Consider the following 144,179-nt stretch of genomic DNA (forward strand, 5'->3'; position numbering starts at 1 on the left):
GTGTCCACAGTATAAGCAGAAGTCTGGCAGTCTAGGATCATACCACATATTCACAATAACACTCAATACTGCGATTATTTAACTGATCCTATGATTTTTGTAGAGACAATATGAATTTAATTTATTTCAAAATATTTTCATTTAGCATCAGTGGCAGTCATCACGTTTACAGCTACTTTCTTTAATTAAGTGAAAGGGGTCCTAATTGATAGAGAGGCAATAAGACAATGTGTGTATATCATTAAGTACCTCGTGAATCACAGGCTCATCCCATTTGATTTGACTCCTTGGATCTTTTTTTACAGTAATAACCATAAAAGCGCATTTCTAATTGTTGACAATTAACTATGTTCTTGGCCATAACTACATACTTGCCTACCTTTTTTTAATTCGATGAAGGAGAATGTGCATGTTGATTTCTTAAAAAGCATTGATCGACATGTCATTAGACTAACTCTTTAAATGATACACATGCCATTAATCTAATTCCTTAAATGATAGACATACCATTAAACTAATTCCTTAAATGATATCCATACCATTAAACTAATTCCTTAAATGATATCCATACCATTAAACTAATTCCTTAAATGATATCCATACCATTAAACTAATTCCTTAAATGATAGACATACCATTAAACTAATTCCTTAAATGATAGACATACCATTAAACTAATTCCTTAAATGATAGACATACCATTAAACTAATTCTTTAAATGATAGATGATAGACATACCATTAAACTAATTCCTTAAATGATATCCATACCATTAAACTAATTCCTTAAATGATATCCATACCATTAAACTAATTCCTTCAATGTTACACATACCATTAAACTAATTCCTTAAATGATAGACATACCATTAAACTAATTCCTTAAATGATAGACATACCATTAAACTAATTCCTTAAATGATACACATACCATTAAACTAATTCCTTAAATGATAGACATACCATTAAACTAATTCCTTAAATGATACACATACCATTAAACTAATTCTTTAAATGATATCCATACCATTAAACTAATTCTTTAAATGATAGACGATAGACATTCCATTAAACTAATTCCTTAAATGATAGACATACCATTAAACTAATTCTTTAAATGATAGACATACCATTAAACTAATTCCTTCAATGTTACACATACCATTAAACTAATTCCTTAAATGATATCTATACCATTAAACTAATTCCTTAAATGATATCCATATCATTAAAATAATTCCTTAAATGATATCCATACCATTAAACTAATTCCTTCAATGTTACACATACCATTAAACTAATTCCTTAAATGATAGACATACCATTAAACTAATTCCTTAAATGATAGACATACCATTAAACTAATTCCTTAAATGATAGACATACCATTAAACTAATTCTTTAAATGATAGACATACCATTAAACTAATTCCTTAAATGATATCCATACCATTAAACTAATTCCTTAAATGATATCCATACCATTAAACTAATTCCTTCAATGATACACATACCATTAAACTAATTCCTTAAATGATAGACATACCATTAAACCTAATTCCTTAAATGATAGACATACCATTAAACTAATTCCTTAAATGATATCCATACCATTAAACTAATTCCTTCAATGTTACACATACCATTAAACTAATTCCTTAAATGATAGACATACCATTAAACTAATTCCTTAAATGATAGACATACCATTAAACTAATTCCTTAAATGATAGATATACCATTAAACTAATTCCTTAAAATCTGAAGCTGTTCCTTCTTATTGACTAATTGTATTTGAAAAAAAGTTTGATTAGTATGTTTTATGTCTAAATTTAGAAAGTCTTCATCCTTAAGAGAAGAGGGGTGTCGATCTGTAAGACATTAATACAGCAACGCTGGCAATACAGAAACAAAACCAAGTCCCTGTAATGTTTAAACATTAATACATACCTTGCCGCACTTAGCTAACCAAGCCCGCGTCATAAGTAGTCAAAGTACACTATTTTCGAGCGTAATTTTATTACATTTGTTGGCATTGTTAAGAAATGTCTAGTATTTAATCTTGATCTTTACATAAAAAGCAAACAAACAATTAAGAAAACAAGTTAAATCCATCTTGATGTGGTAAGTCTAGGCTACATCTAAATCTACATAATATGCCCTATACGCCCTTTTAATTGCTTATTTACTTGAGCCTCCGTGACTTTAAAAATTGAACTTTATACCTGTACAAATAAGGTTAGAATGTACAAGGAATATGATTCTGATAAGTAAATAGAATATCGGAGTGTGATAATTGACATGGGGTTGAACCATTGTTCGATAGGCCTAGTTCCTATTCCTACACGAAATATATTTCAGTGGTGAAATGTAAAAATCCATCATGAGCTAATTCAATCACACCTTGGTGCCCCATGGAGAAAAATAATCCACCATTCACCTGACGAGAAAGAACGAGGCGGAAAAATCCATAAATTGAATCGATTTTTATCAATCTGTAATTAAGTTACTTCATCACCGAAAGGTGGCATTGCGATCGGTGTATCAGAAACAATATGCAACAAGCAGATGACATCCGGGGTTTGTTTCACAGTTCACGATCTAAACAGGAGGATTGGATGCTGAAGCCACTATCAAGCAAGTAAATTCAAACGTGTACAGCGGATGTCAGCCGGAAACAAGGTCTTTATACTATGAGCTATACGTAAATGCGCTTTAGTTTACACAGTGAAGCTCCAGTTACCACGAGTGTCAACTCGGGCCGCTTTGAATCATTCGAGCAACATGGCGGAAATCGCCACACAAGTTTCCGAGAATGGACTGTCGATGAAACCGGATGACAGCTCAGTAAAAATGTTTATAACTGACTACAGACGGGACTTTCACTCAAAAATGGAGCCTGCTATGACACAGACCATTTTAAACGGCTGTCGAGATAGATTCGAGGAGAACAAAGAAAATGAAGGTAGTCGTGAGGTAAGTTTTCTGTGCCGATTGACCCGTGAAACATGTCATCCCTGGTCGTGTGTGTACTGTAGGCATCCTCTGTTTCTAATGTAAACATTGGCCAATTTTATCTCTATAAACGTGTCATTTCGTAGAGCCAGACTTACAATTTCCGTTTTTGGTTTCTTAACATATGATTGTTTTATTTCTTATACATAAATGGTTGCGCCAAATCGGTACACAAGATAATAAGTTAACCTGTGATTTTTATTTCTTGTCTCAGACTCTGTTCCTTTTTGTTAAGGCAGAGACATATATATATGTCTCTGGTTAAGGTAACAGTAAGGCCATGTTGAAAACTTTAAACAGAAAGCTTCACTAAAGCAGTCCCTACCTATGTTTTAATTTTTAAATTAGATCTCTCTTTTTTTTAGTTGAAATTGTTTTTTTACATGAGATTGAGAATATTTTATTTCACACATTATAGTAATTTACAGATCAATATAGCCATGTCCATATTATTTATTTCATATTTCATATTATTATATTGTGAGAACAAAATGCACAAAGGCGATTGGGCATGTTGAGCTAATATAAGCTTATAGACTGCTCAATATGGACTAGAAAACAGATGGGCTAGAGCAAATATGCTCAAGGTTATACCTGTTTAAAGATGGGATTTTATCAACAAATGATGTCTCATTGATTTTTCACCCTGGTCTAATACCTGTACTTTGTTAATAGGCTGGCTGCATAGGATTCTTGTAAAGTCCATTTGACTTAGTTTTATACCTCCAGCAGTTCTGTTAGCTATTAAGCTGCTATGTTCAAATCAATTGCAATCTGATTACTCCGTTCCACTGTACAAGTAACATGCATTTTTTACACAAACTGTCACATACATTACATGGACACATCATTAGGTTGCTGCCTTGCTACACTTTAATTATAGTTGTTGGTATGTTGTTTTCAGTAGTAATTTATGTTTCTGATTGAAATGGGTGAAATTAAAAGGATTCAATATTGTACTTGATCACAATAGATTGCACATATAAAGATATTCAACAACCATATATGGGTTTAGTTGGAAAAGCCCTTTCCATTTATTTGGCATTATTTTCAGCAGACAAAATCTACATGCAAGGGCCATTCATTTCTGCCCTGTACAAAGTATAATCAGGCATACAAGAGAGCACAGCACCTTGGTACATCATTGTAAAGCCAATTGTATAGCAATGCATGTGCAAAATTTTGACAAGAATTGAGCATTTAATTAAGTTAGGCTCTGATGACCAGTGACATAATATTGAACACTAAATTAAGATTGAAACAAAATTTGAAATACATGCCAATTGCAAAGTAGTGGAACTACACATATCATTTCATGTAGGTCACTAAATTAAAGAATGGCAAAAATAGAAAAATAAGATGAAGAAAGGCAAGTTGTTTCAGCTTCAAAAGTGAAACATGCTACTCATGTGAAAGCATTCGTTGAGAAAGGTGATGTCTACACTTTTTTTGAGATATTCTGAAAGTAGCATGCACAATAGCATTCTAACCAAATGTTTTGAATTTCTAAAGCTTTGTGCCTGAAGTATCTTCCATTTGCTGACATCTGAACAACAGGCCAGGATTTTGAACTGTGCTTAAACCTTCAAAAACGTATAACTTCAGAAACTTTCCCAGTTACTAACAGTGGATATATAGGTCAGGTTAACTGGCATTGTACTGTGGTAATGCCATAAATGGAATAAGCATTTTGTGATGGTTCATTTTGTTTAAAGTGCTATTAACAGCCAGAGTCATTTAAGGATGTGCCAGGTTTTGGAGGTGGAGGAAAGCTAGAGTATCTTGAGAAAAACCATCAGCCTATGGTCAGTACCAGGCAACTGCCCCACTTAGGCTTCGAACTCGTGACCCAGAGTTGGAAGGCTTAAGTGATAAAAGTGTCAGACACCATAACCACTCAGCCACCGTGGCCCCTGCATTTCGTGAAGTATTAGTCATAATTATTAGACATTATACTAGAGGTACCTTCATATTTAAATGATATTTAAGATGATCAGAATAACATGCAAAAATAGCCTGACATATATAGTGGCTGTATGCATATATATTGAACAGAAAAAAAATTAATAAAAGAAATGTGCAGCCCTGTTAGTTTGAAACAAGAGCGAAGGCACTCGTGTATTTCGTCTCTGAAATTGGTCACTGATCAGCTGAGAATGGCCAACAACCTGAGTTAAAAACCAAACAAAAATGGCTTTGTATACATGTATACATGTAATATCAATTTAAAGTGTTTCCTCAGTTATGGGGACATTAGAAAGATATGGGCTTCCGGAGACCATGTGTTCTTGCAAGATTAATAGGGGCATGAAGGACTTCCTACATCTTATACAAAAATGTCATGGACAATGTTATACATTTATATAATGAAGTAATTTAGTGATAGGGGTTGTAAAGGCCGGAGAAGCCAGTACTGATTGACTACCACCTCCGTATACAATATTGTTGTGGAGGATAGATGATCACAGGTGATCATGTCATTGACATTCTTTGTCAACAATTTTTGATTTAGAGTGAAATGTGACTATGCAACTGCTCAACAAAAATAAATGTTGTTGTTTTCTCTTAAACTAATGATAGGTGACTTTTAATTATAGTTTTGATCTTTAACCTTTGCTTTTGAATTGATGGTTAAGGAAACTACAAAGTGACCTTGGCATTTAACATGGCTTCTGTAACTTTCCTCTCCCCTATATCTTGTCAGTATGGTGGTATAATGTGCACTCCAATACACTGAAATTAATGTGTAAAAAAAACTAACAAATGTGTGTTTTGTGTCACAGTGGCCTGGTACATCATGGCTTCCATCAGTTCGACTTCAGCAGCTCATTTTTATTGTCATACCCTACTTTGTGTCGGAGGAAGTGTTGGTCCCTGGACTTATTACAGGATATATATGTATGTCCATGATAAGCAGCTAACCAGTGGGGAGGGTATATATGTATGTCCATGATAAGCAGCTAACCAGTGGGGACTGAGCCCAACCAGGCACACAATCCCATATATATAATTGTAGTCTACATTATAGTAGTCTAGTAGATATGTATAATAGTAGTCTAGTACTACAATGTAATGGTAGTCTATTAGATATAATATAGTATTCTTAAGTACTACTATCTAATGGTAGTCATTGATATGTATATAATTAGTCTAGTAGATATCGTGGGTTCTCAAAGTATAGATGGGTCCTACAGAAAAAACAAGAGTCTCGGAGAATGAAAATTTTTGCAAATAAAGATAAGTTGAGGAGTTGGAACTCAAATGTCGGTATCTCAATGTCAATGGGTTGATATTTCCATGTATAGGCTTATGGACATACAATAGTTATTATACTAAAAGGTCATGTCATAGATTCATACAATATAATACCTTTAGGTGCCATTCAGCTTTTTTATTGGGTACTAATACTAGTTCATGTGTCTCTTTGGGCTGTGGTATATTTGTCCAATAAAATTGTTTGTTTACTAATTGGAACACCAGTATTGTCCAATGAGATGGCATGTCATTGTGCAGTTGTACAATAAAATGTCTCATTAGACTCTAATATTGTCTAAAAAGATAATATATCTAATCAGACAGTGTGGTTGGTATACATCTTTTATCCAATAGAATTGTCTTATCATATGCCAAAATAGTTAAGTTTCCTCTTAACCGACACTAAGTATTCCACATGTATTGAAAATGAGATGTTGGTCAGCTAGCCATTGTTACCGTTGCATTACCCACAGTACCAAAAATCTATATAGATTTCTTAGGACCATTTGATCCAGCATGGAACATACATTTCATGCGCCTTTGGATATGGTATCTTATATGACCACATATATCTTCCCAAAGTCTTCATTTTAACATTAGCAGCTATACAGACATCGACATGATACAGTATACATACATGAATTCAAGAATGGTGTGTTCAACTGGTCAAATTTGTATTTCAGTTAAGGAGAGTGCAAAGTTGAGAGAGGGAATTAAAAGTTAATATTTAATGGATTATGTCTGTTATTGATTATGTTGGGGCCTAGTCATGTTTCCCTGGTGTTTTGTATAGACTGGTAGATCTGACTAATAACACTGACAAGGGGAAGTGTCCCTAAGCCTATTTACTCATTACTAGTGCTGACACTAAGTATACCAGTATCTTTTGGTGACCTAATGGAAACAGATACAGAGATTTGGGGATTTTACATACTTGCTTAATTGAAAATCCCTTCATTTCTAGATATTTGTCCAATATGTTATGCTGTTTATTTACCTGTGATATTGCCAAATCATTACACTTTTCCTGTACTGAATCAAATCTCTTTGATACATATCTGAAACTCTTGTCTTATGTTTGCCTCTATCAACTAGAGATAAGTAGTAGTATTTCTGTAATGAATGTATGCATTTCTGAATTCCTAGATAGGCAATCTGTTTAATTGATTTTAATATTTTCCTACACCCACAATCACACATAAATGTTGAATATTACTGTGAACTAGATTTTCCCTTTCAATGACTCTGGATAGTTTTGGCATCAAGCTCCATTTCCAGGAGCTGGGAAACAACAAGAATTTCAACATAGTAACAGACAAAAAAGTATAAACAAAAATATAGATTTACTAGACTCATGAAAAAGTTGAATGATATTAAGACCAGGTGCTCCAGTAGGGTAAGCGTCTTCCACTTCATCGATAACATTCGACATACAAATATAGATCAAATCCAGGTTAAGCCTCAATACAGTATGTACATTCGACATACAAATAAAGATCAAATCCAGGTTAAGCCAGATTTCAAAAACTTTTATTTTTGATGTCTGCTATATAAGTTACCCTGTTTGTGTCTCATTGATGTACCAAGTACAAATTTTCAAATTTGTATATATCTACTCTACAAGTAGTGTTTCTTTGCGTCTCTTAACACTGCAATTACTGTACAACTACCAAGTCACACACTCACATCTCCGTGTATGTTTGAGTCTAATATGATGATGAACCTATGTCCCTCAAGCAGAGTCTTCATTTTGACCCCATAGACTTGCTTGCAGATTGAGCAGTGTCTCAGCATGATAAAAGATGATTTGGACCAATCTAGCTTTTCTAGCTGGTGAAGGATGTGTATTGATTTGATGTCATTAGCTACTGTATTGGAATCAGGCGTTGACTAATTGGCTGCTCTGTAGTGTGCATCTACCTGTAAAACAGTACACAGGTAAATGTTACCTGATGCTATCATTGTATCCACATAAAGTAGGGTTAGATAATGGTCGTGTTCAAAAAGGTTTGAGTCTGGGAAGCAAAATAACTTGACTTCATGATCAAGCTCAGGTTGATAACCTTTTAAATAGTTAGTGATGCTCTATCATGACTATAGCTGAAAGTAATTATTGCCTTTTTTAATTAAAACTATATATATATATATATATATCCATGCTATTTATTATCAACAAAATATATATATCCATGCTATTTGTTATCAACAAAGATAAAAAAGTGAAAAAAACCCCGATAATTTACAAATTAAATTTGAAGGTATATTAAGCAAGTAATGTTTAGATATATAAAGTAAAGCATTGCAGTGCTGGTCTGCTGGTTTATGGTATATTCCTCTGAATTTGAGCTTGAAGACCTGCAAGTCATGTACAACTTCACCTTCCTCTTCTGGTGTATAAACTACTTTATATCCTTCACAAACCTCTTCTTTTGGTTCCCAGTGTGGACCTGTCTATAGTAAAGCTTGAAATATAGCAAGGATGGAAACATTTGAGATTCAAAAGTGTAGACAGATATGAATTACAGGTAGACCTTGCAAATTAACCTTAGTTTAAAAGACACTAAAAATTGATCTATACTGAAAATCAATACCGGTAATATAAATAGAACTCTAAATCTGTATAAAAACGGGGAGCAGAATTACAAGAAACATAGATTTATTGAAAAGTACGATTGTACATATTTTTATATACACACGTGTACAGTAACTGATGTGATAGGATGTCAAATGCCAGGCACATCTATTTTTGAAGAGCAAATCAATGACATTTAAAATGAAGCTTGATTAAAAATGTTGGCAGGTGGTATCAGAAAACTGAGTGGTAATGTTTGTTTTTTGTTGTTGTCAATCTGTGGATGTCTGTTTTGACATTTAATATTAAAACTATGCACTAAACTGTACATGGGTAGACAATACAACTAGGACATTAGTTAAGTACATATAATACCACAACTACAGAACACATGTTACTAATAATCACACTAAATATAGTTACAAGAGCAGCAAGGCATCACAACAAATCCCCTTGTGTACACAAACAAATTGATTAAGGATATCATATCTTGGAATCTAACTAAAATCCAATTATGTCTCAATAACAACTTCATCCTCTGGTAATTATCTCAATTGGGCAGATCTGTGCATTTTAAATGCAAAGGCAAACATTTACCTTCCTTGAAAAGTGATAAGCATCAACTTTATGTTGACTAATATATGATGTAGGTGGTCTCTCAAGACAGGTTCCTCTATAGACCGGTGATGTATGTGGCCTCTAAAGACAGGTTCCTCTGTAGACTGGTGATGTAGGTGGCCTCTAAAGACAGGTTCCTCTATAGACCAGTGATGTAGGTGGCCTCTAAAGATAGGTTCCTCTGTAGACTGGTGATGTAGGTGGCCTCTAAAGATGGGTTCCTCTGTAGACTGGTGATGTAGGTTGCCTCTAAAGATGGGTTCCTCTGTAGACTGGTGATGTAGGTGGCCTCTAAAGACAGGTTCCTCTATAGACCAGTGATGTAGGTGGCCTCTAAAGACAGGTTCCTCTGTAGACTGGTGATGTAGGTGGCCTCTAAAGATAGGTTCCTCTATAGACCAGTGATGTAGGTTGCCTCTAAAGATGGGTTCCTCTGTAGACTGGTGATGTAGGTGGCCTCTAAAGACAGGTTCCTCTATAGACCAGTGATGTAGGTGGCCTCTAAAGACAGGTTACTCTGTAGACTGGTGATGTAGGTGGCCTCTAAAGATAGGTTCCTCTGTAGACTGGTGATGTAGGTGGCCTCTAAAGACAGGTTCCTCTGTAGACTGGTGATGTAGGTGGCCTCTAAAGATAGGTTCCCCTGTAGACTGGTGATGTATGTGGTCTCTCTAGACAGGTTCCTCTGTAGACTGGTGATGTAGGTGGCCTCTAAAGATGGGTTCCTCTATAGACCAGTGATGTATGTGGCCTCTAAAGATAGGTTCCTCTGTAGACTGGTGATGTAGGTGGCCTCTAAAGACAGGTTCCTCTATAGACCAGTGATGTATGTGGCCTCTAAAGACAGGTTCCTCTATAGACCAGTGATGTAGGTGGCCTCTAAAGATAGGTTCCTCTGTAGACTGGTGACGTAGGTGGCCTCTAAAGACAGGTTCCTCTGTAGACTGGTGATGTAGGTGGCCTCTAAAGATGGGTTCCTCTGTAGACTGGTGATGTAGGTGGCCTCTAAAGATGGGTTCCTCTGTAGACTGGTGATGTATGTGGCCTCTAAAGACAGGTTCCTTGGATCTATAGACCAGTGATGTAGGTGGCCTCTAAAGATGGGTTCCTCTGTAGACTGGTGATGTAGGTGGCCTCTAAAGACAGGTTCCTCTATAGACTGTTGCATATGTATGTGGTCTCTCTAGACAGGTTCCTCTGTAGACTGTTGATGTAGGTGGTTTTTAAAAGTCAGGTTAATTCTTTCTGTAGATTACATAGGTAAGTGTTCTGGTCTCTCGACACATGTTCATCTGTAGATTACCAACTAACATGCAGATAGTAATTCAGAATGATGGTGGATTTACAGATATAGCTCTGTGATTTTCATACAGTAGTATGTCAGAATAATGATTGAGGTAGGCAAGTTTCTGAAGATGTGGCCTTTGGTGAATTTCATTTTGTGATACATTTGCTAGAATACTAGACAAATCAATTAGTTATTACATGGCCTCATCTCACCCTAACATCCTATATTGGCCTTGGGCAATGACTTCATTTATAACTCGAGCAAGCGTCCAATATTGTCAAGCTACCTCAGTCAGTTTTGTTTCAAATATCCACGTTGTATAATTTAATAGGTTGTTTGGCCTGGTTTAGCAGATTGGTTCTGTTTTGTTTCCTGTGTGTTATAGCACATTTGTCAGTACCTAGCTCTCATCCTTGTGTTCAATAATTAAACAGTAAGTAGAAACCTGATGTTACTTGTAATGATAGTGCTACCATTTTGGTTGTGTTCCAGTGAAGCATCATGTTAGTTTTGCGGTGTTGATGACAGCTCGAAATGAGAATTTTATGTTTTACTGTTAAATATGTGTATTTCCTTGCTGCAAATAAGTGTACATTAAGCTTCCTGTAGAAATACTAATTAATTAAAAAGGCTTATTATATTTAATGCCCTTCAACCATTTAAGCGATTTATATACTTGTTGACTAAGGAAAACAGAGCTTAATTTTGTTTGACTGTTTGAAAATAAAATTGTAACTTCAGTTCAGTGTGAAACAAAATTGCTAACACTAATTAAAAAAATACAGAATTTTGAAGTTTATTTTAATTAGTGTATATGGCATTAATAGTATCATGTATATGAGTACAGTTAATTGTATTGTGTATGTATACTTGAGCTTTTTGCATCTAGATGTGTTGCTCAAAAAGTACAAGTCCAACATTAACCAACCTTGTATATATGGTAAAATAGATCACATAGTAGAGAATATCATCGTGAATTTGTGGTCGAGTGACTATGGTAATTAGGGACGCTAAATTGGAAACTAGACTTCTTGTGTTATGCTCAGTTTCTCAAAAGTATTAATGTTATAATGTTATTCCAACCAAACCTGGAATATAGTACATTGTAGTATGGACATTTCAACACTCCCTACCTATATCCTTGGCTAAACCAAAGTTTTGTTGCTTTTAGTTGCTTATCTTATTAGATATATTCCTGTTTTTTTTACTACAACAAGGCTTAGTGATAAACAGGTTGGAATTCATAGTAGTAAGAGCAACAAGACAAATGGACAAACAACAGAAATGATATTGCTGAATTGTGGGCCTCGTGAATGTTCATTGTGGTAGATTGTTGCCTCACAGTGTAATATGCCAGTATTGTTACATTAATCATTTAACACCATGTCTTCATGGTTCTAATCATTTAACACCATGTCTTCATAGTTCAGATGACTTTGTCATGAATCTATGTACTGTAGTCATAAAAATGATATAAGACTTTTGAGTTGTATCTGCACCTGTCATTTATGTTTCTATTTGTAATATGTTTTTATTTTATTTATAGACAAAGAATTGTTTTAATGTTGTTTTGTGAAAATTTTCAGGATTGTTCGTACTCACAGCATAGTTGATGAGAACACATGTGTTTAATCGTAGAAGCTGGTAAGACCCTGCATTTTGGTGAAGTAGTGTTGAGCCCCGTTTGTGGACTGTTGATGGCCCGTGATGCATGCTGTCTGATTGTTGGTACACAGATCTCCATGTATTACTAGTGTTAGCAAGTACATCCATATATTATTAATGCACAGTCTTTTTAACATACCAATATTTATGTTCAGTTTAAAATACATTTGAATACATTAAAGTATAATATCAACATTTACACAAATATATATGTATGTGTATAGATAGAATGGAGTCTTCTTCAGTTTTAAAAATATTCTTATTGGCAAGATACTCAAAATCAATGAATAAAGTTTTAAAGATATATTAAATATTTGTATTAGGTTACTACATAGCAAAATGGGGTATATGCTAAACTTGATCATATTTGAAAATCAAGCTTAGTAACATCTTGTAAACAGTTTTATGTGTTTTTCTTGGTAACATTTTAAATATAGAGACAGACCTATGTTCCTGAATATGAACACTGTCAAACAGAATATGGATTTTCATTTGGCATAATAAAAGTCTTTGATTATTGGAGTAAGGTTGGTTGGATAGAGTTTGAATATATATAACATCTTTGTGATGTCATTTTTATGACACAGAAAAAGTTGGTTCAAAATCTATACAGGAATGTAGCTGTGAACCGGTAGAAATTCAGCCATCGATTGTTGTTTTTATCTCTATAGGGAACACACAGGTTTGGTCTTTGTCTGCTCAGTGTGACAATATAAATCAAATTGATGTTTTAATTTCTCATGATAAAACTATATCGATGAATATTTAATTGATTTTTTTTTTGCCTAACAGTAACTTTCCTTGTAGGCTATATTATATCTTCACATGCATGCTTGGTTTTCTAACACAACAATATTGATGAGGGGCTTTTCTATAACAAATCACTCTAGAATTATATATATTATAAACTATGCATGGATAGAAAAAATAATAAAGGAATAGATTGGTTTTTTTATCAATAAAAGCAGTGATGTATTGCTTTTATGAGTAACTGAAATCTCGTGTTCTCATAATAATTCTTACATTTCACAGCCATTTGGTAATTGTCTACATCCTTATCTTGCTAAATTTGGGGAAAAAATAACTTAGTAAGGTGGCTCACTTGCTGTCATTATCTACTAGTGAGGTGAAATTTTTAGGTGTAGAAGATTATGGGTCGATTTTGATTAAGGTGTAGAAGAGGATGGGTAGACTTTGTTAGGTCACCTGAGACAAAGTCACAAGTGACCTATTCTAATCGTCTTTTGTCCTTCGTCATGCGTTGTGCATTGTCTGTTCATAAACAATTTACATTTTCAACTTCTCAATAATCAAGAGGCCTAGAGTCATCAAGATTGTTCAAATGAATGACCTTGACATTTATTCAAGGTCACAGGGGTCAAATATGTTAAATCTGTAATCAACTTCTTTGCATTAAGCATATTTGACCTTAAACTTGCTAGGGGGAAGAGCTATCAAGATAATTGAAATGAATGACCTTGAAATCATTTAAGGTTAGTAACATGGGTCAAATAGGCTAAGATAATAAAAAGACATTTTCTCAATAACCAAGAGCCCAAGAGACCTGATACTGGGCCTATAGTATACTGGGGTAAAGGGCTATAAAGATTGTTCAAATTAGTGAGCATGACCTTGACCTTCATTCAAGGCCACCTGGCTCAAATATGCTAAAATCTTTCAAACATTTACTGGATGAAAATTCTGGGGTGAACACATTGACCTCAAATTCACGTTCACAGTAATCAAACCTGATGAAATATATATAACTTCAGGTGACCATTAAGGCTCATGGGCCTCATGTTTCAGGGTGTAGAAGAGGATGGGTAGATTTTGTTTTAAGGTGTAGAAGCTTAAGAGGAAAGGTAGATTTGAAATCTAACATGGATGGAGATCAGTGTCATGTTAACTGCATGTGCTTGGACTTTTATCATTTATTATTTTTGGAGAGTTCAGAAGCATGCTTCTTGTTTCAATAATTTTTGGACGTATTCATTGTGCAATATTTATACATGTATAATATGTGTTGTTGAGCTGAAGATTATAGACGATGATATTTGTCCTAGTTTTACGATAAATTGTCATTATAGGATATAATTTGTTCTGACTTGATAATGTATACATGATCATCTGTTATTGATCACATTGCTTTCAAGTGTCAACATGATAAAGAATTTGTTAGTTTGTTGTGTTTCATAATTTACATAGATCTCAATCTACAGACAAGTTCAATGTATGAAGCTTTTAGCAGTAAGTTTGAGGCTCAGTAAATGTTTGATTTGGGTTTAGATGTACAAGTATGTACCAAGGGTAATTCATCATAGGGCCATGCATAATTGCTTTACTTTTTCAGATCACTGCATTTATGGAAGATATTGAGTGCTGCGGTAAAACATTGATCAGTGGGTGAATGACTTATTGTAATACCTAATGTTTGTTGTAGAACACCATTTCTCCCAGTTGTATATATAATTAGACAAACCTGTGTATCAAGGACATCCAAGGAACAAGGCAAAAATGTCCTTTATAGAGAGGTGTTCTTTATATAGACTAGTTATTACTTTTTTCAGTGAGTTATGTCCCTTACACACATGACCAGCCATGCTCGAGTAAAGTTTGATTTAAATAAGAAGATATCAGCTATGAAGTTTTGACCTGTACATGAAAACTCCAACATTTAACTTAAACATGCAGTATGTGTTTTATGGTAATTCTTTACCATCTTTATATAATTAGAAACAAACAATAAGATTTTTGGCCTAAACAGGCAAAAATAAATCAACTACCTAGGTTAGGTATATATACTTGTCACATGATATGTGTACATTAGGAATTTTAAACACAGATGGCCCAATGCTCACCAGCCTGTGTCAATTTATTGTTTAATTAATGCTATAACAGTGGAAGGTTTCATCTTACCTTGACATATTGTCTAATGGAAGTCAAGTTGAAGTGGCCTAGACATGCAAGTTATTGTATCTTATCTTACAGCTAAACAAAACATTCCCAATCAATTCAGTGGGACCTTTAGTTATACATTTTATATATGCATTACAAATTAAACCCTTATCGTCTCAAATATTACCTGTCAATGTAAAAAAAAAAATGTCCCCATTCCCAGTCTTATCCCTGTTCTCCAAACACCTAAAGAGAGTTTTATGGTCCACAGAATTTTCCCACTGCAGCATTGTATGGCTTTGATTCTCAACATTTGATCGTAGCCAGGACGACAATTGTGGGATCCTTAGGGATTTAGATCTGAATGTATAGATCTATTATTCATGGGTATCTCTACCTTTATTTGTTGGTAGCTCTCATTGCGATTATATTACAGATGGTGGTACGGAACCACAGTCGCCATAAACAGACCAAGCAATTAGATAGTGGCGAGCAGGATCAGACCCAACAATTTGTCTTGTAGACATGACAAATTTGATCTACTGCTTTTGTTATATAAAAAGTATTATAATCCTTTATGATTGCAAGTCTACAGATAGGGCTCCTGAAGACATACTTTACCTTAGTTTCAATTATTCCCGTTGTATCATGAGAAGATTTAGTGTTTTTATAGTGTCAGATTATCCTTAACTTCACATGAAGAGAACTCCAAAGATTGTGTGTGTAAATGTGATAGCCTTACAATCAGATTATACTGCTGCATATTTAAGTATTTCAGTACATTGTAGGATGGGTATTAGCTTGTTGTTTGGTAGTCCATTACTGCTAAAATGTAATCAAAATGGCCCTCGTCGATACCTAAACAGACCAGATAGGATTTGGCTGAGGACAGTCTTCCCACTGAGACTCTACTGGTTTAATGTAATAAAACAAGCTTTTGGTTGAGTTTTATTGATTTTTTTTTTACTTTATATTGATAGGCATTTCAACTGCTGTAGACAGGACTGAAATTTAAACTGATTTAATTTAACTAATTATATATGCACAACTGTGTACACATACATCCAGGATTGTGGGATGTTCGTATGCAGGTAGTCCAGGGGTGAGATTCAGGTAAGGGGAGACCATTTTAATTAAATACGGTGTAAGGTAAATGACCTTATCACTTGTAAACATTTTTTTATATTGAAAAATCTACTTTAAACCTGAAGCTGGATATGATGATTTATGTTTATGCTGTTTTGTAGAGATAGCCAAACCAAACAAAAAAAAGGAAAACTTATGTAACATTATTACAGTGTGGCATAAAAGTAAAGTATTTAATTTCAAAATATTTATGTTTGACCCAGTGCCATCCGTGCTTGTTTCTAAAATGATGTCATCAGGCCATACCTTTATTCAGGACATTACTACAGTGAGGGGTATAAATTTTACATGACTGACTGCCAACTGAATAATGTTAATCTGCAGCTCTGATCACAGCACTTTAGACATGTCTTCTCCACCACTGTCTTTGTATGTAACCACATGTTGATCCTAACTACCCTGTATAAAAACATCATATTGACGGCCATCTCCTGTCCCCGATATTTTGATCCCCCTTGCATTAATAATGTTTCTTGTCTGCCAGTAAGACTCATTTCTGTACAGTAGAATCTGTTGTCTTTAGTCATCAATATAGAACTTGTTTATGCAAGGATTTCCTTGACCAAAAAGCTTGCTTCAATTCCAATGCTTTTCAAAGAGGCCAAATGTCATTGTCATTGAAAATAAATGGCTTAGGTCCTTTTCCTACCTAAGAGTTGCTTGCCCATAGAACTTTCTTACTTGGAATTGCTCTTCTCGTTGAATGGTCAGAAATGAAGGTCATCGTTACTTGAAATCGTGAGTTTCTTTCTAAACAAGGTCAAAGTCACTTACCAAAAACAGATACCTTTAAATAGCTCTTTATGTATCAGAATGTTATGTCCAATGTTCAATATAGTTACCTTCAAGGTCAAAGAAAGATTCTATAATTAGAAGGTACATTGTATAGCCATCTCCAAGCAATACAATCCTTCTATTAATTCTGAAATATAAATATCGTAAAGCACTTTCTAAGAAAGAACAATGACTTTTAATTATATCTCTATAGAATATCAATGCTCAAGATATTTGAATTCATAATTTTTCTTGGTGAATAAATGTGAAATAAGGTAAAAAATTCAATTAAAAAAGTGGAAAGTTTCCTCATTGGGGTTTATAGATAGCTTGAAATCCTGGTGTATTTGAGTGGATGGTACAACCCACAATTTACAGAAATGGCCTGTGTTTCTAGGTTATGTTAAGTAGTCGTTAGGGTTTGGAGTAGATGCACTTAAGGTTTGGGTATAGAGATATTATTTTCAGTGGTACATGTTCTAATTAAGCTTTATGTATGACTAGAGAACCTGATGACTTTCTATAATAATGGGAGGCTGAATAGAACGGCTTGTTTCAAGAATTGTAACATGAAATAAGTGGTTATAGTTTCAAAGTAGCTAATTAGGGGAAAATGCCTCTATTTAACAAGGTTTTTTAGGAGTACAACAATATAGACTCTAGACTGTCATTTCATTACAAGAAATCTCACAAATCTGACTGCCTAGTCGCCGTGTGTATGTGTGTGAAACAACTACAGGAAGTAAGACAAGTCACAAATACATCCCCGTGCCTTCTAGCTCATTTTAAAATATATTTGAACTAACATCGAACAGGAAGTTAACATCTAGCTCAAATCTGGGACTATATATGGATAAGGCAAAATCCTGATTGAAGTTTAGGATGTTATTAGAATGCAGTGTACTCCCAAATCCTAGCAAAGTTTTAGCTTAGGAACCTTATTATTATCTTGTGTTCCTGTGTTGATTATATGATCAATATGGAATATCAATAATATATAGACCCTAAATCCTGACAGATATTGAGATTGATTGACGCTGGTAGCAGACCAAACAGGGTAGCGGATTGCCAGAAGTGGCCTATTCAGGTCAATCATGAAAGGGCATGCCCATGAATATTTCAATACACTAGTTAATCGTTATTAGATTATAGTTTAGGTGCCCTGTTTCCATAAATGACCTCTATTTACGAAATGTTTGGTAGTGTTCTAAATGACCTCCATTTACGAAATGGAAATGTTTCTTAGTGTCCAGTTAAGATATTGGTTCATTCACACTGGTAAAGTATGTCTTCCTCAACTCAATTCATGTATATTCCAATTCAAGTTCATACCTACAATCTTCCCTATTTAGGTGCCCAAGCTCAAGGGAGACTTAACTTTTGGAGCCTAAATTTAGACATAAATTATCATTAAAACTATTTTATATTTCATTGTTTTAAAAATTGAATTAGTTCACAAAATGAGCAGCTTTAAACATGAACATTTAAAGGAAGTTTAATCCTCCTCTATGGAAATTCCAAGAAGTTTACAGGCGTGCCAGTTTGATGCTTGCTGTTTTTCGGCTGTAGATTTTATAACCCTCATGCAATAATATGGAGACACTGGAACAAAGAATTTATCTTTCCTGAACAAATATTGGAGCATTATTAGCTTGACTTGATAGTGTTATATAGTTTTTGTAGCTACATAATTCTGTGAATTTATACTGGTTTCAAGTATAATAAAAGATAATGACCTGTTTATGTTGACCTACCCTTCATTTAAAACTCATCAAACAAAATGTTTCCATCATAATGGTCCCAATCAACTTATATTGATTATCCATCAGAACTAACAAAACATTATTAAAGATCTAGTATCAGAGTAGCTAGTATAGTACTCTTCCTAAATCAGGATAATTTAGTAGATGTGTGTCACTACAATAGGGTGGTCAGAGGCATATAGGTTTACAGTTCAATAAGGTGGCCTTTTACTCATAAATAGGGATAGGATACTGATAGTTTATAGATAGGATACTGATATTTTATATGGGATAGGATACTGATATTTTATATGGGATAGGATACTGATATTTTATATGAGATGGGATACTGATATTTTATATGGGATAGGATACTGATATTTATATGAGATAGGTTACTGTTATTTTATATGAGATAGGTTACTGATATTTTATATGGGAGAGGATACTGATAGTTTATAGATAGGATACTGATAGTTTATAGATAGGATACTGATATTTTATATGGGATAGGATACTGATATTTTATATGGGATAGGATACTGATAGTTTATATGAGATAGGTTACTGATATTTTATATGGGATAGGATACTGATATTTTATAGGAGATAGGATACTGATATTATATATGGGATAGGATACTGATATATATATGGGATAGGATACTGATATTTTATATGGGATAGGATACTGATATTTTATATGGGATAGGATACTGATATTTTATATGAGATAGGTTACTGATATTTTATATGGGATAGGATACTGATAGTTTATAGATAGGATACTGATATTTTATATGGGATAGGATACTGATATTTTATATGGGATAGGATACTGATATTTTATATGGGATAGGATACTGATAGTTTATAGATAGGATACTGATATTTTATATGGGATAGGATACTGATATTTTATATTGGATAGGATACTGATATTTTATATGGGATAGGATACTGATAGTTTATAGATAGGATACTGATATTTTATATGGGATAGGATACTGATATTTTATATGAGATAGGATACTGATATTTTATATGGGATAGGATACTGATATTTTATATGGGATAGGATACTGATATTTTATATGGGATAGGATACTGATATTTTATATGGGATAGGATACTGATATTTTATATGAGATAGGTTACTGATATTTTATATGAGATAGGTTACTGATATTTGATATGGGATATGATACTGATATTTTATATGGGATATGATACTGATATTTTATATGGGATAGGATACTGATATTTTATATGGGATAGGATACTGATATTTTATATGGGATAGGATACTGATAGTTTATAGATAGGATACTGATGTTTTATATGGGATGGGATACTGATATTTTATATGGGATGGGATACTGATATTTACATGAAGTTCTGTTGGGATCAAACTATCAATTGGTGCTACAATGATACGCTTCTCTCATGATATGATACGTATCGTGATACAGGATTCTTGACAGTAGCAACCAGCTCATGGAATGATCAAATGGACTTAGCCTCATCATAAAATCGTATTTTCCTCCGACATTTTTGATTCTGAAATGTTTTTAAATCAATTAAAACCATCAGTTTCAGTTACATGGAAGCAGAAAAGTGTCTATATATGCGATTTAAATGAGGGATACTAATTAGCGCGTAGAAAATCAGAAACGGCCTGAAATGTGAGCGTACCGTGATGTGAGAAATAAATGTCATCAACAGAACCGTGCCATTTATACCGGGATATATTGTACCATGGTTTACCATTGCAGCACTGCTATCAATTGCTGCGTAATCAAAGAACTTTTGACATGTTTGAATTTTGGAACATGTTTTACATTGTCTCCTTTGGTATATTTTTGGACTGGAATACTTTTATATAAATCTTGTTGACAGACACACTTGATTTACACATTGGCAATAAAATCTAGGATTTGACACCTGATGACTGTTAACTGGTGCTGTGGAATACCTGGAGTACATGTACATGATCAGCTTTATCTGTTTGTGGGGGCACTTTGAAGGAAAGGGCTAACACTCATGCCTTATCTATAACTGTCTCTGGTAATGTAACTGTAGGGAACTTATCTAAATCTGTTTAGAATGAGCCCTACAAGTAACAGTCACAGGTTAAGATGCAATATATACTACCTTGCTTATCAGGGATCAAAAGGCTATCTAAATTCAAATATTTACCTGTTTTTCAGCCCAATGTTTAATACAGGTTTAATGCAGATATATAAATAGTTAGGTATGAAATATGTGAAGTACAAGATACAATCTGTTAAAATAGCTTATATGATGATAGAAAAAGTGAGAAAAATAATGTAACTCCCTTACAGGAGAAATGTTTCGGAGAACTTGGTCAAAAAGATTGTTTGATCATGGATCTTTGTAGGAAATAGCATAATTATGACATGTAGTTTGATTTGTAAATCATTTTGTTAATACCAGTTTCTGAGGAAGTTGATCTAGATTATCAATTTATAAATTTTATGCAAATTTGAATGTTTTTTTCATATAAGCACTTACAGAATCGGTATTTTTCTTGCTGGAACGTGTCTGTGGACACTTGGTACAAACCGACACATACATGTATGAATTTTGTGCTCATACATTAGGCCTGCTATGCAGTATTAATGGTAAGCAAAAGGGGCTATGTTTATTTATATATAGATAAACTGGATTGTCTACTCTATAGTATTTTATTGTAACTTTATAAGGTTTATATTCTAGTGAACCAACGAATGTAAGTTTTGTCATTGTTGTCTGTCAAGGTTAGTCAAAAATCTACATTACATCAATATTCCTCCCAGTATTATAACAAACGTTTCTGCTCTACCATTGAAAGTGTCACAGATAATTTATGCATAATTTAAAGTCATAGGATCCATAATATTCATGGTTGAAAATAATGCCCGATTTTAGGAAAAATGATCTGGTTGAATAAATGAATAAAAATATACCTTACAGTTATATATTTTCACTGACAATTATCATATATATATATAAGTGATGGGATATTGACAATAGTTTTTAACCAAATGAAAATTGCAGCTAATTAATTATACATCATTGATATCCCAGAAGCCTAAACACCGACCTAAAATTGCTAGCTAAAAATGAATAAATTGAGAGGAGACCATGAGTGTAATTTACAGTAAAATGTGCTTTATACAAATATGATTACTGCTTGTTGTGAAATGATGAATATCTGGGTTAACATTTTCACTTAACTTATGTTTTGTTCAGAAACAAGTAATTATCTGCTAAAATTTTCAACTGACAAATATACATGCAAAACAGTGTTTGTTCATTTCTTAATGGAAGATACCGAGGTTATGTGATTTCTCCAATGCTTAGATGTTAACACATTGTATATGGCCTCCTGATACTGGCCCTAAAGACCATTCCGTGTAATCCCGATACTGGCCCTAAAGACCATTCCGTGTACCTCCCGATACTGGCCCTAAAGACCATTCCGTGTGCCTCCCGATACTGGCCCTAAAGGCCATTCTGTGTGCCTCCCGATACTGGCCCTAAAGACCATTCCGTGTACCTCCCGATACTGGCCCTAAAGACCATTCTGTGTGCCTCCCGATACAGGCCCTAAAGACCATTCCGTGTACCTCCCGATACTGGCCCTAAAGACCATTCCGTGTAACTCCCGATACAGGCCCTAAAGACCATTCCGTGTGCCTCCCGATACAGGCCCTAAAGACCATTCGTGTGCCTCCCGATACTGGCCCTAAAGACCATACCGTGTGCCTCCCGATACTGGCCCTAAAGACCATTCCGTGTGCCTCCCGATACTGGCCCTAAAGACCATTCCGTTTACCTCCCGATACTGGCCCTAAAGACCATTCCGTGTGCCTCCCGATACTGGCCCTAAAGACCATTCCGTGTGCCTCCCGATACAGGCCCTAAAGACCATTCCGTGTACCTCCCGATACTGGCCCTAAAGACCATTCCGTGTGCCTCCCGATACTGGCCCTAAAGACCATTCCGTGTACCTCCCGATACTGGCCCTAAAGACCATTCTGTGTGCCTCCCGATACTGGCCATAAAGACCATTCCGTGTGCCTCCCGATACAGGCCCTAAAGACCATTCCGTGTACCTCCCGATACTGGCCCTAAAGACCATTCCGTGTACCTCCCGATACTGGCCCTAAAGACCATTCCGTGTGCCTCCCGATACTGGCCCTAAAGACCATTCCGTGTACCTCCCGATACTGGCCCTAAAGACCATTCCGTGTACCTCCCGATACAGGCCCTAAAGACCATTCCGTGTACCTCCCGATACTGGCCCTAAAGACCATTCCGTGTACCTCCCGATACTGGCCCTAAAGACCATTCCGTGTACCTCCCGATACTGGCCCTAAAGACCATTCCGTGTACCTCCCGATACTGGCCCTAAAGACCATTCCGTGTGCCTCCCGATACTGGCCCTAAAGACCATTCCGTGTGCCTCCCGATACTGGCCCTAAAGACCATTCCGTGTACCTCCCGATACTCGCCCTAAAGACCATTTCGTGTACCTCCCGATACAGGCCCTAAAGACCATTCCGTGTACCTCCCGATACTCGCCCTAAAGACCATTCCGTGTACCTCCCGATACTGGCCCTAAAGACCATTCCGTGTACCTCCCGATACTGGCCCTAAAGACCATTCCGTGTACCTCCCGATACAGGCCCTAAAGACCATTCCGTGTGCCTCCCGATACAGGCCCTAAAGACCATTCCGTGTACCTCCCGATACAGGCCCTAAAGACCATTCCGTGTACCTCCCGATACTGGCCCTAAAGACCATTCCGTGTACCTCCCGATACTGGCCCTAAAGACCATTCCGTGTGCCTCCCGATACTGGCCCTAAAGACCATTCCGTGTACCTCCCGATACTCGCCCTAAAGACCATTTCGTGTACCTCCCGATACAGGCCCTAAAGACCATTCCGTGTACCTCCCGATACTCGCCCTAAAGACCATTCCGTGTACCTCCCGATACTGGCCCTAAAGACCATTCCGTGTACCTCCCGATACTGGCCCTAAAGACCATTCCGTGTACCTCCCGATACAGGCCCTAAAGACCATTCCGTGTGCCTCCCGATACAGGCCCTAAAGACCATTCCGTGTACCTCCCGATACAGGCCCTAAAGACCATTCCGTGTACCTCCCGATACAGGCCCTAAAGACCATTCCGTGTACCTCCCGATACAGGCCCTAAAGACCATTCCGTGTGCCTCCTGATACAGGCCCTAAAGACCATTTCGTGTACCTCCCGATACAGGCCCTAAAGACCATTCTGTGTACCTCCCGATACTGGCCCTAAAGACCATTCTGTGTGGAAGTGCCATTAAGAGTATTATAATAATATGGCCCCAAAACTATTTAAATCAATCAGGTCTGTATGAAGTTTATGAATTCAAAATGATAAAAAACACTAATTACATATCTGTAAACAAGTTTAAACACAGGATATATAAGATATTAGGTTATTGTTTTAATTGATATTGCCATACAATGTGTAATGCAAGAATACATGAAACTTAATCTTACCTTGAAATTACACAAAAAATCTGAGTTTCGTCTGTTAAAAATTGGTAGGTTATTATTATTGGTACAACACTGTCTCCTACATGTGAACTCGAAATAACCAGATAAGACCTTTAGTAATGGCACATGTTGATTATTCATACGTTCACATGTTGATTATTCATACGTTCACATGTTGAATATACATACGTCCACATGTTGATTATACATACATCCACATGTTGATTATACATACATCCACATGTTGATTATACATACATCCACATGTTGATTATACATACATCCACATGTTGATTATACATACGTCCACATGTTGATTATACATACGTCCACATGTTGATTATACATACATCCACATGTTGATTATACATACATGCACATGTTGATTATACATACGTCCACATGTTGATTATACATACATCCACATGTTGATTATACATACGTCCACTTGTCGATTAAACATGCGTCCAGTTGTCGATTAAACATGCGTTCACATGTTGAATATATATACGTCCACATGTTGATTATACATGCGTCCACATGTTGATTATACATACGTCCATATGTTGGTTATACATACGTCCACATGTTGATTATACATACGTTCACATGTTGATTATACATACGTCCATATGTTGGTTATACATACGTCCACATGTTGATTATACATACGTCCACATGTTGATTATACATACGTCCACTTGTTGATTATACATACATCCACATGTTGATTATACATACGTCCACATGTTGATTATACATACATCCACATGTTGAATATATATACGTCCACATGTTGATTATACATACGTCCACATGTTGATTATACATACGTCCACTTGTTGATTATACATACGTCCACATGTTGAATATATATATGTCCACTTGTTGATTATACATACGTCCACATGTTGAATATATATACGTCCACATGTTGATTATACATACGTCCACATGTTGATTATACATACGTCCACTTGTTGATTATACATACGTCCACATGTTGAATATATATATGTCCACATGTTGATTATACATACATCCACATGTTGATTATACATACGTCCACATGTTGATTAGAACAAATCAGTCAGTATTTAAATGGAAATTTAGAAAAAAATGCAGTTGATTAACGTTTTAGTTTACTCTTTGTCAGTGTTTTGAGACTCCTATCAATCACATGATTCCTGTTTCCTCAGAATCACCTATGCTGTGATTTGGGATAGGATAAGATTGTGTAAAATTGAAAAAGTATATACCGGTGAGTTTCTTTGCAATTTCAAATTCTGGAATATTAACCACAAGTAGTGAGGGTGTAATTGTTATTTTTATGCTTGCCTCAATAATGTCATTGCATAATCCATTGCATGAGTTGTGATGTTTCTCGTTTAAATAAAAGGTTGCATACAGAAGTTAGTTGAGGAGAAAATCTCAGATTTTTGAATTAGAGTTGTTCCCCTTGTGATGCTCCTCTCAGCCTCAACAGTTTTAAGCTTTAGTACAGTACCAATAATATGAATTTGGTTGAAATTGATTCATGGCTGATATAAATACACGGATGACATGATGATATCTTTGGAAAATTTTGGATAGTTCATCATATAAATATTTTGTGTATTGATTTTCATCAGAATGTGAAATTTATGCGGTTTTTAGCTGGTTTTCCAAGATATTTGGATTAAATTTCAAATCACTTAAAACAGTACAGATATTATCAGTGACCCTCATGTATACATGCAATACTAGATGGTGTAAAGATGTGAATAATACATAGAGGATCTACTCCCTACGGTCAGGGTATGACTGCACTCTCTTAGATAATCTGGCACATATGTACATTGATGTTTTCATCCTAGCTGCTGAATTTCTCAACCAGATATTCAAGCGATCTCTACATGAGTACTTGTAGGTTTAATTTTGGGAACAAAATATGTGTTTGTGTGTGGGCTACAATTTTATCGTGAATGGTCATGCTTTAGTCGATAATAAAGGAGAAATTAAAAAAAAATTAACAAATTTTTGTACAATTGGTATCTCGAGAATTTTAAACTGTATAACTTGATTTCAAATTACTTTGTTAATTTCTTTCTATGTTCTAATTGAAACAGTACAAAATTGATATTCTGACCTTTTAAAAGACTCAAGTATTGTAAAAAGAACTTAAAGTTTAATCATTACTTGGTATAATTAAACTTCATTTGAAAGGCAGTTTAGCGGAGAAGTTTTTTCTGCAGATTTGATCATGGTATGTTATTGTTCCCCCAAGCTGATTCGTAGGTTAATGGCGAGTCAAGTAAGGCAGAGCAATATGACAATAAAACCTACATTGGTATGTTGGCAGTATTCTCATACTAGGAGACTAGTACCCAATAAACAATGATGCATCATTACCAGCTGTTGGAAAGATAAGGAAACAATATACCTCATCGATGATTTTAGTTTTAGGGGTAAACTGTCATTTCTGCTTTAATCTTCACCATATTATGAATTAATGCTAAAATTCACACATCATTGAAAAAGAATACCAAAACAATTTTTATGCCCTCGCCATGAAATGGAGGTGGGGTAGGGGTGGGGTGGGGGGGGGGGGGGGGGGGGGCATATAGTGTGACCCATGTCGGTCACGTCGCGTTGTGTCGTATACAACATTATTATAGCTAGTTAATATATCATGAACTGCTGATGCAATCCTCACCAAACTGTGTTTTGAAGTGTCAAGTGGCAGCGGAGACATTTATGTCTTACATACTTTTCTAGTCTAAATACTTACTTAAAAGAATTAATGAAAATTTGTTACGTTTTGTTTGTAAATGAAATTGTGTTAATCCAGATGTTTTTGTGGTACAAGAATCTTTTTTTAACATTTAATATTTGAAATAGCTAATATAAGCTTTGAGAATCTAGTATTTTGTGTAAAAGTAAAGTAAAAATACCATTTGATACACAAACTGAATGTGGCATTGTTGTCTCACTGGCCAACCTTTAACAGTCGGAGGTGACACTATGTAGGTACTAGTCCAAACAACAGTATCACCAATGACAAACTTGACTATGTCAGGTCCAGATTTGTTTTCATTTTAAAGCCATGCTATTACAGTGTGGCATTGTTTAGATGGCCATGATATGTTGATATAGCTAGGTATTTAGTGTAGTGAGCCCAGTGAAGGGTATGTTTGTATATGGAGTTGGTAATATATGTGGTGTTGAGTCAATGGTGTATTTGTTTTAGGTAAAGTGTTTGTTTACAAAGGCGTGGATTGTATGCTGGTGTGCTAGCTACAACCCCACACACTCCAGATGAAATACCTGATTGTGAATTTGGTTGGTCAGAGAGTTTCATTGTCGTTAAATGTTTCTTTTTTGGCAATTTAAAAATATATATGTTCAGAATTTTGTTTGTCAGCTACAAAAGAAAATCACAATTTCATGTAATATAATTATATTATAGCTAGAAATTTAAGGTTGTCACACACCATTAAGACATTTTCCATAACATAAGACAGACATACACACTTTCTATGTGAGGCAGGGATAATAAAACATATGCTAAGCACTGCTGGCTCTGTTTAAATGCCAAGTCATATTGAACAGGATCAAACTGCTTACAGGACACACACGCTCCATCAGGACTAGGGAGGACAAGAGATTGACCCTGCCTGATAAGGATTTGGCCACTTAACATGTAGACTTATCACAATAAAACAAGGATTTGAATGTTATAGCTTGTCCCCTGACTTAGCTCTCAAGGGCTGGGAACAGGCTCTTTTGGGGTTTGACATTTTCTTATGACAAATATGACTCACAAACTTGTATGAAAAGAGGTAAAGGAAATGCACAATTTGTGGCAATGAATAGTAAGATTGAAATTTGACACAGACCTTGTTCTACAATGAAAAGAATATTAAGGGGTTTGTTTTAAACTTCCTATAATAGGAATTTTTCATGCCAGGGTTTTATATTTCTAAGTGTCAGTGATATTGCCTGCTTCCTATAACTAATGTGACTATGTATGGACTGAAGTTGGTTAGCTTAAAGGCACTTTAGATTGACTCTGCAAGTATCCCAGAAATTCTGTAATGTTGTGGCGTTATATGAAAATATTTTAAAACTGTTTACCAGCACAATCATAATTTTATATAGTAAATACTCATCAATTTTGATTATAATTGAACTGAGGTTTTAGACATTCGGCTATATAGAGCTTAAAAAATGAGCTGATATCTTGAACCAATTAAACTATATAAAGCTTTAACATTAGTATTGAGATATTCCACATTAGTATTGAGATATTCTCATTATTTGCTCCAAGAAACAGATTCCATAGCTTCAGATGCTGGCATTGATGGAAGGGAGGTAACTGTAACTTAAAATTCTTTTTGGTAATGTAGCAAAAATAATCCATAAAGAAATAGACATAACGGTAGCTACCCTAGCTACCAGTGTACATTAACTTTCTGTTAGTTTCTAAAGGAATGTGCATTGTAAGTTGAAGAACCCATCTCCGATAACATACCGATTATTTACGGTCTAATGAATGACACTTCCTAGAGGATGGCTGGGGACACCTGATCCTGGTGTTGTATGGGGCTAGAAATCAGAGACACAATCAGAGGTTTTAAAAGTTGATTTTATCTCTATAACAATCAGGTAATGGGGAAATAACGTATACCGTATTTATCAGAGGTATGTCCTTGTTTGGAAAACAACATGCGTATTTTGTAGATATGCTGAAATGAAATTGATAGACAATAGCTTAATTAATAATATAAATTGTCCCTGAAATATGCATTGTACTCCTTAAAGTGAAACAGTAAGATCATGATTTAGTTTCCATGGAGATATTTTTGCCTTGAATAACAAGCTTATTTCTCAACATTTGTTGTTTCTGTAACAGAATATATCAATCAATAATCTGCACTGTTACCAGCTACAGTCACTGAAACAAAGCGCTGGACAGCTTATACGCCATAGGCGATGTGCTAGGATGTGGTGTTTCTGGAGTTCAAAAGTAAATATAAATATACCAGGGAGTTTATGGAAGGACGAGAGGGAACAGTAAGGATGAGTTTTAAGTAGTTTAGGAGATACCACAGGGAGTTTGGTAAGGAGGAGGGGAGAGGACAGTAATGATGAGGAGTTTTCAGTAGTATAAGATACCACAGGGAGTTTGGTAAGGAGTAGGGAAGGGGACAGTAATGATGAGGAGTTTTCAGTAGTATAAGATACCACAGGGAGTTTGGTAAGGAGGAGGGAAGGGGACAGTAAGGATGAGGAGTTTTCAGTAGTATAAGATACCATAGGGAGTTTGGTAAGGAGGAGGGGAGGGGACAGTAAAGATGTGGAGTTTTCAGTAGTATAAGATACCATAGGGAGTTTGGTAAGGAGGAGGGGAGGGGACAGTAAAGATGTGGAGTTTTCAGTGGTATAAGATACCACAGGGAGTTTGGTAAGGAGGAGGGAAGGGGACAGTAAGGATGAGGAGTTTTCAGTAGTATAAGATACCACAGGGAGTTTGGTAAGGAGGAGGGGAGAGGACAGTAATGATGAGGAGTTTTCAGTAGTATAAGATACCACAGGGAGTTTGGTAAGGAGGAGGGGAGAGGACAGTAAGGATGTGGAGTTTTCAGTAGTATAAGATACCACAGGGAGTTTGGTAAGGAGGAGGGGAGGGGACAGTAAGGTTGAGGAGTTTTCAGTAGTATAAGATACCACAGGGAGTTTGGTAAGGAGGAGGGGAGGGGACAGTAAGGTTGAGGAGTTTTCAGTAGTATAAGATACCATAGGGAGTTTGGTAAGGAGGAGGGGAGAGGACAGTAATGATGAGGAGTTTTCAGTAGTATAAGATACCACAGGGAGTTTGGTAAGGAGGAGGGGACAGTAAGGTTGATTTAGTATGGAGGAGGGAAGGGGATAGTGATGTGAGAATATGGGTATCGTTAGGTGATGTGAGAATATGGGTATCGTAAGATGATGTGAGAATATGGGTATCGTAAGATGATGTGAGAATATGGGTATCGTTAGGTGATGTGAGAATATGGGTATCGTAAGATGATGTTAGAATATGGGTATCGTTAGGTGATGTGAGAATATGGGTATCGTAAGATGATGTTAGAATATGGGTATCGTTAGGTGATGTGAGAATATGGGTATCGTAAGATGATGTGAGAATATGGGTATCGTAAGATGATGTGAGAATATGGGTATCGTTAGGTGATGTGAGAATATGGGTATCGTAAGGTGATGTGAGAATATGGGTATCGTAAGATGATGTGAGAATATGGGTATTGTAAGGTGATGTGAGAAAATGGGCGTCATTAGGTGATGTGAGAATATGGGTATTGTAAGGTGATGTGAGAATGTGGGTATCGTAAGGTGATGTGAGAATATGGGTATCGTTAGGTGATGTGAGAATATGGGTATCGTTAGGTGATGTGAGAATATGGGTATTGTAAGGTGATGTGAGAATATGGGTATCGTAAGGTGATGTGAGAATATGGGTATCGTAAGGTGATGTGAGAATATGGGTATCGTTAGGTGATGTGAGAATATGGGTATTGTAAGGTGATGTGAGAATATGGGTATCGTAAGGTGATGTGAGAATATGGGTATCGTAAGGTGATGTGAGAATATGGGTATCGTAAGATGATGTGAGAATATGGGTATCGTTAGGTGATGTGAGAATATGGGTATCGTAAGGTGATGTGAGAATATGGGTATTGTAAGGTGATGTGAGAATATGGGTATCGTAAGGTGATGTGAGAACATTGGTATAAGAAACACAAATGTTAAGAATCTTTTTTAACAAGTTGACATGCATCACTGATGTAAAGTTAATTTTGTATTCAGCAGAAAAATGAGAACTATGTATGATATTTCCACTTTAACTGTGTCACCAACTCCTTATATATGTAATGTAATATGTTGGTGTCTTCCATGCGGTAAGGCTAGACAGGAGGTGAATATAAAGGGTTATCAGATGACTTGACTTGAATACTGTTTCTGAGTAGGTTATAATAGTATGATAAATAAGATACATTGGAATGATAATAAAGATATTGTTACAATATGTGAACTGAAAGGGGTTCACCACTGTACACATTTTCTTTATACACCAAGCAGGCTAGAACTCAGAGAGGTTATGTCTATAAAGATTTTTTTTTTAAACGTGTCTAAAAGTACCTTGCCTTCTATCACCTGTTTGATACATACAACAGTGTTTTTAAGTGACATAGATTAATCTGTCTTGTCCAATGAAATAATTGTTGAAACCAACATGTGGGAAATTCTGAGGATTTCAAAAAGACCTGACATTTGGTATTTACATACAAGTGTCCCGTTATAATCTCCCTGTCATAGTCAATAATACTGTTATTACATACAAGTGTCCCGTTATAATCTCCCTGTCACAGTCAATAATACCGTTATTACATACAAGTGTCCCATTATAATCTCCCTGTCACAGTCAATAATACCATTATTACATACAAGTGTCCCATTATAATCTCCCTGTCACAGTCAATAATACCGTTATTACATACAAGTGTCCTGTTATAATCTCCCTGTCACAGTCAATAATACCATTATTACATACAAGTGTCCCTGTTATAATCTCCCTGTCACAGTCAATAATACCATTATTACATACAAGTGTCCCATTATAATCTCCCTGTCACAGTCAATAATACCATTATTACATACAAGTGTCCCATTATAATCTCCCTGTCACAGTCAATAATACCATTATTACATACAAGTGTCCCGTTATAATCTCCCTGTCACAATCAATAATACCATTATTACATACAAGTGTCCCGTTATAATCTCCCTGTCACAGTCAATAATACCATTATTACATACAAGTGTCCCGTTATAATCTCCCTGTCACAGTCAATAATACCGTTATTACATACAAGTGTCCCGTTATAATCTCCCTGTCACAATCAATAATACCGTTATTACATACAAGTGTCTCGTTATAATCTCCCTGTCACAGTCAATAATACCATTATTACATACAAGTGTCCCGTTATAATCTCCCTGTCACAGTTACATACAAGTGTCCCATTATAATCTCCCTGTCACAATCAATAATACCGTTATTACATACAAGTGTCTCATTATAATCTCCGTCACAGTCAATAATACCATTATTACATACAAGTGTCCCATTATAATCTCCCTGTCACAATCAATAATACCATTATTACATACAAGTGTCCCGTTATAATCTCCCTGTCACAGTCAATAATACCATTATTACATACAAGTGTCTCGTTATAATCTCCCTGTCACAGTTACATACAAGTGTCCCATTATAATCTCCCTGTCACAGTCAATAATACCGTTATTACATACAAGTGTCTGGTTATAATCTCCCTGTCACAGTCAATAATACCATTATTACATACAAGTGTCCCATTATAATCTCCCTGTCACAGTTACATACAAGTGTCCTGTTATAATCTCCCTGTCACAGTCAATAATACCATTATTACATACAAGTGTCCCGTTATAATCTCCCTGTCACAGTTACATACAAGTGTCCCATTATAATCTCCCTGTCACAATCAATAATACCGTTATTACATACAAGTGTCTCATTATAATCTCCGTCACAGTCAATAATACCATTATTTCATACAAGTGTCCCATTATAATCTCCCTGTCACAGTTACATACAAGTGTCACGTTATAATCTCCGTCACAGTCAATAATACCATTATTACATACAAGTGTCCCGTTATAATCTCCCTGTCACAGTCAATAATACCGTTATTACATACAAGTGTCCCGTTATAATCTCCCTGTCACAGGCAATAATACCGTTATTACATACAAGTGTCCCGTTATAATCTCCCTGTCACAGGCAATAATACCGTTATTACATACAAGTGTCCCGTTATAATCTCCCTGTCACAGTCAATAATACCATTATTACATACAAGTGTCCCGTTATAATCTCCCTGTCACAGTTACATACAAGTGTCCCATTATAATCTCCCTGTCACAGTCAATAATACCATTATTACATACAAGTGTCCCGTTATAATCTCCCTGTCACAGTCAATAATACCATTATTACATACAAGTGTCCCGTTATAATCTCCCTGTCACAGTTACATACAAGTGTCCCATTATAATCTCCCTGTCACAATCAATAATACCATTATTACATACAAGTGTCTCGTTATAATCTCCCTGTCACAGTCAATAATACCATTATTACATACAAGTGTCCCGTTATAATCTCCCTGTCACAGTTACATACAAGTGTCCCGTTATAATCTCCCTGTCACAATCAATAATACTGTTATTACATACAAGTGTCCCGTTATAATCTCCCTGTCACAGGCAATAATACCGTTATTACATACAAGTGTCCCGTTATAATCTCCCTGTCACAGGCAATAATACCATTATTACATACAAGTGTCTCGTTATAATCTCCCTGTCACAGTTACATACAAGTGTCCCGTTATAATCTCCCTGTCACAGGCAATAATACCATTATTACATACAAGTGTCCCATTATAATCTCCCTGTCACAGTTACATACAAGTGTCCCGTTATAATCTCCCTGTCACAGTCAATAATACCATTATTACATACAAGTGTCTCGTTATAATCTCCCTGTCACAGTTACATACAAGTGTCCCATTATAATCTCCCTGTCACAGTCAATAATACCATTATTACATACAAGTGTCCTGTTATAATCTCCCTGTCACAGTTACATACAAGTGTCCCATTATAATCTCCCTGTCACAATCAATAATACCGTTATTACATACAAGTGTCCTGTTATAATCTCCCTGTCACAGTCAATAATACTGTTATTACATACAAGTGTCAGTTATAATCTCCCTGTCACAATCAATAATACCGTTATTACATACAAGTGTCCCGTTATAATCTCCCTGTCACAGTTACATACAAGTGTCCTGTTATAATCTCCCTGTCACAATCAATAATACTGTTATTACATACAAGTGTCCCGTTATAATCTCCCTGTCACAGGCAATAATACCGTTATTACATACAAGTGTCCCGTTATAATCTCCCTGTCACAGTCAATAATACCGTTATTACATACAAGTGTCCCGTTATAATCTCCCTGTCACAGTCAATAATACCATTATTACATACAAGTGTCCCGTTATAATCTCCCTGTCACAGTCAATAATACCATTATTACATACAAGTGTCTCGTTATAATCTCCCTGTCACAGTTACATACAAGTGTCCCATTATAATCTCCCTGTCACAGTCAATAATACCGTTATTACATACAAGTGTCCTGTTATAATCTCCCTGTCACAATCAATAATACCATTATTACATACAAGTGGCTCGTTATATAATCTCCCTGTCACAGTCAATAATACTAGCTGTTATTACATACAAGTGTCCTATATATGAGAATAAAAAAGTAATGCCTTGAGATTTAAAAAATGTAAATATACACTCTTGTTGAAAAAATGAGTAGGACTACAGGTGAAAAAAGGTGGGAATTCGCCAGGTGGAGGTTTCCCCGTCCACTGTAAATGTCAAGGATACTGTCTTGAGTACCTGTGTGCTCTAATTTGCTGTTAGACCTATAGAATAACATCATTTTTTAGGTAGTGAAAACTTCAAACTTTTATTTGATACAAATCTCACATCATTTGAACTTCAAATGAGTGATTGAGGGGATGGAGTGAGCATTAATAAGATGTAGTAAAATATTTAGTTGTGTGAGGCCTTTAAGTGTCTTGTTTTTATCTCCCTGTAACAGGCTGATTCATGTTTACCAGTCAACAGCCACAATCAATATATCTAAATATACTAGGGATGAATAATAATGTGTATAGAAAATGAGATTAATTTCAATTCTGTTACTGACTGGCACTTAAGGGGCAATATAGAAAATGACTTGTATAATATACAACATATTGTTAGGTTGTTAAATATTGATGTTAAACTCACATCATTTTACAAAAAATCACAGTGTACTACTTCTCCTCATGCTCAGGAATGTTTGATACATTGTGACATGGAGAATTCACACTTACACTGAATTTCTTTATTTTCCCCAGTATTTCAGTGTTTTCTGATACCTAATTAATTGCTACACTTTATCATGATATTACAGTATTGCCATTTCCCCCTAATGTTTCAGCTTCAGACAACTGCCAAACAGATCTGGAGTTTATAAGAACAAATATGGTGGTTCATGTGTTGCATGTGTGAGTGTTACACCTCCATCAAGGCAGATCTACCTTTCTATACATAAACAGGCCTGTCAGTTTATGCATGAAGTATTTGAATTCTATACAATATGAAACAGCTGTTCCTTTCACTTACAGCCATTGTCGTTGAAAAATCAGTCATATTGAACGTCTGGATCTCCAATCATTCAATTTAAGTGATAAAATCTAGTTGGGAAATATTTAGAAAATAAAATTTTTAAAAAAGGGCTAGCATGTCTCATTTGCCTATCTTGAAAACAAAATTATTTGATGAAAAATATTAATCTATTGAGAGGAGTGTTAAAGTCTGTGGCTCTCATGGTTTTTAAGAAAATCAAGCTTAAACATTGACATTTCAGCATATCTATAATGATTATCGTACAAAAATTGATACAATATTGTACATGGTGTTTTATTATCATTGGCAGCTATCTTATCACCCTCATCTTTGTTGAGTAGTCTGCATTATTTTCCCATGGTGGATACTTTTGGCCAATCTTCAAGTCTAGACAACAATAATTCCAGCATCAGTGATCATAATGGGAAAACACTACACGGTTGTATAAAGTATAAAGTACAATTACAAATACCAGAAGGTTAGATCGAAAAGTAAGTGTCAGAACGGCTAATACTACAGGTCACTTGTTTTCATTATTCTGTTCTAATATATGTTACACTTTCAGATGTTGTAATCAAATAAATGATTGTCCAGTAATTGAAAAAAACTCTTTAGCATTATAAAAGACTTTTAACTGAGACTTTGGTTTCCTTATATTTATTAGCCAACCTTCATCAGATGGTGGACTGATCAGAAATCAACATGGCTGACAGGCGGCCATCTTGGATTTTGACAAAAGACCATTTGCACAAGCTGCCATGTCTTATGATTATGAGGGGTGGTTACTCAAATGGCGCTTATTATCATGGTTCATACTACTATTGATTTTGTCTGCTGACAAGCAATTCAATATAGGTTATGTATATTTTAAACAATGGATATATATAACAATATGGATGCTTAAAAATTAACCCTGGATTTAAAAGTTTGATGTCATCTCTTAGACAGTACTGGATAGGTTTTTGTCAGATCTTGTTCACGGGTTCCTCTTTGGTCACTTTGTGTCACTAATACATTCTCGAGGTCAAAGCTCAAGGTCATATCCATGTGAGCCCACCATTATCAGATGTACCAGTTGCTGTTGTCTGTCCATAAACAATCCCTCTTAATCCCTATTTCTTGAAAAGTACTACCTAACATGTAGGTTCCTCTTGGTCCCTTCTTGTGCCCATTCATCTTTGAGTCTGAGCAGGAAAACGAAATGGCTTAAAAGCAGCCACCATGGATTCTGACAGTTAATTCTGTTTCTTAGACTTCATATGGAGGTTTCCATATGATCAGATGATTTAAAGTATGAGGGGAAAGAAGAAAAAAGTAGAGAAAAGATCAGTCTTTCATCGCACTGATAAAGATGATTCAATGGTGGGCAATGATCACTCTTGGATCTCTCTTTTACTAATCAATTTAATGGTTGAACTATTTTTGAAATGCTACATGTTCAGTTCTTAATGTATTTCACTAATTGATACAACAGCTTAGTTATATATCAGATCAATGTAATAGTGTACCAAGGTTCTGCTTTGTTGGACATGCTCTCAACACTGTGTTGTTGTTCCCTTTAGATGCAATACATTGCAAGCCCAAATGTTATTTTTTAATGTATCATCAATGCCAGAGTCTGCTCTGGCCTGTGAAATATGTAGTCAGGATTTCTTTCAGATTTACATCAGCCTACACTTGCAGATTCTTTATCATGACCTGATTTCAGTAATGTGATTTTAGTTTCTCACATGATTTAGATAAAAAATTATGAAAGCAGCTTGAAAGAGAATGACATTTTCGTAATCTGAAGAATAGATGTGACATTATATGACACAAACAACAAAGTGTTTCTGTATCCCCAGGACAACACTGTAACCTTTTGTTTAGCAACAACACCCTGTATATATTGACTTTTTTCTCAGCAAAATATAACTTAAATTTATGATGGTACAAATCTGTAGTTGAAGATTTGGGGTGGTACAAGTCCTTTGTGGATTAAGTTTATGCTTGTACAAATCCTTTGATGAAGAGTTATGATGGTACAAATCTGTTGTGGAAGGTTTATGGTGGTACAGATCCTTTGTGGAAAGCTTATGGTGGTACAGATCCTTTGTGGAAGGCTTATGGTGGTACAAATCCGTTGTGGAAGGCTTATGGTGGTACAAATCCTTTGTGGAAGGTTTATGGTGGTACAAGTCCTTTGTGGAAGGCTTATGGTGATACAAATCCTTTGTGGAAGGCTTATGGTGGTACAAACCTTTTATGGTGGTACAGATCCTTTGTGGAAGGCTTATGGTGGTACAGATCCTTGGAGCTATGGTACAGATCCTTTGTGGAAGGCTTATGGTGGTACAGATCCTTTGTAGAAGGTTTATGGTGGTACAAATCCTTTGTGGAAGGTTTATGGTGGTACAAGTCCTTTGTGGAAGGTTTATGGTGGTACAGATCCTTTGTGGAAGGCTTATGGTGGTACAAACCTTTTATGGTGGTACAGATCCTTTGTGGAAGGTTTATGGTGGTACAAATCCTTTGTTGAAGGCTTATGGTGGTACAAGTCGTTTGTGGAAGGCTTATGGTGGTACAGATCCTTTGTAGAAGGTTTATGGTGGTACAGATCCTTTGTGGATGGCTTATGGTGGTACACATCCTTTGTGGAAGGTTTATGCTTTGTTGAAGGCTTATGGTGGTACAAATCCTTTGTGGAAGGCTTATGGTGGTACAAATCCATTGTGGAAGGCTTATGGTGGTACAGATCCTTTGTTGAAGGCTTATGGTGGTACAGATCCTTTGTAGAAGGTTTATGGTGGTACAGATCCTTTGTTGGAGGCTTATGGTAGTACAAATCCTTTGTTGAAGGTTTATGGTGGTACAAATCCTTTATGGAAGGTTTATGCTTAGTTGAAGGCTTATGGTGGTACAAATCCTTTGTGGAAGGTTTGTGATGGTACAGATCCTTTGTTGAAGGTTTATGGTGGTACAGATCCTTTGTGGAAGGTTTATGGTGGTACAGATCCTTTGTGGAAGGTTTATGGTGGTACAAATCCTTTGTTGAAGGCTTATGGTGGTACAGATCCTTTGTGGAAGGCTTATGGTGGTACAAATCCTGTGTTCCTATGTGAAAAATGTATGGCTGTGTAGCTCCTTTGGGAGACTTAATGATGGTATAATGGAGAGAGGAACAGAGCCTCCCCAGTAAAACTAATGGTGGTATATACTATAATGGAGAGAGGAGCCTCCACAGTAAAATTAATGGTGGTATACTATGGTGGAGAGAAGAGCCTCCACAGTAAATTTTTCCTTTGTTACTTTTTACATATTCTGCCTTAAATGGGTTGAATGTGTAGTTATAACGGTATTATAATGCAAGGTAAATGTGATATAATGGTTCTCGTATTCATTGACTTTTTACTTCCATTAAGTTGATAGTGTCTTGTGGTTATAACTGACTGGGTCTAACAGCCAGGATTGGAGAAAAGATAACATTGTGTCTTACAGCAATTGTTTGTATCTTTGTCATACACTAAAATAAAATTTACATAAATAAAATTTACATAGTTAACAGGTGTGTTGCAAAGTGCTAGCTTTGATTCTACATCTTTATAAACTTTCTCCTTTCTTAGAAGATTTGTAGTGCCAAAAGTTGGTGTGATGATCTGTGATTTACTCATGGAAATCCCCTACACGTTACCTGTACCTGTATGTGTCATTCAGGCGACAGGGGTAGAGGCAGGCAGACCTAAATCTAATTTTTACATTAATAAAAAATCGGGAGTGAGTTTTGGCGAAAATACAATTTAAATGATTAGATTAATAAATGATTAGATTAATAAATGATTAGATTAATTTCATAATTTATATAAATATATTGGTAATCAGTGATATGGGGAGCAGTCTGGAAGTGTATTCATAATGGATAAGTTTAAGATCAATCTATAATTAAATGTAATACTTTGTTTATAGGTGCATACATGTTTAATGTCCATAACAGTATTGTTGTGTATAAAACATGGTTTGTTTAATAAATCAGTCGCAGTGCCTGTCGCAGTGAAATACATTTCTGTATTTTGTTTATCCTATAGGGTAATTGAATAGAGAAACAAAGCCATTGTCGATAACAAATTGTGTTTGAAAGTATGCTGGTATTGTTCTTATGTGTACCTCCGCAGTACCAATTGTAAACATGTTACAACATAACACATTAGTGCCTCCACACTATCTATTTGAAGTGCAGTAATATATCACTACAGAAATACAGGGAAACTAAAAAGAAAAGAAAAAAATTGGGAAAAGGGAAAAGCTGTGTTACTGAGCCTAATTTGAATGCATAAACTATTCAGACTTGACTACATCTGCAATCAGAAGAATTTAAGTATTAACTCATGTTTGACAAATTCTTTATTTTTTTCTGTCCTGTTCCTGATTTCTCAACAAAATACCATCAACTAAAGAAAAGAGCATGTAGTTCAGAGATACATTGACATAAATGGATAAATAGAGGTTACACAAAGAGTGGTTGTTGTATATTTTATTTCTTTCACTTGACTTAGTTATTTTTCAAAAGTTACAAAAACACAAGCTTTAGCAAGTGTTTTTTGTAACTTTTGAAAAATAACTAACAAGAGTGAAAGGAACATCATATACAACAACCACAAGTTTGTGTGACCTGTTTCTACCACAACAGAAAAGCTATTCTGAGAATGAAGTGACCTGTTTTGAGTCAGCGTGTGTTTTTTTCACAGTATCAGGTCTGGTGCATGGATATGACCTAATTTGAAATGCTGCTAATTAATATGCAAAACTAAAGAAATTTGGAAATGTATGGAAATATTTCAATTCATTACAAATCATTACAAAATAATAAGTAGGTTTATTCTTTCAAAGCAATAAATTGATAAAAATTTATATATTTTCAAGAATATAGCAAAACAACTGTGCAAACTACTTCTTATGCGTTATCATTTCCAGGACATTGTGAAGCAGCCTTCAAGTGTCAGGTAATCAAATTGCATAGAACCATGTGATTAAAAAATAGTTATGGTCAGAGGTCACTGTGTCAACCAATCAAACCGCATTTAGAATTTATTCCACATGTGGTATAAACTGAATGTTATTCAACAGTTGTAATGATTATTTATGCCTTGGGAGTTGAATAACACCCACCTATTGTGGTAGAAATTGACATCAATGGATAAAGACAGATGAACAACATTGACATCAATGGATAAAGACAGATGAACAACATTGACATAAATGGATAAAGACAGATGAACAACATTGACATCAATGGATAAAGACAGATGAACAACATGGACATCAATAGATAATGACATGAACAACATTGACATAAATGGATAAAGACATATGAACAACATTGACATCAATGGATAAAGACAGATGAACATCATTGATATCAATAGATAAAGACATGAACAACATTGACATCAATGGATAAAGACAGATGAACAACATTGACATCAATGGATAAAGACATGAACAACATTGACATCAATGGATAAAGACAGATGAACAACATTGACATAAATAATTACTGCTTCATTGTGTATTCTGACTTTGATTGCAGAATACCATCTGACATTTTGACCTTTTCACAATAAAACCACTGTTTTATAAATTGCAGTTCAGTTTCTACTAACTTACATGTAAGGACAATAGATTTTGACAGTATTTACATCTACATGGGGAATTGTAGTGTTCTGTAGTTTCTACTAACTTACATGTAAGGACAATAGATTTTGACAGTATTTACATCTACATGGGGAATTGTAGTGTTCATTAGTAGTGTTTAGACAGAAAATTGAATTCTAATTTCTCAAAGGTATTAATTTATTGGGTACCTAGGTAAAACAGAAATATGTGTTTCAACATGTGTGTAATAAATCCATCAAGTATGGTATAAATGATCCTTAAAGCTGTTTGAGGAGGAAAATTGAAAGTAACTGGTTCAGGTATAAGAGGGCAACCTGTCACTTGATACCTGGCCACACCTATTAATCTCAACATATTGGATGTACAGGTCAGAGGGCAAAGGTCACCTACAGTATCGGATCATAGGTTAGAACTTGATATGAAATAAATTACTAAGGCTGTTGTTCCTGGCTCTGAAGACAAGCTATATATTATATACCTCAGAACACCTGAGTTTGTACATGATATTACACACAGGCATGTGTCTAGTGTTACTTCCCGTACAACGCTGATAAAGACAACAATATTAAGCATACATTTTGGACCAGTGGGGCTGTGTTCAATAAATGGAAGGACTGGATCTGTTTGAAGAAATAAGAAGATATCAAAAATGTTCTATATCTTCAGCAGTGGTTACCATTATTTTAGTTTTTGAGAAATGTTAAGTGGGAATCCAATAACCTGTTTACTTGAAAGAAATAACCTGGAAGTGTTGCCATGGTCATCAAATAGGTGTACTTGATACAATGTAACTTTGTTACTATCTAGCATAGAGGTCATTGACTAAATGAAGGTCATAAACAACTGCCCCATATGTCAACACCAGTGTTCTGACCTTGGACTCTTCACCATATATAACGAGACTGTCTATTGTTCCAACAGTCTGCCAGACTATACCTGGCAGGAGTTGAGACAATTGATGTGGACAGAGTAGGCAGGCAAGGTCTAATAGGTTCATACTGACAATGGTGAACTAGAATAGGCTATTTGAAAAAGGGTGATATATATCTATATCTCAAAAATGAATGAAATATGACAAAAACTATGGCTGAATCAAAATAGCAAGTAAAATGTAAAGATAAGTACGAATGATGAGTTTAGAAAAGTGGTAAATATTAATGTGTAAATAGTGAGGTGTTATCCTGATTAATGTTTTAACAGTGAGGTTAAATTGGAAGTTAATTCTCAATGAGGTAAAGTAATGAGGTTAGTCCTGATAATGGTTAACAAGCTTTGTGAGGTTAATCTGATAATAATTAGCAATGACATTAAATATTGAGATTAAACTTACAGGAACCAATCCAGGTTCATTTTTCTGCCGTTAAAGTGTACTTTCTTCTCCTAAAAAAATGTCCAAAATTCCATTTCCTGCCTAGAATTACCCTTATCCTCACTAATCATTGTTCAGTATCACTTATCAGAATTTAATCTCTTGTATTAAACTCAATCATTTTATGCTCATTGTGTAATGCAAAAATAATATCACCAAATGCTCCCGTAATGTACCATTTTGCATCTTTTTTTTTCATACAAATTCCATTGTGGTATGTCCTCTGCCTAGACTCCCCTGACAGTCTTGAATTGGATTTATTCATGCACCTTAGCTCAGTTGTCCCCTTGTTTGCTCAATTTTTAACTCTATGTATTCCCCTGTATTTCAATAGAAGACTTCTTTCCCTAAACTTAGATTATTCCCTGTCATGGTATTTGTCAAGGATAACAATGGGGTTATGTAATGAAGAAGGTTGATACAATGATAAATATTAAGGTCCAGTCATATGTGTGGTTGGTACAGTGGTAAAATGTTAAGGTCCAATCAAATGTGTGGTTGTTGCAGTGTAAATATTGAGGTCCAATCAAATGTATGGTTGTTGCAGTGTAAATATTGAGGTCCAATCAAAGGTGTGGTTGTTGCAGTGTAAATATTGAGGTCCAATCAAAGGTGTGGTTGTTGCAGTGTAAATATTGAGGTCCAATCAAAGGTGTGGTTGTTGCAGTGTAAATATTGAGGTCCAATCAAAGGTGTAGTTGTTGCAGTGTAAATATTGAGGTCCAATCAAAGGTGTGGTTGTTGTAGTGTAAATATTGAGGTCCAATACAAGGTGTGGTTGTTGCAGTGTAAATATTGAGGTCCAATACAATGTGTGGTCGTTGCAGTGTAAATATTGAGGTCCAATACAAGGTGTAGTTGTTGCTGTGTAAATATTGAGGTCCAAGCAAATGTGTGGTTGTTGCTGTGTAAATATTGAGGTCCAATCAAAGGTGTGGTTGTTGTAGTGTAAATATTGAGGTCCAATCAAAGGTGTGGTTGTTGCAGTGTAAATATTGAGGTCCAATCAGATTTGAGGTTGATACCGTGGTAAATATTGCGGTCCAATCAAATTTGAGGTTGATGCAGTGGTAAATATTGAGGTCCAATCAAATTTGAGGTTGATGCAGTGGTAAATATTGAGGTCCAATCAAATTTGAGGTTGATGCAATGTTAAATATTAATGTCCAATCAAATAAGAGGTTGATGCAGTGTTAAATATTGAGGTAAAATAACAGACAGAGCCACTAAAATTGATGCTCAAAGCAGTTGGCTATAATTCAGAATAAAGACATAATAAATTAAACTGCTCTCTGAGTTTTAATTTCTGGTCTGTCTGTTGTTGATTGTATTATTTTGCTATATGTATACACATCAACATCTGTCGGAACTGAGACAGAAAACTTGAACCTTGGTTTATTGCTTTCAATTGTGAGAAAGTATGTCTCCTCATCTTCTCTTTTGAAACAATGTGTCAAGTGTCCTGCCAGCAGAGTTCACGTCTGTATATTAAATATATGTGCATATTTATATGATTATTGTTGGCAATTAATACTAGCCTCTTATTCGACAAGTGGCCAAGACTGAGCATGCTTTGCAACAGTCAGCCTTGGACAGCCAGTCAGTAAAGGGCCTCGTACAAAGTTTAGGGACACTTGTGTAAGACATATTTTAGGGAGAGTGTCATGTCCGCTCATTACTCAGACCCTTAGTCGGGCCAACCACATGTGACCAGAGGCTAGCGAACTGTTCCTTTGCCCACCCTCAAGATAAATGTCTGTCACATGATCTTTTTGACTCTGACAGGAACACATACCCTCAAGCCATTTTTTGTGTCAGACTTGAATCTGCTTGGCCCAGGTTTGGGAGTTCTATCAGAAAAGGTTTATGCTGATCTGTTGCTGACATATCATCACTTTAAGTGGAGGGAGGAAACTGGTGACTTGTGCTGATGTGTCTGTGTTGCTCTTCCTGTACATTGATACAACGAAGGCAACACTCATGTAAGGCAACACTCACGTCAGGCATGTGATGTTGGACACTTGTGAAATTTGTCGAATTACGATGGCGTAATATGTGAAGAGGGCTGTCCATGATTAACTTGTATTATGTGAAGTGTGATTCAGCGGATGTACATACATATACATGAACATATATTTTCTTCGCTTTACGTCTAATTCAGTCCCAGGAGATACCAGTTTTTTGTCAATTGTCAATATATACGAAAATTTATAGTGAACTGTCAATGTTGTGGATGTACTGACAAATATACCAAGAATTTTTGTTATAAAGATTGATTTGGATAAAGATTAATCAAGTTTTGTGCACACTGCTGTCCCGAGATGACTATGGTAAGTTGTAACTTCCTGTTCACATACTGATGCGGGCCATGGCTTACTTCCTGTTTATATATATGTGTGTTAATGATATGCGCTAATGGAAATTTTCTTGGGATATTAGTTATTCAAAACTGGTATTAATGAAATAGTAATTTGAAGTTTGAGATAATTATTGTATTAAAATTGTTTTCATAGTTTTGGGTATTTGTTGATCAATGAGTTATATCCAAGATACAGAAATTTTGCAAGTTGTACCTCATGTTTATCATTTGTCTGGGTTTTAATGATTTAATTTGGGAATATAAAGTTGGTTTTTCTGGTTTAACTTTACAAATTTGATATCAGACATGTAGGATAAGACATTGTGTGTAGTTACAAATTAGACAGATTATATTGAAAGAAATTATACAGATTATACTTAAAGAAAGCTTATTTGGGTATTTTTTCTGCAGTACATAGAAAAATAAATCTCAACAATGGACTGACAGTATTATAAGTCTCAAAGTTAAATATCACAAGGTTTAAATTGATAAGCATGTAGTTGTAGGTCACTGTTTGCTATTAAATAGCACTATTAGTAGAGTGAGCAGGAAATTGATTGGACTTGTCTGGAGGCTCTTTCCAGTCACCTTGATATTTCACAGCAGAGTAGAAAGGATGGATGCTATGGATTTTGTTTGGCCAGCATCCATCTGGATCTGTTGTGTAGATACAGACTATTGATTGTTAGGCTTGTAATGAGGCCCAAGTAGTTGCTAGAATTGACCATAATCCCAAGTGGATGGGAATGACCATTATTCAAGTTCGATCTGTGATATAGGACTGAGATGCCAGATGTGCCAGTGTTTGGCTGTACAAAGCCAATGTAGCTGTGGAACTGGACGAGAAAACTAGTCTATTTTTCATATACTTACTATATTAAAAACTGTTCAGATGCTGATTTACTATTTAAATGTTCTAAAAACTGTGCTCATAAATAAATTTTTAAAGAAATACTCGAAAAGAGAAATAAAAGTTTGGATTCAGAAGAAGGTGCCGATCATGATCAATTATAAAATTAGATTTCTTTGAGTGACAAGTGAAATGATTGATGTCATAGCGATACTTTATACATGTATGGACTATTGATTGTGAGGATCAGTGGTTACTTCACCCACACAAACCTAAGTGATGAATACTAATTAATACTGTAACCATCAAACAAACCTGGCCAGACTTTGTATTGCCACCAGGACATGATAAAAATTGATTTTACCAGGACAGATCTCCTATGATGGAATCAGGCTTAACACTAATATAATGCCTTTCCATGATGGATTGCTAGATCAAGGAAGCTAGAAAGTCTGGAGGAGGTTGGTTAGTTAAGGTGGAAGGTCTGGAGAAGGTTGGTTAGTTAAGATGGAAGGTCTGGAGGAGGTTGGTTAGTTAAGGTGGAAGGTCTGATGGAGGTTGGTTAGTTAAGGTGGAAGGTCTGGAGGAGGTTGGTTAGTTAAGGTGGAAGGTCTGGAGGAGGTTGGTTAGTTAAGGTGGAAGGTCTGGAGGAGGTTGGTTAGTTAAGGTGGAAGGTCTGATGGAGGTTGGTTAGTTAAGGTGAAAGGTCTGGAGGAGGTTGGTTAGTTAAGGTGGAAGGTCTGGAGGAGGTTGGTTAGTTAAGGTGGAAGGTCTGATGGAGGTTGGTTAGTTAAGGTGGAAGGTTTGGAGAAGGTTGGTTAGTTAAGGTGGAAGGTCTGGAGGAGGTTGGTTAGTTAAGGTGGAAGGTTTGGAGGAGGTTGGTTAGTTAAGGTGGAAGGTCTGGAGGAGGTTGGTTAGTTAAGGTGGAAGGTCTGATGGAGGTTGGTTAGTTAAGGTGGAAGGTCTGGAGGAGGCTGGTTAGTTAAGGTGGAAGGTCTGATGGAGGTAAGATGGAGGTCTTGAGGAGGTGGTTAGTTAGGGGAAGGTCTGATGGAGGTTGGTTAGTTAAGGTGGAAGGTCTGGAGGAGGTTGGTTAGTAAGGTGGGAAGGGTCGTGGAGGAGTGGTTAGTTAAGGTGGAAGGTCTGGAGGAGGTGGTAGTAAGGTGCTGTGATGGAGGTTGGTTAGTTAAGGTGAAAGGTCTGGAGGAGGTTGGTTAGTTAAGGTGGAAGGTCTGGAGGAGGTTGGTTAGTTAAGGTGGAAGGTCTGGAGGAGGTTGGTTAGTTAAGGTGGACGGTCTGATGGAGGTTGGTTAGTTAAGGTGGAAGGTCTGGAGGAGGTTGTTTAGTTAAGGTGGAAGGTCTGGAGGAGGTTGGTTAGTTAAGGTGGAAGGTTTGGAGGAGGTTGGTTAGTTAAGGTGGAAGGTCTGATGGAGGTTGGTTAGTTAAGGTGAAAGGTCTGGAGGAGGCTGGTTAGTTAAGGTGGAAAGTCTTTGCTTTAGGGAATATACTACTGATTTTAGTTTTCAGTTAAGGATTGTGATACCCTGATGCAATACATTCACTTGACAACACATTGACATCATACAAACCTAAGATAAGGTACTATTAGAACTGAGAAAGATCCTATAAAACTACCTATAATTTTGTTATTCCATGATCAGAGGGGAGATAAAGGCCACTCCCTCACACTGACAGAAAAGTAATGATAAGAAACCTTGTAAAGTAACTAGAACGGAGCATACATGGACAATACCTGGGACTGGGGTGATCAGTGGAGACAGCATATACCATATATGTGAGATGCCATAATATGGGCTGGTATAATTGATAGTCTGGCTAATATGACATTGATGAATTACAGTTTGTATTGTTTTTGATGGCCAGGATGGAAACAGTCTAACCAATATAGGGGTCCTATCAGAACAGGTGTACTGTGGGAGTCTAATAAAGCTACAGCAAGTCACTCTGAATAATGCAGTGAATGGAGGATCAAAATACAGACCACAGAGTTAATTATGATGAATTTTGCTGTTTAGCTTCCCAAGGAAGTACTTCTCAGAGAAAACTGGAAACATCGTCATATAAAGATGTAGTTGTCACAAATCATAAAACTGGAAACATCGTCATATAAAGATGTAGTTGTCACAAATCATAAAACTGGAAACATCGTCATATAAAGATGTAGTTGTCACAAATCATAAAACTTGAAACATCGTCATATAAAGATGTAGTTGTCACAAATCATAAAACTGGAAACATCGTCATATAAAGATGTAGTTGTCACAAATCATATAACTTGAAACATCGTCATATAAAGATGTAGTTGTCACAAATCATAAAACTGGAAACATCGCCATATAAAGATGTAGTTGTCACAAATCATAAAACTGGAAACATCGTCATATAAAGATGTAGTTGTCACAAACCATATAACTTGAAACATTGTCATATAAAGATGTAGTTGTCACAAATCATAAAACTGGAAACATCGCCATATAAAGATGTAGTTGTCACAAACCATATAACTGGAAACATCGTCATATAAAGATGTAGTTGTCACAAATCATATAACTTGAAACATCGTCATATAAAGATGTAGTTGTCATTCCGCTAAACTCCACATTACATTTGAAGAGAAGTATTGAACCATTTAAGAAATAAATCTATATATAGAACTTTATGCTAATTCACACAAGGACAGGTGTTGTATTGTAAAGTCATTAGATCTTCCCTCCAGTTGTTACCAATAGTTTCGTCCTCTCATGGTTTTTTTTATAACAATGATGCTGGTACTCAATGTGCATCAATGTGTTTTAAACTCAATTAATATTTCAAAGGATTTCATTAAGTTTGCATTAAGGTGTCATGTTGGGCAGCAGATTTCTGTTAATGAAGAAGCATTGGTGTGTACTTGTATTCACAAGATAACCTGTTACTATTACCACAGAAAATTTTGACACATCAGCTCATTACATTTTATCTCAAAAGTATGTCGACTTGTTAAATCTCTCATGTATACCTCTGGTTGACAATATCAGCATAACATAACAGTTGCAAAATAACAATGCTGTATAATATTGTACCATTGTTTGGCACAGCATGCAAATTGATGGGCAATAGATTGGACATTGAAGAGGTCAGATTACAGGAGTTAATTTGGAACTGGTGAAAATAAAGGAACCATTTTCATATACATTTCGGCATATACAATTAGTTATGCTGAATTCAAAATCTTTGCTGCAGTCAACTTTTAACTAGTAAAGCTACATGCTGAATGCTTGAATTCCACATATTTAACTTGAGCATTTCTCTGTTTTATCCCATATGGTGTTATCTGTACAGTGGACTGTCCTTATGTCTAGGTGATGGCCCCATGTTTATCTCCCTTTGTGTGTCCATTGCAACAAAATACATGCTCATTTTGGTCGCTGACATTTGTCAGTAATTATAACCATGGACTAACTTTGTCCCAAGGGATTCGTTCTCACAGTTTTCAATGGTTTTGAAAATAAACTCCAGGTATAGGATGCAAGACTCGTAAGTATCATTCACAGTCCTCCACCAAACAGGTGAAGGTACAATGCCAATGTACTTGTTACTACTGCTTCTAGAATGGAACTCTACGGTTATGGAGTCTATTACATTTGCAGCTCAAGGTGTGTAATTGAATTGTTATGTGTATGCTTGATGAAGGCAGAGTGATTATTACATCTGATGGTGAATTCACACAGGAATTATATATAGGGGTCATACATTGTAGGTAACTAAGATTAACATGATCATTTGATCAATGTGAGTTAGCTGTTAACAGGCTTCTGTGCTGCTGTGGTGTAAAACAAATTATATGGTGGGACAGAATATCTATGGTATGTCAACTGTTCCCCTGTGTAGTATGGGATATATCATCAATGACAGCATGTTGCTGTGGTGGATTGTTGTTTCAGTGACCCCAGATTATAGTGGAAACATTTTAGGATGCTGTCAACTCCTTGCTATCACTGAGCAACAGTTAAAAAAAAACCACTGTATTGTCCAAAATCAAATCTTTCTGAGACTTAACTTTGTAAATAATAGCTATAGATTAGTATTTTCAGTATTTTTTGTTTTACAGCGAAAAATTGTAATGTGAATTCTTGGTCATTTAGATTAGCTTGACTTCTATGGAACTTAAAGCAATTAACAGTACTGAGTAAACAGTACTTAATAAAAAAAATCTACCAAAAATAATATTGAGATATCTATCTAGGTAGCTGTGACAGGAATGGTTGGTGATAGACATGGACGTCAGTGATATGGAATTGGAATAATGTTTATTTAATAGGGCTGGAAAAACGTGGTGAAAAATGATTTGTTTGACATTTATCACTCATCTGTCTGACACTTCTACATATTAAACAATCACTGAGGCAACTGCTGAGGTGGTGCTGCGTCCACAACACCCATCTAACATCATTTGTCAGGGGTCAATAGACGTTCTAGATGTATCTCGACTTCAGAGCTTATCCTGTAATATATCCTCTATAGCCTAACAGAAAAGGGATTACAACAGTTAAGAAAATATTTTCACAAATTACAGAAGCGTAAGGATTTAGAAAAAGCTTTAAATTGGGATCTACCGCTAGGTAAGTCTTCTTATCCCATTACCTTATCGGGTCGGCTTTGGGGCTGTAATTGGCCGGCTGATTGGATCAATGAATTTCCGTCATTTCCGTTTTTAAAAGTCGAGCCATTGTCCAGGGAAAGAATTAACTTTGATTGAACGTGTTGGAGGAAAAACAAGGTTAAATTGTTTATTGTTAATCATGCGGTATTGGTCCTTTCATTAGCGTGATCGGCCATGTATACATTTAAAATGCTGGTGTGGTCGTGAATACATAATGTATACATTGTGTACATAAAATATTCCACATCGGAAGTAAACATCCCCTGCATTTCAATCACCAACATTATTTATACACATTATAATCAATTGTAACTCCTACTTTCCAATCTGGAAACATATAAAAATCTTCCTATAGTGGACACAATTTTACAGCCATCTAGCGGTTTTATAACATTGTTGTAAAGCCTTCGGGTTAGAAAGGTAATTTGGGCTTGTAACAGTTCCATAATTTGGAGTGGTTTAATGCTAGGGCTGTAAGTTAGGTAGTGGTCATGTTACCTGGACAATACCTGACCAGATATCTGACCATTTACCTGTGTATTGTCTGATAGCCCCAGCCCAACAGACACTCGGCCATTGTTAACACAGCCTTTGTTTGGGAAGGGCTCAAGAGCTGTTTGCTTTTCACCTATCTGTTCAGCCATCTGCCTTGAACACAGGCTGCCCCATTGGATGTGTGTGTGTGTGCGCGACTGTCATATAAGGAATGATATCATACATGGGAGGTAATTAATGTAATGTTTTCCTTGATGCCCCAGGCTGTTTCTCTGGATGTACTGTGTATATTTAGCTACACTGCTGACTGCTGAGAACCCTAGTAGTGACAATCTCTGTGTTTCACCTGTATCACAGCCTACCTGGCCAAGATCTCCGTTTTAATTTCATACCTTTACCTGGCTGCGAGAGTAACGAGACCATTGTATTGCCTCTTGGTGAATGTGTAGTGAACAACTTATCGTAGTAGGAGGATACAAATCGAATGTGATGCGATGTTCTCTGACTGACACAGGATATATATGTGTGTACCTGTGGTAACGAAGGCCAGGGCAATGTGTACGTGTGTTAACACCTTAACAGCGTGTTGGCCCTTACCTGTGGGGCTGTACCTGTGGTGATGGTGAGTCTGGGCCTTGGTGTCTAGTTTCGACCTAGTTCTAACTGCTTGGGATACTAACCATTGTGTCACACCTGGAGATATATTGTGTGTCGGACTGTTACCGTGGACCTCTAGAAACATTGTTGGATTATTTCCCCTGTGTTTTAATACAAGATGTGGATGCTATTACCGAAGACTTAGTAGTGATATGACCTTTTGTGTACAAGGGATATTAGAACTGTATATGGATGTGTGTGTACGTGTCTCATAGTGAGAGGACCTGACACTAACACACTTAATACTTTGTGTACAAGGGCTTAGTGTAATTTAGAACCTTTATTGCTTTAGTTCATTCCTCATCCATCATAGGACCTGTACTCCGTTCACTTTGGTTTACCGATCAGGAATTTTTTATACCATGCAGGCCTGTCCGCCATCTATGGCATAGCGGCCTTATTATTTCACTGTGAACCTGGTGTGACAATACAGAGAAATGAAATCAGGAATTCGTGGATGAGAACGGAGATTTCATTTACCTTACACAAATGTTGCTCACACAAATGTACCCTACGGTAAGTGTACCATATCAGGATCAAACAGGGTTTGTCTTTGCTCTTCACGTTTGGCCTAAAGAACTATAGATTGTCTAGATAAATAAAAAATCAATGTTAAATTCACTATCGTAAGTAATTCAAATAACCATTGTAGGACTGCTGTTCTGCTATTCTCAACCACGAAAGAGCTTGTAGGAATTATCATTTTATGTTTATGTAGATTCATTATAATCTTTTTTTCCAAATCAAAGCATTGTATCAAAACATTCAAAAAAGTAAATATTTTCATTAATTGTTGACAAAGATTTTGGTATCCACTTAATCAGTTTGGTAAACAATCTTAGAGATATATGTATGTGTAAGATGTTTAATTAAACCCACCAGTATAATGAATATTGATACAAGCGTGTGGCACAACAATGGATGTCTATGCGTCACTGACTCGGTGGTTGTTTGTGTACATTCAGATCTTTAAATCATTCAAAGGCTTTTTTCTGTCATCCTTATCAGACTTATAACATAAGAAGATAGTTTCGGGTCAAACCATATCCATGATAATCTCTCATTGTAGATGGTAGATATACAGCCAGGTGGTTAGATTTTAAAGTTACAGTTATTCATATATAATGCTATTCCTTCAATTGAATAATCCTCAATATAGATTTCAAATAACAACCCCCTCCCTCCTTGTTTTTACTCCTCCATTTTCTGTTCCTGGGGGAAGAGGAAAAAACAGTGGATTAGCAATATCAGTGATCTTTTCTTGATCAGATGTAAATCAGGTAGTAAGTAATTGGTTTTGAATAATTAAGTAATAAGATTTTAATAATCAATTGATGATAGATTTCTTATTCAAATCAAATAGCTGATAGAGACTATAACTGAATGGGTGATTGATGTTTAAATTAAATTGTACTCTTTGTTTAATATGATATCATCCATATTTGATGAGTTTGTCACAGGGATTTGTACATGAGGAAGTACATTTCCAGGCGGTGTACGTAGAGCAGTAATTTTGTGGCGTATATATCTATAACATTTACCATAGAAATGTTTTGCCTCTGGCCCTCTAGATCTCTTGACAGCAGATAAATGACACCAATGGTGACCATCTATAAAGGTCCAGTAATTAATGACCTCAGCCCACTGATGGTCTGTAGTGGTATATAAACAGCCTGGGGTAACTTCTCATAGGCTATAAACATATGGGCCTCTGACTTGTATATAAATTTGTAGTTTTGTATTGTCGAGATATACTCTCACATGGAAAGTCAGATTATACATATATGGCCTACTAACTAGTATGAAGTCATGAATCAACATATTTTAGGAGAAATATTTGTGTGTTACACTTTAAGGTATTGTGATAAATTATGTGGAGCTAACAGCAGCTTTTGTTTACTATGAGCTAATTATTTTAGGGAGGCTTACACGTGTAAAATACATGTCCTAGAGTCCTGAGAGTTTGGTTTTTACATCAACAACCAATTCACAAAGGTCAAAGGTCATCTGTGTCATTCAGTGCTTCTGAATGACCATTACCAGTTTAAAGTCTTTGCATGTACTTTAACACTTCAATGAAAAATACCAATGAAATGACTGAAAGTAATAGAATTCACACAGAAATATTGTTACTTCACATTGGGCTTTTCGGTCTTAGGGCAAAGCTGTCAAGGTGAAATAAAATAAAGAATTATCAAGGTTGTAATATTTCAAATGTGAGAGAGACTCAACACATGTAGGAACTAATACCGCATTCATCTTAGGGTTCAAAGGTCAAAGATTATGACCACATTACTAAGTGCATGTATATATAAATGCATTCCAGACCAATTTTCACCTGCAATTAACAGTTTGTAGACATCACTGATGTGATGACCTCTTAGAACCTTCAAACTTTTTGCAAGCATGTTGTGTTTTGACTTGACACACTGATACATAAAAAAATATAATCAGATAAACAGATTGTGGGCGGTAAGATCATGTTTTACATCAGTAGATAATTTTTGGGTGTTGGGTTAGAATGAAGTGAGAATTAGCTTACAACTTACTTCATTAAATAAGGAAGTCATGGATTGTTCAGTTTTATGCCATCGAAACACCTGAACCTCTTCCACACCTGTACACAGGTGATGTTCCCCGAGGTCACAACAAGTTACCTGCAGTTGTCTACCTGTGTAATTTTCTTGTACTTCAGTTACTTTCTCTGCGTGGAGTTGTACCTGGTCGTAGGTAAAACGATAGGAAACATAATGTGTGTTTATACCGTAGCCCCCAGCCTGGTTATTCACTGTTAGGAGGGGTGACATCAGATTTAACATTTAACATGAATATAGATGCGATCAGCTACCTGATTTTGTCTATGTTATATCCATTGTTTAGACACTTCTTCTTTAAGAGAAATTTCAATACAGCACAGAATGATATTTGATGTCTTAATCATCAAACTCATATCTGATAGAAAGAAGGATATCTATTTAGCTACTTGATTGAAAATTCTACGTTTGGATGTAAGCGTTTTAAATGGCATACTTTACATACATTATGGAAGGCAAGATCTTTACATCAAAGGACACATGGACATAGAGGTTCAGAAACCAGATAATGATCAACTTTCCCTCTGACCTATACCGTGGCTTAACTTTCCCTCTGACCTATACCGTGGCTTAACTTTCCCTCTGACCTATACCATGGTTTAACTTTCCCTCTGACCTATACCGTGGCTTAACTTTCCCTCTGACCTATACCGTGGCTTAACTTTCCCTCTGACCTATACCGTGGTTTAACTTTCCCTCTGACCTATACAGAGGTTTAACTTTCCCTCTGACCTATACCGTGGCTTAACTTTCCCTCTGACCTATACAGAGGTTTAACTTTCCCTCTGACCTATACAGAGGTTTAACTTTCCCTCTGACCTATACAGAGGTTTAACTTTCCCTCTGACCTATACCGTGGCTTAACTTTCCCTCTGACCTATACAGAGGTTTAACTTTCCCTCTGACCTATACAGAGGTTTAACTTTCCCTCTGACCTATACAGAGGTTTAACTTTCCCTCTGACCTATACAGTGGTTTAACTGAACCTCTGACCTATACAATGGTTTTCCCCTGAGATTCAGTTTACTTTGAACTTTGATAATACTTCAATTACTTGGTGAATGTAATTATTAAATACAAATGTGTAACTATGTGTTTCTACGTGTGTGTACAATTTATGCCCTACCACACACCAGTACAGATATACCTAGTGAGGCCTTGTCTTAGCTTGACATCCAACACCACTATATCTGCAGTACAGAATGGGTGCTCCCACTGTCCTACCCCAGGTATTGGGTGACATTTTTAGAATAATTTGGTTATCTTTGTTGGGGCTCTGAACCATGAAAACTTGAGTCTTGTGTCATTTGGTGACCCAAATAAAGGGGGATCCTGTAAATGATTCACATACAGCTGGGAATTCTTGGTGGCATAGCTTCGTGTAGAATTTCACAGGTGGATAAGTCATAGATTTTTGGACCAGAAAATTAGCATTTTGTAAGCTAGCATTTAAAATGTATAATTTTAAACTTCTTAGGTCATGGGACATTACTTACATGTTTTATTTCAAAAGGATCGGTCCAGTGTTTTAAAAGTTAAAAGGAATGTAGAAACATGAATTTGTTCTTTGTTTTCTGCAGGCATGAAGTCAAGCATTTAGAACTAAAACCTTCATGAGCAAATATGAAATGTATGTGAACAAATTGTTGATGAGTATGTTGTTTGCTAACTGATTTAGTTTTAAATCTTATAACTCATACCATTCGTAGTGTTTCTATGACAACAATTTGGTGGCTTCGGTAGACCCGAGCTCTTGAGTTGTGTATTGATCCCCTTTGGCAAGTTCAGAATTCATTGCATCAACCTTCATAATTAGGGAATCAGAAATGCAGTAGAAGCAAGATGATCAAACAAAGAAAAGTCGCAATTTAATTAATTCATCTCCTGTCCTTGTTTTCAATTATCGGTGAATTTGACTCGAGAATCAAATGGATTTGTTGGGGTTTAATACTTGGGTTGTGCCTGTTGTGTGTGGTGTTTCTCACACACTTTCATTACATATTGATCTCTAGCTTTCTCCATCACAGTATACCATGGAAAAATGTAACACATGTTCAGTTTTCAAAGTTTTTCTGTCCTCCTGATCTGTTACACCAGGATGATGTACCATCTGTTCTGTAGAGTAGGGATCAATATGTGTGTAAAGACAACAAGCTGGAGGCAAACTGTGTAGAAAGCCCAGCCATTAGTATTGTATGTAGCATGTTACACTAATTAACAAGTTGTCAAATGTAATAAAAGTCGTTAATGTACCCGGGTGAAATGTTCAATGTTTATAATTAAAGCCCTGAGCTTGGTTATAAGGAGTGAGAATTGGTACTAGTTTTTGGGACCATGGTAAACTATTTAGTGTAACAGAATATTTTATACATCTTTGTTCAAATATTTAGAATTAGCTGAATTTCACATATCATTTGGTGTTAAAATATATTATTCGTTTAGTTTAGTCTGTCTCAACTGGACTAAATGATTTTGTCAGGTTAGTCAGTATCCATGTATACATGCATGGTTTATACACTTCAGAAATATACATGTTTTGGCTTCTTTAAAAAAATTGGGATAGAAATTGTTTTTGTCTTCAAGTCAATTTTCGTAGAGGTTTTATATAAAAACAGCATTGTAGAAAACATGAAGTTTTGATGTTGAAATACATGCTTAATTTTGACTAGTCCGCGAAGTGATCTTTTCCAGAGAAGGGATATTTACAAACAATCAGGAAACATACAACAGTTTTGACCTAGGCCTGGGTTAAAATAGATAAAAATGAACTGCTATGGAACGCCGTTGATAATTGACATCTACTAGTTTGTTAACAGAAATAGCTGTATACTGCCTGGTAATTACTGTCACTCCATGAGGAGTTCATTTATCTCATTAACATATCCTGGTTTGTTGTAAACTAATTCAACAGTAATCTGTCAGCCTTGTACTGTTGGTTTGAAGTATCAATCAATTATTAGACTCCTCCAGTAACAACTTATTCATTGCTTGTGTCTTTGTGTGATTATTGCATTTCATCTTGATTTAATCCATTGAAGTACATCAAAAGTGCACTAAAGTATATAGCAGGTGAAACAGAAATTTGACACTGCACATTAAATATAGGTGTACCATATCCATCCCCAACCCCGGGAGGTACATTCCCATCCCTGGGGGTACTTAACACATATAGGTGTATCATATCCATCCCTGGGGGGTACTTTACACATATAGGTGTATCATATCCATCCTCATCCCGGGGGGTACTTTACACATATAGGTGTACCATATCATCCCGTCCCTGGGGGGTACTTTACACATATAGGTGTACCATATCATCCTCATCCCGGGGGGTACTTTACACATATAGGTGTACCATATCATCCTCATCCCGGGGGGTACTTTACACATATAGGTGTACCATATCATCCTCATCCCGGGGGGTACTTTACACATGTAGGTGTATCATATCATCCTCATCCCATCCCTGGGGGGTACTTTACACATATAGGTGTACCATATCATCCCACCCCTGGGGTTACTTTACACATATAGGTGTACCATATCATCCTCATCCCATCCCTGGGGGGTACTTTACACATATAGGTGTACCATATCATCCCACCCCTGGGGTTACTTTACACATATAGGTGTACCATATCATCCTCATCCCATCCCTGGGGGGTACTTTACACATATAGGTGTACCATATCCATCCTCATCCCGGGGGGTACTTTACACATATAGGTGTACCATATCCATCCTCATCCCGGGGGGTACTTTACACATATAGGTGTACCATATCCATCCTCATCCCGGGGGGTACTTTACACATATAGGTGTACCATATCCATCCTCATCCCTGGGGGTACTTTACACATATAGGTGTACCATATCATCCCACCCCTGGGGTTACTTTACACATATAGGTGTACCATATCATCCCACCCCTGGGGTTACTTTACACATATAGGTGTACCATATCATCCTCATCCCGTCCCTAGGGGGGTACTTTACACATATAGGTGTACCATATCATCCTCATCCCGTCCCTAGGGGGGTACTTTACACATATAGGTGTACCATATTCATACCCACCCCCAGGGGGTACTTTACACATATAGGTGTACCATACCCATCCCCACCCCCAGGGGGTACTTTACACATATAGGTGTACCATATCCATACCCACCCCCAGGGGGTACTTTACACATATAGGTGTACCATATCATCCTCATCCCGTCCCTGGGGGGTACTTTACACATATAGGTGTACAATATCCATCCCTGGGGGGTACTTTACACATATAGGTGTACCATACCCATCCCCAGGGGGTACTTTACACATATAGGTGTACCATATCCATACCCACCCCCAGGGGGTACTTTACACATATAGGTGTACCATATCATCCTCATCACGTCCCTGGGGGGTACTTTACACATATAGGTGTACAATATCCATCCCTGGGGGGTACTTTACACATATAGGTGTACCATATCCATCCCAGGGGGTACTTTACACCTATAGATGTATCATATCCATCCTCATCCCTAGGGGGTACTTTACACATATAGGTGTACCATACCCATCCCTGGGGGGTACTTTACACATATAGGTGTACCATATCCATCCCCATCCCCAGGGGGTACTTTACACATATAGGTTTACAATATCCATCCCTGGGGGGTACTTTACACATATAGGTTTACAATATCCATCCCCATCCCCAGGGGTACTTTACACATAAAGAAGTACTATATTCATCCCCATCCCCGGGGGTACATTACACATATAGGCGTTTCATGAATTCTGGATTTTTTCCGTTTTGCATTGTTAATTAAATAATGTATAGAAAAAAACTGCTGTTTTTCAATTTAGACAAGAAATTGAATGAAGAAGCTTCCACCGAGTGTTGTCATAATATCTACTGATAGTGTCCAGGCACTAATGTTACATCCATCAGATTTACTTTTTAGCATATTCATAGAATATATACTTCTTAACTTATGTAAATTAATAGTGACCCTGTGTTGATGATCCAGGAATTCAGCCAAATTGAGCACCACAGTCATGCTTAGTATTGTTTGCTTAGATTATCAGCTGTGAACTTATTGAAATTTAAGGAATATATTGAGGAGGGTCTTATTGTAGTAGATGGTGGCTACCTCACTGAACAGCCTTTGTCCCAGAGCCTCTGAGGTAAGGTGTTTTACCAAATTATGCAACCACAGCAGCATGAGATGGTCTGTGGTCTGAGCTTCCTAATAAATACAAACCACCTGACCTACATAAGGACTCAAACACACCTCAGAATTAATCTTTGACAGGACAAAGGGCTCTGTCTACAGCAAAGCTAAGAATCTGTCTATGACATAGTGCAGGTATCTGTTGATGACATGGCATATATATTTTGTCAATGACATAGCATGAGAAATCTGTCTACTGCATGGCAGCATAATTTGTTGTCTACGAGGCCAGAAAAAATGTCTACAAAGTAGAAAAAGAATGATGTGTCTGTAGTTGTGAGTAGAGTGACATTGGTTCTTGTGCCTGCCTCTCCGTTATGGGATTGTCATTTGTGTTACACAATCCCGGTAGAATTAGTAACATGCTACAATGCTACTTGTGTGATACCATCTATCCTTTTGTATTCACCTATTGATTTCCTTGTCCACTATTGTAGAAAATCACAGCAGAAATATTGACTATTTCTGACCTGTGTAGCATACTCTGCCAACTCATTCACAGCACCTGGTGACCTGGTAACAATTACAAGCCCCAGCGTAAACACTCTCTTTCCACAGACAATCATAGGTAGTAATTACACTAACTGTTCATTTAGAGTGGTGTTTTTAAATGTTAAACTTCAGTAATTAAGTGTAATTGATGCGAGTACTTCCTCAATAAATGATTGGTAGATGAATTTGAATAGAAGGTACATAAAATTCAGTCCTTTCACATCATTAGGAGATCAATGTTTTCGATAATTTTCTGTAATTTATCAGTAGTGGTAATAGGTTTGGTGACAATATAAAGCATTCATTCATAGGAAGTTAGTTAACCCGAGTTTAAATGGCCTTTTTTCTGTAGGTGTAAGGGTGGTAATATATCTACCGACAGGATAGCTAGTGACAGATTAACATTTTGATGAAATCATTTTTTCCAGTCATTACTCATCGGTTCCTCCAGATACAGGTACATACAAACCATTTATTTTCTCTCCATAATTGATTTAATGGAAAAGTCAGAGAGTTCATTAATAAATGAAGAGAAGCATGGCATTGTTAGTGCTTGGTATATTAATCTAGATGTCAGACTACACTTTAAATATGTCAGGTGTTGCTCATGAGTCGCTGTGTTTGATAGAATGTGTGTAGAGAAACTCCATCATTCCTAACACTTCACATATAGAAATCATGTGCAAGTGTTGGTTAAAAAAATGTTTAGGGAGACCATTCTTGTACAAATCAAATTCAAGGGAATGTTCTGGCTGGGAATTAATTTCTTTTGTGAAGTATCTATTTTGATTTATTACATCATGTGTTTAATTTCCTTATTTTGAACTATTTCATATTGAACACTGCTTGACGTTTCGGAATTTAGTCCCACCTTTTCAAGTGTCTTAGTCACTCAGATGTCAAGACTGTCAGACGACAGTCATGGCGACTTCTAGGGATAAAGGAAAGTAAAGATTTCAGTGATTTTAAGTGTGTTTTAGTGATTATGTAATTATATAAGTATATCATGGGTGTCTGTGCAATAGTCCGGAATATTTGACCCTCGGTACTGATAATCAAACGTTGTTTTATTGCACTTGGCCTTCGGCCTCATGCAATAGAACAGCGGTCGATTACCAGTACCTCGTGTCAAATATTGTGGACTATTGCACAGACACCCATGATATATTTGTGCAACATTAAAAGTAAAAATGGAAGAATCAGCATTAGACTCTTCATCATTATTTCATTTTTCGTGATAAACCTATATGAAAAGTTGAGCCAATAAAATACAGTATTAACTATGGAAGGTGTTATTGTGATGGTACTGTGGGTGACAACTTGCTGCAAAAATCATTAATATTTCAATTGTCATTATAGTTCACAGCCACAGGCTTGACTGGCAATTAGTTAACGTCACCTCAAGGTATAACAAACATATAAAGATCATACAAATCAGCTTTAATGAACTTTGAGTATTTAGAAATGTTGACATGGCAGTGAAATTACAATTCTCAACTACAATTCTCAACCAGGGACATTAAAACTAGTAAAACTAGAATTCAATACATTTTACTCAAAGACAAAATGATAAAGACACAGACGCAATATTTGATGTCCTAGTGGGAAAACGTGTAGATGTTTTTACTTACATATCGCTTGGGTGACAGAGTTTTTCATCAGTGAAAGTTAACCAATGCAAGGGAGATAACTCATTTATTGCATAGGAACCCAACACTGGACATTTGTGTTATACTTTCCTCTCAGAATAAAAAAGGTTGAACAAGTCCCTCGTTTCTCAGTGGAGTTTCTTTCCCCTTATGCTATTTAAATTACATGGTGTGAAGATATTGAAGTGTACCGATAATCCTGGGAAACATTTCCCTTGGACATCCCTAAATCAATATACCATGTCTGCTTCCCATTGATATTGATTTTTTTTTGTTGGCTGGGAGCATCAATGGATATGGATATTAATAGTCTTTCGGAGTCTGATACCTAGAGGGAAGTAGTTGGAATAAATCTTGTTGAAATTGTGTGTATGATTTTTGCTGGAGATAGACCTGGCAGTTGGATTGGTTTTATCTTGGTTGGTTGATATCTCGGACAGATCATGTTACTAATAGTATTATCATATTTTAGACATGTTACAACTACCAGGTAACTGATATTGTAAGGTAGATAGCAAGTTTGGCATTGTATTCCTTGTATTGTTCTCTGCAGAGTAAAATACCTACCTATAACAGGTGTATACTTAACAGTTGTACATGTACCAAATGTGATCTTCCATGAGTATTCATGTTATAGCCAACACATAATCCAAATGTATCTCACCAAAAAGGCTTCCCTAATGATACAATATACCAATATTGAATCAATGATAAAGATAAAATTTTCATTTGTGAATATTTTACTGACTGTATACAACATGTACAATAGCTTGTTATAATAACAGGCTGGTGTCAACTGTCAATTAAAATTTGGAAAGCATTCTCAACTGCATAGTTTGGCAGGTTTTAGTAGAGATGGTCAGTAGATTCAAGTTTTCATACCAACATTTTCTTTTGTTTTCTGAAAAAAAACTTTTATGATTAACACATTTATGGAGAAGTTTCTTCAATATATTAAATGCTCTGGAGATATAATACTTGTACCTATCCAATTTTCCACTATTTTACGAGACAGAGATTTTCTTCATTTGAGTTTTCATTGCCTTTCTTTGTCAGTTTGTCAAGTGAAACAAACCCCTGGAGTGAAATGAAGTTCCCAGATAATTCAAATTTTAAGCCATGAGATTGGATTGAACAAGGGTTATTTTCTTTGTATGTGAAGCTTCACAGAGCCTGTCGTGCAAGATAACAAATGACAGTTGGGACAATACTGATGCAATATTCTTTTTCCTTTTCCTTTTTTGAAGCAAGGTAATTGATTTGATATGCTTTTATAAGGACAGTAATATGAAGTGTAATTACAGTGTCATGGTTTCTAACATCATTTTCACCACTCACACAAATAACAATGTCTAATTACTGAAGTTGTGTAGGATATTTAGTTTCAGCAAATTAAAACAATGTCATTAATCAGTTCTTGTAGAATATTGTTTTTTTTGTTTCTAATTATTATTTTTGGGAAAATACAGCAATTTTAATGAATTATTGGAAACATCTAAGCTTATATCAAAACCTTTTTGTCAGCAAGTTTTGAAGGATGCAAGGTCAGTATTGTCACTGTTTGATATTGTCATTTTTGTTAATTTAATTCACATGCCCATCTGTCACTGAACAGTTGGATATGGTTGGGTGATTTCTATGACTAGCTGCCCTAGCAACACATTTGGCTTTGTTCAAACAAGCAGTTCTCTGCATACAGTATGTAATGTTAAAATGCATACAGTATGTAATGTTAAAATGCATACAGTATGTAATGTTAAAATGCGGAGTGGTGTAGAAAGACATCATTACATTGCAATCAGTTTAGGAATTGCTTGAAAATAAGCTACAATTTACCATCCAATGGCCAAGGTTTGTTGTTAAAAAATGAAAAGTTGTTATGACTGGGTGTTTCATGCACATCAAGATAATAATATATGATTATTACAAATATGTAATATTTTATGTTAAATTAAGAGTTACTTCCCTTTCAACAAAAATATGTTTATAGAAATGTTTGAAAGCCAAAGATAAAATGTCATGTACTTTTGTATATGTAACTATCATAGAAATATTTATTATGAAAAAATGATTTAGTTAAATTTTGTTTTATGGACATGCTGTGTAAAAATATTTTATTTCTTATCTATAATATTTTCATTGTATATTGATCAATATCATATATTTATACTTTTTATAAGACTTTCCAAATAGAAAGCCTAATAATATTATCTGTATAAATCTGACTTCCATTTTATTTGTTTTGAAAGAAATGAAATGTGCATTTCATGTCTGTCATTCTATGAAGACTTGAGTGACATGATGTCTATTTCACTGACTGCACAGAAGAATATGTCGTCTGCTCAGAGAGAGTATTTCTGTTTTAAATGGTGACAAAAACCAGAAGAAAAGAAAACAATACATGTATTGTGATGAATGGTTATGTATCCAATATTTGAAGCTGGTCAGAAAGTATTTACCAATAGTGGTAATGACTGGGAGGCACTTGACAGAGAAATAAGGGTATGTGTTGAAGTTGAACAGCCATATTGGTATTGATGAAAGATGATGCTTATCAATTTCCAAATTCCACTATTTCAAAATCATATAAAAGTTGATAAATGAAACATAGTCCAATCATGAGAAAGTTACTTTCATAGTTTGAAACAACTCCCCATAAACAGAAATATGATCCTATGCCAAAAGATTAGCTGGCCAAACTATCAAATTTCCATGGAAAATCAACAGGGGTCATGACAGAACCAATTTTCTGATCTGCATGCTCCAGTCCTATCTAACCACAGGGTGATACAGCTACACCATTTGACCTAAATATAAACCCCATGTATAACTTGTGTACCAGTTTATTGTTCTGGACAGCCTATAGTAAGAGGTAATGAAGTGTTTATTTTCCAGTAACTTCTTGTAAACTTCATAAACTTTCATAACTTGCTTTAACTTTTTCACAATCTGTATTACCCCTTTGGGTGCAGTCCATTTCTAAGTTGGATTCTGCACCTCCCCATTGGATGTAAGGCAGATCATATGACCCATTACAAGACAAGATGGGCTTAATTTAGACCAGATGCGGAGTGTAGGCAACTCCAGTACGCCATTTTGTTTGATTCTTCTCCACCAGCTTTGTTGAGATGAATCCTCTGATGTGGCAAGCAGCACCTATAGCAGCGAAACCTTTGGTAAAGTTTTACAACTTTAAACAAATAATCCTTAGCCAAATGTTGTATTCAATATTGCATGAACAAACTTTTAATACTCTTTGAAACAGGCAAATAACTTCTAGTACCGTATGTGTAAGTACAGCTGTTGTAAGTGTCACGTGGTAGGGATATAATAGTGTATTTTTCAATTCATTTTAACATTTTATGTCTATATTCTAGAAGAAAAAATCAATAAAGTGATGAAAAATAGTTTAGTGGAGCCCTTAGTGGATTATATTTATTGCAGCAATTTATTCTGTATGGAAGTTTTACCCTTCTATACCAGTGGGTTTGTGCTGTAGTTACCATTATAAATCCTATGGGATTGACTGTTAATGTTATTTATGGGGTGGAACTGATACCGAATGACTTCTGTTTCAGTCAGTTGATACATATGAAGAAATGAAAACAATAGAACAAAAGGAAGTAATTAAAAGGATCCTAATTGTTTGCTATTTATTATTTTCTAACTCTAACCGTTAATTTTAAACTTAGTCTAAAAGAGTATTTACCAGTATTTTTAGTTGGTCATAGATCTGGAAATCGTTTGGAATAGAATGAATTCTTATTTTTAAACTAAAAAAAATTATTCATGATAATAATACTACTAATTTATGTAAGATATTGTTGTGTACAGATTATTATTAACTAATAAATCTATATTACTTTTCCCCAACATGAATGTGTTGATCTATAGAGTAACTGGACTGTATAGTATCAATTTTCCAACCAATCATCTTTGTGATTGCTTTTTGTTTTGTTGTGATAATGTGGTTTGTATTAAATTCAGACACATAAATACTTACTTGATCCATATGCAATGTAAACTTTTATTTTTTCGATGATCTTGAAAAGCATTGGAAAGGTTGATTCAGATAGTTTTGATGTTAGCAAAAGATAATGTAATGAATCATGATGATGCGAGAGCTGCTATAGTGAATTTATAGTCCTATAATGTTAGATGTCTAATGGCACACCTTCGACTCCATCTCAGGGATGTTTAATGCCACACCTTAGACTGATGACCTGTCACACAACCATCTCAGACAGTAAGCTTGGTGGTCACTTTATGTACTGCCTGCTGTCAGGTTTGAGCATTTCTTGTGAGCAAGAAATCTACCATTTACTAATCTACCATTTTTCATAATTGAACTTGTTCAAATTCATTAAATGTTATCCATAATAGGTCCATGGTGAATGTATAAAAACTGTAATTCAGACATTTCATCAGTGTTTTCAATAGAGAGGGTTTGCTGCATGGCAACAGAAATTATGCGGTTTAATTTCTTCCTCATTAGTAATTGGGTTTCATGAAAAATGTCTCATGTCAGTGTGTGGGACACATTCATTCAATATGGCTTTTTAACCTCTAACCCATTTTTTTTCTTTTTGTTCAAATGCTTTTTTGTCTTTCAAATTGTGTGGAAAGAGAATAAATGCATTTATTCAATGATCTTTTATGATTAACACAGTATTAGGATGGATGGAGCCAGTAAAGATACACTTAATGAAATGATTGATGCTAGAAAACAGTTGCCATGGCTTTAAACTCATTTCACAGTGACTTTGCAAGAAGGAGATGTGTTGGAACAAAAATTAAAGCACATAATTAATCAGCATTTTCTATAAACAGAAAATTACAAAGTAATTGTTGCAAAAATAAATATCTTTTGAACATTTTTAAAACCCTATAGTCACTATGATGGTAAAAATAAGGATTATCAAATTATTGGTGCCATCAAAGAATTTTTGTTACTTTTATTCATGTGGATGAAGAAAAAAATGGAAATAGCATAGACAGACGTTCCCATTCAAAATACTGCCCTGATATGTACAAGTTAGCCATGACTTGAAAGTCATAAAAAACAGTCACCAAGGAGTCTATTGGTTTATGGTTAGCTCCATGTATTGATTGGAATGTTCACTTCAGTAGCAGGGCTGATAATAATGAAATTTGGAGAAAATTTATCTAATATAGCCATAAGGGATGTTCATAAAAATGTCACAACTACTTTAGCTGTAAAAGGGAAATATTAATCTAATATATACCTGTTCTCATTCTAAGCAAATTCAATACATCACTCAAATATGAGTAAATTATAACCCTCTCTTTTTCTGAAACCTTAATTAGACAACTTTGGTTATAACCATTGTCTCCTATTTAAAATATGGGTTGACTGGTTTGAATGTCAGCATTCATCATCATGATAGAGTGACACACTGAGAAATCAGTAAAGGAAGTTGCATTTATAATGGCAGTGACAGGAACCATGCTGCAAATGATGGCTAATGGTCACATTTTCATTAGCCATACTATCAGTTTACGGTTGTCTTGACAACAGTAGTTCTGTTATGGTGGTTTATTTACAGAAAAGGCTTCCTCTTGTGGATCAAAGTGAAAATATTGGTTTTATAATCTCTTTTGTATATAGATAAGTATACATATACCATAACAAGCACACTTCCACTCTGAGATAGCCTGCAAAGGCAGAAAATTGAGTCACCTACAGATTCTCACAGTGAGTGATGGTTACCATGGCAACTGACAAAAATCAGCCTCTGCTGTGATCAGTGTGTGTGGATATAGTGTGGAGTACTGTACATCTGAGGGAGAAGGGGAAATATGTCTTTATTGTGATGGCAGCAGGCTTGATTAACATGTATGTAGCTCTACTATCATCTCAATCCAAGAAACTGCATGTAAACTTGCCATCTCATCTGTCCAACCTCAATGGTTCTGTACAGCACCACCATCACCCACTACAGGTTAGTAGCTTCTATAAACACCATAGACAGTGCTGCTCTCCAGCATGGCCGCTAAGTCTGCAGCCTGTCAGCCAGATTGTTAGTCTCTAACAAATATTGTTTATAATGCTAACACTGCACATGGCTTTAATGGCAGGTATTGGTTGTATATTATGTTAGGGAGTGTAGTTTAGAGTATTATGGGTTTTCTGGTTATCTGTCATGGTGTTCTGTTTACATCTATATGTATTATCCATCACATCACATAGCCACCACTGTTTTCATGAGTATGGTCCCAGGGGGTTGTATGTGCCAGACTGATTAGAAAATGGTGTAAATTATCACCATGGTAATAATAAATTATCCTCCATACAAATGCACAGATATAAAGGATGATGTTATTTTTATCCGGCTCCATACACAACTTGTGAATATATAGGTCATATAAATAGTTCAATGAAGTTTAGAATTGATGAATAAATATTGATGGTAATTATTATTAACACAGTATCACTTGTTCTTTCATCCTTGTAGGTAATTTTCATTTTTGTCTGCTGATATCAGATTTGGTGGTATTGATGAATATGCAGATTTACTTATATGGCACAACCCTGTTATATGGTGGACTTTCAGATCTCTTAAAATGTGAATGATATATATATTTGTCCTTTATTGTTCAATAAGTTGGGTCATCTTCCTAAACATTTATTATGAAGTGTTGTCAGCTGTGTAGTATAGTTTGCCTTATAGTTGGATTTCCTAATTTGAACCAATGATATTTAGAGTTATTTCCCTTTATTGAGAAAAGAAAAAATATATATACTAGTATATACGCTAAGCAACATTATAGACAAGTAAATTGTTAAATTTTCCAGGCAATCCTCCCTTTATCAAGACAAGTAAATTACAAATCACATACAGAAAAAGAACATGAAACAGTTACATAAATCTAGCATATATAAACTATGAACAGTATCATTTTGATGATGATAACGATCCATTCAGTCGATAAACTACTATTATTGATTAGAATCATCTTTAGGTGATGTTCAGATGGATATATATATCTCAATCAATAGTGATGTCACTGTTGAACTGTATCATAATTTGTATCTATACATTATGTAAATCATCTGAAGAAGAAATGGAAGCGCAAATTATTGTGTTTTCCGGTCTTTTAACTTTTTTCTATATATAAATATATATCTATTGACAGTTCATTCCTTTAAAGCTTGGAAACTTTTCCCTGTATATGATTTTGTGTAGCACTTCCTGTTTTTGTTAGTGCACCATGGTGCTTATTAGGTCAAATAAGGTTATTGTCAATAATTTTCGAATTTTCTATTTTCGGCTCCTGAAGAAAGTTTTTCCCCATAGTGATGAAAAGCCATCTACCATACAAAGTTTTCTTTAGAGGCAATTTCCTTATGACATTGAACTTCATTGGGCTTTATTTAATGCCAAAATAGATAACTAATTTGTGATGTATTAATTAATTGTACGTGGTACTTATGCTTCTGTATTAGAAGTATGGGAGACTATTGAAGTTACAATATGTTTAAGTTGCTTTGATGAGTTCGGCAACAATAAAAATGTATTACTTCAGTATAGAGATCAGTGGTTCTAATGTAACGCAACACACTCACCCTTCACCAATGTCAGTTGGGTTTAATTCTCCAATTGTGTGTGAAAATAGTACTCTACATGGTAAGACCCCTTGCAGGCTTTGATCCATCTATAGAAACAAGAGTGATCAGTAATATAAGCTGATATAACATTTCTTGCAATGGTTTTAAAGTAAATAGAATTGTTTAATGAAGCACTTTGAAATGATGCAGTTGTGTAAAAGTGTATCTATCATCTGGCTGAACTGGAAAATATAAATGATTTGTCAGAAATGAGTAATATGTCACATTTGTACATATTTATTAGAATGAAAATTGTATCATTTCAATGAAAACCAATATTATAATTCATAATTTAATTAGCTGTTGAAACATACCATAAATGCGTTGTGGTTGTGGAGAAGCTGTTCCTGGTGTTGTGTGTGTTGATAGCGTCTCTTGTGTCATCTGGCTTCTGTGATGTAGGAGACATAAAAAAAACATTAGTTAATTGATATATATATTTGCACACCCCTGCATGTGCCAGTAGGTAGAAAGTATATGATTGGCCATCTGTCTGTTGTCGGAAGCCAACAAATTAGATAGCTTTTAACAATATTCCCAGACTGTCTGTAAATGGTCTTCGTTTTATATTAGATTAGAAATTCAATCAAGTTACCACAAAACCTTAGGGGGATCTAGACAGTAGATATTCTGGTAGAATGTGCAATTTCCAGGATGCTAAATTTGTCTACTCAAAACCTCAAAGAATAGAAATATAATGAGGTAGTGATATTTAATAAAAATTGGACTTAACCCATCATGGAAATTGGTTTAATAACTCCAACCCCATCCCCATCCATCCACCCTGTAATGATAATTTAACTGTGCATGGATTTGTCCTGGAGTTTGATTTTCTCTTTTGCACTGTTCTCTTTTGCAAAGTTTGAATGGGTACATCATGACAGTGTCACATATCAGAACAGGGTACTGCAGCCTATTTTGACCTTTCACCCTCATAATGCAACTGGGTATAGGGGATATATCCTGTTTCATGTAGGTCCTTTAAAAATTAAACTGGTTACATCTAGAGATGAAGATGTATGCTTTATATAGTCGGTCACTACATCCTGGGAGATACAAGTGTCTAGGTTTAATACGTCTTGGGAAGATGGTGTGTTATTTAGTTTATCTGTGTGACCCATATTTTGACAGTTCAACTTCTTCAGGCAAAAATAGATGTCATGGCATGTCTACTATTTTATTTCACATTGGAACTCTAGATTTCTATTTGGGTGTGGTGCATCTTTGGAAGAATATGTGTATAACCACAAGTAGGTCACTGCTGCCTGTAATTTGGACATTTGACCTTTATTAAGGCTAGTTTTAAGCTGAGATAACAATAAAAAGAGAATATGTTATATAGAACTGTTTCTAATTGCTTGTGCTCCTATGGCATTGACATCAAAACACAAGTTTCTATCATCAACATTAAAAAATAGTGTAATATAGTTGTATAGACTTGTTGACCAGCGGCTACATAGTGTATAATACACTGATGAATATTTTTAGTACCACATATTCATTGCAGTGATACCAGCATCATAGCATCCACTTCCCATCCCCAGTATTGCATTAGCTTTATCATATGCTCCTGAGGTTAATTAGATGTTGTAGTTCTTACTATGCAGGCCAACATTGCCTCTGGGAAATCTTGGTGAATCATTGTTGAAATTATTGGTACAAGTTACATTACTTAAGGTCATCGAATATCACCCATTTGGGGTAAAAATCACTACAATTTGTATCCCTGAAACAAGCTTTCTTGTTCTGTCTAGTATTTCTTTGCAAAAATTGTTTATTTCTTTGATTTCAGTACAGTGACTGTTGCATATCTGGTTGCATTAATTGGGAATGTGGAGTTGGCTCTGCCTTCACACTCATTCATTTCTGGAGTACATTTTGAAAACATCACAGCTTTTTTAGTTTGAAAAATGAAACAGTTTTTCTGAATTAAAAATTTTGAATTTCAGGTGTCACAGAATCAGTAATAAAATGTACATTTTGGTGCATATTTTTGTTTGATATAAGTTTTTCTTTAAACAGCCAATGTTTACATCTTGCATTCACCTTGGCGGCCAGGGTTTATTCCCAATCAGATGTGAAATGTATGGGGTCACCTGTTGACCATTTGGTTTTACTCTGGGTATACATAAGTTTATGTAACTTGTTTAGCAATTGTTGTAAAATAGATAAAGTTTATATTACATCCAGTGTAAATCATAAACAATTTCAAAAGGATGTCATTTAATTTAGTGTTACTGACTTCCCTAGTTAAAGACATGTCATAGGCACAGCCCTTGAAATATACATGTACCCTAGATATATTGTAGGAGTAACCCTTGAAATATACATGTACCCTAGATATATTGTAGGAATGGCCCTTGAAATATACATGTACCCTAGATATATTGTAGGAGTAACCCTTGAAATATACATGTACCCTAGATATATTGTAGGAGTAACCCTTGAAATATACATGTACCCTAGATATATTGTAGGAGTAACCCTTGAAATATACATGTACCCTAGATATATTGTAGGAGTAACCCTTGAAATATACATGTACCCTAGATATATTGTAGGAGTAACCCTTGAAATATACATGTACCCTATTTAAAGACATTTGTGTCATTGGAATGGTCCTTGAAAATGTACATTTTGGTGTATACCTTTTAACACATACAAATATGTTTGCCAATCTGATTTTAAGCAGTTTGGAGTTGTCATAGAAACACTGTCGGAAATATGTGCATTTTGTTTTTATATTTGTATTTCTGGAGCTTATCTTGAAAAACATATGCCTTGCAACGCGAGTCATTTCTGGCACAGAGTGATGACTTTATGTCTTAACTATTGAGAGGTTTCAAAATGAGATATCAGTCAGGTTATCCTGAAAACAAGCCATAAACAAAAATATATATACGCTACTGTTAAAACAAAAATATATTTACGCTACTGTTGGAGCAGGAGACATTGACAAATGTTCCTGATTTCTGAGATTCACAAGGCATTTCTTTAATATATATTATTTCAGTATTTTCATATTTTACATTTTAGAATCAGAAAAAAGGGAAACAAGCAGACAATAAATGCTCTTTTCTTATCCTTTTTATAATGTTGAGATGATTACCATAATCACCAAAATCACTTATATCAAATTTTCATTTTACTTATATTTTATTTTCAGTGTTCAAATATTTTGATAAATAAACACAATGTGAAGGGTTAAGTTGATATTCTCTTAAAATTTGAACATTTAGGCATGAATGAAGTCACTCAATACAATAGTGTGAGATTGTTTGACAATACATTCATGAGTAAATGTTTTAAAAAAAAGAAGAAAAAAACATGTAAAAAGATATCAAACTTTAACTTTATCTCAAACAAAAGTACTATAGTAACATTGTCTGTTAAATCTGCATCAGGAGTCATCCAATATCCTTTTGAAAGTGGTGTTGTGTAATTTCCTGTATATAATTGGCTGTGGACTAACTTGACAGTTATAACATTTTATGACAGCAAGGAGTTGTGATTTGTGATGCTGGACAATTATTTCAATTGTTTCAATCAATTGACTAATCATATACATCAGGTCAATGATGAGTGCCTTCAAATCTCTTTTGTTTTACAGACACAGGCTAAGGGGAACTCAATCACAGTACACAGACAGATCAGGGTGGGTGGGTCAGGACCCCTGAGGGGGCTAATCAGCAGGGTATTGCAATCCTACTCCTCATTGGTTGATGTGGGGAAAGTGTCAGAATCTCCAGAGGATGTAGGTGGGGATCTCCAAATTTGGCACACCCCATGTTTAAGGATCAGCTGGTTTAAGTCAGTATAAGATAAGCAGCTGAAGGGTACAGTTTACATCTCAGATACCAGACATTTCATCCTGGGAGAGTTCTGCCATAAACATCATTTAGATAGTATAAATTTCACCAAAGAATCTTGATACATATTTAAAGGCTCCAAAATGCAAATGATGTTCCAGCCTCAAGAGCCACAAGCAGCACTAGTAAGTATATTATTATATAACAAAGAACTTCTCTAAAACCTTAATTCATATACAGATATAACACTCTTTGCAACTTTAGTAAACACTTCCAAAATATTCCACTAGTTTTTGGTGAATTAAACATGACTGATTCTGGTGTGGTTACAAAAAAAAAACATGTTTAAGCATTTAATTACTTGTAGATAATGAGACTTGTGTAGTTATGCTGGTATTTCAGGAAAGTGAAACACTTGTGTTTCTCAGCACCTGAAAATAGGCCCTAATGGTATGTGCCAGAATCTATAAGGTGATAATTACATGGCATTTGTCTTCACAGACTTTATATTTACACTTCCTTTTTTATTTTACTTTTCCACTTGTTTTTAAGGCATTAATATAATATAACATTGTGTTGCAATGGAAAGGATTTTATTAAGGGTATTCTATTCCATGATATATGGAAATAGTAAGTTTTCTTTTCCTCACCTTCTGGTCACTCTAGACTAAAAAATCCTTTAGCAAAAGTTGCTAAAACCACTTATTTTTCTTTAGCAAATACAAAAACATTTTAGCAGAACTTTTTGCGTACAACTTTTACCCACTAAAATATTGAAAAACATCTGTATTTTCACTATCCAATGGAGCCAGGGAAGTGACCTACAAGTATCTCATTAATTCAGTCTGACCTCTGTGTTCTTAGGCTATAACACTGTCCACACAGTCCGGGTACTACCATAAATCTCATTAATTTAGCCTGATCTCAATACTCAGGGTAAACCAGACAATTTATTTGAGATAAATTTGTTTTAGCAAAAATTGCGAAAATGATTAATTTTATTTTAGCAATTAGTGATTACAATTAGCAAAATGCTATCGATAGAGTGAGCACAGTCACCTACAAATAACATTGATTGGTTTAAAACACTTCTATACTCCAGTATTTCTCTACTTTTGTTAATGTTAATACATAATAATAAAAATAAACTAAGAATTATAACATTGATTCTTTATAATTTATGTCCATGTGGATCAGGTTTCAAAAGTGTCAACATGAAATCAGCTTATAAACATCCTAATTACTGTTGATAGTTACTTCCTGTTAACAGACCAGGATGGTTTTTGACACTGGGGAGTGACACTATTTGACCCCAGACAAGCTGGAGACCCCCTCTAGGGCCTCACACTCTGGTCCTAACCTAACCCAGCAGGGTTCTCTTTGTGTGAAATCCTATAAGGGCTTAGTCAACTCTGAAGACCCCAGCAGCTAGATTCTGTGCTTTCTGGATGTCTTGTTTCCAGAATGTTACATATTTTGTAATGTATGTATATATATAAATAAGGGAAAATTCAAATTAGCTTGATCCAAACTCTGATGACAATAAATTAAGCTGTGACATATTTCAGCTAAAACTATAGAATTATTTGAATGATGAAATGTAGAATATAAATAAAATCATACAGGATTAGAGTGGTTTTTTTTTTAATTTATACTCTATATATATGCTACTACTCTATAAATAGGGAACTTGTATGATAACTTAAGTGTCAAAAGAAGATTAAATTCATTAGAAAATTCACATGCCCACAGATATATTGATTTTCAACATAAAAAGGTCATTTCAGCCAATTGCAAGTGTTAAGACAGGATGGTGTCTAGGTAGGCTTTAGGGGACAGACAGACAAAGGAAGTTAGACAGAGAGATCCTCTCTCAGGGTTACACTGTCATCATATAGCTTGGGGATATAACTGTACTTATTATACCAGGTGTATAACAACTTTGTTTAAGGTCAGATATGCAGTCAAGTTGGACTATATCTCAATGACTTATAAATCATATATTTTGTTGAAATATGCATAAAGATTTGCATGATGAAAAAGAATTTCCCCCTAAATGTTAATCAGGGATTTTCATAAAGATGTTGGTATTGAGTAAATCCACATTCGAAATTCTTACATAGTGATTAGTTCTAATAAATTCAGTTAAAACATATTTTCCAGATAAAAATAAAAAGTATCGTGATGTGTTTAAATAGAATGTACATAATCATACTTATAATGGTTTACATTTATATAAAGAAAAGATATTTTCAGAACCTTCAAATTTCAATATATTGATATGTAATGTATAAAACTGATACAATAATTTACTTATTTAGCATCACACAGTTGCTGTATATATTACATAAAAACTTTGCCATTAAAAAAAACCCATCATTTACTTCATAAATGGATGCAAAGTGAAGTCATGTGGCGGATCTTTTGTTAAGTACAGATCTTTTGTTAAGCTTGAGACAGTTTCATAGGAAGAGAAATTCTTGGTCATATGGTGATGAATGAAGTAACTGGCAGTCTTTGTTGGTCATCTGCTACTAATGGTATTACTGTAGCTAGCCTGAAAACCAATTGGATACCAGCTCCATTGTTCCCAGCTCAGCGAGCTGTAATTTCCAAATATTGGAATGAGAAAGAAGATTTGCCAGTGAGGTCATCCATGGTGTACAGAACTGGTGGCTCTCCATCTATCTCCCATGTGTGTGTGTGTATTGGTAGTAGAATCAATTCCTTTATGTTTTATGCGGAATTGTGTGTAAATTTGGTGGGAGTATACTAGAGACCTGCCCAACCATTCACTGCTAAATGACGATTGTCATTGATCCTTTATTCTGTCTTTGGCCAGTGAAGGGCAGTTATTGACAGGGTGTTACAAGTGACCACAGGCAGTTTGGGAAATGACCACAGACCACCATATGCATTAGGTCATACATTACTTGGATTGTATGCTTTATGAGCAGAAGGACTGTTCTTCTGTATAAAATTGTAACAGAGAACATCAGCATACACTGAACGGAATTTTAAGAGAAAGGAAGAAAACTTTCAAATGTTAAGGATTACTTCTGTAATGGCTACCAGCTTGTAACATTGTGAGATCTTCATGTATAAGCATTGTTGATGAAGAGTAGCTCCGGTGTACAGTGAAACTATCCTGAAATGGTGCTCGGAACAGCTGTGTTGAGGAGTCCTTTAGCATTGAAACAGGTTTGTAAGTTGAAACGGGATAAAAAAAAAACCTGTCTGTTTGATCTGTGTTGGACTTAGATGATGGAGATCCATTCCTATATCTTTATTGATTTTGTGTGAATTTGAACAGAGCAGCTCATTGGTGTTTTGTCTGTAGTCAATACAAAGGCTTATGAGATACTGATCTGTCAAAATCAGAAACTGTTTATTGAAATATTGTGTGTAATGCTTGTTACTGCACTAAACCACGAACAGACAACTTCCATTAGTTTTATTGGCTACATCAAAACTGTAGATAAGTCCATGATTTGGGGCCGTTACTGATTACTAGGGTACAAGGGCGTGTTTTAGACCTTTTGTCAGTAGGGGGAGGGTGTGATTAACATTGAGTTAGCAAACCTACAAGTTATTGGAGGTTGTCACAGTTTGTAACAGTTTAGGTAACTCCTTCACTTAAAGCAGATATGCCACAGTTACACATTACAGTAGATATTTGTGACACATAAAGGATTCCTATCAAGATCATTTAATACAGTATTTCTACATCTGTTCATGTCAAGGCATTTTGACTACATATATGATTGAGCAGATTACATCAGTCTAGAGTTAATAATTTGATACAATAATTCAAGAACTTCCATTGGTGATAAATTTGTATGTGTCGTTCCCAGGCAGACTTGGTGAGAGTACAGTAATCCAGTTTACACTTGTGGTGATGGAGCTGGTAATCTATGTGTTTATACTAGTGATATATTTTAGTATTTGTACATCTCATACCTGCATTTGAAATCAGTCTTTTGTTATAATTGTGTTAGGTTTGAAACCTTGTATGTTAATTGTTTTTACCAGCATCAGCAAATTATGTCTGCATCGTGTCAATATTAATATAAAGTTGGTATTCTGGGCCGAAATTATTTATAAATTTGTATATGGCATTGTATAGAATAGCTGCGAAATTCAATTGTTTGCATGGTATTTAAAAAGAGTTTTTTAAAGGTAAAGTTATACTTTGTACAGTGTACTTATTTCTATTTTGATTTGTTTCGTGTGTCTGCAATATTACACTTTTGAGATTAGCATTAAGATAGATACAGTTATATGATATAAGTGAATTATATTATCCAATATATTTCACAAAAAACTTTAAAACAATTTCAATAATATGTTAAAGGTACATTTTCAAATATCAACTTTAATTTGAATATAGACAAGAACCTTGTCAGAATTAAATTTTATTGGCACCATAGTATACATAAACTTATAAATAAAATGGTGCTCAACTTGATGAACAATTCATTAATATTACCTAGTAAAAGACCAGGATTAGTCAGGCCTGTTTAGAGACAAACAACCTTTAATAATTGTTTAAACACTTCTGTGTTCTGAGATCTTTATTTTTTAACCTACCAATCACATGTCAGTCCCATTAGCTTGATATCCTGATTCAGAGACCATCAATGCGAGACTGTTTATAGACTTTTTGACTAGTCTCTGAATACAACCAACAGTGGCAGTACTAAAGTTGTTTAAAGAGTCAGTAGTAAGAACAGGTTAGGATGATTGAATGCTGCAGGTTTTGATAATAAGAGATCAATAAACGCCAAACTGGTAATGAATTATGCATGCGCGCACCAACCCCATGGGGAGAGAATTGTAAGGCAGATGGGTTCCTCAAGACACCAGTGCTCCATGATATTCATCTGTGTCTTCAGACTAATTGTGTTTTGTCTTGGACTTGGCAGACTTTTCCTGAACTAGGGTATAAGTTTGCGATCCTGAGAGTATTTTGTATTGTATGTGGACAATACTATCCAATTTGAGTATTGCCTTAGATAAATCGGGCATGTTCCAGTGGCTCCTGGAATGCCAGACTCATTTTGTTGATGAGGCTGGTACATTAATGTCTCCAGGTTTCTGGATTAGGCCCCAATGAACACCTGTAAAACTGTTAGTGGACATAATCTTCACACTTCAATCCAATTCCATTTCTTTTAGAAGTCATTTAATGGAAACCCATTTGGGACACTTGACATTTTGTAAGTTGATTTTATTGGGTTCAATTTAAACTGCATTAATCAAGTTTATGTTTACTTTGTAAAGTACACTAGGAAGGTATGAGCCATCCAAATACACAAGTAGCAGTTGCCAAGACAACAGTACCTTGATATACCATACATTAAATTGTAAACGCCATCCTGATTTTAAGTTGATAATCGATTAATGGTTCAGTTGCCAACTCTGATTGTCAAAATGAGATTCTGTGTGTGAATTAACATGTTTTTCTTCAATCTCTAAAATCTTCTGGAATGTAGTAATGCTAAAGAGAAGGATATATATATATATATCTTATTGGATGAGATGCTATTTTATATATGGACAGTACTGTTGCCAATTCATCCTGTTACCATTTCTTTGACACCTAAATTGTCAGACATAGCTGAACGCACGAACACGACTGCTGATTATTCTCTGCACAATTATCGTTCGTGGTTGTAAGTATGGTAGGGAAAATTAGGACCATTTGACCTATAGTTTGTGGCATTATCATGTCGCCGTAGAAACGTTTAGTCTCGCATGTTGACATTTACAGTCTGGTTTCACTTCCATGTCCCGCAGTCTGTCTGTCCCCAGACATGATGTTTGATAACTCGAGTTATCACTGAACGAAACAAAGGGGAGATATTCAAACGATATTGCAGATATTCATATGATATTGCCAATATATAGTCTATGTCAAAGGGGAAATAATTCCCTATGTGACCTTAAATATATTGTCATTACCAAATCCAATTTTCTACTTACATCAAGCAATTACCAGAAATTGTCCCCTCCCAGGAATGTGATTAAGTTTCCCTTCCACATCAGTTATCACATTGCTGATACAGAAAATGTAAGCAGAAAATCTTGCAATGTTTGAGCTCCGAAAGTTTTTTTCAGCAGTCTTTTATGTAAATTCTCATATGTAATGGAGAATATTTTGGGATGGTGAGTAATCCTTTGGGAATGAGGGAGAGATAATGATCAGGGGGTATGCTGCAATTATCTTTGATATTCAAATTGGTATTTTTGTTGCTGGCAATGATATGTCAGTGCTATCAAGTATGGGTCGGTGATGATGATGCAGCTAGCCAGGCAGTTAGGCCAGGCTCTGTACCATCTGTGTAATGATCCCACTTTGGGATGTGATGGGGACCAGATTAGCCTAGATAGCTGTTTATAACCTTCACCAGCACCTAACAAAGGCTTCTGTGTTCTCTATTACCCAATAACTTCCATCAGTATATACCTCAGCCTGCCCACATACTATAATTGTGTTGACAGTTGTTTTGGGGCTGAAGAGAATTTGAAAACTTGGCATGATCTTGTCTTGTTTTACTTGATAATACCATTTTCTACGCCTCCTGATGTGGGTATGTTCATGTCTGGCTCAGAGTGTCTACTGTGTGATTGGAATTCACTCCAAGTTTACTTCAAACCGCTTCCTGTAACTGTTGTTGACAGCTACAGATTGCCTGTCTTTGTTGTAGTGCAGTCGATAAAAGTGTGCTTCCTGAAATTTTTTTTTATGGATGTAATGCATATATAATATCACACAGAAGCAGTGTTGAGATTGTTCCGCTGTGTGTCTACACAGTATGAAACAATAATGGATTCAAAATATTGATGGTACTAATTTCAGGATTGTATTATATTCTTGTTTATATCTACACGCAATACAACTTGTTACAGGATGTTTTGTAAATGACTAACTTCACAACTCTCTGTTATATTTCAGAGCAACACTATTTTAAGATTGTGAAAGATTCTTATTTTTTGTTTTAATTCCTATTTTTCAGCACATGGTGCAGAATCAGATGACGCCGACATACCAGTATGCGGCGGCGCCAACGCCTACAGCCCTGGAGGAGTACACAGGACATCCTCAGGTCGTAGTAAGCCAACCCACCACAGTAGTGTCCGCTGAAGCAGCCCCACCCTTACAGTTCAAACCCCAGGACACGCCCTACCCCGTCACCACGGTAACTCCCAACGGGGGCGTGGAGCAGCAGACGGTAAGGCCGCCGAGACAGATCAATGTACGTTAACTTCTCTCTCTAAGCATGGCACATTTGTCAGTGCCTGGTTTGGGTTTTATTTTAGCATTGTAGATGCAGAGTTTTAACCCCTGGTAATACCGCAATCTGGTCAACATGCAGGTTTTTGTGTCATTTCATATATATTCAAATTGGATGGTGGCCATTTAATGGGTACTTTTGGAATGAAATAAACAATAGGCATCACTGCTTTTCCCAGATCAAAAAGACAAATAACATTGCATGCAATTCAGTTTTTGTTTAATCATTTAGCAATGATTAAGATTCCAAATAGAAGTTTTTCAGAAAAACAAAAACAAAACAAATTCCATGGATATAAAACTTTTCCCCTGGTAGTTGATAAAGTTTGCTTTTTCTGTCCTTGACATTATGGTGTAATATGGCATTGTAACTCAATGGCATCAGAAGGTTTGTTTCACTTTGATGTGACAGACATAATGGTTATAAAATTTTGTCTCATGAGTATACCCTTCACATCTTCATTATTTGAAATGACAAAATCTGCATCTTGATTGGATGGCTCTGCGGTTTACTTACTCACAGCAGACTCGACTGGAGATTGGCGCATGACGTCCATGGTTTGATGGTGTTTGAGCAAGATTGTGTGCTAAAGAACATGTGGATGTACCCCATGGATTATTTACCATGTAGAAAATACCATATTCATCCTCAGAGAAAGTTCTTGAAATTTATGTTATATTTTCTAATTACGAAAATTTAGATCATCATCTTTTGGTTTCTTTGCATTATAATTACCGGTATATATTTTTATTTCCAAATCAAATTGATTATTTCCGAATCTGTATTAAAAAAAAAATTTTTTTTTTTTTTTTTTTTAAGTTATGCAAATCTTGATATTTGGTTTTGAATATGATGATGAACTGTATAAAGATGAGAATATGATGTGTTGATACTAATATGACCTTTGGAAAGCATGATGAAATATGTTAATTCAAAGATAATGGATATTCCGTAATGAAGTTTTGTTGAATATTTGATCATGCTCTGATTGATTGTATGATAGTGTGTTGATAATTGCATGGATGAGGTTGGATTGTCTGTTTAATCTTCAACATGTGTAAAATAAATGGCATGCTTTTTGAAATTTAAGGAGAGAAATCTTCATAATTACAATGCTACAAAAACTAACATTTTTTTTCACACATCTTCGAAGATTTTATCATGAATTGCTGCCTGATGAATTTAAATCATAGTATTTTTTGTTTATTTTGTATCTAAAAAATGAAATTTAAATGAATTATACACAATTTGTGATATGAATACCTGATAAATATATGTGTAGGTTGAATCAGATTGAAGATGCATGTTGGAGGCTGGCACTATTTGATTAGAATGCAACCTTGATGAATATTTCCCCAAGTGACAAAGTTTCCATGTGACTTAGCCGTTGAGATGTTTTGCTGATAGTAATCAACCTTCACAATCTTGTAACAGTTATACAATCAATACTGTTTTTGATCTTGTATCCCTGCATAAAAAATCTGATGTCTGTCATGTTTCAAATTTGCATCTTTATTTGGATTTGATAACACGATCAAAACGTAAATTAGATGAAAATTGAAAGATATGAATTCCCCTGGCACTGTTTTGCACATTACCAGGAATTGGCGCTGTTATTTGGTAGATTTTTCACCCACAACATGCCATACTGTTAAAAACATTACTCGATGTTACTGTGCATGTATTATTTTGTTCTTGTTATCAACATGATAGGCTTGTTAGGCGTTATATCTTCATATTAATACAACAATATTAGTACACATGGGACTTAATTATTGTTTATTGCCTTAGACAGGATACAAAATAATTTGTCTTTATTAATTTTTGTAAAATCATTAATTTTTTTCCTCAAAGTAATTGAGGGGCAGGGAGAGCCAAATAAAATTATAGATAATTTTATGCTTTGAAATTTAATTAATGACTTGTATTTAAAGCTTACAGAATATCTAAAGTGAAACATTTCGAAGTTTTGTGAGATAATGTGCACAAATCTATAAACGTGAAGGTTCCGGTTTGTACTACTATAATGTGATTCAGATCCAGTTTGTTCTGTTGTATGTTCTTCTATTGTTCTTGGGAATGTATTTGATTACAATATGAGTGACGGCTTTGTCTGATAGTAACTTTAAGGGTCCATGTACTACTTATCAGTCAAAATAAAACATCTAAAACTGATACGATTTTTCCATACCGTCTGGAAACTTGTATTACCCAAGATAATATATATTCAGTTTGATTTAAAATTTGTCTCCTATAATAGATTTGCAAAGTCTTATCAGGAAATGTCATTGTTGGATGTTAAAACATTTGTTCAGACTGTACTAAAGCATGTTTTAATGCAGAAACTGAATTATGGTTGTTCTGTTATAGGAAAATAATTTGTCGGGCCTACTTAAAACTGTTTTTTTTTTCATGCACATTGCTGATCCAATCTCTTATATTCAAAACATATGCTCAGTGGACTTGCACTCCATTGTGATCAGGCAGAAAAAGTTGGAAGAACTGAAATCAAATGCTTGACTGTGCATCATAACTTCTAACAAAGGACTTGATCCTCTTTTATGTTGTAGGGACAAACATATCTCTCCAGGCCTCTAGCATATGAGCAAATGGTATTAAAGATCGATGAGGTTACAAAAATATTTTGCATGCCAATTTTTTGCTAATTGACCATCCTACTTGCATTATTTTTTCTGTGCTATTGTCTGTTTCTGAATCATGTTCAACCAATAAATTATTCAGATTTAGTAAATGAAAAATATCTTTGTCCAAATCTGAATTTGTTAAAAACAGTAATGTCATTGACAAAGCAAGAATATATAAAAAAAAAAATCATTATTGAAAATGTTGAACACGATAAGAACAGATCAGATAATACACAGTTAAAATATCTAATATTCCAGTTATTGTATTAATTTTTGTTGGAACATTTTTCAGTACTCAAGTAGTTGTTTCATTAATTACATTGTGATCCCTGCTACCCTGAATCAGAAACATGCAGTCAATATCAAAATCTATTCTCTTCAAAGTGATACTCTCCCTAGTAGTCCTGGTGTGTCAGAGGAACAAAAGATTGTACTGGCAATACCATTATTAACATCCCTTAGCCAAATTTTGACAAGACGACATATGAAGTCATCCCTCAAAAGAATGAAGACAGGATGTTAGTTATTCTGTAATAATTCATGAAGAAATCATTTGATTTGTGTACTTTGAACCTGAAAAGTGTTTGGTAGACATGATAGTGAAAAATGAACGAGAGTCTGGCCTTCTGATCAGGCGACTGACGCATCATTAGGGTACAAATCACAATGTAATTATAGAAAGCTGTGAGTGTGTTGATCATACTCTAACCAGAGCTGCTCAGGGTCTTTTGTGTTGGGAACTTCGTGGTGTTGGCACTGTGTTATTATCTTATTGTTCACATGTCAGTTATGTTAGCAATGGAAAAAAATGCATATTTATAATAATTTCACATCTGTACATTTTCTATATTTAACCTGGTTCTGGTGTCTATATAGATCTCAATACTAATCAGAAACTTTGCAGAATGACGTACAAAGTTTCTATGGCAACCCTTTCACACAATTGTTGTACATATATATACCTTCAGTAGTTGTGACTTCCTTTCCCAAACAGATAAAATGTCTTGTACCTTCTAGTTACATAAAAGAGAACATGGCATTATTAACACCAGAATTTCGGAGCCTTAGTTTCTTGTGATTCTATTGTTTGGAAATTCTTTGATTGAGCTATTAGGTAGATTAAACCCATGTTATATATTTCATGAAGAAGGTGAAGATTTAGTGCTAATCAAAGCATATATTAAATTGAATGCAGATTATTTTTGTAGATTAGTTCGGTCTGATATTTATGAAATGCAACTGTATGGTTTTGTGAATATGGGTGTTGAAAGTATCATTGGCCTGAAAAGAAAGAAAATATAAGATGTCTTGTAAAGCTGACCTAAATCAACATTCAAATTAATCAAATTAGTATTTTATTTGCTTCTATTGTATTGTAAGCATTTTATGTAAGTTGATTGACCAGTGACTGAATTTGATTACTTCACATGTGTGTGTGCATTAAAGAGACAATTGGCTGTTTTCTGGGGAAATACCAAATGATTATCGTTTACTTTCTAATGCATTTCAACATTTATATGTGATCCAATCATTAAATGGCCATGTCTCATTTCCGCATAGATTGGAATCAGAACAGATGTAATCATTTGTTTACTGTGTTAGGGGGGGGGGCTAAAGTCTGTTTTTAGTTGAGCAACTGAACAGCTATTTGTCTGAAAGAAAGTATTGATTTTTGAATAGCAGTGGCCTTCCTTAGACACATTTGCAATCTCATTTACCATTAAATCAAGTCCATAATGACAGTAGGCATTATTGATCTCCGTAATTGTGGCCCTCTTTGTCTCTGTGTGGAGCCCTATCTTCTGGATTTAGCCAACTGCTGGGGTAATCCAACAGCTCATGTTCTAGACAATGGTCCTCAGTCAGGGGATGAAGGGAATGGGCAGGAAGGTGGTGACTAATAATCTGTAAATGACATGTCAAAAGAGGGCGGGCAACTGCAAACGAGGAAAGATCAGTACATATTATCAGGAGTAAATCAGTTGATATTATGAGAAGTATATGAATTAATTGGGTCAAAATGTCAGAAATAACTTCATTTTTTAAGAAGTATTTTATTTTGATTATTAAAAACAAATAAGTGCATGACATCAAAAGTGAATTGGTTTATATTTTCAGAATTGAATGCATAATTCTTAGTCAGAGCTGCTTTACATTTATATTAAGAAAATGTATGAAATAAAAATGAATTTATGATTTGAATATTCTGTTGGACAGAATTTGTAAATGGTTCATTATATTATACTAATAATGCAGTAAAGATATGAACAAGTTAGTCTTTAGTTCTGTGGAATAAGAAGTAAAGGAGGTGGACAACAGTTATGTTTACAAGGAGACCGGTATACACCTCAGAGACCACAGAGTTTACTTTGTCATCAGTAGGGTATAGGCTGGGATTTTTTTGTGGTCATAAGTTTACTTGTATGTTCAATTTGTCACTGGTAGGATACGTTGAGATTTTTCAATGGTCATAAGTTTGCTAGTATGTTTTGGAAGGAACACTTCTTCGCCTATTAATTAACATCTCCCTGGTCATATTCTTGGCCATCTTTTATTGTTAATTAGATACTTTTCAGCACCACAAACACCTGTTCATTTGCTAGACAACTTATGATGAATCAATACTTTTGTGTCAATTTACTGCAAAGACTTTTTAAAAAATTGGAGCAGGTGCTTGTTTACTAGTGGTTCCTCTCTAACTCTAATTAATAATACATTGAGAACATCTTATAAACTACCATGACGGCAAACGACAATGAAAATGGTGATCTATACTATTTGAATGTTTGTCTATTTATTGGATAGTACAGTAGTACCTATACAGAAACAAAGAGGGCCATGGCCACCATTATGGTGATCTATGTGGAAATGGCCTCCGAAATCACTTAAAAGTACACCACATATATTTTTCAGATTGTTTGATAAATTATTTTGTTTTTATTGGATGAAAATGATCAATACAATAGGGTAGGTTTACCATGTTAATGTTTTCTTTAATTTTACAGCAAACAGACCTCGAGGAAGGATCACAAGTACAGGTGTCGCCAACTGTAGCAGCAGCTGCAGCACAGAACCTCGCAATCGGGCCAAAACGTCTTCATGTGTCAAATATTCCATTCAGATTCAGAGAAGCAGATTTAAAAAACTTATTAGGGGTAAGTGCCTATTTAATTTTGAGTTCTTGGAAAAGGTATGTCTCTTCAAGCATCACCTTAAGTACCATTTAAATTTCATTTTGTTTCCTTTTGGGATCATCTTAATACTTCAAGTTTAGGTTCTAAATCAATAATTAGACCTAAAAATAAAATGTCAGCAAAGCCACTGAAGTAATCGTGGTCGGAGATCTAGGTAAAATGGAAGAGCAACATAATAATTGAAGAGCAGGTCATCCATTATGTAGTTACTTGTAGGTGAAAGGATGGAACTGTGTGGTAATTTGTTGTCGTTTGGGATAGTGTAACTCTCGAAAGGATTAATAATGCATGTGATGAAATAAGCAGGATGTGTGCGCATGTAAATTGTATTTGAGTGAGTAGCAAGTAAGCAACTGCCATCTTAGTGATTAACGATGAGGAGGATAAGACTGGTACATTTAAGTTCCAGCTAACATGTCCTTGAATCCTTGTCACGTAATGTGATGTTTGATTGAGCAAAGGGCAATGACGGTGATTAAAAATACACAAAGCAGCGGATGGTAATTCAGCGTTCAGGTTTTTCATCGGAAACAGAAATTTTTGCAGTTCTGTTGACATTGTTAACTGTTGTCAGCTGTCATTGTATTCCTTTTAAACAAATTATTTTCTAAATTAGGACAAAGAATTGATTAAAAGTTTCAAATGTTAAAAGAAAAAAAAAACAACATCTAAATGTATTTGTATTTGTCAAACTTTGATGATGATATGATTGTAGTAAGCAGGTTCTACAGAACTGGCTAAGATAAAATATTTTCATTACATCCCAAACGAAGATTTGATTTTTTTTACAATTCAAACTTCATTTAAAAGAATCAAATAACACAATTCAGAATTGTGAAAATACAATTCTAAAAACAAGAAATTATAGTTTGTTTAATTGCATGGAAATTGTTGCAGAAAAGAGGTGTAAGGTGACTGAAATTTTCAATAATTCACAGGAGATAAAAACCAGGGAAATTAACTTGATACTATTATATTGCACTCTAGTGCATAGATTCTCATCTCAACTGGAATTCCCGTCAGAATGTTCGTTTTGAGATCTGCTACAAACGTGCCCAATATTTGACAGAGACTGAGGAAGGAAACAGCATTAATGTTTTTATTGTGTTGGAGGCAGCTTTGTTATTGGTTTTGGGATGTGGCTCCAGGGACATCTCGGCTGCCTATTCTAGTCCCGGCTTTGGTGATGATACAAAACAGCTACAAATTGTGACGCAGTCTTGGCTGGTGCTTCTTTATGACTGTTGTGTTGTCTCCTAGTTCTGAATTTTGTGAGATAATTTGGCAGACAAGTTTGCCAAAGCCTTTCAAGTTCTCAAAATTAAGTTGATAGCCATGTAATGTATGAAGGCATTTTGTTGATATGTAATCAGTCTTGTTGGTTCGGTTAAGATTCCTGGTTCCATTACTATTTTTTATATAAATGTATTTTCAGATTTAACACAATCGTAAAAAGTGAATTGATCATTTCCCATAGCTTGGATGAGATTGTAGTCTTTACAGCACATTTCAAAATTATCATATGTAATCTAGGATGGATAAGTTTCAATTTGTAAAATAATCCATGTGTTATTTTACTGATGGAATAGTCCCAAGTGAAAACAGGGAAAATGCTGAATTCAAGAGCTGCTAACAGATGTTTTATTAAGGAGTGCAATATTGGTGATGTGCGAAGAAGTAGCGTGCAGATAAATTCAATTTTTTTTAGAGGGTGTAATGTGTTTGCACTGAGATAGACACATGTACTGTTTGTCTGAGCAAGGTTTCTTTATTGCCTCATGTGGTTGTTGATCATTGCTATTGGCAAAAAAAAAAAAAATGTGATTATCAGAGTTCAATGGGTTTTTTGGGCATGGCGTATTGGATTTCCTGAGGAAGACCTACACAGATCAATGTAGCGACTGGACCATGTCCAACTGATGATAGATGTTTGTATGCTGATTTGTTGCTTTCTTTTCTTTGGCTTTCTTTATCAACCCAAGATACCAGTATATAAAGACTAATTGTAATGACTAACAATGCTTACCTCAGACTCAATGTAGCTTAATACCCTGTTAGCTTAACCAAATTTGTCATGCTTTAATTTGTTTACACTATCAGTCTCTGGTGTAAAAAATGAGAGGAAATTCTAACAGACATCTTGAAAGTAAGATATGTTTTGATATAAAAGGAGCCTGCTAGACTGAAAAAATCCTCTTTTACTTGTTACATACTTGACTACAGAAAATTTCTCCTTAGCTTAATCATGGAACAATCTACTATTTCAGATTGAATTCCTTGGTAATCAGTGTTTTGAAAAAGTGACCTTGGTTAAAAAAAGATTATTTCTGTGCTACCTTTCAGTCTTTGTTCAAACTTCATGGTTAAGAAGCATGGCCACCAATAGTTTTCTCCCTCATAGAAGAATTTGTCAAATGATATAAAAAATTTATACTGATTTAAAACATTTTTTCAGTAGAAATGTTGCAACTTAGGTGATCTTTCTAAATGAGAACATGTTGAATTAGAGTTTATTGACAAAAAGAAAACCACCAGCATAGAAAACCACCAACATTGCTCTGTCAGTTCTTTGATAAAAACAAATGATTCTTCAGATAAACTCAAGCTGACCTTTCTCATTTCTGATTCAAGCTTCAGTGGAAGTGCTACCGGTTAACTGGTTTATCTATCATTGGCTTGTCTCTTTCTATGGCCCAGGCTTAGGTTTCTTAGGGATGGTCAAGGTACATAACATATCAACTTGCTTCAACTTCAGTTGATGCCATATATTTCTGAACCTGATGAATTTATTAAAAAAAATATCAAAGGAAAATGTTTTGATTAAAATGATGTGGGAGTAATTATAATATCAGATGGTTATAACAGTTTTCTTGCTGCGTTGCAGAGTCTTAGTGTTACTGTTAATATTGGTATGGTTTCGTTTCTAATTAAAAATCTGTGGTCTCAGGATGCATGTAGTTACATGACAAGAACAAAAATTTTCCATTTGAAGAATCCAAGTTACTTCAGTGATTGTGTCTGGAAGCTTTGAAAGTGATCAGATGCTATTTTAGGAACAATTGTTTCTTGCTTTCAGGCTATTACTATACCAAGGCACTTTCAAAAGGAGAGATTTTTGTGCTTATTTTTCCTTGGCACCAACGAGTGATTGATGGGCAATCAAACTCTGCAATGTGGACCTACAACCTGATCGCTCTTTCAACACTTTAAAATCAGAAAGCTATCTTGTCCTTTTAAAAGCTAGAATTTTAAATATGCTTGTGCGTTAGTTCACTAATTCCAAATTGCCAATCATTGAAACTAAAAAGATACCCCAAAAAAATGGCTTAACAGCAAGCATTGTGTGACATCTGATGTTGAGAAATGTGAGATGCTTTGTTTCTATTGGGATCTGAAGTGTTAAGTGATCAATGAGCATGAATAGTAGCTGTGTGAGAAATACCACTGGTTTTTTTTTAATGCTGTTATATTTTAGATTAAAAGAAATTTTGACAAATTATGTGTCTATGGCTTTGAATTCGTTTCTTAAAATCTTAAAAGTGTTAAAGTATTTTTTCTTTGGGTGAAACTAAGAGAAAAACTTATAGTTTATCTAAGTGATATGTAATTGTAGAATTTACATTTTTTACAGCCGTGAAACTAAATGATTAAGTAAAATGGAATAATTTCAATTTCTTCTTCAATTTTCAGCAATTTGGTAAAATCATAGATGTTGAAATCATCTTCAACGAGCGGGGATCAAAGGTAGGTCCAAATTTCTATAAGAAATCTGAATCATCATATTGATTGAAAAAGATTAATATAATATCTTTCATAAATACATCATTTCAGCAATCATAATCAAATGTTTTTAAAAGTAATGTTTACTGCAAGTTTATTGTCATATTTTCAAAAGAAATAAGATATAATTATGAAGATATTTCACTCTTCAGTTGATAATGTAACAAGACTTATATGATGATTCACATGATTTTATAAATTTGATTGATAGAAGTGCATCCTTTATGCTATCAAATACAATGTTGTGTTCAAAAAATTCTACCATAGACTTTGAAAATATTTTTCTGAGATACAAATAATTAACGTGTTTCTACCATAACTTTCGATCACTGGTAATCCGATAATGGCTACAACATTTAATGAGCTTGTTTCGCAAATTTGTTTTCAAGGATGCATTTCATTATCTCTTCAATCATTTGATAAACAAGTATTTGCAATCAATTTCCATTTCTGTTTTTGTGATATAAAGTTAGCCAGAGAGTTGGTAAACATTTGCAATAAAAGAAGAAGAAAAAATGTTTCAAATTCACAAAAAAAATTGTTACAGTTTCAATGTCTTGATTCATGCTTGTGAAAATAATTTTTTGTCAGTTTGAAAGAAATGGAAATTGTGTGTATAATTAAGATGTCATAGAAAAATAGACTTCAAGGAATTTTCTGAGAAAGTTGACGTGAAAATCAAGAAGCTAAATTTAAATGTTGAATGATTCACATGTTGTTGTAAATGAAAAAAAAAAGTTTTGAATTTACATAACTCAGGAATGCAATTTTTTTTTCAAATATTCAAATCAACATATTTTGAGGTTTTCCTTGAAGTCTAAAAATTGAAAATTGTTAAAGATTTATATTCAAGATTTGAAAGTTTTTCCATTTTCATGCCAAGTTTATATGAAAGATGAAACACACATGAAACCTCAGTGGGTAAATAGAAGATATACTGATATAAGCAGTTGCTCATATCTTAATGGGAAAACTCTAAAATGGCAGCTGTGGAGATTTATAAATGGGGGATTCACCATGGCTTTGGAATTTCATATTTCCCAGGCAACTATCTAGACAAGAAAAAAAAACTTATTTCCATTAAATTGGCATATGTTCAAGACATTTCTGAGTTGAGATAAGAGCATGTGAGTTATCTCTGTGAGCTATCCCATAAGCAAGCAGGGTAATTTCTAACGTTATCAAAGAAGATCAGGTATTGATGCAGAAATTGTTTTTGTAAAAAAAATTAAACATGGTGAAACAGTTTAAAAACTGCAGAATTATCTGTAGATGATCTTCTCTGGGAGTGCTTTCCAAAATTATTGAAAAAAGGAGAATTCGGTTAGATACTGCAGATATGTTGCTGTAGTGTGGAACATATCAGCCTTTGAAAGGCTTTCTGTGACAGCAGCCATTGCCTCGGCTTCCTGTGTGTTTCCTCTTCACATGTCATTATTATTACAAATGAGTTCTATCCCAAGATGTAAAGTTGGGAGGCTGGCAGGGAGTCAAATCTCCTAGCTTCCTTATCTTGTACTTGACTAATACAAGTCTGATGGGTATAAGGTATAGGGGCTACAGGGGGAAATATAGATATACAGTCACAGTAAAGAGGGGTGTCTGATGGGTATAAGGTATAGGGGCTACAGGGGGAAATATAGATATACAGTCACAGTAAAGAGGGGTGTCTGATGGGTATAAGGTATAGGGGCTACAGGGGGAAATATAGACATACAGCCACAGTAAGGAGGGGTGTCTGATGGGCATAAGGTATAGGGGCTACAAGGGGAAATAGATATACAGTCACAGTAAAGAGGGGTGTCTGATGGGTATAAGGTATAGGGGCTACAAGGGGAAATAGATATACAGTCACAGTAAAGAGGGGTGTCTGATGGGTATAAGGTATAGGGGCTACAGGGGGAAATATAGACATACAGCCACAGTAAGGAGGGGTGTGATAGTAGGCTTCACTTAAAGGTCATGCTAGAGAAAACAGAAGGCCATAGGGAGGTCATAGTTCAGTTGAACAGACTACCTTATAGCTATAGGCTCTCAGGGAGGGAGATATGGAGAAAAATATGAATATATTGAATAAGGAATGAGATGGTATATATATATGCATACGTCAACAGATGTTTTCTTGGTAGAATTGGTAGACAGGTGGAAGCACTAGCAGTATTTTATATCCTGTTGGTTTGATATGAGAACACTGTAAGAAGGAAATAGCAGCTAAACTTATCTGGAGCAAGAAATGTGTTTCAGTGGATAAGGGCAGATTCCCGAGGGACATGAACTGGAAGACAGAATAGAGGTTTATTAGAGGCTCAAGGACATAGCAATCTGTCAATTCTTCCCCAGACATCTACAAAAATATACACTACAAAAGAAAAATATAACTCCTAAGTAAAGAGAATTCATGAAATGATATATTTTTAAAATTCACAGAACATATATCAAAAGAAGACAAATAGCAGAAGTATTTGAAAAATATTTCCCATTGTCACCTTCACAAAAAATATACAAATTGAATAATGTGAATGAACTATTATAGGATATATAGAATACAGGTAGTATATCATTGGAGGGAAAAACAGCTGCATATCTCTTTATGGATATTACACACAGTAGCTCTTTCTTAAAGCTAGAATAAAGATTAGATGAGAGATTGATTTGGTTATAACTTAAAGAGGCATTTCAATCAATATGCCATAGAAATATTCTAGAATTTATGTGAAATACAAACCCAGATGTATTTCTTTGACACTTCTTTGAGAATGATAGATACAGTTTTCAGTGCTAGGTCATAAACCAAAATCTGATGGTAAAAGATGCAAATGTATCTGATTTGACTGCCATTGATTATGTATGGTAGAAATTGGGGTTATGTCCATTTTGAGAACTATCTCTGTAACATGTCAAAATGAGTTACTTTAAACACAGAACAGACTATGGTTATCATATTAGTTCTAAGTACTGTGAATTATGATATTGATCTTCAGTAAGTTGGACAAGACCATCACAATTGTGGGAGTTGTTTATACACATAGCAACATCGAACAAACATGAAAATTGTTGTTAGTATTGGGAATGGAGAAGAGGGGTGGAGGAAGCCTGTGGTGACTTTTAGGAGAAAGGATAATGGGTAAAGGCCTTTAGTGGGAAGTTGGGGACAGATGAATTATGTTAGAGAAACCAACAAGGAGTTATTCTAGGGAAGACTAGAAAAAGTCATTGTTATACCAAGAAACATTTCACTTGTCTTTACACCTGCCAGCCTCACCTTTTAACCTTTTGAATCCATGTTTATCTACAAATTCCTGTTACTGACATTGTCTTTTAAATTGACTGTTATTGTCTTACTGTGCACTTAGAACTAATTAGCTGTTGCTCATGCCCATACTCTTGTAGTATGTACATTATAGTGTCTTTTACTACTATGGGAAGACTACTCTGTATGTAATTATGCCCCCTTTGTTTTGTGGTGTCTGATGTGTCAGATCACATGTCCGTTATATGTCGGTACCATTTGTCCGCTTAGCGGCATGAAAGCATGCTGCTTCCTAGAAATTAGCATGTCCTCCCTGATCTCGTAGCCAGGAAAATGTAAGGGAATATCTTCGACATTTTAGAATCATGGTAACTATATTCGGCTCACATTAGGTGTTCATACATTGTAGGGGAAAGTGCAAATGATTTAGATAAATTCATAGTGAAAAAAAATTGAGAATTACAGGAAAAAGTGCATGATGAGAATTATTATCCTGATTGTTATTACAAATGATGATATAATTGTTACATTTTGATGCCATAATCATTATGTTGTTTTGCACGATTTTAAAGCATGTTCCTTATTTTCCTCATGCATGCAGGGATTTGGTTTTGTAACTTTCGAAACTAGCGCGGAGGCTGACCGAGCACGAGAGAAAATGAACGGCACTGTGGTTGAGGGAAGAAAGATTGAGGTGCATGGTCAATGATTTACCATTTTGTGGTAGCACAACACTAAACGCTAAGTCTTTTACCGTTTTCTTGTTGTCAGTATTAAGAAATGCCTGTACCATTTGTCTATCATAACTATAAGTAATACAATGTGTTCTGTTCCAAAACTGTCTTGAGCTACTGCAGGGCGTTTGAAAAATAATTTCCAATCCACATTCAGTCATGATTAATTTCTGTATTTTATTTTCTCCTTAATTTTATTTATTTATGATATATCTTTTTGGTTTATTTCATCTCTTTTCTGATTGTTTATTCTCTTGATATTATCATATCACCCTAGCGATGTATATTTGGTGCATTGTGGGTAATTTTGAAATGTGACAGATAGCTACTACATTTGATGTCGTGTCATGAAATTCACCTTCAGCATATCTCAGTGCTCGTAGTTACGTACCTTGTGGCCAAGTTTTCGTGTCTTTTGTGTTCAACACTGCAAGCAAAAACTGTTATCGTGCTGTATGGCCAAAAATGAAAAAAATATAATCTACAAAGCTTATAATACTATACTACATCAATTTGTCCTTTTTTTCTCCCATTTTGGGGATTTTTTTACGCCCTTTTATGTTTGTGTCTGGCATTTCTTGATGCTGTGTTGTTTATATATGTAGATATTTGTTGATAATGATACCATTGGACAAACTAGGGTTCAACACCACAAATTTTCGTTCTTGATAGTGAAGCATACTTACGGCTTAAGACTTTCCCACAAAGTGATTGAAATAGGTGCTACTTGCCAGCTCTGGTTTTGTACCAGTAGGTAGGTGCCTTCAGCTATCTATCGTAGAACCACCTTTTCAAAACATCAATGTTTGGAAACAAAACACCGAAAAAAATCATGATATTCGTTTTAAGATATTACCATCTTCCTTCCTTGAGCATTAGTTACGTCAATTTAACAATTTAATTGAGCAAGATTACTGTTTAGAAAGGCCTGCCAATCCTCCCCCATAAGTAGGAGACACAATTACGCTTAACCTTCCCATAAGATGCATCTCCCACTGCAGAAGAAAGAAATCAACCCCCTAAATAAAAAAGAGCTCTCTAGTCATGTTCTAAAATGATGTGATGGAAGGGAAATAACTCTTTCACCAGGTGGAGCCCCTCAATCTTTGTTTACATTACATGTAGTGAATGTAGGTCTATCATTTACTTGATTTGTGATCTGATTATAAAGAACATCTCGTTAACTATCACTTGGTGATTAATGCATTTTGATCAAGCTACATATCTATCAGAATTTTCTTTTCAAGTAATGTCTCATTGCTTTCTTTTAATTATTTAAATATTCACTTGGATAGGATAATATCTCGCGTCATCACATGGATAGGATAATATCTCGCGTCATCACATGATTCTTTAAATATACCAAGTGTAAGAAGTGATATTTGTTGGCACTGTAACACATGTGCAAGACCATCTCTAGTTCTCTGTCAGAGCAAATGATGAATGTGAAGCCAAAAAAGGGCTTTTACATCTGCATTCTATACTATGAGGCATGTTATTTCTTTGCTTTGTATGTTTGTGGTTACGACACAAAGATCAAAGTGATGTAAATGTGTAAACTGCTGTTTAAATGACTGTCACCAATTATAGGTATTTGGTGGCTGATATCCCCACATTGACTGAAGGTTGGCAGGCTTGTTATAAACAGTAGTCCCCTTATAAAGATTCATCTAAAAAATTGAGATAAAGCGTGATTTTAATTAAAATATTTATCTATATTTAATATCAAATATGAATCTATAGACTCAGAAGAGGTTTAATCCTGAAACAGCTCAGCTTAAGCTTTTGTAAAGAGCTGATGGCAAAATGATGCTCTACTACCAAATAGGTACTTAGCCTGTTCTCTATTTAATAGTTCCCTGAACATCAACAATTCCTGATACATTTCAACAAAAAAATTAATGTTAAGTAGGGAAGGTGGTTAAAATGTTACCAAAAGATGTCGCCATATTAGTTAATTGAACAAATTAAGATGATTGGTACTGTGTATAGTGTACCGGTATTATTTTCTGGCTGGTGTTCATCCAATCTTAGTGTCCTTTTGGTTAGAGAAATGTTGCAAAATTTGTCCAAATGATGAAATTTTATGAAAGTGAAAAAGCAAGTTTAATAAATAATCAAAAAGCATTTACTTTAATTGACTGACCATCATAATCATCCATTTTGGAACTAGTTTTATGCAACTCTGAACATAAATTGTTTGTATTTTTTAAACATTTATCTTTTTGATATGTTACATGCACTTTTGTCAAACAAAAAATTAAGTTTTGAAATTGCATTTCAGTAAAATACACATATATATATATATCACTTAGATTTAAAAGTCCTTTTGTAATAGGAAAAATTGTAACAATGAAAATAAAAGAAAACTTGCTTCTTTGCTTCTGAAAATGAATTATGTATATGTTTGCTGTTATTTAATGAAGCCATGTGGACTGTTTAAAATACAGATGAAATACAAGGTTAAAGCTTGATTATTCCCTTTATTCTGAAACACATTTCAGCATCTCTGAGATTTTGACATTATTAATGTAAAGTGACATAAAATATCATTGAAACTACAAATCTCATGGAAACTACTTCATGAAATCTGTGCAGCAAGCACAACCACAGCCACAAAACTTGATTAGATAAAGCTCATTGCAAGGCTACTATGAAAAATTTCCAATTGATTATAAAATTTTCATTCAATATTTTTAATTTTGACTTGACAAAATTGCAAAATGATTATGGTTCTAAACTGTATTGCACAGTGGTTTCTCTGAACAAAGAGGAATTGATTAGAATTGATGGGAAACTTTAGAAGATTAATGAAAACAGTTTTGGGAGACAATGAAAAGGAAATTTTCTGCTCACTGTAGCCTTGATAGTGATACATGTATGTAAGTGTTTGGTGTGACAGCTTCTTTTAGTCCATTTTAGTACCAAGATCAAATATAGGGAAATCAACACTTTTCTATTTGGGGGGGGAAATATTGGCAAGTTACTTTTCGAAAATATTTAAGAAAATTAAATCAAAAAAGTATTTTGATAAAACTTATTTGATAAAACTTATTGTAATTGATTATTTGAAGCTGTTTTCATTGAACAAAATGTATGTTCACAAGGATGTGTCTAAATCTTGTTCTCAGAATAAATTCGATTATTTTCTTATTTCTGATCTAAAATTGATATATGAAGAAATCACATTATGAAATGAAAAAGTCTATATTATAAAGTTTAAACATGTAGATTGTAGAATAATGTTAAAGAATATCAAAATATTAAAGTTTAATTTATTTGTGCATTTTAAGAGAACAAGATATTTAAGTCCATCTTCTCAACTGATTGGAAATATTAAACGATTGGCAGTTGAAATGTTTGGTATGAATTGAAAACTAAATAGCAACCTTCATGTTTTGGACAAGATTTCAATTGGCAAAGAACTCACTCTCCTGTGAGGTTGTAGTAGTAAAAGAATTTTGACAGCAGATGTAAATTAAGATTATATTCAAGCATTAAATTTTATAAAGCTAAAATTAAATTTATTATAATTTTCCACAAAAACTTAATTAGAATGAAACAAAAATAGAAATGGTTGCCACCAGTTGAGAAGATTCCTTGTGTTGTGTCTGAATGATTGCTATGTTGACACCACACTCCTGCTTCTTTCTAAAGTGTTGCAATTTTACAAATTAGGTTAACAATGCCACTGCCCGAGTTATGACCAAAAAAACTGTCGCTGCTCCCACAATCCCAAATGGTAAGATCCGTATGTTGATTGTGTATGTCTTACTTAATACAAGTTATGGAGAAAATTAAACCTAGACCCTGCTAGATGACAAGTCTAGTATGATAGGATCTGTCCTTTTTTTCAAGTTTGATGACCTTCTTTCATACAAATCAAAAAGATCATAGTCAATGATGTGCTTATTGCTATGGTAATCTTATCATAGTCAATCATGGGCTTATTGCTATGGTGATCCGATCATAGTCAATTTTGGGCTTATTGCTATGGTGATCTGATCATAGTCAATGGTGTGCTTATGGCTATGGTAATCTAATGAGAAGGGATATATTACACAGCTTTTGACATATCAGTTAATGCAGCATTTATTGGGAAGATTTTTTTTATATGTATGAAAGTCAGTTATGCAGAGCTTTATATATGAAGCCTCCGTATATATTGGCAACACTTGAATTTACCTGTACAATTGTATGGCACCTCTAACAAACATCCTTGGACCAATTTTATGTCCTGTCCCATTGTGCATGCAATGAGTATTATAGACAGACGAGTGTATAGCCATCATGCTAATGGGATTTTCATCTATCAGGGTCTTGTTGACTTGTTCTAATGTTAATCTGGAACCATGCAGCATGCAAGAACGGATGCAAATGATGATGAGGTATTGCAATGAGGAAAATAAAAGATTAATACTTGTACCAGATATCATGTTGAATTGATTCCTACTGCCTGTTAAGGTCATAGACTTGTGTGTGTCCTTGGATGGATCAATCTGGCTTATTTAGTCCATTTCTTGTTTCTAATAATAATTTCATTAGACCTTAGAAAAATAACATTTTGGAATTTTTGACCCAAAAAGTTTGATCTGGATGGATACTTGCATCATGGTAACTGTGATTGAAAAAGATGATAAACTGGAAATTTTGATGGAATCTTGAGATTTAGAAAATTGTCCCTTGATAATTAACCGTAACATGCACCTATGGTACTGGATGGGAAAATTGGTGGTTTTGTGTAATTTCTCTGAATGTTTTTAAGGAGGGTAGACATTTTGCTCAAAACTTGCATGTTGTATGTCCAGTTGATTTTTTTTATGTTAAGTTAATATGAGACATTTCAGTGTTTCCTTTACTGTTCTGGTATATAGGAGGACATCTTATTTATTTTTATGATTTATTTAATGAAAAAAAGATGTAATAGATGAAAACAAATGAGGAAAGACTGAAGTACAACTGAAAATTTTATTCCAAGGTCAACTTTATGTGTCAGAAGATATCATTATACAGTAGTATTAAAATGGTTGGTTTGAAACCCTGAGGTGAAAGGCATTTGATTCATGTGTAAATGAAGGGTAAAGATCATTATGTTGTAAATCACGGGCTTGAATCTTGTTTTATGGATCATTATGTTCATGTTAAAGCTATAAAAGAACAAAGCACAAGAACTTTATGAATACTGGTTTATGTATAAATAGCAATATTGGAATATTTGTCCTTCAGCAGTCAATCACTGAGCTGTTAATTTCATGTATTGCTTTTAGATTGTGTGGTTAATATTTAGTCTGATACAAAATTTCATTAGTAGAAAAGTTCAGAAGATTTTGCAAAGATGCCTTCCACTACAGCATATATGCTCAGTTGTAATGGCATTCAATGGTGTAGGAATATTATCATAACAGAATCAGTAATTTAGTGCCAGGAGGTACACATACTTCATAATTGGCTGCATAGAGAATGATGTAGAGGATGGACAGGAGATCGTTATCACAAGTTTGGTGTAGTGTTGAGATTTTAGCCTTGTGAATAGACATCTTTGGAATGTGGTAGTCATACTTCTGTACATTTAGACCGACATTGTTACTAGGCACAGAACCAGAGCAACATCTGCAGACAATGAAACAGTACATAGTGTAGACATCATTTAGTCCAGCTGTAGATGGGTGTAGATAAATTATTGACAACAGGAGGGATGACTCTAGTCAGACATGGCATGTGGTCAAGTTGGTTATACCTGAGATTGTAAACAGGATTACAGTGGGTAGCTTTGAGAGGTGGGGGATACAGGCTGTACACAGTCGGGTAGGGAGCAAGGATACAGGCTGTACATAGTCGGGTAGGGAGCAAGGATACAGGAGGATGAGGGTGTCAGGGATACAGGCTGTACACAGTCGGGTAGGGAGCAAGGTTACAGGAGGATGAGGGTGTCTGGGATACAGGCTGTACACAGTCGGATAGGGAGCAAGGATACAGGAGGATGAGGGTGTCTGGGATACAGGCTGTACACAGTCGGGTAGGGAGCAAGGATACAGGAGGATGGGGGTGTTAGGGATACAGGCTGTACACAGTCGGGTAGGAAGCAAGGATACAGGTTGTACATAGTCTGGCAGGGAGCAAGGATACAGGAGGATGGGGGTGTCAAGGATACAGGCTGTACACAGTCGGGTAGGGAGCAAGGATACAGGAGGATGCGGGTGTTAAGGATAAGGCTGTACACAGTCGTGTAGGGAGCAAGGATACAGGACGATGCGGGTGTTAAGGATACAGGCTGTAAATGTTTATGAGTAGAGAGCAAGGATACAGGAGGATGCGGGTGTTAAGGATACAGGCTGTACACAGTCGGGTAGGGAGCAAGGATACAGGACGATGCGGGTGTTAAGGATACAGGCTGTAAACATTTATGAGTAGAGAGCAAGGATTCATGCCATAGACAAGAGTTACAAGCTGCATTAATCCAGAAGGTTTTTAAACAATAGTAGGGCAGTTACAAGTTGTAATAAGGACTGCATCATGTAGAGCTTAGATATTAGAGTGAAAGGATGTTGATTGGCAAATTAAGGGTACAGAAATATAATCTGAATTTAAAGAATATGAGTGGGTTGGCTGCCTTGAAAGTCACTATTATTTGTATAGGCCTGTAAAGTACTTTGCATAGTCGACAGCTATTGCTAGGAGGAATAAAAATAAACATGTCAGTGTTTTGATGACTGAACATTTTGCTTTGTGTCTCGTATACAAAATCATTTGAGGTTCCCTTGAAAATCTTTTTAAGTCATCGCAAACCATCACAAAGGATATATTTACCAATAATATGATCTGGATGTTAAACAGATTCAAAATTTTGTATATTGAGGGTTTTTGTTATATCCAGTCATATTTTGGAGTGGAATGTATTCCAAAGTACTATAATGGAAGTTTCTTTATTAAATTGTCTATTGATGTATACATTTTTTATTCTGATGAAATTTTCTTATATTGATTTTTTTTTTTTTTTTTTATCAAATTTTGATTAAAAAAGAATGTAGTGCACCTGTTCTCGCAGTGTGGTAATTAAGTTTCTGTATTGTAGGATTTCCCCAAGCAGTTGCCGGCAATCCCAGCGCTGGTATGTTGTCTCCAAGTCAGGGGTTACTGTTTTATTTTGGATAACCACATATTTAGTAAATTTGTATCAGATGGTGCCCACTACAAGCATTTGCTCAGTCATCATGCTGTTCAAGAGTCAGCAGGGTCTGTGACAAACGTACCATAAACGAAAATCATTCCTCAAACCTTCATTGGCTTCAAAATGTTTATTTGCTCTAAATTTTATGAAACCCAAGTTTGATTTACACTATTTTTATCATACTTAAAAAAGTTGTGATTTGTCATAGACCCCTGATGATCTCATAAATCAAAAATCCTTCTTTATCTTTAATAGAAAACAAAATGCTTGGAAACCTTAGTTCTAAGTTCTATGGCTATACACTGACTATTTACAGACAGAACTATTTACATAATGAAGCATAATGAGCATCATGTATGTGACTTTCTTGTACTAATTTTTGGGATTGAACTATGCATAAATACCAGCATTAGGAACTACTGGACCATGGAGTTGTGTGGCCTTTACAAGTGACAATGTTTCTGTTTTTATTTTGTGCAATCATGACCCGTATAGACAGCCCATTGCAGCTTCCTCATCCCCATATATGCTATTTGTATAGACATACACACATATTTCCTATTCATTTTATGAACGATTATTTACTTTTTGACAGAACTGGAATCCTTTTTTTGTAGTGTAAAAATTTGCAAGTGTTGTTTACTTGATATTATAACTTTGAATGGAAATGTTAGTAGTAATCACGAAATTATGTTAATTTGATTTTTTTTTAATTGTTATCTAAACTTGTAATGCTGCATTATTGATTGATTGATGGATGGATTGGTCTGTAAATGTCCTAAAACTATGCAAAATGCATCATTATGATCATGGTTATTTTGACTGTTTTGTGTCCTGAACTCTGCCTGGATATCATAGATGGTCTCTTGCTTAGTTGTATTATCATCAATCTTGCATTTATATTATTATTAAAGAATTTATTTACAATTTTTTATTGAAATTTGATTTTTGCATTGAACCATGATGGATTTGCATGAATGCCCCCATACTTGTGTGTTGTGTATGTTTGGTTTGTAACTTCCTCCCTTCATGTAGCATACTGGTTATTTCAGCTGCAGCATTACGAGGTGTTGCCTTGACCAGGGGACGGGCGGCGGCTGCTGTAGCCGCACGAGGAACATATGCCAATGTAGCCGCAGCTGCAGCTGCTGCGGCAGCGTTTCGACACCCTACACCTTTAGCGGCCACCGCAACAGCACTGCCTTACACAGCGTAAGTATATTAAGAAGTAAAATATATGCATTCCTGGAAATGGAGGTGTGTGCATTGAGAATGCTGGAAATATACAGCAACAGAAGGTTTGAAGCTGCAATCCCATTGTCATGAAGCCACAGTCCTGTATTGACATCCACAGAATATCATTAACCAATCACATTCTCCCTGGAATCATAAATCACAATTTCTACCAGAGAAGCAGTGTTGGAAATGTCCTCAGCGGAAACCCAAACGAGAGAAAGATTTTTCATTTGTCGCAAATGAGTTTATAATGCTTACAGGGTTTATGTGTACTATTTCTGTATGTTGAGTTTCAATTCTGCCGTCTTAAATGGAATACAGTGCTGCTTTATCTGCTGTTTATTTGAATACACTATTGTATCTTCTCTTTAATGGAATGAAATAACACTAGAAAACATGGGTAAAGTTGTGTAATAGTGTAGTGCGGATGCATAGTGAGATCTTGTGAAAATCGTCAATTACAATGTCATCCTGCCCCTTGTTAGTACATGCATAAGCACCTAGAATTTTCCGAAACAGCACTTTAAGTAGATCATTAGTGATATGATTTAAATTGTTCCTAATGGCAATGTGATCATATTCCATAGCAGAGTGCCTGTCAACTGAAATTTGACCTATTTTGGTCTGAAGCATTGTTTTGGCCGAGGGAAGTCATTATATGAACAGGAGTGAGACCTTGTTATCTCGAAGTTATTGAGTTATTGATAGCCCAAGTATTTTAGGTTACTTAGTAGATTTTACGTAGAATTTTACCATTAGAACTGAATGCTTTAATGAAAAAGTTCAGTCAAGATATCGAAGTTTGACTGTGTAAAAAATGGAAGTAAATCAGATAAATTCTGTTAAACTTCTGTCTTATACCTAATTGGACTCATTATTGTTTTAATGGGACATCCCCCTTTTCTTAGAGCAGCATCTAATGTGGAAATTCCAATCAGATGAAGGAATTAAAATCAAATTTGATTTTGGGAATCCTTGGCACAAACAAGACACAATATTGGATAAGAGGAAATCATGTTTTAAACAGTGTCTGGCCATTTCTGGGGCTTAAATAAACACTAATGTTAATTTTTTGCATGATTACTTAATTATCCAGGTTGGTGACACAGGCCGTCAGGCCACTCATCATATTTCTGTAAAATTTCCTTCCAGGTATGAATCATGTTGCTTGTTGAGAAATTATATTACTTGCATCATAAAATGTGGGATATACATGTACTGTTAAATTGCAAGTGTTCTATAATCCTCGTACCGTCATCTGACATGAGATTGTTATTATCCTAGTAATCTCACTAGAATCAAGCAAATAGCCTTTTATCTGGACACATAATGACGGTTAATCAGACATCTAATTTCTGACAGGAATGGCTTATGGTTAACAAATATGCCTTTAATTTTGAATCATCATATTTCATGACTTCTGTTGGAAGAAGATATCAGATATGATTTAACATTCTTAATTGACTCTATTACATTTCTAGTGCTATACATACTAATGTGGTAAACCTTTTGTATGCTATCTCTGTCAATCTATCAATGTTTGTCTGTATTTTTGGTGAAGTTTGATTTCAGCAAACATTTTGCAGATCTGCTTTTAATGGAACTAAAGGTAGCTAAGTGTAAAGACCAAATATATGAAAGTGGAAATATATATCAGCACTTTTAAAATAAAACCAAAAAAAATCATTAACTGCTGAGGAACAATCATGTTTTGGATTCTATGACTTGTTTCTACTATCGTTTGTCAATGAATTCATGACAAACATCCAGGTACTATGAATGTGGTACTACAGAATAATGTGTGAATTGTCAGATTCTGCTAGATGTCTGAGGGTAATGTTTGGATGGACATTGGTTGTACATGTGTTATAACACGTGTGACATGTGGATGTTTTGCATGTTACAGGGGCATGTACCAGGACCCGTTCCTAGCGGCAACGTATGCAGCCGCTGAAAGATACCAGGTAAACATCCTCGCATGCTCTCTTAGCCCATATAGCTGTCATGTTATGTCAATGTGGGTAGCTTTTTTTCACATGATGAACAAGTGTATAATTTTGTCATAAATCACCTTGCGTCAACCTGAATATTTTACAAAATTATGTGACAGGAATTTCACAATTTTTTTGGAAATACAAGAATGTATTGAAATATTTTCATTTTATATTATTTGAAATATGGATGGCTGTATCCAACAGCAACCAAGTCCATGAAAAGTTTGCTTCTCAGTCATTCTGAAGATATGGTCATTAGGATTTAAAAGAGGGCAAATGGTTATTCAAGACCTATCAGTATCTAAATTGTTTATTCCATGTTTGACTTAAAAAATATCAGGGAATAGAAACATTGTTTTAGCTGGAGTACTAGATATATAAGATTTATTACCGCACTGCTTTCATTATACCTGAAGACCAGGAGTCAAAGACAAATTGGAAAAATCCACAAAGTTTGCAAATTACATTAATAAAAATAATGTTCATTGAGAAAGATGTGACTTCATGTTTTCAAGAAGACAAAACCACACCAAACAGATACTGCATGCTCATTATCATCTTGAAAGGATATGGGTTACAAAAACGGAATATTATGAAGAATTTATGTGACATGTAGCCCTGTCCATCTTTGGCATGAGTTACTGTATCAGCAAGTTGCATTGTGTTGTACTTTTCTATAATTCATTGTTTTGTCTCAGTTGTCATAATTTGTGTATTTTTTGTGACATGTATATATACGAGTTCTGCGGTTTTTTGCTCCCCCAGTTGGTGACGACACAGCCCTATCCTACAGCGGCTGCAGGCTATGCTACCGCTGCTACACGCTACGCAATCCCTGCCGCTATGGCGGCCACAGGAGCAACATATGCTGCCGCAGGGTCCATTCCGTAAGTACACCTTATGACAGTTATATTACACAATTCTGATTTAGTGATTTCATCTTATAAACAAGCAGTCTGTATGGAAATTCTTGAAAAGAACTGCTCTAAGTTTTTGTCTTGCTAAGTTCATTTGTGGCATAAAAGTGGGGGAAAAATTTCAATAATTTAGTGTTCCAATCCATGCCAGAGAAACAAAAGTATGTTGGGATAAAACATTTTAAGCTGGCAGAAACAATTATTCAAGTATAATGTAGAATGTAACATATATTTAGTCAACTGTTTCTGTATTTCACTAAGGTATGCTGGAAGGGAGTATGCAACAGACCCCTACCTTGGACACAGTATTGGACCGGTTGCCGGTTATGGAGTAAGTATCTTTCTTAAACACTAACTTTTCAAAATTCATATATAGAATTAAATTTAGTGAGAATTTACTTGTTTCTGAGTGGTTTTAAAATGTAATACATAAAGCTATGTACAGAATTTTATATTCTATGTTATTTCAATAGCGGAAATTTCTTTCGATACAAATTGTCCTGCTAGAATTAAGTGTCTGTCAATATTGGTGTTTTTGGTGGAAGGGCAAGAGTTAATATTGGCCCAAGTGGCTCCTAATGTGTGGCTATTCACAAGCGGTGCTATGTCTGTGTCTGAAAACGGACCCTCAGAGACATTTAGGTGCTGTCTGTATTAGCCTCGTACTTACTAAATCTGATTGGCTGCTGTCGTGTGACGTGCCCAACCCCCTGAAGACACTTGTATTACTGCAATATTAGTATAATTGTTCATACACTGTATTTGATAGCAAAGAAAATATAAGACAATTTCATAAAAGCGAATTTAGAAATATTATTTTGTTAACTAAACTAGTCTATTCTTATATCGGGGAGGGGGCAGTAGCTTTAAAAAATGCAACATTGCTGAAACATATGATTAGAAGTAGAGAAGATTTTGACAGTGAGTTGTCTGATGTTTCAGGCCACAGTGTATCGCGGGGCCTATCAGAGATTCACACCCTACTGACGTGTTAGTGGTCATTATTGTGAGAGGATCAGAAGGAGCAAACAAAGCAGCGGTCATGTGATAAACTCTACAGTGTTGTCATGTTGATCTGTGGAGCTGAGGCGGAGCTGCCATCAACAGTATTCGCCCTATATAACTCTTGAAGCAGACTAGACTGTGAAGTGCAATGTTCTCATCAGTGCTGAATTGGTGCTTTTTCACTTTATTTTGTAATATTTGATTGTATGTTTTTATTTTTAAATCAGCACTGATTGAAGATTTTGAAATACTTGCTGCCATTTTTAAGATTCTTCCATTCTGATTGGTTCAGTCCTTGAAATGCACATCCCTTTGAGATCATAGAAGAAATACCTCAATGCTTCCATTGTGCTGAAACAGTTTTGTTGGATTTGTTTTTGGAGGATATTGAGGGAAATTTACTGCATCCACATGCAACTGTCAGTATTAAATCAAAATTTTTTCACTATTGGATGCGAATGTAAGTTTGTTATTGCCGTTATGTAGTTGTGTTGTAGGTTAGGCCCACACTGGGTATAGATAGACCTACTACCAGTTATGTGTGTTGTCGGGACAACAAGGACAGACAACTAGTATCTGTCTAACATTGTTCCAAAGTCATTATTTATTATATACAAACACTCCTATTTATTCATCTGTATATATATATTATGAAAACCACTCAAGTATTTCAAGGGCTGAACCATGGTTACGCATCTCTGTTTGTGTTATCCTCACCATGACCATGGTGTATGGCTGCAGGTGACAGAATGAATGGTTGGTCCGTTCACGGTCAGGAGGATGAATTATATACTTATTATTGATGATGAATGTACATACTAAATACTCATAATGCAGTAAGCTTTATTTTGAACAAATGCATCTAGTCAAATTCACACTGTTTTACCTCATGCCAACCTAAGTTAAGGGGTGAATCATCCAGTGTGAGCTCTGGTAATGGTCACACACGCTAGCATCTTGTGCTGCTGAATCGGGCCCTACCAATGAGTCATGTCACCACTAAAAAACTAAAGTGACATTAAAAAATGTTTAACCTCATACTTGATATTGATTTAAATGTCAATGATTTATATTTATTTAAAAAAAAAAACAGTACTTTGATAATAAAATCAAATTGATAAAAGAAAATATATGAATGGATTACAATAATTTTCAGTTCTTATGAAAGTTTCAAAGGCAATCTTATGACATCTACCTGGTCAATTTCCATTATGCGTTAACTTTGCCAAGGCATTACTCATATCTTCAGTGCTAACATTCTTTTGATACTTAGTCATATGATAATAAGGGTAAATGTTTTTGGCCTGATTTTAAATTTTGAATTAAGATTTGTTTGTAAGCTGTATATAGTAATAGTAAATGAGGGTAGGGCCTGTAAACCCAAGTAGAGTATATAACCATCAATATTCTCAAGGTTTGCTCTTAACACTTCAGCAACAAGGTGCTTCCCATCTATATATTTTTTCATCACTCTTATGTGCAATTAAAACACTCAACATTTTACATTACATCATTTTTGAAACGGAGATGAGCATAAAGATGCTTGTCTGCATGTTCATTTGAGTACGTAACTGAACTCCGCAGCAAAGGTCAACCTTACACACTAGTCAAGGCCTAATCAAATCAGCATGAAAGGTAAAGGTCAAAGTTTTAAATTTTGAAGGGAAATCGTACTTAAACCTTATGCTAGTCTAGGTTATGCTGAACTCTAAAGCAAAGGTCAAAGGTGAAATGATTTTGGTGAGGTATTTTAACAGTGTCTTAATGTTTTTGGTTCTGTTTGAGAAATGATAAGAGATTGTGGTTAGTACTTTCTATAAAATGTATACATTTTGTTTTCTTTTTTAAATGTTCTTCATCAACTCATTGTTCATTCACAGTTTCTTCCAGTATGCTTGTACAGAAAGCATGAGAGCATGGTGCTAGGAAGGAGGTCATGTTCGCATGGTTCAGGTACCATGAGTGGGCGAGAGTGTGAGAGGTGATATTAAGAAGTGAAGCTGTTGGAGTGAACGGATACTGATCAATATAATTGGAATACTAGTCGACTCTTAAATAGTTATATAATATTACAATGTTACTTTCATAATTTAAGAAGTAAGTTTCATACATGTTATTATTGAAAGATGTTCGTTACTGGAACATTCTTGCCAAAAGAAAATTTCTTGCCCTTGGTGTATTTTGTCACTTTACCTGACTGATTTATTATCAGTTCTGTTGTTAATATTACAGATATGCTTAAATTGCTACGCAATATTTTTTTCAAAGTTTGATCTGCCCAAGTTTTTATCTTGAGTTTTTTCTCTCTCTTCATTTTAGAAATTTGTTAAAAATATACTGCATTATTTTCTATCTCGTCGATAAAGTCATTCTTATAATTAGTGAAAAAGATTCTATATGATATCACTAAAACTGCTTTTTATTTTGATGAATCTGATTCTGCAAACTGTGTCCTAATTATGTGAAAATACTGTCAGCATTATTGTGAGAAAGATTGTTAACATTTAAAAGAATCCTCCTTTTTTGTTCACACTATTTTACTGTAGAGTAATCTCACTTTGTTTCTAAGGGCAGAGCAGGTTTTTTTTATATATTATTAATATTGTATTCTTCCAACTTTTGTTGTCAAATTTTTATACATGTTGATATGTAAAAAAAACTTATTGCACACAACATAAACTGCAAATTTGAAAAAAAGAAAAGATGAATGTCCCATCTTTTTTTTTAAATGATATGATAATCAAAAGTTTTCAGCAGATGTCAAAAATACAACAAGATTTTGTTAAAAGACGTGGATTGTTGAGTCGTGATTATCTCAAGGTGCAATAAAAACAAATTACAGAGCAGAAGAGTGAAATCTTCCGCTAAAACTACAGTAAAACACTGGTAATTGTGTTGGAACATTGTTATTTTGAGATTGATGGTGCATCATTGGGAAAAGTGTATCGCAGGGCAACATGCACGGGTACACTGTTGGTTGAGAATGATGATGATATTGATATGTACATTTATTGTTTGTGTATTGAATTTCTCATCTTTTTCTCTTTTTTTAATATTCTGTTTTCATATTAATCATCTAATGTTTGTGTAGAATGTTAGCCTGAATGTACATTTGTGCGTTTGTGTATATATATACTACAAGTATGTCAACCAAGACGATGACAGTTTTTGTCTAGCTGTTGTTCGTCAAGTTGGCAGATTCCCGAGTGCTTCCTCGGAGAGAGAATTGGGCATGTCAGGGGCATGATGGGATGTGTCATACACGCATGATTTGAATGAACTACTGATATGGAGGTGAGAACCATTAATACAGCATGAGTGTCTCCGACAAGTTGAATGTGCTTCTTCCCCTGATCTCTGATTTGGTCATTAAGCAACGTTTCTGGCATGCCTTTTATGATAACATCTCTATTGCTTGTATACTGTACTTAGTTGACTCGTAGTTTGGTCCCTTAAGGGGCCCAGTAGCACCCGCGGGCACAGGTTAGGAGGGTCCCATCCAAGCCCCATCCAGGCCACACTATTAAGTTGACAACAAATTTTGCCAAATAGAAATAAGTAATTGTTGTATATTTATGACTAATATTTAACAGTCAATAGATAAAGTTACGAATTTTCTTGCCAAGAGATGGTTTCTTTTGTTTGAATTGAAAATTATTGTTATTTTAAAATTCTTCCTGATTAATTACTCTTGTGTTAATTTTATTTACCAAGATACACGCCAAGTACAATACCTTGTCAGCGATCTTCGGAAGAATTGAAGGATTAGTATTGATCTGCTCGAGTTAAAATGTTAGGAGAGGATCTGGTTTAATTTGTAGGTAGTATTTTTGTTTAATATAAAATTTTGTATATTGGATCTGCATTGCTGTGTCTTGGTGTTTAAACCCATCACATTTGGTGATAAAAGAAATCTCTGTAGGTTTTACTTGTATTTAATGCCATATGTCAACAATTGGTTGGGTTTTTTTTCTTGTCATAATTACCATATAACCCATCTTATATAAACATTTACTCTGACCCTCAACTCCTGCCCTGATCTTTGTTTTGTACAGATGTAATAACTCAAAAAATATTTATTAATAATATTCTAGCACCTTGATATTTAGACTTAGAAATTGTATACTTAACTAAGATAAATGTGTATATCTTGGCAATAGTTTGTTGCTAGGTTTAGATATGTTTCTTTCACCCCTTACCCCTTTCCTCATACACAGATCTGGGAATAATAGCATTGTTTAGTATGTTATTTATAATCACTGAATTTAATAGCATCAGTCCTGCATGAAGGAGGATACATCACCCTCCCAGTACTATATAAGCTGGGCCCAAAGCTAATGTTCCCTCTGTTATAACCAATGATATTATCAACACTTGCTTACAATTTTCTCATATTCCACACAGTGTTGTTGTATTGGTATTAATGGTTTAGATCAGATGAAAAAAAAATTACAAAAAAAATATAAAAAAATTGCTTCTTTTGTGCACATCATTTTGTGTCTTGTATGTAAATAACCTGACTGCACTTTGGAACAGTTTATGTGTCTGATTACTATCTTGTGTGCAACTCATAGATACAATAAACTGTTGTTCAGTGTACCATATAGTTGTATTACTCTCACTGCAGCCCTTAATGCTAAAGCATGGTTTTCTTGCATTTTTGTATTATTCCAGAATGTAGAACATGTCATGTACTATTTATAGCAACAGATATTAAACCAAGGTCATTCTGCAGCATCATGGAAACATTTGCATATGACCTCTTTGACCCCTGAGAATGCTGTTCATGAAATATGCATGCAAACATTGGCCTTTGATAATCCTGCAAATGATTGGTTTCTCACTCTGAAATACAGAAAATGAAAAAGTAACCAACACAAATCCATAGTTCAACTAGCATCTCGTCAATCCTCTTGGGTGCATCTCTAAGCTTTTGATAAATCAATTTTTATTTGTGTTCTGCATGATTCTGATTATCTGGATTATGTATGTGCTACTGCAGCTACTCTCCTGGAAAAAAAAAAAAATCACACACGAAAGCGCACTATCAAAGCTGAACTGCTCCCAAGAGTAGATCGATCAGACAACTCTGTTGTGTATTCCTTACTCCAGTCTCGTCATCACTGAACTATTTTAATTGAATAAATTGAACACTATGCCAAGTGTTGTTCTAAATGTTATGGTACCAAAACTAGAATAAATCACTTCAAAAAAAAAGAGAGAGAAAAAAAAGAATTGTTTGGAAAAACAAACTGATTTGTAACTGAAGTTTTATAGAAATTTTGCAGTAAAGTACTGGTTTTTGGTCGGTTATTTGAAAAAAGATTAATGATGAAATATGTGCTACTGCCTTATGATTAGACAAAGCATGGAAATAACACATTTACAAGAGAAAATTAGGTTCAAAGTAGTACTAGCGGAAAGAATTACGTAGGACAGTGCTGGTTGGACAGAATTTGTGTTGAGAATGACCTTTGACCCTCACATACTTGAATCTTGGGCAGGGTGTGGCAATATTGCATGCCTACATGCTATATTTGAATTGCATTTGGTGATGGCTTTGTTATTATAATGGCTAACAATGAAATATAATGTCAGTCGACGCGGAAAACTGACATTGGCAGCCTCATGTTCTACCAGCATTAGTATTAATGGCTTCGCATACAAACGACAATGCAAAATTGAATTTGAGGCATTGTTTCTCCGACCTACAGATACTCTGAAAGGACATTAACCAGCGGTGAAGCATTTTCTTGACTCCAGGCGCAGAAATCAAGAAAGACATTAGTTTTCACTGCAGTACGTCGTCAAAGATTAACTTATAAACCTAACAGTGTCACCATCCAACAATAGGCATAGCCATAGGTTTTACTTGTCTTAAAAATCTACATTACTTAGAAATGAACTGTAAAAGATTGCTTTCAATAGTTTGAATTTAATTTCAGCTGTTAATTGATTACATAATTTTTACCTCACCTAGTCCTATTATTAAATATTTGTTTTGATAAACTCACAGGTCAAAGTTAAGTTTAAAGTATTGATTTAGCAAGAAAAAATATGTTGTATTCAAAATTTTGATTTCATTAAGTCTCCAGCTGATATATTCAACTCAGAGCAATCTTTTATGGTGCATTACCAAGTACAAATACACAACAAGGATATCAGGGAAAAAAACCAACTCACAAACAAACAAAAGTTATGATAAAATGCCCATAAACAAAAAATTTAACAAGATTTGAACAAATTAATGATAATGTTTACAAAATGATAGCCACATAGTATCACATCGAAGGATTGATCTTAACAAGATTATATTTTAGTTCAATATTCGGCTCCCAAAGATACACTTCAATTCTTGCATCACACTTGAAATGTTAAGCTGATAGATCACAAACTTATCATACTGGAATGTTCCAACGTGTTTTAGAGTAGAATCTTTTGCATGATATTAGCGTGTGCTAATTAACAGATTTGTGTTGTTCCTAGCGGTAACAAAATCCTATATATATATATATGGTAACTAATTAATTGCTGGTTGATACTTCGAAAGCCAGAGACGACATTCAGAATCAGCGCCTGGACAGTTACAAACTATGAAGCTAATCCATAAGAAGAGTTAATCCATTCGGTGTAAATTTTATACAAAATGGATACTATTTTTTACATTATTTTGTGTTGGACTGGGTTAACACAAGATCTGGGTTAATACAAGATCTTCAATTTGAAGCTTTGGTCACACATGCGATAAATAACATATTTTAACATACTCAGAAATAACCAGGGTAATTATTCCCTCAGTCGGAGAGGGGATATAGTGTTCCATTCGTACATGGGTGGGTGCCTGCATTCATATGTTTACTTTTCAGCTCTCTAGCAACTTCATTTTAAACAGATTTTTTTTTATCAAACTTCACATAATGGTCAGGTATAAGAAGACCTGGAAAGAGTTGATGTTGCAGGATGCAAAGGTCAAAGATAAGGTTATTGTTACTGTTTGTAGGACATCTTTGTCAGCACTCTAGCGATCTCATAATTTAATACATTTTTATCAAACCTCATTTATTGGTCAAGTATGAGAATACATCAAATAAGTTTATGTTTCAGAGTACCAAGGTCAAAAGCAAAGTCACTGTTACTATTTTAAGACAGTGCCCTGTAGTGACTTAACTTTTAAACAGATTTTGTACCCTGTATTGACTTAATTTTTAAACCGATTTTGATTCAACTGCATAAATTGGTCAAGTATAGGAGTATGTCAAACAAGGTGGCCTCTGACTTATTGCAGGATATTTCCGAGGGTATATTTGGTACATGAGGGGATTTGCATCATTTGTGATGCATTTTTAAAACTTAGATTATGATAAAGAAGGTTAAACTAATAAGGCCATTAAAGAAAATTTGAATGTCTATATCCAGTGAAATAGTTTATAGTAAAGATCATAAAATTAGGTAAAAGTGTGGCAAAAAAACGAAGAATACTGACAACAATGAAATAATAATTCTAACTCTAAATCAATGACAAAGGGCAAAATATCAACAAAACCATCAATACAAGGAACATAAGACCAGGTGCTCCTATAGGGTAAGCGTCTTCTACTTCAATCTAGGTCAAATCGACAACACCAGCCTTACAAATCTAGGTCAAATCGACGAAACCTGTAATACAAATCTAGGTCAAATCGACGACACCAGCCATACAAATCTAGGTCAAATCGACGACACCAGCCATACAAATCTAGGTCAAATCGACAACACCAGCCATACAAATCTAGGTCAAATTGAAAACACCAGCCATACAAATCTAGATCAAATCGACGAAACCTGCCATACAAATTTAGGCCAAATCGACGACACCAGCCATACAAATCTAGGTCAAATCAACGAATACCTGCCATACAAATCTAGGTCAAATTGACGACACCAGCCATACAAATCTAGGTCAAATCGACGACACCACCCATACAAATCTAGGTCAAATCTGGGTTAAGTCACAATCTCAAAATGAGAACTAGGGTGGCCACATTAGAATTACTGGGCATATCAACAACTATCAAACATGTCCGACTTCTTATGAAGTTATGATTTAGACTACATTAAAGTACAGGAGGAAGATCGATGAACTTTGAGGTATGGGCAACTTCTCTTAAGAATTCTAATCAAGGGTACAGTATGTAAAAGTACGTCATTGAAGTATGTTCAAGAATGTTCAAATATTTCATTCATTGCAACTCTCCCAAGGTTTTTCCAAGCTATAGCAAGCTACAGCAGTATGCTAGGTGTCATTAAATTACAATGAAGTAGGTTATTTCTATGTTAACAGAGAGAAAAAATCTGACTGTTAAGGTTTGTTAGTTTAGGCATGTGTGACCAAGGCGTAAGACATTTGTAGGCACCTGACAGTGTACTGAAACACACAATAGACTTGCCACCTAATATACCTAACTTTGGACATCTTACTATATCAATGGTATCATCTTGCACACGATTCCTTATTTTAAATCATCCACAATACATCAATAATGGGATTTTCTCTGGAACAAAATATAGCACACTGATGTCCAAATTCTAATGTGATAGTTTTTAATGTCGCGATTTGTGAGCTGAGGTTGAACTTTGATTAGTTTGTATCAAATTGCATCGGTAATCGTAAAATGACCAGGATATAGTTACCAAAAATATCTATTACTGCACGTCAACGGCATTCTATATGTACTTACAAGTACAAGCAGTAGTAAAAGTCTAACTGAATTGGTCTGAACCGATAAAATAGCAATGGTGCATATCAAGATTCATCAGGCAGTACATGAGTAATACTAGTAGATGAAAAAGGCGACACATTGGCCAGCTGTAATATAACATAGATATGGAACTCTACTACATCTCCTACACATCATAACTTCATTCTGTGAACATTTAATAAAATCATATAGAAACAACTGAAAAAATAAGGGAAATCAGAGGTCACTGCATTCTTATCAACACACAAGCCTTTGCTAGGTCATTTACATCATGGTCATACAACATTTCATAAACTGCTATTGGCGTCTCTGTGTTGTCCTGAACTTCAACTGGACTTCCAACTTGATTTGGGTAAACCCTTGACCTTAAATTGACAATTCCTTCAGATTAAGCGGATTTCAAGAGGAATTTTTGACAATATTGTTCCAAATTTTCAATTCATACCCTAGTACTTCAATGCTCTGAAGAAAAATCCCAGCCAATTTTACCAAAACTAAATTGAAGGAATATAACCAATGACCAAAATGGTATATTATTAGCAGGAAAGTCAAGGATAAAACCAGCATGGCATTGTGATGATGTCATATGTTACAGCTAAAGAATTCAATAAATAGCGACATTCAGGATGCTGGATATATGATACATTAATGATTTGTTGTGTAATGAGGATAATTGTAATAAATAAATTAATGACCACCTGAAACCTTACCCCATAGGAAATCATAGTTATGTGGGTAATTGAGACTGGGGATGTTACTACTGTGTGATGCTTTACTTCAGTACTGGGATATAATGATTGGGCTTATATAATCAGTATATACATGATAAGTTTATATAGTAGTCTGTACATCATCACTGTTAATGGGCACCTGCTACCAAGCGATCGGGCATTAATCAATATTACCACCTCATATAATACTAATAATACATGATTATATCAGGTTAATTATTGGACCTCTCTGCCAACTTCTGTAGAAATTGATTGTAAATAGTCTACCAATATAATTAACATTGATTCTCATTATGGACAAACAGTTCATCAACAGTGACACTGCTTTGTGATAATGGTGGAGATTTGTTTTGATTTGAGCTTCATGATGGGAAATTGTCAAATTTCTAAATCTACAAGAAAAGAATTATGCAAGGGATTGGAAACTAGATCAGCCAAATCAACAATTGATCAAACAGGACCATAGTACCTAAACCATATATATCAGTAGTTTTATTCTTATAGTTCACTTTGTTAACAAAGTTTTTCCCTAGTTGAGAGCAATTTTTCACAAAATATCAGTTTTTGAATTGGTCATTCATAAAGTGTTATGTTATGGTATTTTTGCATTATTTGAATAGCTTTGAATATATATGACCCTCCTTTGAACTTTATGAGGTACAATAAGAATTTGCCATTGTCTCTGACAAATTGATAGCCTTCAAGAACTTAACAAAGTGAAAGTTTCTGATACACTATTTCAGCAAGTCAAAAGAGTGTATATATTTTTTATGGATGACAGTGTATATATGATACAAACACATCCTTACTTATAAAGTGATAAACTGCTTGTCATTGCATAGAGTAAATCTAGATGTAGAGGCACCGACCCCCTTTCTTCACAAGCATGTACCGTCCCCTATTCTGTAAAATGTATCCATACCGCCCACATTCTTGACAAGCTTGCGTCCCTTACCGTTCCAAAAGTCATTGCACATCATGAAGCACTGAAACAGATTTTACCTTTATTACATGTAAGACAGGGACAAAACAACATAACATCTCACAAACGGAATTCCAAATATCCATAACTGTCAAAAAAACCTCACAAACGGAATTCCAAATATCAATAACTGTCAAAAAAAATTTTCAAACAATATTTTATACAACCATCAACTATATAGCAAAACACGTATTGATACGGACTGGAAACCAAGCTTATAACTTCCTTTCCCAAAACTTGATATGTATGCTGCTGTTACAAAAGACGCATACAAAATCAGTTCATTATCAAAAAGTTGCTCGGTATTTATTTGGTAGAGTACGGTACACCGTCTTTTGTCGCAGACTGGCAAATGCTGGACGCGTTGAATAAGCTTTTACCTGACCAATATTTTTGTCGGTAGACAATGTTTACAGATACGTAGTGATAGATTAATCTGCACAAGCGGGGCTGCTAAATTTTAACAGAATCGATCCACAGATTTTGCTGTAAGTACATATTCTACCGGTAACCAAACATCTGATTCAATTAGCGACAACAGAACTAGGATAAAAGAGGAGGGAATTAAAGCTCCCTAGATTAAATATTACAGATGCGCTTTCCTCCATTCCACAACGACAGACCAGGAAGTTTAAATTACAGTGAAGCAGAAAAAGTTCAAACGGTCGCTAAGATGTCAAATATGTTTAAACCATTATTGCATCGCAACTGTAGTTAAAACCAAAAACCGGTAAGGTCATTGGTACTTGCTGCCAACGTCGTGAACCTACCGCGAAATGCACGGTATATATGGAAGCATCTTTCTTCTTTTTCAATATAAATAGAATACATTGTAATTCTTACGGTACTTTGCGGCGAACATCATATCTGTCACTCAAATTTGAACGCTAATTGATTAATTTTCAAACGCAATTTCGGAAACGTTTATCTCCTTTTCAAGATGGCTTTTTTACCGATGTACATGACTAGTTGGTATGATATCACGAACAATTCACTGATTGTATGTATACAGCACATTATTGGGGAAAATTTGAATAGGCAGACATTTCCATATATACGCCTTCCCATGGGAACCATAAACTGTTCTAACACGTTTTATATAATTAGTTTTTGTAACAGGAAAAAATAGATTTGATCTTGATCGTTAGCTCGCTAGTTGGACACCCGATACGAATTGATTCCCCGCATTTGACACCAGCGTGTCTAGAACGAGTGCCCGACCAATCAAACCGACCGTCTAAGTTATGCCTTGAGCGTGGTTTCTAAGCTGACCATTTACTAGGCTGCCAAGTTTATTTCCCTCTTGGAAAACCGTCAGCTGTGCCGAAGGCCTCGGAGACAAAGACCGCCACATTCCTTGTTCAGACGTTTGGCTAATTATAACCCAGCCCTACAGTTACAAAACGCACTGTTGTAACGCAATCGATACGGCCTGGAGAAGCTATGTCCATTCCTCAAAGAGCTACTCATGGAAATTGACCTAAAGTTTCAACGATGGATTCAAGTTGCCAGAGACCGAGGTCTCGTCATGCTAAAATAAACCAAAATCAATCGATTGTTTCTGATAGGATCAACTCTTCTTCACTGCATTGTAGATAAATTGGTATTAGATTAAAATGAAATAAAATAAACTGGAATTATGTCTGGTATTTATTTGATATCCTGACTCGTGTGGCAGTCTGACCAAACCTATCTACCATCGAAGAAACGGGAAAGTTAATGTCATCAATGTTATTTAGATATTACGATTTACACAATTGACCAGAAACCATATACAGCATACTATTAGGTAATCATGTTGTCAGCCATTTGAAGAGCTTTTCGACTCGTCTATTAGCTGAACACTAAATCGTTCCGCTGTTTGCTATAATATAGTGGCTGTTGGGTAAAAAATATCAACGTCAAATTCATTTGAGTATCTGAAGAACAACATATGACCACCATGTAGCCACTCGGAAGTTTTTAAGTTTGTTAAAACTCTGGCACCATGCAATTTGTAATGACAGCGCAAATTGTCAGAAACATTTTTACGGAATAAATCGGCACTAGATGGAAAGAATATCTTTCCTTTGAACGAGTTTCAACCAAAAAATACTTATTTATTATTATGATACATGTATTTGAAAAGCTGCATGGTCACATTAACGCAATTTGTAATAAACGTTTTAAAGTGTTTTCAAATGCCATTTAAAATAATGAATATGGGTGTTTATTTTAACAGAATTAGGCAGAAACATGTACAAAGGAAAGAATATCTTTCCATCTGGTGCCGATTTATCTCATAAAAAATACTTTAAAAGTTGTATCATAAGTTGCGTCGTTATTACAAATTGCGTGGCTCCTCCGCGAATTGTGTGGACTGTTGGCTTTCCACCAGGCACCGTCCACCAGGCACCGTCCACCAGGCCCAACAATATAATGATGTGGATACATGTTTGATAATGACTATATATGCTATTAAGTAACCTCCGAGTGTACTGACTTTGATAAATGAGTTAAATACTATTTGACGAAAGTAACCTCCGAGTATTTTGACTTTGATAAATGAGTTATATACTATTTGACGAAAGTAACCTCCGAGTATTTTGACTTTGATAAACGAGTTTATACTATTTGACGAAAGTAACCATCAAGTGTACTGACTTTGATAAATGAGTGATATACTATTTGACGAAAGTAACCTCCGAGTATTTTGACTTTGATAAATGAGTTATATACTATTTGACGAAAGCAACCTCCGAGTATTTTGACTTTGATAAATGAGTTATATACTATTTGACGAAAGTAACCATCAAGTGTATTGACTTTGATTAATGAGTTATATACTATTTGACGAAAATAACCTCCTAGTGTATTGACTTTGATAAATGAGTTATATACTACATCTGTATTTGACGAAAGTAACCTCCGAGTATATTGACTTTGATAAATGAGTTATATACTATTTGACGAAAGTAACCCTCAAGTGTATTGACTTTGATAAATGAGTTATATACTATTTGACGAAAGTAACCCTCAAGTGTATTGACTTTGATAAATGAGTTATATACTATTTGACGAAAGTAACCTCCGAGTGTATTGACTTTGATAAATGAGTTATATACTATTTGACGAAAGTGACCATCAAGTGTATTGACTTTGATAAATGAGTTATATGCTATTTGACGAAAGTAACCTCCGAGTGTACTGACTTTGATAAATGAGTTAAATACTATTTGACGAAAGTAACCTCCGAGTATTTTGACTTTGATACATGAGTTATATACTATTTGACGAAAGTAACCTCCGAGTATTTTGACTTTGATAAATGAGTTATATACTATTTGACGAAAGTAACCATCAAGTGTACTGACTTTGATAAACGAGTTATATACTATTTGACGAAAGTAACCCTCAAGTGTATTGACTTTGATAAATGAGTTATATACTATCTGACGAAAGTAACCTCCGAGTATTTTGACTTTGATAAGTGAGTTATATACTATTTGACGAAAGTAACCATCAAGTGTACTGACTTTGATTAATGAGTTATATACTATTTGACGAAAGTAACCCTCAAGTGTATTGATTTTGATAAATGAGTTATATACTATTTGACGAAAGTAACCTCCGAGTGTATTAACTTTGATAAATGAGTTATATACTATTTGACGAAAGTAACCCTCAAGTGTACTGACTTTGGTAAATGAGTTATATACTATTTGACGAAAGTAACCTCCGAGTATTTTGACTTTGATAAATGAGTTATATACTATTTGACGAAAGTAACCATCAAGTGTACTGACTTTGATAAATGAGTTAATACTATTTGACGAAAGTAACCTCCGAGTATTTTGACTTTGATAAATGAGTTATATACTATTTGACGAAAGTAACCTCCGAGTATTTTGACTTTGATCAATCAGTTATATACTATTTGACGAAAGTAACCTCCGAGTATTTTGACTTTGATAAATGAACCATCAAGTGTATTGACTTTGATAAATGAGTTATATACTATTTGACGAAAGTAACCCTCAAGTGTATTGACTTTGATAAATGAGTTATATACTATTTGACGAAAGTAACCTCCGAGTATTTTGACTTTGATAAATGAGTTATATACTATTTGACGAAAGTAACCTCCGAGTATTTTGACTTTGATAAATGAACCATCAAGTGTATTGACTTTGATAAATGAGTTATATACTATTTGACGAAAGTAACCTCCGAGTGTATTGACTTTGATAAATGAGTTATATACTATTTGACGAAAGTAACCCTCAAGTGTATTGACTTTGATAAATGAGTTATATACTATTTGACGAAAGTAACCTCCGAGTATTTTGACTTTGATAAATGAACCATCAAGTGTATTGACTTTGATAAATGAGTTATATACTATTTGACGAAAGTAACCCTCAAGTGTATTGACTTTGATAAATCAGTTATATACTATTTGACGAAAGTAACCTCCGAGTATTTTGATTTTGATAAATGAACCATCAAGTGTATTGACTTTGATAAATGAGTTATATACTATTTGACGAAAGTAACCTCCGAGTGTATTGACTTTGATAAATGAGTTATATACTATTTGACGAAAGCAACCTCCGAGTATTTTGACTTTGATAAATGAGTTATATACTATTTGACGAAAGTAACCTCCGAGTATTTTGACTTTGATCAATCAGTTATATACTATTTGACGAAAGTAACCTCCGAGTATTTTGACTTTGATAAATGAACCATCAAGTGTATTGACTTTGATAAATGAGTTATATACTATTTGACGAAAGTAACCCTCAAGTGTATTGACTTTGATAAATGAGTTATATACTATTTGACGAAAGTAACCTCCGAGTATTTTGACTTTGATAAGTGAGTTATATACTATTTGACGAAAGTAACCATCAAGTGTACTAACTTTGATTAATGAGTTATATACTATTTGACGAAAGTAACCCTCAAGTGTATTGACTTTGATAAATGAATTATATACTTTTTGACGAAATTAACCCTCAAGTGTATTGACTTTGATAAATGAGTTATATACTATTTGACGAAAGTAACCTCCGAGTATTTTGACTTTAATAAATGAGTTATATACTATTTGACGAAAGTAACTCTCAAGTGTGTTGACTTTGATAAATGAGTTAATACTATTTGACGAAAGTAACCTCCGAGTATTTTGACTTTGATAAATGAGTTATATACTATTTGACGAAAGTAACCTCCGAGTATTTTGACTTTGATAAATCAGTTATATACTATTTGACGAAAGTAACCTCCGAGTATTTTGACTTTGATAAATGAACCATCAAGTGTATTGACTTTGATAATTGAGTTATATACTATTTGACGAAAGTAACCTCCGAGTGTATTGACTTTGATAAATGAGTTATATACTATTTGACGAAAGTAACCCTCAAGTGTATTGACTTTGATAAATGAGTTATATACTATTTGACGAAAGTAACCTCCGAGTATTTTGACTTTGATAAATGAACCATCAAGTGTATTGACTTTGATAAATGAGTTATATACTATTTGACGAAAGTAACCCTCAAGTGTATTGACTTTGATAAATCAGTTATATACTATTTGACGAAAGTAACCTCCGAGTATTTTGACTTTGATAAATGAACCATCAAGTGTATTGACTTTGATAAATGAGTTATATACTATTTGACGAAAGTAACCTCCGAGTGTATTGACTTTGATAAATGAGTTATATACTATTTGACGAAAGTAACCTCCGAGTATTTTGACTTTGATAAGTGAGTTATATACTATTTGACGAAAGTAACCATCAAGTGTACTAACTTTGATTAATGAGTTATATACTATTTGACGAAAGTAACCCTCAAGTGTATTGATTTTGATAAATGAGTTATATACTATTTGACGAAAGTAACCATCAAGTGTACTAACTTTGATTAATGAGTTATATACTATTTGACGAAAGTAACCCTCAAGTGTATTGATTTTGATAAATGAGTTATATACTATTTGACGAAAGTAACCTCCGAGTGTATTAACTTTGATAAATGAGTTATATACTATTTGACGAAAGTAACCCTCAAGTGTACTGACTTTGATAAATGAGTTATATACTATTTGACGAAAGTAACCCTCAAGTGTATTGACTTTGATAAATGAGTTATATACTATTTGACGAAAGTAACCTCCGAGTATATTGACTTTGATAAATGAGTTATATACTATTTGACGAAAGTAACCTCCGAGTATTTTGACTTTGATAAGTGAGTTATATACTATTTGACGAAAGTAACAATCAAGTGTACTGACTTTGATTAATGAATTATATACTATTTGACGAAAGTAACCCTCAAGTGTATTGATTTTGATAAATGAGTTATTTACTATTTGACGAAAGTAACCTCCGAGTGTATTAACTTTGATAAATGAGTTATATACTATTTGACGAAAGTAACCCTCAAGTGTACTGACTTTGATAAATGAGTTATATACTATTTGACGAAAGTAAACTCCGAGTATTTTGACTTTGATAAATGAATTATATACTATTTGACGAAAGTAACCTCCGAGTGTATTGACTTTGATAAATGAGTGATATACTATTTGACGAAAGTAACCTCCGAGTGTATTGACTTTGATAAATGAGTTACAAATGTATATGCTATTTGACGAAAGTAACCTCCGAGTGTATTGACTTTGATAAATGAGTTATATACTATTTGACGAAAGTAATCTCCGAGTATTTTGACTTTGATAAATGAGTTATATGCTATTTGACGAAAGTAACCTCCGAGTGTATTGACTTTGATAAATGAGTTATATGCTATTTGACGAAAGTAATCTCCGAGTATTTTGACTTTGATAAATGAGTTATATACTATTTGACGAAAGCAACCTCCGAGTGTATTGACTTTGATAAATGAGTTATATGCTATTTGACGAAAGTAACCTCCGAGTGTATTGACTTTGATAAATGAGTTATATGCTATTTGACGAAAGTAACCTCCGAGTGTATTGACTTTGATAAATGAGTTATATATATTTGACGAAAGTAACCTCCGAGTATATTGACGCTGATAACTGAATAATGTTAACGTGTATCGCGTGGTGCCAGTCACTTACAAGTTTGTTTAATGTGGTAAATGAGTGGTATATCATGTGGTGCCAGTTACTTATAAGTTTGTTGAATGTGGTAAATGAGTGGTACATCACGTGGTGCCAGTCACAAGTTTAGTGAATGTGGTAAATGAGTGGTATATCACGTGGTGCCAGTCACAAGTTTATTAATTGAATGTGGAATTAATGATATATCACGTGGTGCTAGTCACTTTCAAGTATTGAATGTGGTCAATGAGTGGTATATCACGTGGTGCCAGTCACTTTTAAGTTCATTGAATGTGGCAAATGATTGGTATATCATGTGGTGCCAGTCACTTACAAGTTCATTGAATGTGGTAAATGAGTGGTATATCACGTGGTGCCAGTCACAAGTTTATTAATTTAATGTGGAATTAATGATATATCACGTGGTGCTAGTCACTTTCCAGTATTGAATGTGGTCAATGAGTGATATATCACGTGGTGCCAGTCACTTTTAAGTTCATTGAATGTGGTAAATGATTGGTATATCACGTGGTGCCAGTCACTTACAAGTTCATTGAATGTGGTAAATGAGTGGTATATCACGTGGGCCAGTCACTTACGGCAGAGTCGACAGGGACACAACGGAGTAAGTATCAAGGACACAACACAACGCCTATGCCCCGGAACTAGCGACCCTCGGTCACGTGCCCCGGAACTAGCGACCCTTCGGTCACGTGCCCCGGAACTAGCGACCCTTCGGTCACGTGCCCCGGAACTAGCGACCCTTCGGTTACGTCCTGCCACCAGACCACCGTACCTCTTCTGTAAGTAAGCGGTAGATCTGGCGCTAGTCACTTAAGAGTTTATTGAATGCTATAAATTATCGCTATTCTTCGAGGATTCAAGATTTGTTGAAAAGATGCACGTTTCTAGTGTCTCTCAACCTTCCACAAATAGACATAGTTGAACCCCTTGTGTAAACTCTTTTCAAGTGATGGTTCGGTTCACAGCTTCGGGGGACATAAACCCCGAGCTATATGATGATTGAGGTTCTTGGAAATAATGAAATGTTAAGTTCATATTTTTAAGTCTACAAATGTACATATTTTCAATAACCAACGGGAAAATCATTTACGTGACTGTCTTGTTACCCAGGAAACGTCTATAATTTCACGACTTGAACATTAAAAACTTCTACAAAAAGTCATAAAATAGCAATAAAATAGCGTTTAGTTTATCGTAGATGTTGGTACGTCGTAAACTACTCTTCTCGGATTCCATTTATGAGATTTACAATGCCAAATGATAATGGAGGCACATTTCATCACAAAAGGGAGAATGGCTGGTTCTCTTTAAAGAGTCTGTTATCACCTTCTCTGGTATGATTAATTAGTGACTAATTTACATTGTTTTCTTATAAATATCGATCAGATGTAGAGTATTTCTTTCTATTTTCTATCTTATTTACATAATGTATATTCTGGAATACGAAGTTGTTAAGTTTTGACTGGGTGAGGATGTCGGTAAATATCGTTATAATCATGACTTGCCTTCATAATGTCTGTACATGTCATCCATCAGTAGCAATATTTACATTTTTATTTATTAATTTGTGCCGTTTTATACACATCTGATTTGAAACGACAACATGGACCCAGTTGTTCAAAAAGTGATTAGCTTAATCACTTGATTAGTGAAAATCTCATTTCTCCTTTACTTCAAAATATAATGTATGTATGCTCCTTAAAATATGCAGATAGGAAGAGACTTACGAGTGTTGTAGATTCATAAAAATTTGTGAAGTTAGTTTTACCACAAACAAGAGGCCCAATTATTTATTAGGAAAAAGTTGTATTAAGACTATTAGCCTATTTGACCCACGTGACCTTGAATGAAGGTCAAGGTCATTAATTGAAACAAACTTGCTAGCCCCTCAACCCAGCGTGCTACAGGGCCAATATTAAGTCCTTGGGCCTCTTGGTTATGGAGAAGAAGTTGTTAGAAGATTTTAGCCTATTTCACACATTTGACCTTGAATGAGCAAACAGTGGAACGGGGGACACGTCAGTACAAGAAATAGTGGAATGGGGGACACGTCAGTACAGGAAATAGTGGAATGGGGATATGTCAGTAATCTAGGTCAAATCGACGACACCAGCCATACAAATCTAGGTCAAATCGACAACACCACTCATACAAATCTAGGTCAAATCGACAACACCACCCATACAAATCTAGGTCAAATCTGGGTTAAGTCACAATCTCAAAATGAGAACTAGGGTGGCCACATTAGAATTACTGGGCATATCAACAACTATCAAACATGTCCGACTTCTTATGAAATTATAATTCCGACTACATTTATGTACAGGAGGAAGATCGATGGACTTTGAAGTATAGGCAACTTCTCTAAAGAATTCTATTCTGGGGTACAGTATGTAAAAGTACATCATTGAAGTATGTTCAAGAATGTTTCGTTCATTGCAACTCTCCCAAGATTTTTCCAAGCTATAAGCAAGCTACAGCAGTATGCTAGGTTACATTAAATTACAATGAAGTAGGTTATTTATACGTTAACAGAGAGAAAAAATCTGACCATCGAAAGAACCACTGTGTTGCACTCACTGTTTTATGCAATATGTTAAGGTTTGTTAGTTTAGGCATGTGTGACCAAGGCGTAAGACATTTGTAGGCACCTGACAGTGTACTGAAACACACAATAGACTGAAATATAGAAAAAGTGGAATGGGGGACACGTCAGTACAGGAAATAGTGGAATGGGGGACACGTCAGTACAGGAAACAGTGGAATGGGGGACATGTCAGTACAGGAAACAGTGGAATGGGGGACACGTCAGTACAGGAAATAGTGGAATGGGGGACACGTCAGTACAGGAAATAGTGGAATGGGGATATGTCAGTACAGGAAATAGTGGAATGGGGACACGTCAGTACAGGAAATAGTGGAATGGGGGACACGTCAGTACAGGAAATAGTGGAATGGGGATATGTCAGTTCAGGACAGTAGAATGGGGATATGTCAGTACAGGAAACAGTGGAATGGGGATATGTCAGTACAGGAAACAGTGGAATGGGGGACACGTCAGTACAGGAAATAGTGGAATGGGGGACACGTCAGTACAGGAAATAGTGGAATGGGGGACACGTCAGTACAGGAAATAGTGGAATGGACGATCCGAAGGCAAGTGAAATAGTTGAACGGGAGGGCCCGATGATTCAGGGAACAGTGGAATGGAGGACACGAGGGTGCAGTACTCGCTGGAGTATAGGACACGAGGGTACAGTACTCGCTGGAGTTGGGGACCCGAGGGTGCAGTACTCGCTGGAGTATAGGACATGAGGTTGCAGTACTCGCTGGAGTATAGGACAAGAGGGTACAGTACTCGCTGGAGTATAGGACATAATGATGCAGTACTCGCTGGAGTGGGGGACCCGAGGGTGCAGTACTCGCTGGAGTATAGGACATAATGGTGCAGTACTCGCTGGAGTGGGGGACCCGAGGGTGCAGTACTCGCTGGAGTATATGACATGAGGGTACAGTACTCGCTGGAGTATAGGACATAATGGTGCAGTACTCGCTGGAGTGGGGGACCCGAGGATGCAGTACTCGCTGGAGTATAGGACATGAGGGCACATTACTCGCTGGAGTATAGGACATGAGGGTGCAGTACTCGCTGGATTGGGGGATCCGAGGGCACAGTACTCGCTGGAGTATAGGACATGAGGGTACAGTACTCGCTGGAGTATAGGACATGAGGGTGCAGTACTCGCTGGAGTTGGGGATCCGAGGGCACAGTACTCGCTGGAGTATAGGACATGAGGGCACAGTACTCGCTGGAGTATAGGACATGAGGGCACAGTACTCGCTGGAGTATAGGACATGAGGACACAGTACTCGCTATACAGTATAGGACCCGAGGATGCAGTACTCGCTGGATCGCAGTGAACACCATTTTTTTCCGAATATGCTATAGTCCGACGGTCCGATAGTCCGAAAAAAGGTAATTTTGTAACGTAGATAAATGGTTATATATGTGTATTGATGTTTTCCCATTGAGTATAACATATATCACGAGTATGACAGAATATACCAAACAATTTAATCAAAAACCGAAAGAAAAAAATCTTTGTGCCAAAAAGCGCGGGGATCGGTAGCATATAATCTTTGAAGTCGTGTCCTTACAACGTTACGTTTCACAAGACGGCGCAATTTTGAATGGAGTGGTCAACGCGATTTTAGCCTTTTCTGATAAATTAAAAACAACCTGTCTCCAAGTGAGCATTGTATAAAAAATGAAAATTGATATAAAAGGAAAATAACGACATTTTCTACCATCGCTAAGATTGGAAATATCCAATCTGTACCCAGAATTGTCGTTCCTTATTGATTTTTGCGCTATTTCTTTATCTATGAAAGTTTCCTTTGAAGTATTTGACATTGAATCTGTAGTTAACTAATTACTGATTTTTGAAATTTAGATTTAAGTCACAATTTCGAGTAATGCTGAGATAAAACCATTTATTTACCTATTTTCGGACTATCGAGACTTTGGACTATCTGGCCTTCAGACTATCAGGCCTTCGGACTATTGGATTTGGACTAAATGACACTCCGAATATAAGGGTGCCGTACTCGCTGGAGTTGAGGACTCGAGGGTACAGCTATCAATGGTACGGTGAAACCGAGTAATCTGTTTCCATGGAATGTCGTCAGTGTTAATGCTCGTTTGTATGATACAGGTGTTGTAGTGACAACACGTGCGCTCCTAGACAAACATCATTGGTAACACCCACTGTATCATCATATGACACTGTATTTCTAGAGAGTATGTATTAAACTACGAAATATAACACGGAAGGGGTAAATACCTGTATAGGAACTATGTAATGGTCGGTGATGCAGACCCACATGTTTTACGGAATAGCCATGTGACACGCCATCACTTTGGACTCAATTGTGAAAACTGTCATACATAAATCTTTGCGAAATGTTAGGACTTCATTCTGCCAGCCTTCGGTATTATCTGAATGTGCTGTGCTTCCTCTTCCGGGAAGGTTATGTTACATAAGAATGGCAGAGACAGGACCAACAGCAACCAGCTACACCTGGCCTGAACTCGGCGTGTTCTGGTAGTCAGTGAATTATAGGGATGGTAAACATATAAACACGTATTTAATGTAAAGTCTTTGTTCGTCGACTATTCCTACAATAGTCAACATGTATATTATGGGAAGAAGTCGGTGCAAAACATGAGATATTGGACACAAACGGAAATGTGTCCATTTGGTTTATCATTCCATAGTTGAATAGCTTCGGTCCTGAATCCAAATATCTATGTTTGATCCGAGAAAAATAACAGTGGGGGACGAAGAACTAAGAACTGCAATGAACCGAGACTTTGTGCGGATGTGGGCAGTGGTTATGGGTTTGTGCGGATGTGGGGTAGTAGTTATGGGTTTATGAGAATGACATTGTGCCGATGAGGGGTAGTTGTTATGGGTTTGTGAGGATGACATTGTGCGGATGAGGGGTAGTAGTTATGGGTTTGTGAGGATGTGGGGTAGTAGTTATGGGTTTATGAGAATGACATTGTGCCGATGAGGGGTAGTTGTTATGGGTTTGTGAGGATGACATTGTGCGGATGAGGGGTAGTAGTTATGGGTTTGTGAGGATGACATTGTGCCGATGAGGGGTAGTTGTTATGGGTTTGTGAGGATGAGGGGTAGTAGTTATGGGTTTGTGAGGATGAGGGGTAGTAGTTATGGGTTTGTGAGGATGAGGGGTAGTAGTTATGGGTTTGTGAGGATGAGGGGTAGTAGTTATGGGTTTGTGAGGATGAGGGGTAGTAGTTATGGGTTTGTGAGGATGAGGGGGTGTAGTTATGGGTTTGTGAGGATGAGGGGTAGTAGTTATGGGTTTGTGAGGATGAGGGGTAGTAGTTATGGGTTTGTGAGGATGGGGGGTAGTAGTTATGGGATTGTGAGGATGGGGGGTAGTAGTTATGGGTTTTTGAGGATTATGGGTAGTCGTTGTTTGGGTTTGTGAGCTCGAGGGTGTCGTTTGGGTTTGTGCGGCTGCGGGGTAGTCGTTCTGGGTTTTGTGCGGCTGAGGGGTCGTCTTCTGGGTTTGTGCGGCATGGGGGTAGTCGTTCTGGGTTGTTGCGGCTGCGGGTCGTCGTTCTGGGTTTTTCTGCGGCTGCGGGTCGTCTTCTGGGTTTGTGCGGCTGCGGGGTCGTCGTTATGGGTTTGTGCGGCTGCGGGGTCGTGTTCTGGTTTTTGTGCGGCTGCGGGGTAGTCGTTCTGGTTTGTGCGCTCCGGGGTCGTGGTTCTTGGTTTCTGCGGCTCCGGGGTCGTCGTTCTGGGTTTGTGCGGCTGCGGGGTCGTCGTTCTGGTTTGTGCGGCTGCGGGGTCGTCGTTCTGGGTTTTGTGCGGCTGCGGGGTCGTCGTTTGGGTTTGTGCGGCATGCGTGGTCGTGTTTTCTGGGTTTGTGCGGCTGCCCTTGTGTACGCTGCGGGGTCGTGCTTCTGGTGTTTGTGCGGTGCGGGGTAGTAGTTATGGGTTTGTGAAGATGACATTGTGCCGATGAGGGGTAGTAGTTATGGGTTTATGACGATGACATTGTGCCGATGAGGGGTAGTGGTTATGGGTTTATGACGATGACATTGTGCGGTTGAGGGGTAGTAGTTATGGGTTTATGAGGATGAGGGGTAGTAGTTATGGTTTTGTGAAGATGACATTGTGTAGATGAGGGGTAGTAGTTATGGGTTTGTGAAGATGACATTGTGTAGATGAGGGGTAGTGGTTATGGGTTTGTGAAGATGACATTGTGTAGATGAGGGGTAGTAGTTATGGGTTTGTGAAGATGACATTGTGTAGATGAGGGGTAGTAGTTATGGGTTTGTGAAGATGACATTGTGTAGATGAGGGGTAGTGGTTATGGGTTTGTGAAGATGACATTGTGTAGATGAGGGGTAGTAGTTATGGGTTTGTGAAGATAACATTGTGTAGATGAGGGATAGTTGTTATGGGTTTGTGAAGATGACATTGTGTAGATGAGGGGTAGTGGTTATGGGTTTGTGAGGATGACATTGTGTATATGAGGGGTAGTAGTTATGGGTTTGTGAGGATGACATTGTGTAGATGAGGGGTAGTGGTTATGGGTTTGTGAAGATGACATTGTGTAGATGAGGGGTAGTGGTTATGGGTTTGTGAGGATGACATTGTGTAGATGAGGGGTAGTGGTTATGGGTTTGTGAAGATGAGGGGTAGTAGTTATGGGTTTGTGAAGATGACATTGTGTAGAAGAGGGGGTAGTAGTTATGGGTTTGTGAAGATGACATTGTGTAGATGAGGGGTAGTGGTTATGGGTTTGTGAAGATGAGGGGTAGTAGTTATGGGTTTGTGAAGATGACATTGTGTAGAAGAGGGGGTAGTAGTTATGGGTTTGTGAAGATGACATTGTGTAGATGGGAGGTAGTAGTTATGGGTTTGTGAGGATGACATTGTGCCGATGAGGGGTAGTGGTTATGGGTTTGTGAAGATGACATTGCGTGGATGAGGGGTAGTAGTTATGGGTTTGTTAAGATGACATTGTGTAGATGAGGGGTAGTTGTTATGGGTTTGTGAGGATGACATTTTGTAGATGAGGGGTAGTGGTTATGGGTTTGTGAAGATGAGGGGTAGTAGTTATGGGTTTGTTAAGATGGCATTGTATAGATATGGGATAGTTGTTATGGGTTTGTTAAGATGGCATTGTGTAGATGAGGGGTAGTTGTTATGGGTTTGTGAAGATGACATTGTGTAGATGGGAGGTAGTAGTTATCGGTTTGTGAAGATAACATTGTGTAGATGAGGGGTAGTAGTTATGGGTTTGTTAAGATGACATTGTGCCGGTGAGGGGTAGTAGTTATGGGTTTGTGAGGATGACATTGTGTAGATGAGGGGTAGTAGTTATGGGTTTGTGAGGATGACATTGTGTAGATGGGAGGTAGTAGTTATGGGTTTGTGAAGATGACATTGTGTAGATGAGGGGTAGTGGTTATGGGTTTGTGAAGATGACATTGTGTAGATGAGGGATAGTTGTTATGGGTTTGTGAAGATGACATTGTGCCGATGAGGGGTAGTGGTTATGGGTATGTGAAGATGACATTGTGTAGATGAGGGATAGTTGTTATGGGTTTGTGAAGATGACATTGTGTAGATGAGGGGTAGTTGTTATGGGTTTGTGAAGATGACATTGTGTAGATGAGGGATAGTTGTTATGGGTTTGTGAAGATGACATTGTGCCGATGAGGGGTAGTGGTTATGGGTATGTGAAGATGACATTGTGTAGATGAGGGATAGTTGTTATGGGTTTGTGAAGATGACATTGTGTAGATGAGGGGTAGTAGTTATGGGTTTGTGAAGATGACATTGTGTAGATGAGGGGTAGTTGTTATAGGTTTGTGAGGATGACATTGTGTAGATGGGAGGTAGTAGTTATGGGTTTGTGAGGATGACATTGTGTAGATGAGGGGTAGTAGTTATGGGTTTGTGAGGATGACATTGTGTAGAAGAGGGGGTAGTAGTTATGGGTTTGTGAAGATGACATTGTGTAGACGAGGGGTAGTAGTTATGGGTTTGTTAAGATGACATTGTGTAGACGAGGGATAGTTGTTATGTGTTTGTTAAGATGACATTGTGTAGATATGGGATAGTTGTTATGTGTTTGTTAAGATGACATTGTGTAGATATGGGGATAGTTGTTATGGGTTTGTGAAGATGACATTGTGTAGAAGAGGGGGTAGTAGTTATGGGTTTTTGAGGATGAGGGGTAGTAGTTATGGGTTTGTGAAGATAACATTGTGTAGATGAGGGATAGTTGTTATGGGTTTGTGAAGATGACATTGTGCCGATGAGGGGTAGTGGTTATGGGTATGTGAAGATGACATTGTGTAGATGAGGGATAGTTGTTATGGGTTTGTTAAGATGACATTGTGTAGATATGGGATAGTTGTTATGGGTTTGTGAAGATGACATTGTGTAGAAGAGGGGGTAGTAGTTATGGGTTTTTGAGGATGAGGGGTAGTAGTTATGGGTTTGTGAAGATAACATTGTGTAGATGAGGGGTAGTGGTTATGGGTTTGTGAAGATGACATTGTGTAGATGAGGGGTAGTGGTTATGGGTTTGTGAGGATGACATTGTGTAGATGAGGGGTAGTAGTTATGGGTTTGTGAGGATGAGGGGTAGTAGTTATGGGTTTGTGAAGATGACATTGTGTAGATGAGGGGTAGTTGTTATGGGTTTGTGAAGATGACATTGTGTAGATATGGGATAGTTGTTATGGGTTTGTGAAGATGACATTGTGTAGACGAGGGATAGTTGTTATGTGTTTGTTAAGATGACATTGTGTAGATATGGGATAGTTGTTATGTGTTTGTTAAGATGACATTGTGTAGATATGGGATAGTTGTTATGGGTTTGTGAAGATGACATTGTGTAGAAGAGGGGGTAGTAGTTATGGGTTTTTGAGGATGAGGGGTAGTAGTTATGGGTTTGTGAAGATAACATTGTGTAGATGAGGGATAGTTGTTATGGGTTTGTGAAGATGACATTGTGCCGATGAGGGGTAGTGGTTATGGGTATGTGAAGATGACATTGTGTAGATGAGGGATAGTTGTTATGGGTTTGTGAAGATGACATTGTGTAGATGAGGGGTAGTAGTTATGGGTTTATGAAGATGACATTGTGTAGATGAGGGGTAGTAGTTATGGGTTTGTGAGGATGACATTGTGTAGATGAGGGGTAGTAGTTATGGGTTTGTGAAGATGACATTGTGTAGATATGGGATAGTTGTTATGGGTTTGTGAAGATGACATTGTGTAGACGAGGGATAGTTGTTATGTGTTTGTTAAGATGACATTGTGTAGATATGGGATAGTTGTTATGGGTTTGTGAAGATGACATTGTGTAGATATGGGATAGTTGTTATGGGTTTGTGAAGATGACATTGTGTAGATATGGGATAGTTGTTATGGGTTGATGAGGATGACATTGTGTAGATGAGGGGTAGTGGTTATGGGTTTGTGAAGATGACATTGTGTAGATGAGGGGTAGTGGTTATGGGTTTGTTAAGATGACATTGTGTAGAAGGGTGTAGTTCTGGGTTTTTAGCGCTGAGGGGTAGTAGTTCTGGGTTTGTTAGGATGACATTGTGTAGATGGGGGTAGTAGTGTTATGGGTTTGTGAAGATGCCTTGTGTGCTGGGGTGTCGTTCTGGGTTTGTTGAAGATGCCCATTGTGTAGATGAGGGGTAGTAGTTATGGGTTTGTGAAGATGACATTGTGTAGATGAGGGGTAGTAGTTATGGGTTTGTTAAGATGACATTGTGTAGATGAGGGGTAGTAGTTATGGGTTTGTGAAGATGACATTGTGTAGATGAGGGGTAGTAGTTATGGGTTTTTGAGGATGAGGGGTAGTAGTTATGGGTTTGTTAAGATGACATTGTGTAGATGAGGGGTAGTAGTTATGGGTTTGTGAGGATGACATTGTGTAGATGAGGGGTACTACGATATATATCCGTATTGGTCCAAATAACATGTGACAGTCGAAAGTAAAACTGACACAAAATCGCTACAAATTCCATTTTGATGGGTGCGTCAGGACCTAGACCTAACCCAAATACTCGATCTTAGATCGTTCTCTCTCCGGGGACAAGACCTGCTATCGACATTTTGTCTTCCACTCTTCCGTTATCCATATGAGAGTTTTAACGAAATAAATGTGAAATGTATCTAACTGCTTCTGTCTGTATTGATGAGGATACACAGTCAACATTTCCGTCCTATGTGTGATGTTAAATTGAAAACGAACCTTTAACAAAACATGTGTCACATTGACTCCATTTTGTTCAGTACGTACACCGACTCATCAATGTACCCAGAAATATACACATCCAAGTAATTAACTATATCCGTCCGACGAGAGTATCGAGAACTGAGATGATCATAGCGAGAATTGACATGATCATAGCGAGAATTGACATGAGCATTACTATGAACTAACATGATCTTAAATGAGAACAAACTAACAATATCATCAGCGAGAACTGACATGATCATTAGTGGGGACTGGCGTGATCATTAGTGGGGACTGGCGTGATCATTAGTGGGGACTGGCGTGATCATTTGTTGGGACCGACATGATCATTGATCATTGGTGAGAACTGACATGAGCATTAGTGAGGACTAAAAGGATCATTAGCGAGAACTGACATTAACACAACGATGACTGACATGACCATCAGTGAGAACTATTATGATCAAACTGATAACTGACATGAATATTTTTGAGAAGTGACATGATCCTCAGCGAGAACTGACTTGATCACGCCGATTTCTGATATGATCATTGGCGAGAAATGACATGATCATAAGTGAAAACTGTCGTGATCATCAGCAAGAACTGACATAATAACAGTGAAAGCTGTCATGATCCTCGGGGGGAAATGACATGATCACACCGATTTGAGAGAGAGAGAGAGAGAGAGAGAGAGAGAGAGAGAGAGAGAGAGAGAGAGAGAGAGAGAGAGAGAGAGAGAGAGAGAGAGAGAGAGGACAGCGGCCAAAGTCGCAGAGGTTATGTAATGTATTTTTAAATATGACAAAAGAAGTAAATAGGAACCTGTCAATCTGTACCGCTAATGTCGTCAATGGCAGTGAACACGTTATAGCGACTCAGCGTTTTTACACGTTATAGCGTCTCAGCGTTTTTACACGTTATAGCGACTCAGCGTTTTTACACGTTATAGCGACTCAGCGTTTTTTCGTATGTTTATGTTTAGTAATATGAAAAATATTGTTTAATTGATTTCTCTTCGTTATTCTTGTACATGAAATGTAATCTGTACGCTTTTTGGTGACATTCAATGGGAAACAACTTTAGTCATTACATCCTATATGTACAATTGAAACACAACCTCTCCTCAAATGGGTCGCATTACTACAGCATATACTCCAACATCCTCATCAATAAAAAAAAGTCTGTCAGGGGCTTCGGTCGAACGCATGAACGGATGATCAGACAAAATGATTGCACTATCCCGTAGACTAAGTCAGCGAGATATATAGTGCTGTAAAAGGGAGATAAGTCCTACAGCTAATGATCGTGTAATGACCAATCTATCGGGAAAATTCTGTGGAAAATGGTGCAGAGTTAGCGAATATGAAGAATCTTTCAGCAAAATGGATCTGATAAAAAATAGAGAATGTATGTACCTCAAAGATAGACCTATCAGCAAAAACGGTAAAGAGATCGGTGTTTTATTGACTAAAGCTCTAATGAGAGGTTTATGCGTCTTTTTAGAAAACATTTGAGGATTAAAAATAACACGGTAAAATTTTACATGAAAGTTTATTCGATTAACCCAGTAAAAAGACTGGGCTTGAGGCAAAATTACGGTGAAATTTTGATAGAAAGTTATTTAATGTAAAACTATAAAAAAAAAACTTTTTCTCGTCGTTGGCAGCTTGACAGGTTAAAAACACGGGAATTCTAACGCCCATCTCCTGATGGTAACTTGGTATGATGTTTCCCCCCCCCCCCCCCCCCCCCCCCCCCAGTAATCCACGAGATAATCTGACCCATCAGACAGTCATTGGCGGCCCTTACACACTACAGACGCAGTATGGGGCAATCATTCAGTCAAGTTTCGGGAAAATGGCCTTTATCATCTTTCTTTAAGCTAAATCTGTAAAGAAAACCATCGCTTTGTTTCGTTTATAGTTAATTCACACGAATATAGATAAAGCTAGATATTTCAAACATTGAAATATTTAAAAAGTAAATAAGAAATGTTTCCTTAAAAATGCAAGATAAACAAATACACGGCAATGTTAACAGTGCTTGGACGATAAACATTGTAAACAAACTCAGACAAAGAGATAACCGGCAAGGCGAACTGAGAGTTTTGATAAAACTTGGTGCTGTAGTAGCAGAATCCAGGGTTCAGGAGAGGAAATGTAAATGTTAGCTTCATGTGAAATAAAATAGAGCAAAGAAAGAAAGAAATGAGGTTAATGTCCGTGTTCGGGAAAAATGGGGGAAAAGATAATGTTGGATATATCAGGCATTGAGAGAGGAGGTTCCATTAGTCAAAAAACAACCACTGACATGGGAGGTTCCATTAGTCAAAAAACAACCACTGACATGGGAGGTTCCATTAGTCAAAAAACAAGAGGCCCATGGGGCCTGTATCGCTCACCTGGTTGGATTTGACCAAATGTCAAAATAATGTTCATGTTCAATTTATTCATACACATACTCTCTAAGGGACTGAAAGACCCTATGGATTATTTTTACAACCTAATTGTGTTTGAAGAAACTAAGTTCCTTAGGGTGGGGAAAGACCCTTGGGCCTCTTAGACTCCGCCCCTCAGGCCCCTGGGTGTTCAGAGTAAAATTTATACAAACTCTGTTCCCCTCCCCCCAAGGATGTTCCTGACCAAATATGGTTCTAATTCATTCATAACTTTATGACTTGTAGCAATTTAAAGACTAATCTCTATTCCCCTATTTGGCCCCGCCCCTCAGGCCCCTGGGGGTTCAGAGTAAAAATTTATACAAACTCTGTTCCCCCTTCTCCCAAGGATGTTCCTGTTCAAATTCATCCATAACTTTATGACTAGTAGCGATTTAAATGGTTAACCCTATTTCCTCTATTTGGCCCCGCCCCTCAGGCCCCTGGGGATTCAGAGTAAAAATTTATACAAACTCTGTTCCCCTTCTCCCAATGATGTTCCTGATCAAATTTGGTTCAAATTCATTCATAACTTTATGACTAGTAGCGATTTAAAGGATTAACCCTATTTCCCCTATTTGGCCCCGCCCCTCAGGCCCCTGAGGGTTCAGAGTAAAAATTCATACAAACTCGGTTCCCCTTCCCCCAAGGATGTTCCTGACCAAATCTAATTAAAATCCATGAAAAATTTTATGACCAGTAGCGATTTAAGGACTAATTTCCATTTCCCATATTTGGCTCCGCCCCTCAGGCCCCTGGGGGTTCAGAGTAAAAATGTATACAAACTCTGTTCCCCTTCTCCCAAGGATGTTTCTGACCAAATTTGGTTCTAATTCATTCATAACTTTATGACTAGCAGTGATTTAAAAGATTAACCCTATTTCCCCTATTTGGCCCGGCCCCTCAGGCCCCTGGGAGTTCAGAGTAAAAATTAATACAAACTCTGTTCACCTTCCCCCAAGGATATTCCTGACCAAATCTAGTTAAAATCCATTAAAAAATTTATGACTAGTAGCGATTTAAAGACTAATATCTATTTCCCCTATTTGGCTCCGCCCTTAGGCCCCTGGGGGTTCAGAGTAAAAATGTATACAAACTCTGTTCCCCTTCTCCCAAGAATGTTACTGACCAAATTTGGTTCAAATTCATTTATAACTTTATGACTAGTAGCGATTTAAAGGATTAACCCTATTTCCCCTATTGGGCCCCACCCCTAAGGCCCCTGGGGGTCAGACCAACCGTTTATACAAAATTGGTTTCCCTTCACCCAAGGATGTTTCAGACCAAATATTGATCAAATCCCTTTATTCCTAGGGAAGAAGAAGGATTTCAAAGAATTTGCTGTATTTTCCCTATTGGGCCCCACCCCTAAGGCCCCTGGGAGGCCGACCCACCGTTTATACAAAATTGGTTCCCCTTCACCCAAGGATGCTTCAGACCAAACATGGATCAAATCCCTTTATTCCTGCAGAAGAAGAAGGATTTTAAAGAATATGCTATATTCCCCTATTGGGCCCCACCCCCCAGGCCCCTGGGGGGCCAGACCCGCCGTTTATACAAAATTGGTTCCCCTTCACCCAAGGATGCTTCAGACCAAATATGAATCAAATCCCTTCATTTCTACAGAAGAAGAAGGATTTTAAAGAATTTGCTATATTTCCCCTATTGGGCCCCACCCCTACGGCCCCTGGGGGGCCAGACCCACCCTTTATACAAAATTGGTTCCCCTTCACCCAAGGATGTTTCAGACCAAATATGGATCAAATCCCTTTATTCCTACAGAAGAAGAAGGATTTCAAAGAATTTGCTATATTTCCCCTATTGGGCCCCGCCCCTCAGGCCCCTAGGAGGCCAGACCCACCGTTTATACAAAATTGGTTCCCCTTCACCCAAGGATGCTTCAGACCAAACATGGATCAAATCCCTTTATTCCTGCAGAAGAAGAAGGATTTTAAAGAATATACAATATTCCCCTATTGGGCCCCACCCCCCAGGCCCCTGGGGGGCCAGACCATCCGTTTATACAAAATTGGTTCCCCTTCACCCAAGGATGCTTCAAACCAAATATGAATCAAATCCCTTCATTTCTACAGAAGAAGGATTTTAAAGAATTTGCTTTATTTCTCCTATCGGGCCCCGCCCCTAAGGCCCCTGGGGGGCCAGACCCACCGTTTATACAAAATTGGTTCCCCTTCACCCAAGGATGTTTCAGACCAAATATGGATCAAATCCCTTTATTCCTACAGAAGAAGAAGGATTTTAAAGAATTTGCTATATTTCCCCTATTGGGTCCCGCCCCTCAGGCCCCTGGGAGGCCAGACCCACCGTTTATACAAAATTGGTTCCCCTTCACCCAAGGATGCTTCAGACCAATTATGGATCAAATCCCTTTATTCCTGCAGAAGAAGAAGGATTTTAAAGAATATGCAATATTCCCCTATTGGGCCCCACCCCCCAGGCCCCTGGGTGGCCAGACCATCCGTTTATACAAAATTGGTTCCCCTTCACCCAAGGATGCTTCAGACCAAATATGAATCAAATCCCTTCATTTCTACAGAAGAAGAAGGATTTTAAAGAATTTGCTATATTTCCCCTATTGGGACCCAACCCCTACGGCCCCTGGGGGGCCAGACCCACCGTTTATAAAAAATTGGTTCCCCTTCACCCAAGGATGTTTCAGACCAAATATGGATCAAATCCCTTCATTCCTACAGAAGAAGAAGGATTTCAAAGAATTTGCTATATTTCCCCTATTGGGCCCCGCCCCTAAGGCCCCTAGGAGGCCAGACCCACCATTTATACAAAATTGGTTCCCCTTCACCCAAGGATGCTTCAGACCAAACATGGATCAAATCCCTTTATTCCTGCAGAAGAAGAAGGATTTTAAAGAATATACAATATTCCCCTATTGGGCCCCACCCCTACGGCCCCTGGGGGGCCAGACCATCCGTTTATACAAAATTGGTTCCCCTTCACCCAAGGATGCTTCAGACCAAATATGAATCAAATCCCTTCATTTCTACAGAAGAAGAAGGATTTTAAAGAATTTGCTATATTTCCCCTATTGGGCCCCACCCCTACGGCCCCTGGGGGGCCAGACCCACCGTTTATACAAAATTGGTTCCCCTTCACCCAAGGATGCTTCAGACCAAACATGGATCAAATCCCTTTATTCCTGCAGAAGAAGAAGGATTTTAAAGAATATACAATATTCCCCTATTGGGCCCCACCCCCCAGGCCCCTGGGGGGCCAGACCATCCGTTTATACAAAATTGGTTCCCCTTCACCCAAGGATGCTTCAGACCAAATATGAATCAAATCCCTTCATTTCTACAGAAGAAGAAGGATTTTAAAGAATTTGCTATATTTCCCTTATTGGGCCCCACCCCTACGGCCCCTGGGGGGCCAGACCCACCGTTTATACAAAATTGGTTCCCCTTCACCCAAGGATGTTTCAGACCAAATATGGATCAAATCCCTTTATTCCTACAGAAGAAGAAGAATTTCAAAGAATTTGCTATATTTCCCCTATTGGGCCCCGCCCCTCAGGCCCCTAGGAGGCCAGACCCACCGTTTATACAAAATTGGTTCCCCTTCACCCAAGGATGCTTCAGACCAAACATGGATCAAATCCCTTTATTCCTGCAGAAGAAGAAGGATTTTAAAGAATATACAATATTCCCCTATTAGGCCCCACCCCTAAGGCCCCTGGGGGGCCAGACCATCCGTTTATACAAAATTGGTTCCCCTTCAACCAAGGATGCTTCAAACCAAATATGAATCAAATCCCTTCATTTCTACAGAAGAAGAAGGATTTTAAAGAATTTGCTATATTTCTCCTATCGGGCCCCGCCCCTAAGGCCCCTGGGGGGCCAGACCCACTGTTTATACAAAATTGGTTCCCCTTCACCCAAGGATGCTTCAGACCAAATATGAATCAAATTCCTTCATTTCTACAGAAGAAGAAGGATTTTAAAGAATATACAATATTCCCCTATTGGGCCCCACCCCCCAGGCCCCTGGGGGGCCAGACCATCCGTTTATACAAAATTGGTTCCCCTTCACCCAAGGATGCATCAGACCAAATATGAATCAAATCCCTTCATTTATACAGAAGAAGAAGGATTTTAAAGAATTTGCTATATTTCCCCTATTGGGCCCCGCCCCTAAGACCCCTGGGGGGCCAGACCCACCGTTTATACAAAATTGGTTCCCCTTCACCCAAGGATGTTTCAGACCAAATATGGATCAAATCCCTTTATTCCTACAGAAGAAGAAGAATTTCAAAGAATTTGCTATATTTCCCCTATTGGGCCCCGCCCCTCAGGCCCCTAGGAGGCCAGACCCACCGTTTATACAAAATTGGTTCCCCTTCACCCAAGGATGCTTCAGACCAAACATGGATCAAATCCCTTTATTCCTGCAGAAGAAGAAGGATTTTAAAGAATATACAATATTCCCCTATTAGGCCCCACCCCTAAGGCCCCTGGGGGGCCAGACCATCCGTTTATACAAAATTGGTTCCCCTCCAACCAAGGATGCTTCAAACCAAATATGAATCAAATCCCTTCATTTCTACAGAAGAAGAAGGATTTTAAAGAATTTGCTATATTTCTCCTATCGGGCCCCGCGCCTAAGGCCCCTGGGGGGCCAGACCCACCGTTTATACAAAATTGGTTCCCCTTCACCCAAGGATGTTTCAGACCAAATATGGATCAAATCCCTTTATTCCTACAGAAGAAGAAGGATTTCAAAGAATTTGCTATATTTCCCCTATTGGGCCCTGCCCCTCAGGCCCTTAGGAGGCCAGACCCACCGTTTATACAAAATTGGTTCCCCTTCACCCAAGGATGCTTCAGACCAAACATGGATCAAATCCCTTTATTCCTGCAGAAGAAGAAGGATTTTAAAGAATATACAATATTCCCCTATTGGGCCCCACCCCCCAGGCCCCTGGGGGGCCAGACCCACCGTTTATACAAAATTGGTTCCCCTTCACCCAAGGATGCTTCAAACCAAATATGAATCAAATCCCTTCATTTCTACAGAAGAAGGATTTTAAAGAATTTGCTATATTTCTCCTATCGGGCCCCGCCCCTAAGACCCCTGGGGGGCCAGACCCACTGTTTATACAAAATTGGTTCCCCTTCACCTAAGGAGGCTTCAGACCAAATATGAATCAAATCCCTTCATTTCTACAGAAGAAGAAGGATTTTGAAGAATTTGCTATATTTCCCCTATTGGGCCCCGCCCCTAAGACCCCTGGGGGGCCAGACCCACTGTTTATACAAAATTGGTTCCCCTTCACCCAAGGAGGCTTCAGACCACATATGAATCAAATCCCTTCATTTCTACAGAAGAAGAAGGATTTTAAAGAATTTGCTATATTTCCCCTATTGGGCCCCGCCCCTAAGACCCCTGGGTGGCCAGATCCACCGTTTATACAAAATTGGTTCCCCTTCACCCAAGGATGCTTCAGACCAAATATGAATCAAATCCCTTCATTTCTACAGAAGAAGAAGGATTTTAAAGAATTTGGTATATTTCCCCTATTGGGCCCCGCCCCTAAGGCCCCTGGGGGGCCAGACCCACCGTTTATACCAAATTGGTTCCCCTTCACCCAAGGATGCTTCAGACCAAATTTGGTCAAAATCCACTGAGTAGTTTAGGACTAGTAGCGATTTAAAGGAAAAGTTGACGGACGGACGACGGACGACGGACGACCGACGGACGACGGACGCTGCGCCATGCCATAAGCTCACCGGCCCTTCGGGCCAGGTGAGCTAACAACCACTGACATGGGAGGTTTCATTATTTAAAAAGCAGCCAGTGACAAGGGAGGTTTCATTACTTCAAAACAATAATTGATATGGGAAGTTTCATTATTTAAAAAACAACCAGTGTATATACATATCTTTATATTATCTCACATAATTATGCTGCCATTTGTAAATACCATTGTATACATGTTTATGGAAAAGGACGTTTATAAGTTGTACAACTTGTGTCCGATTCCTTTTGAATATTTTCAAATAAAATATGTTTAAACTAAACTAACCAATGACATGGGAGGTTTCATTATTTAAAAAAGCAACGAATGATATGGGAGGTTTCATTATTTAAAATCATTATGTAAAAAACAACCATTGATATGAGAGAATTCATTATTAAAAAGTAACCAATGACATTGGAGGTTTCATTATGTAAAAAACCAACCATTGATATGGAAGAATTCACAATTAAAAAGCAACCAATGACATGGGAGGTTTTATTATCTAAAAAGCAACCAATGATATGGGAGGTTTCATTATCAAAAAGCAACCAATGACATGGGAGGTTTCATTATTAAAAAAAAAACAAAAAACAAAAAACAAAAAAACAGCCATGGCCATGGGAGGTTTCATTTTTCAAGATATCAAACAGCACTTCGTACAAAATGTATCACAAACTAATATCGAGAACAAAAAACAAACAAAACAAAAAACAATACTGATAGATAAATATGCTGCGGACGACCGACATCTTTTAATTAGGACTGTTTCACGTCATTAAATATGCTGGGGCGACGGACATCATCAGGGACAATTACACGTAATTAAACATGCTGGGGCAACGGACATCATCGGGGACAATTACACGTCATTAAACATGCTGGGGCGACAGACATCATCGGGGACAATTACACGTAATTAAATATGCTGGGGCGACGGACATCATCGGGGACAATTTCACGTCATTAAATATGCTGGGGCGACGGACATCATCGGGGACAATTTCACGTCATTAAACATGCTGGGCGACGGACATCATCGGGGACAATTACACGTCAATA

General features: G+C 36.0%; 2 protein-coding genes across 18 annotated transcripts; one reads left to right on the top strand and one right to left on the bottom strand.

Annotated features, from left to right (window-relative positions):
• Positions 1-2,579: 2,579 nt before the first annotated feature.
• On the top strand, positions 2,580-111,131 carry LOC117326001 (RNA binding protein fox-1 homolog 3-like). 17 transcript variants are annotated; one of them, XM_033882689.1, is made up of 14 exons: positions 2,819-2,975; positions 12,334-12,391; positions 80,333-80,572; positions 83,182-83,241; positions 86,262-86,411; positions 90,141-90,194; positions 94,082-94,174; positions 97,893-97,956; positions 101,287-101,322; positions 102,435-102,594; positions 104,525-104,582; positions 105,369-105,499; positions 105,791-105,860; positions 106,472-111,131. In XM_033882689.1, exons 3-14 carry the CDS (start codon positions 80,336-80,338, stop codon positions 106,514-106,516), a joined length of 1,158 nt encoding a protein of 385 aa, XP_033738580.1. In that variant the 5' UTR covers positions 2,819-2,975; positions 12,334-12,391; positions 80,333-80,335; the 3' UTR covers positions 106,517-111,131. The 17 variants fall into 17 exon arrangements, with proteins under 17 accessions (XP_033738456.1, XP_033738501.1, XP_033738447.1 ...); XM_033882565.1 differs by lacking the exon at positions 12,334-12,391 and having other exon boundaries at positions 2,580-2,975; positions 105,378-105,499; XM_033882556.1 differs by lacking the exon at positions 12,334-12,391 and having other exon boundaries at positions 2,583-2,975.
• An 18,956-nt stretch (positions 111,132-130,087) lies between these two features.
• On the bottom strand, positions 130,088-130,645 carry LOC117330759 (extensin-like). Its single transcript, XM_033889273.1, has one exon. It carries the CDS (start codon positions 130,643-130,645, stop codon positions 130,088-130,090), a length of 558 nt encoding a protein of 185 aa, XP_033745164.1.
• Between the last annotated feature and the right edge of the window lie 13,534 nt (positions 130,646-144,179).

This window comes from Pecten maximus, chromosome 1, assembly GCF_902652985.1.
Source record: "Pecten maximus chromosome 1, xPecMax1.1, whole genome shotgun sequence".
Taxonomy (NCBI): domain Eukaryota; kingdom Metazoa; phylum Mollusca; class Bivalvia; order Pectinida; family Pectinidae; genus Pecten; species Pecten maximus.

Bases quoted from the DNA above. Each gene is read 5' to 3' on its own strand.
- LOC117326001 (XM_033882556.1), top strand. From the start codon at position 2,784: ATGGCGGAAATCGCCACACAAGTTTCCGAGAATGGACTGTCGATGAAA. The intron at 83,242-86,261 runs GTTACAAAAATA...TTAATTTTACAG, and splicing joins TGGTATTAAAGATCGATGAG to CAAACAGACCTCGAGGAAGG. The intron at 105,500-105,790 runs GTAAGTACACCT...TATTTCACTAAG, and splicing joins GCTGCCGCAGGGTCCATTCC to GTATGCTGGAAGGGAGTATG.
- LOC117330759 (XM_033889273.1), bottom strand. From the start codon at position 130,645: ATGTCATCTTCACAAACCCATAACTACTACCCCGCACCGCACAAACAC.